Source organism: Perognathus longimembris, chromosome 15 (genome assembly GCF_023159225.1).
Source record: "Perognathus longimembris pacificus isolate PPM17 chromosome 15, ASM2315922v1, whole genome shotgun sequence".
NCBI lineage: Eukaryota > Metazoa > Chordata > Mammalia > Rodentia > Heteromyidae > Perognathus > Perognathus longimembris.
Genome location: NC_063175.1, coordinates 49,550,961 through 49,695,139, shown reverse-complemented (window position 1 = coordinate 49,695,139; position 144,179 = coordinate 49,550,961). Strand labels below are relative to the sequence as shown.

Below are 144,179 nucleotides of genomic sequence, written 5' to 3'. Positions count from 1 at the left end.
CCAGCCAATTTTATCCAAAAGCAAGCAAAATACACCCAGGAACTTACATAATAACTTTCCCTATAATCAGTCACATGCTTTGAAAAATTCCTAGAGAAGTAAATTTATGCATCTGTGTTTAAAACCTTCTAATTGGAAGTGTTGCTGTAGCTCAAGTAGTAGAGCACCAGCCTTGAGCAAAAGAGATTAGGGACAGTACCTAGGCCACGAGTTCAAACCCCATGAATGACTAAACAATAAAAACAAATAAATAAGCAAATAAATCCTGGTAACTGACAGCAAGAAAATATATATTTCAGGAACTTTCTATTAGGTCAAAATCTTAAAGTTCTGAAAATCGCATTGGAACCAACATGGAGAAACAATGTTTGTCAATCATTTAAGTTGGGTTTTAAGCTTCCTCACATTTGCCTTTCTTCTTTTTGTCTATAGCCAGAGGCATTAATTTTTCTCTGAGCTAAATTTATGTTCCTTTGATGTATAGATCCAGCAAGCTCTTCACATTTTTTTCTTAAAGAGCCATTGTATTGAAAGCTTCAAGTTTGAGTTTCTACCTCATTCTGTAATTACTTTGAAATGTATTTTAAGCTTCTAGAAATATTATTTTAAGTTGATATATAGGTATATTTTATTTTGCATGTCAATCAAGAGAAGTACTCTGCTTAGTATAAGAAATTCTATAATGTAAGTCGCTCATTTTTCTCTTTGATGTTAGTTCAGACTAAAATAGTTACCCACAGGGCACATGCAAATATAGAAAATCTTTATTACCAATGGGTAATAATCTCTGGAATTTTTTTTGAGAGGTAAAGAAAGAGAGGAATAAGAAAGCAGAATGGAAGAAAGCAAAAGAGGGGTGGGGTAGCCAAAAATGGTACTATAATGAACCATGTTAGGAAAGGTTAATTACCTTCACTTTTTGAGAAGATAAAGAGGTCTTTTTTTTGGTGCTGATAAGAGGTCTCAAACTCAGAGTATCCTGCTCTTGGTGATTTTCTTTCCTGAACCTTAGCACTCTGTCCCTGGAGCCACACTCCTACTTCTGGCTTTTTGCTGGTTAATTGAAAGATAGGAGTTTTTCAGATTCGTTCGTCAGCCTGGCTTGGTATTGCAATTCTCAGATCTCAGCTTCCTGAGTAGCTGGGATTAAAGGTGTGAGCTTCCAGCATCCTAGCAAGGTATTCTGTTTGTGTTGGCTTTGGGTTTGGTTTTCCACACACATAGAAAATGACAGCTTCAATTTCATAACTCCAGCTAGAGCTCAAAACATAAACACATAACATAAAACGTATGGGTACAGCCACTGAATACTTGAAAAGGCTGTTTGTCTTCCTTATAGTCCTGGGAATTTTCTAGAGTGGCCTGAACTCATCAGAGGTCTGATCTTCACTGTAGACAGTGAGAAGCCCAGTGCCCCCAGAAATCAGAGAGAATTAGGGAAAGTGATTATAAGGTCTGCCCAGGGTGTGGGTGTGGGTGGGTGGGGCTCCATGCAGATATCCCCACCTGGTTAAGTCTCCACCTAGTTACCTGGGTAACCAGCAGACCTGGAGGCAGTTACCTCCCCTTCCCTGAGCTCACATCCTAATCCACCTGGCCACACCCCTTGCCCCTGGTCTCCCCTCTCTTGGGCCTTGCTGCATTTCTGCCACAGGCCAGCAGTTTGGGAATAAACTTTCCCTCCTGCCTGAATACTTCATGGCGTTCTCCTTTATTGGCTACCTACTTAAAAAAAACCTAACAGTGATGAGGCTGAGCTTTGTTCCACTCAACCCTCAAGACAAGAAAATGAACTCATTGCAAGTTAATTACAGCCTTGTACCAGGCCCAGTGGGGTCTTTTGGTATGTTTTCTTGTATATCAATTATTATTAGAGTGGCAGCTGGTGGTTATAGCTTGTAGCTGGACCTTATGAGGTTGTACTTCCCAATTCCTCAGCAAAATTTAAAGCACAAGAATGTGGCCTCAGGCCTCACCTCTGGAGAATCTGCTGTGATTCACCTGGGTGAGACAGACACCTGGTTCTTCCTCAGCTCCCCAGATGATTTGCTCTGCAGGGCATGGACCACAACACCTGCTACCTAGAGTTTGCAGAGGCCGTACAACCCCTACAGCCAGTCAACCCATGACAGGATGCAGGTGGTTCGTGAAGTTTCCCTCTAAAAGCAGGGACTATTCGCTTCGAGTCATTGACTTCAATCATAGAATAAGAATTTCTGGACAAGTCATGATGGTAAGAAAACTTGGCAGAGCTTTATTGAACAGGTAAGCAAGCAAGCAGATAAGCAGACAAAAAGCAGACAGACAAATGGAAAGGAAGGGGCACACTCTAACAGAGTGTGGGTGCTCTTGAGGAGAGAGAGAGAGAGGACTAAACACATCAAGGAGCAGTAGAGTTATTAAGTAAATCGTGTTGAAGAGCATTTATACATTAAATAAGTGTTATTTTTTCAAAGAATTGCCTGCGCTTTTGGTTTTGAAATGGGGTCATAATGAGGAGCTCAGGAATGTTGATGTTCAATCAGGAAGGAATTAAAATCATTGAAGATCATAATTTTTGTGCCATTACCTGAGAAGGCTGGATAAAAGGCACAGGGCTCCTCACCAGCGTGTGTACCTCAATCCTGCATTTTTCCGTCTGCAACTCACATGGGAGGCAAATATTTTTCTTCAGGCCCATGATTTAATGCAGCAGAACTGGAAAGCAGTTTAAAGTCTATAAGGAGGAAATTGAATTGGAGCACTCCCTAACCCTTTCCAGGCTTTGAGAACCTTCTAAATTTAGTCTGAAGAAAGTGAAGTTCTTGAAGGAGAGAGCCGGGCTTAGTCTGCCCTGTGGCTGCTGAAATGTCTGTAGCCTAATGGATCCAGAGGAAGGTTGATGTTGGGGTGAAGTAAAATAGTGACAGTGGACACAGAGGGGTGAGCCTGGCAGGGGAGGGGTGAGGAAAGAAGAATTAGGAGAAAAGAAGAAAAGAAAACCCTCCTAGTTACAGCCTTCTGTCCTCACAACTGTGTTCTGTGTGGACATCCAAAGGGTAATTCCAGGAAGAGCTCATGAGCTCGGATAGCCTGGTTCTCCCTAGTAGGGTTGCATCTCGTGGGATGTTAATTTCTATCCAGTCCTCAGCATTTATGCAGCAAGTAAGTGTTGTTTTTCAAAGAAAAATTACTCATGTTGGACTCAGAACAAGGAAAAAAATGATTGAACAGGTAGAATTTGAGAATTAGTTTTTAATGAAATAAGCCAAACTCAAAAAGCCAATTATTGTATGGTTTAATTTATATGTGGGAGCTAGACCTAAAAGATTAGATAGGTAGATATTCATAGATGTGTATATATGCCCATATACATCTACCTAATCATCTCTCTCTCTCTACCTATCTATCATCTACAAGTAGAACATGATTCTAACTATGAGGTTGTCTAGGAGGATTAGGGAAAAGAGAGAGGGAAAACGACGGGCTAGATGCTGGTGGCCCATGCCTTTAAACCTAGCTAATCAAGAAGATGGCACCTAGAGAATCATGGTTCAAAACCAGCCTAGGCCAGTCAGAAAAATCTGTGATACTCCATCTCCAATTAAGCAGCAAAATGTCGAAATAGAGGCATTGCTTAAGTGGTAGAACATGAGCTGTGAGCAAGAAAACTGACTGAGAGCATGAGACCCTGCTCTACACACACACACACACACACACACACACACACACACACACACACACAGAGAGAGAGAGAGAGAGAGAGAGAGAGAGAGAGAGCCATAAAAGAAAGAAAAGGAAATAAATGAAAGAGAAAGGGGGAGAGAAAGATGGAGGGTGAACAATTTAAAAATACATTGAAACTAAGACAGCATCAGGCATTTCAATGAAACCTGTTGATCAAGCAGGGATTGGGGGGACGAAGGAAGATAAAGCAGTAGAGAGAGTTATTCCGAGCAACACACAATATATCAACATTTGAAATACGATAGTGCAATTAATACACACTATAAAAACAAAAAGAAGCCAAGCTCATGCCTGTAATTCTAGCTACTCAGGAGGCTGAGATCTAAGGATCATGGTTCAAAGCCAGCCTGGGAAGAAAGTCCCCAGGAGTCTCTTATCTCCAATAAACTACTCAGAGGAAGCCAAAAGTGGTGCTGTGGTTCAAATGGTGGAGCACTAGCCTTAAGCACACAGAGGCCCAGGGACAGTGCCTAGACTCCGAGTTCAAGCACCAGGACCTGAAAAAAAAAAAAAAAAGAATGACAAAAAAGTAAAGTAGGCTCAGATAGGGGACTGGAGAAAGGAAGGCTGATGGAGAGGGTGAATGAGGATGAATATGATCAACATCGTGGATATATGCAAAGAGAATAAAAGGTACTGAAATTGTTCAACAAGTGATATAGGGAGTAGTGATTGGGGGGTAGGGTTGGGATGTGGAGACAATAACAGAAGGGTTGAGGTTGGTCGGGATCCAGGGCTTACATGTGTAGAAATGTCGCAATGAAACCCTCTTGTATAATTAATGCATTCTGATAAAAAGAAAGAAAAGAATTATTTCCCTCTGCTCCATGAACATTGAGGGGGAGTGGAGAGAACAGATTTCTAAGAGTTCAGTCTCTCTTTCTCTGAGGACAATCCCACAAGTCACAGACAACAGGACAGAGTAATATTTAAAGAATCAATTTATAAGTCATCCCCAGACTCTTCTGTATGTCTAGGCCACTAAATCCTTCTTCAAGACTGAAGTTGAGAATACTTTAATCCCTTAATCCAGAGATCTTTCTTGGAACAGCCTCCTTGCAAGCCAGCCTTCCTCCCTTGAAGGGTTAGTCTGAGGATTAAAGAGGATAATATTTCTAACGTACTTTGTGCCATTCTGAGCCCTAAGTAGGTGGAAGACATTGTGGGTAGGTTTTCTTTCTTTTTCTTTTCCCTCTTTTTCTTTTACCTATCCTTCCTTCCTTCCTTCTTTCCTTCCTTCCCTCCCTCTTTCTTTCTTTCTTTCTTTCTTTCTTTCTTTTCCAGTAACAATTATTAGCATTACACTTGGATTTTTACCAGCAGCAAAAGGTATTTAGAGGGAAGTCCAATGACTAGGATGGGAGTCAAGCCAAGACTCGGCCCTCATAGTCCACTGGCTAGCAGAGGTTATTTCACGTGGGTCCTGAGCTGGAAGTTAAAATGTTGTGTTGTACTCAATGCTCCTGCTAAAGAGAACGTTGTGAGTGTATCTCGAGAGGACAGCTAAGCACGCTCAAGATGGCAAGCTTCACGTGCCTGTGTCCACTCCAGTGTGCTTTCTGCAGGGCTCCGTGGGTGTTCACAGGGGACTCAGGAGCTGAAGGTAGAACGCAGCTGTACACTCTCGCCTAACATGCAGGAGACCCCTGGGTTTGATCCTGAGCATCGCAAAATAATTTTAGAAAAAAATTTAAAAGGGGAATCCAGCTATAACCTTTGTTAACTGGGAGGCTGGGGACCTGAAGATCAAGGTTCAAAGTCATCCCAGTCAGACAAATCAGAGACTCTTAAAAGCTGAAGTGGAGGTGTAAGGCAAAGGGTAGAAGGCCAGCCTTGAACAAAAAAGCCAAGCAAGTATGCAAAGCCCCAAATTAATTCCCCAGTATAAACACACACACACACACACACACACACACACACACACACACACACACACACACACACACAGAGGGGGGGCGGCGGGAATAAGAAAAGGAGGCATGGGAAATCCAGAAAGGTCATTAAAGTCTTGGTTGGAAGTGGGGGTTAAACTTAAGGAAGCCAAGAAAAATGGCAGGAGGAGCTGCCGCGGAGACCCTGTGCCAGTACAGAGGTCACTTGTTTCCGGTCGGTGTCTTTGAGGACACAGAAGAATGACCTGTGTTATCTGTGTGGATCAGGCCGGAGAAAGTGTCCTGAGACCCCTCTTTGACTTTGTGGGGACTAAAGGTTGTAGAGTCAGACATACCTGGATTTGAATTCTGGCTCCACTCTGTCCTAACAATTGGGCAAATGATTCCATTATTTTGTGTGAAATTGTCTTTTAAAAGCTTGGGCAAATGAACACGCCCTTCCAAGCATTTTCTAACTTTGTGTTCAATGCTTATTATGAAAAATTTCAAACATGTCAGCACGAAACAATAGTATATAGGTAAAGAACCTGCACATATTTCATAACCTCTTTTAACAACTACTACCTCAAACTGGTATTTCTTTCTCTCCTTTGCTCATTTACCTCCGCTGCAGATTATTGTAAAATAAATCTCAAGCATATCATTTACTTCATGAATATCTCATTGTGAATTCTAAAAGATGGGTCTTTTCTTAAAGCTATTACAATTCCACTATCATACTCAAAAAGTGATCATCAGTTTCATACTGTTACATATCAGCTCCCTAGCCAGGGTTTCATTTTCCCCGGTGTCGTTATAATATTTTTACACACTTGGTTCAGCTAAAGTCCAGACATTGAAATTGGCTGATGTATTTCTTATGGCTTTTTCAGTCACAGATTCTCCCTCCCTTTACTCCTATTGATGCTAAAATTGTCTCATTCGGCTCAAGCCATTTTGACCTAACAACAGTGGTCTTTTGGATGGAGAAAAGTTCTAGACTATAGCCTATATCCCTACCCCAGATCTAGAAGTAGCCATGCTTCCTAATCTGTAATCTCATTGCTTTGGTACCCTTTGCTTACAGACTCTCTTCTAGATTTAAGTTCCCCTATCCGTTTTTCCTTTCTTTCTTCAGGTTTCTTCTCCTTCCAGTTTGGTATTTGAGTCTTCACTAATATTTCTAACTCAGATTCCCGGGTGTTTTTCTCAGCTTTTTTTTCTCTCCTATCTCTGCATTGCTATTTTTGATGCTGATAAATCCTGGTTTTCCAACTGAACTAATTCATTTACTCATTTACTTTATTTCAAAATATACAGACAACAGTCTTAGAATAGTAATTGCAGCATTACTGCCAACAAGGCGATAAACAAAAACAATTTAAATTTTTAATAGTTCTTTTTGTCCTTTGGTGATATTTCACTAAAAGCTGTTTAAACATTGGAGTGGAGCCACTGAAATAATCCCTTACCCTAGCGCCAGCCTGGGTCTCCAGTGACTCGCTCATTCATTTACTTCTTTTTGCTTTAGATTTTGGGGATTATATAGATTTTGTTTTTAATTTATGGTTGGGTATATTCTAAGAAGTCTAGCTTTATTCTCAGCCCTTTCTTCCTGTTCTCACTACTCCCATTGTCTTAACCAACCTACCTTCCTTCTTTTCTTCCTTTCCCTGTCCCTTCTTTTAATACAAGTAATTTTTAAAATATAACTAAATATGGGGGAAATAATGAAAGGGATGATATCAATCAAGATACATTGTATTTATAAACTGACATATTGACTGGTAACCTCTTTGAACAACTACTTAAATATAGTAAATATATAATTTAAAAACCCCAAATGTAAGCATTTATTGCCCCCTTTCTAAGATAAAGGTATCATTATACATCCTTTTCTTCTATCTTACTATTTTGTACTTAATGTATGCTGATGAATACGTCATGGGCTAGTTAAACATGAAATAAGACATAGTCCGTTGTCCCTTATAATTGCCAAATCCTCAGAGCTTTGAAAACCCAGAAGTTTATTATAAATTTGCAACAGACAATTTTAAAAATCAGAACCTAATGCTTACAATTATTTATTGTCTTAAAAAAAACTTTTAAGTACATATGGCTATGTTTATTTTTTGTGGCCTACTAAGATTTCTTTATTAGTGTACATTAATTTTACAAGGAGGGCTTCATCGTGACATTTCCATGCATGTATTCACATGTTTCTGATGCTGACATATGTAGTGTATTTGATTATTAATACAGCCTTATACCTTGATGGAAATGTTAAATAATTTACAGCAGGTGCACTGTATCACCTTTCCAGAACCTGGATACAATGAATTCAGAAACATATCTAGTTCCAAGAATTTCAGATAAGGCATTTTGACCTATGGTATATAAATCATTTATTGGTAACCTTCCTTCTCGCAACACTTGTTCTCAATGTTTTTGAAAGGATTGTGAACATACTGCTCAGCCTCTGTTTAAGGATGGCTCCGTGAATAAAATGAGGTTTGAAATATAGTTTGGACAATGGTTTTTCCCTTGCTTAAACAATGTTGGGTGAGGTCCTTAGATTTCCCTCCAAGTAAAGTAATACCAGGGGCAAAGATTTCCAAGTTCATCAAACATATTAGTTTTTTGAAACTTTGCTATAATTATGAGGCAGATAATATTTTAAAGAAAAAAAACAACCCTTTATTTCCAGACTTAGTCAACCCCTTTTGGGTTTCAATATCATAGAATCTCAAGGTGAAGAGAGAGCCAGTCACTGCTGGTAAGCGTCTTCCAGAAAATCTGAACTGATTGACCGTGACTTGAACAAGAATCCTTTCCTAACTGCGTCTAGGGCTTTTATGAGGAGCCATTGCATTTATGGGGCTTATAGTGGCCAGGTATGACCTGTAATTATAACACTGCTCTTCTTTATTGCCAAGTGGTTTTTAGAACCATTACATCACAAGGTTTATTGGAGAAGTGACTTAGGCCAAACTTCTCACCAGGAAGAAAACTGGGTCTTCTTTGTAGTATAGATTGGACACTGTCCCGGTGCTTACTACTTCCTACGCCTGTGTCTCCTCGACAGAGGCATTGGACTCATTCTGGTCATAGTCTGTGAGCGAACACAGGCCTCTCATGGGAAGAAGCTTGGAAAAAAAACAGCCTGTTATTTTCTGTGTGTTTGTTTTCTTTTCTGGCCAGCGAGAGTCAGGATGATGAAGCTCAGAATCACACGCACCTGGAGTGAGAAATAAGCCAATGAATTGGGGGGCTGTTTATTACCACAGCATAACCTAACTTACAGACTGATATGCTTGCTAGGGTCATGCAGTCAGTCAATAGTAGATGCCATAAAGAACCCCAATGTCCACATGAATCCCCCAGGTTTTACTAGTAGAGAACAGTTATGCTTATTGATTTCCTAAAATGTGCTTTCCTTATTTACTCTAATTTCCAAAATAGCATTCAGGATTGAATGAAGTTCTTGAGAATCAAGGACTGAGTACTAAAGCACTAAAAGTTAGATATAGCAAAGCTGGAGTATTATAAATATTCTCACCATCAGACAAGTTAAAACAAGGTGACTGAGTGATAAGTAATTTAGGAAGCAGAGGCAAGATGAAAAGAAGACAAGAGGTATATGATGATGGATGGATTTGTTGCGTATTTTAATTTTCTTTGCTCTGATCTGACCGAGAAGACTTTTGAAAGAAAGGTGTTTTCATCAATTTTCTCATTTCCTCTTAGAATAAGGAAATGGAAAAGATTCATCTTATGAAAAATAGTGGACCACTCCCAGACTGGAATTCTAAAATCTTCAGTTTTTGTATGGCACCAATTTGTTCTGATATGCTTATATAAATATATTGAGTTTTGTGGTTAAAAGATTCTCTCTCTTTCTTCTCTCTTCATTCTTGTTTTCCTCTTATTTAGAGAAAACTTCTAGGAGTAAACTATTATGACAGTGCTCAAGTCCATATAAGAGAGTTTGTTGTAAAGGTTTTCATGGATCGGGGACTAACGAATCTTGAGCAGACTCCTGAATTCTGTTATCCTTGTGGACTAAATAACTGTAAGGCACAGCTCATTTCCCTGGATCTCTGAGGAAATCAGTTAAGCATTGGAGATGGCATCATAGCCAGGAATTCTATTTCGTGTCCTCTGTCATCAAAGAGATCTCAAATCAGTGTGTCACGTGCCAGAAAATCTCGCTTCTACTTGGTATTGAGAAATTGCCTCAGTCAAAATGTATTGTGTATAGGTACTGGGATCCCATAAACATTTACTGGGAACCTACTGTGTGCCAGACTTTCCAAACCTCACTGCCAAAATAAGCAATTTGGAATAACTTCAGGTTTGGCATATGATTCCAAATCATCTTGGACCCAGTTCATAATTAGAGAACAATGGGAAAGTCTTAAACTCTTGAAAAGCATCAATTTGGCTCAACTTTGAAAATAGGAATTGAATGAAAAGTGTGAGTTAGGGAGCAAGAAAGACCAACAGGTAAGCATCCAAATGGAAGCGAATCAAACTGGGCATGGAGTGGGGTGGGCAATGTTCTAGACTTTTGGAAGGCTTTGCGTGGTTGATCTCATCCGCTTTTGGGCAGCTGAAAGGCCGCAATCACAGGTACAAATCCACAGTGGAGATCTCCTGAATTCACTGACTTACTCTGAGAAATTCTATTACCAGTAAAGCATACATTTCTTTTGAAGGATGATTACCGTATAGAGACGGATGAGTCATACTCTAATTGGTGCAGAAGCTAAAAAAAAAAAAAAACTGTGAAGAATTTCCTTATGAATATGGATTTTGTACACACACGCACACACACACACACGGAATGCTGTTTTTCTTCTCTAGTTCTGACAGAACTGCAGGAAAAAAGGTTTTCTTGCCTTTATCCTGGTGTCAGTATGAATTCAATTCTTGAGTCACCTATAATTTGAGGACAGTGAAGTATCCTTTCCCTTCCATCAGCTTTTTCTTAGCTCATAGATGTTTGAGCAAGTATGAGAGAAATAAGTTCTGGCACGCCATAACTTGCAACTGCAGCTGTTTCCGTTGTTTGAGGATAAAAGACAATAGCAAGAGTTCAGTCCACCACAAGAACACCATTGGCTGTTGTCAAGAAAGTAGGATCAAGGAGCAAAGACAAGCTCTCCACCCAACCCCATCTACTGTTTTATTACTTCCCTGCAGCAGTGCAGGGCTGTTTCTGATGGTACTCCCAAGACTCTGAAGAAAAGAAAGCATATTCATAGATAGCTACAGCCAAATCAGGCAGGTTGCACCTATTGTCATTACAAGATCATTTGGGGAAGGAGCTGGGAAAAGAAAGTCAAAATAAAGTCTTATCCCATTGAATTGAAAAGAAGAGGTTTATTCTGTGTCTCCTAGGGCAAGGAGGCAAAGTGCAACCTGTTGATGGGGTTCAGGTCCTCGCTGAGCGTAGCTACAGGCCGACTTTGATGGCATTTACCTTGGGGCATAGGAAGGAAGGTCAAAACACTTGTGTAATTCAAAATCTGTCATGGAAAATCCTTGATGAATAATGTAGTTTCATTAAGAGCCATGGGAAAACAGGAAGAGAGGATTCTTCCACTTTCAAATGGAAAACAGCTAGTTCTTGATAGTCTCATAATTGTATGCATTCCTGATGTATTAGTTACCTATCCATTGGAGACCCATTACTGTATAACACAGCAAGTTCAGAAATAACAAAACCCTCAAACACCTGCTGTCTGACACCGTTTAGGAAACTAGATGTGGTTTTGTTGGTAGTTTTGAGGGTTCAGAATCCAGATGTGGTTTCTTGTATCCCCAAGCCTGGTCTCTCATGAGGGTCACCGTCAAGATACCGGCAGGGCCACATTCATCTGAGGCCTAGGGGTGGAGGACTTCGCTTAAGATCATTCATTCACACTGCTCCAGGCCAGGGGCCTCAGCTCATGCCAGGGGGGCTTCTCAAAGGCTGTTGGATTGTCTCACAAGCTGGCGCCAGCTCAGAGGGAGGAGACTGACCTGACGAAGGAAGGGAGTGATGCCCTAGACCTTTTATGACCTACTTTCAGAGTGTCACGTGCCTACTCTCCAAATCCAATCCACACTCGAGGCCGAGAAATTAGGCTTCACCTTCTGAAGGGAGGAGTGGTTAAAAAAAAAGAAAAGCGTGAGCAAATTTTAAAATACCTACATATATATATATAATCACAGGATATAATATATCACAGGAAAACAATTCTGTCACGTTACGGCAGAAAAGATAGTTTTGATTATGTAATAAAAATAAGTTGTTTATTGTCCATAATTCAGCCTTTTGGCCAATCTCCCTTTGTTTATACAATAGGGTGTGGAAGGAAGACTTCTCCTGAGACAAAAGGTGACTTAGAAAGAGTGAACGTGGGTGACAATTTAAAAGAAATTGGAAAGTGAAGCAGGGAGCCCTGTTGTGTGGGAATTCAATATGAGAAACCGAGAAGCCACATTCGGAGAGGCTGAATTGGGAGTCTTTATTGGAGACCCGGTGACTGCAAGTGGACTCTTGTCACAAAGACCTGCAGTCGTCTGGAATATACTTAACACTGCTGAGTCATGACAGTAGGAGAGGAAAGAAAGAGCAGAAAAACAATTCCAACAAACCTGAAGTGGAACTCCATAGTGACCAGAGGAGAGCCAGGAGCCACGAGGCACGGTGTAATGACACCTGAGCCGGTCCAGGCCTGGTCAGAGGGCAGGGTCAGAGGGAGCTTAAGAGTTCATGACCCAAGACTGGCGAATCCAGTAACCTATTGTCCAAGTCCCCGCCCCTGCTTATAGAATTTCAGACATGTCCATTACCTGGGAGGTGGGACTTGGCCTTCCCCACCACAAAGACAAGATGGCACTGGTTAGACCCAGTATCCTTACTTCAGCCCATACTTCTAATCAGTACCCAGACCTAGAGTTTAAGCCCCAGTGTCAGTTTACCCAGTATAGGAAGGAAGGAAGGAAGGAAGGAAGGAAGGAAGGAAGGAAGGAAGGAAGGAAGGAAGGAAGGAAGGAAGGAAGGAAGAAGGAAATGATGTTTTTCCAGTGGACATACCTAAGTTTGGTTCTAGCAAAGCCACCAGGGGTCCCTCTGTAGCATCCACCCCTAATGCTGCCTTAGAGTTGGACAGAAAGAAAGATCATTATGTGAAGTGAAATAAGCCAGTACCACCAAGACCAGTCTCATGCTTTTCTCTCATATAGTGAATCTAAGGGGAAAATAAGCAATGAAAGCAAAAAGTAATAGTAATGAGGATGTGGAAGGGACAAAGGAAAATGGAAATGTAAGATTAAAAGGAGTAATTGTGGGAGTGGGGGCGGGAGCAAATATGATCAAAGTTGCCCTAATAAGCTGAAGACATGGCGTGGCTCAAGTGGTAGAGGGCCTGCCTACCAAACACGAGACCCTGAAGTTCAAATCCCAGTACTCTAAAAAAAGAAAAAGAAATGTCATAAGGAAAAGTTTGTACAATTAATACACACTAGTAAAAGCTGTCACGTCCTCGGTGGAGATAACTCAAAGGCACATGTTTTCCTCTGGCTTCTCTGAGTTTCCCAGTAGGATTTCACTCTGGTTGCCCATGGCAGTAATTGGGCTGACAACATACACTTTATTGGCTGCTTTCCCTTTTCTTTCAATTCCCCATTCCCTTACTGGTGTTTCTAGAATCATCTGTCAAACTACTGTGAATAAATCCTTCAGACAGGGTCTGCTCTTTCGCAAACCCAAAGTAAGACAGTGGGCACCATGGCCACCATCTTCCATGCTTGAATGACCTGTGGAAGCATTAGGTTTATCATTGAAAGGAGAATTAGATAATAGTTATTGGAAGGTGGATTTTTGTTTAACAGAAAGAATTCTGTAATAACTCATGATGCCTAAAAATGGGAAGAGTTGCCTTGGGAAGAAATAAACTCAATGTCACGGGGAGTGTTTACACTGAGGCTGATTAACCACGAGGGATATGTGATTGATACAAGGCCGAAACTCAATGACACCCAAGGTCAGGGGTGGGTTTACTGCTGAGCTGACAACGCTGAAACTTTCAGGTCTCTCCTACAGATCCTTCTTATTAAAAGCCTAGCGTTCCTTTGCCTGTTATTTGCAGATCTATGTATCGCAATTGATTAGGACCATTGTCAGTTTCCACTCCGGCTTAATTTTATTCTGTACCTCTTTTGAAACACAACCTATCAGCGCGCTGAAGTTAGTAGGCAGCACCTGGGTAGAGGGGCTGGAAATAAACAAAACGTGGTGTGAAGCTACCTGTATTTATGCGTCCCGACATTTGGAATTGAATTTTAGCATATCTGACACATCATGTCTTGATAAAGCATAGTGGTTCTAGATGACACAGCATGCAAAAGTGCCACCAACCCAGCACAATAGCCTGACAGCAGCAGTCCAATGACAAACTTGATTCACACAGAGGATTCTGGTCATGCAGTTATGTCAGTCTGTGTGGTCAACAGCAATTGTACAAAATATTCTCATTTTCCTGTGTTTAAAGTTTTTAGATTAAATTCAAATAGCTTTGATCATTATTTCAATTGACAAAAGCATTTAAATAGGATAGCAAGGAAGTATCTTGGTGAAAACCCAAGATCTAAGCTGAAATAAAATGGTTGTGGTATTTCTCAGCTTTTAAAATGTTGTCCCTTGTTAAGATATCTCATTAGAAATAAATATTCATTTTTGTACCTAATTTGACATCCATAATTTATACTCATCAGGTCCCCTGTTTATGGTTTTGTAGTTTTTTTTTCCAGCCAGAAGGATTTTTGTATATTTTTATTGTTATTATAAAGGTGATATACAGAGGGGTTACCATGTTATAGGTCAGGGAATGACTATATTCTTTTGGACAATGTCACTCTTTCCTTCTCACTCCCCCAGTTTTTCCCTCCTCTTACTGCCCACAAGTTGTATAGTCCATTTTCAAGACAGTGGCTAGTGAGTACCATTGCATTTGTTCACTCTTGGTCCCTGCATTTCTGTGCCCCTTCCTACCTCCCACCCCTGCAAAGGCAGATAGATGAACATACAAAAAAATCAACAAACAAAAAAAAAACACCAACAAGTAAAAAGAAACACCACCATCTTCATCACCAGCAGCAAAATCTCTGCTTATCGTATTTAAAGAATTCATATATAATTGAGGCCCATCTCAGTCTATGGTTCTTGATGATTCCTGAAGTCTTTGAAGATGTAAATGGCAACCGAACTCTTTCTGATTTAGAATATTTTGTAGAGTATGGTAATGAAATGCATGACCCTATAGCTCAACAATGAAGGGAAGTTTCCTAGTTACGCCTTTCATACAGTCTTAAATTATGAAGTCAAGACTAGGGGGGCTGGAGATATGGCCTAGTGGCAAAGAGTGCCTACTTCATATACATGAGGCCCTGGGTTCGATTCCCCAGCACCACATATACAGAAAATGGCCAGAAGTGGCGCTGTGGCTCAAGTGGCAGAGTGCTAGCCTTGAGCAAAAAGAAGCCAGGGACAGTGCTCAGGCCCTGAGTCCAAGGCCCAGGACTGGCCAAAAAAAAAAAAAAAAAGACTAGGGAGACCTTGACTATCTTCATTGTGCCTCTGTTCCCTTGTCTCCCTAGAGGGGTAGTCATTTTAGCTACTGACACACATTTACCACAATAAACTGTAAGCTGGGCACAGTGGCTTGTACCTGTAATCCTGACTGCTTGGGAGGCAGCAGTTAGGAGATTGAGGCTTGAGGCCAACCTAGGCATAAAAACGTTCGTGAGACTCCATCTCAGTCAATGGCTGAGGGGGATGGCGTGCTCCTCTTAGCTCAGCTGCAGGGGAGCACAAGGAGGAAGGTTGTAACTGGCTGCTGGACATAAAGGGAGAACTTCCCTCTAAATAAACTAGGAAAAAAAAAGGGGACGGAGGTATAGCTCAAGCGGTAGAGTGACCTGCCTTGCTAATAGGAGGCCATAAATGCCATTGCAGTCCTGCCAAGGAAGGACGCTAAGTGTGTTACAAGCAGCTATGAAAAGTAAATGGTGAGGCCATTCCCGAGTGCCTTCTAATCTATCTAATACTTGCCCAAGCATGCAAGACAGCTGATAATAAGACAGTTGACATGTGAGATCATTCTCATCTGCATGATCAACTCGAGGAGAAAACCAAACAGAAAGACAAAATTAAAACTGATCTGTAACAAAAATGGATGAAACATTCCTTAATGACAAAGGGCTAAAGTTAGGTCAGTTTTAGTGGTGGAGTTCAGCACACGATGGTCCATGGGCCAGTTTTGCTTCTGCTTCATTTTATAAATAAAGTTTTATTAAAACACAGCCATGTTCAGTTACTTGCACATTGACTATAGCTGCCTTCACATTACAGCTGTAGAGATAACATGACACAGACTGTATGGTCTACAAAGCCTCAACTATTTACTGTCTGATCCTTTATAAAGCGCCTTTATGCAGGGTTTGCCAGCCATTAATCCAGAAGGACTAATTGGGCTGGGTAGGTCTTTGTGGAAGTTTGTAACAAGGACATGTTGAGGGAGAAAATCCTTTCTATTTAAGGGGAACATCACAGGGACATTAATTCTGTATGGAACTCAATGGGATTCCCATTGCCCTAGTTAGAGGAATTTAAAAATAAGATAAATCTTTTTTTTTTTTTTTTTTTGGGCTGTGGAAATTGTAAAGCTCCAGTGTGTTCCGGAGAATCTATTAGAGGTGACTACAGCAGGAGAGGGGAAAGAACAAAATATGGCTTTAATGTTCACTGAAAGTCTCTAACATGGCAGTTCTAATAGGAAAAAGAAAAAAAAAAAACCAACCCTACTCTCTCCAGGCAGGCGGGGGCTATTGAAGTCAACGCAGGCCTCATGACGGCGGAGGCCTCTCTCTGCCCCTTTCTCCAAGCACGTGTGCATGGACGGCATGGACCTCAGAGCTCTCCGCATCCCCCCTGTGAATGTCCAGGGTTCCCTTGTCTGTGCCCTTGCTGTCTCTCTGTCTCTCCTACGGCCTCTGGAAATGCCATTCTTCTGCCCCTAGGAAATCTGGTTGTAGAGAATATTAAACCAAATTCATTTTCTCTCCTTTGGAGCATGCTAGGGAACTGTGCTCTTCTATTTCAATCTCCTATTTCTGGGCTCTCGTTCTCCTTGCTGTTGGGTGAGTAAGAGAAAATCCAAGAGGTCTAATGAGTGGGTCACTGGCCACTGGGCCTTCTTTCCGAACTATATGTCTTCTTAATACTCAGAAGGAAAATCCTAAATGTGTTTAAGAGCTAGAGTCTGCAGTTGCATTTTCTGTGCCTTTTACAATCAAGAACTAAAGTTGCTGTTTTTTTTTTTCTTTGTTCACTGCAAGCAAGACAAAGTCAGTGCTTTATTCTTCGAATGGCCCAGAATTACAAGGGGACTAGCTGGCATGCTATCTGTGTACATTGTAAGAAACAATGAAACAATACAGAAGCCTGGATAAAGGAGAATGTTCCATTCATAGTTACCTGACATCTTAGTGCAATATTAAAATAACTCTGAGCCAGGCACTGGTGGCTTATGCTTGTAATCCTAGCTACTCAAAAAGCTGAGCTCTGAGGAATGTAGTTCAAAGCCAGTCTGGGCAGGAAAGTTCAGGAGACTCTTATCTCCAATTAACTACCAGAAAAGATAGGTAGTAGAGGTGTAGGTCATGTGGTAGAGCGCTAGCCTTTAGTGCAAAAGGCTGAGGGTCAGTACCTGTGCCCTGAGTCCCAATACAAAAACAACAACAGCAAACAAATGAATTAAGATAATACAATAACTCTGCCGAGTTCTCTCAGACCATTTGCTTGTAGTCATTTCATTGCCATGACAGAGTATGAGACGAGCACACTGCATTACTGGCGTCCCTCTAGTCCAGGCTGAAATGCCATAGGCAGGCACTATGGGCCAGTGCTTGAGAGCATAGGGTTTGAGGCTATAGTATCAGATTTGAGTTCCAGCTTCAACATCTGGCTCCACAGAAGTTCCTCATCTTTATCATGGGAAGAATTATCTGTCACTATGATCATGAGCATTAAATGAGTAAAGGCATAACGCTTAAGAAAACGACAAATGCTTAACAAGTGTGCTTTTTGGTGGTGTGTGCCTGTGTTGGCTGCACATCTTCCCTGCGGATTTCTGTCACTGTAAAGTTATCTTCGACTGGAATAAGGTTTTGATGCTACTGTGCATGACAACAATGTACTAGTTTCTTCTGGCTGCTATAACAAATGAGCACACATTGAATGGCTTAAACATCAAAAATTATATGCTGATGGTTCTGGAGGCTGACAAGTCTGAAATCAAGGTGTTGGCCGAGCTATGCTCCCTTTGAAGTTGCGGGGGGTTGAGGGGGGGATCCTTGTCTCTTCCTAGCTTCTGGTGGTTGTTCACAGTCCTTAGCCTGTAGCTCCCTAACTCCAATCTCTGCCTTTGTCATCACGTGGTCTGTCTTCCTGTGTGTGTCTGACCCAATTCCTCTTTTCTTCTAAGAATGTTACTATAAGGTCCACCTCTGGGAAGGCTCCAGTCAGATGTCCCCCACCTGTTTAGGTCTGTGCCCAATCCCTGTGTTACCTAGGTAACTGGCACACCTGGAGGCAGTTACCTCCCCCTTCTCGGAGGTCACATTCAATCCACGTGGCCATACCTCCTGCCTTTCCCTATATAATCCAGCTCAACATGAGTCCCTGCTCATTTTCCTTTTCTTACTCTCTCTTGCTCTCTTTGTCTTTCTTTCCTTTTCTCTCTTGCTCATTTGCTGTCTTTTTCTCTTCTTCCTTCCCCTCTGTTCTTGGGCATGGGGGCCAGCAGTTTGCTCTCCCCCAGGAAACTCCTTTCTGCCTGAACCACGTGGCAGGTTTCCTTTCCAGTGAACCTTCCAGTTAGTTATTGGGTTATACACCATGACCTCATCATGATGTGCTTCACATCTGCAGAGACTTTATTTCCAAATAAAGGCACATGCTCAGGTATCTTAACCATATCTATTTTGGAGACATGTTTCGATCCAAAACAGAGACTATGAACATAGGAGAGGTGGCAGAGAGGAGAAGGCCTAACCCATAATCTCAGAAAAGTGATTGAAAGTCTTTTGCCTCAGTTTTCTCATCTGTATCACCTGTGAAATGAATCCCCCCCCCCCCCTTCACCTTTGATGGTTTTATAAAGAATCTCAAATTTCTGGGCTGGGGATATGGCCTAGTGGCAAGAGAGCTTGCCTCGTATACATGAAGCCCTGGGTTCAATTCCCCAGCACCACATATACAGAAAACGGCCAGAAGTGGCGCTGTGGCTCAAGTGGCAGAGTGCTAGCCTTGAGCAAAAGGAAGCCAGGGACAGTGCTCAGGCCCTGAGTTCAAGGCCCAGGACTGGCCAAAAAAAAAAAAAAAAAAAGAATCTCAAATTTCTGACTGCTGACTGTGGACTCGTGGGTCCTTTCTGTACACAGAGGTTGGTATAACCTTCAAGGCGGGTTAGGCCAGGTGGGTTTGCTGGCCGAGTTCACCCGGACTGCCTCTCTCAGCAGTACCTTCGTGTGCTGGGGCCTCTTTTCACACTTGTTCTCCCATTCTCTTTTTCATCTTCAAATTAAAATTTATTTCTGCTTCTATTTAAAAACCCACTTCTCTTTCAGTAGGTTGTTTCAATGCAATCACGACTGTTGACAACTTTGGGACACTGTTAGAAGTTCAGATAAAACACACAGCTTTTCTGCCCTTAAACAGGAAATCTTCCAACAGGGCATGGGAAGGTTTCCATTGATTCCAGAGACCCAAATCTTTCAGTGGGGCATGGATGTCCATAGGAGTCATTAGCTAAGATTGGACTCCAGAGTTATAACTCATGTGAACCTTAAACCAGGGGGGGGAGGGGAACTTCCTGTCTAGCAAATATTGAATAAATAAAAATATTTGTTTGATACCTAGGAAGCAACTGAGTACATTTTACCACCTAGCAAGAACCTCTAGGGTCTCCCCAGAGCTTTCTTGTTAAATAACTTTTAAGTCCCAATCCTACTAGCGTAGAAATTGCAGTTTTTATTATGAATGATCCCATTACCTAGGAAATAACCGCCAGAGTCACATTGTTGGTGAGGACTCTAGTGAATGTATGACCAAAGTCTGGATTTTTCTGTACTCGCCCAAATGGTTAGGCAGCTTTCAAAAAACACTCAAGTCAAAGGAATTTCTGAATAATATTTCTAAAATCTGTACTCTATATTCCATGTCCTAAGGACTACATTTTGCCTTTCTATTGAGTTTTACAAGCATGGCTTAATATAACAGTAACAGTCAAAATGGAAATTCAGAATTTTAATTGAGTATAATAAAGTGCTCTGGAACTCAATAATGAATAAAACTGACAACTGTGTAATTAATTTCTTGAGTTCTTAGGAGAGGGTTTGCAAAGGTAAAATTGAACATAGTTTCTATTAATTTAATACTGACTATGAGTTAATGGCACCTGAATTAATGAGGTTTTATTTTGGCTATAACTTTATTTTTAAGTAACCTAAGTATATTGATATTTTTTGTGGTTACATTAAGGATGCCTGTATTAATTGAAAATGTTCATAATAACTAAAAATACTACCCAAGAGGATTATAATATTGGGGCATAACATTTTTAAGATAATTCTGATTTTTTTTGACTTGTGATTATGGCAGGGTTTGGGTTTGTGCTGATAGTGGGCTTGAACTCAGCTTTGTGCTTGCTCTTGCTTAGTGTTGTTGTTGTTTTTTCCCCCATTCAAGGCTCTACTGTTTAAGCTACACCTCCACTTCCAGCGTTCTGCTGCTAAGTCAGAGATATGAGTCTCTCAGATTTGTTCAATGCTGGCCTTGAACTTTGACCCCCAGATCTCAGCCTCCTTAGTAGCTAGAATTTCAGGCAAGGGCCACTGGCACCCAGCTGAGTCAGTAGTTTTATCCTGAGTCAGTAGTTTGTTCCCTCCTAATGCAATCCTGATCAAGGGCCAGAAGGTAGAGCAGGCAAGATAAAGAATTCACACCCTACAGATAGACTTGAGCTTCATATGCTATTTCCACAGTTTACTAGCATATAACCTTGGCCTTCCTTAACTTTTCTAGGTCAAATTTCTTATCTGTAAACTGGGCCCCAGAGGGGTAATGGGATTGAACAAGATAAAGTTGGGGCAATGTTCATGGTACTGTCAAAATATTTGTCAGTGAGATTAGCTAGCTCAAAGACTCTCCTACCTTTCCCTACCACAATGCCCAGCACTCATAGTTGACTTACAGGAAATGTGTGTGGAAGAAAATTGAAATCACCATTATATGTGTTGAGGCTTCAGGAGGAAGAAAGGAAATGGCTGTCATTTCATATTAGTATAGGATAACTGGTCTGGATTAAATGATGTCAGAGAGGTGATTTTTTGTTTGTTTGTTTGTTTCATACTAGATGAACCTCTGGGGTATATTCCTAAGGAATGAATCCTCCTGTGCTTTTAGTAATTAGGTGACACTTGGTCAGGTCCTAGCAAACTTCAGGATGAGAGCCAGAGGTCTGAAAGATGAAGCCTAAGAAAGGGAGAGAGGCTGCAGATTGAGTTCCATGGCCAATGATGTCTTCAATAAGGTTTATGTAACGAAACCTCAAACAACAGAGTTTCCAAGCTGGCAAACATAGAGACATGTTTGGAATGGGTGACACATCCCAGAGTCACTGGGACAGAGGTGAATGTGCTGGGAACGCCATCAGAATTCAGCCCATATGTCTCTATCTGGCTGTTCATTTGTGTCCACCATGATAAACTGTAATGGCAGTCCTCTGAGTTAGGCTGGAAAATTAGTGAGCCTGAAAGGGGACTGAAAGAGAGGCGCTCCTTGTATTTGTAGTTAAGCTGGACCTAAATGTATAGCCCAGGCATATCCCAGGTACCCCATTTGCCATTGGCTTCTGAAACAAAGGCAGTCCTTCCAGACAAAACTCTTCAGCTTGTAGAGGCTGATGCCAGAGGCGAACTGAATTGTTAGGCTAGAGTGTCATTCACTTCCAGTAAGTTTGGTAGACCATCGCATTGAGGTTGGTGCCAGGAAGGGGCAGTATGTCTCTTCAGGGTCTCCATAGTATTTATGCAAGGGCACTGATGTTGGGGGAGTTGATTGCTGTTATTGGGTGGCCTATATGAACAACTTTAGGGTCAAGAGTCAAGGAAATAGAGGTTGGTTACCATTACCAAGAGTATCCCTGAACTGCCCTAGGTTAGCTGTGTGAAGACCCCCTCCGTTCCTCCATAGGTGCCGTACCTGCGGTGAGAGATTCTAGATGTGTGTAAGCACTGCCCAATCTGGGCTGAAAATCTCCCCACCTCAGGATTTCCCATTCGCTTTGAGTCTTATAAAGTGGTCAAGGTACTATAAATACATAAATAAATACATACATGCATCTCCCCTTCATTATCTTATTATGTCCTTGTATATTTTATTATTACTATACCACTCCAAGGACCTCCCATGCCTAAAGAACCACTATCTACTCCTGTGGTTCATAGTTTCAATTTTCAATAGTACTGGGATTTGAACCCAGGCCCTCATGTTTGCTAGGCAGACACTCTTATCACTTGAGCCATACCTCCAGCCATATTTTCAGTTCTGAAATGCCTATCTATACACCATTTTCTTTCTGATACTGGGCCTAGGAAGTGAAATTAATTTTCTTGCACCCTTCTGTACAGTCTGCTCAGCCCTGTGAAGTTGCATGCTAGAGGACATGTGTTCCAATGCTGCAAGAGAACTAAAAATGCTTCCCAGCTTGTAAATTGCTTTTTGTTTATTTAATTGTGTTTTTCTCGGACTATATATTCAGCACACGCCTCTGGGGTCTTTTATACATTAACAATTCAAAAACTACTGACCTATAATCATATTAAAATTCTGTTTTATCTCCAGTTTACCCATAATAGAATCTTGGGCACAAGTCTTGTGAAAAGATAACCTTATCTCTACAATATAGAGCCTTATGGAGTAACTAGGGATTATAAAATGAAATTGTGAGCAATTGAGTTATGGTTCATAGTATTATTATCATAGGATTGCAAAACACTCCAAGCTTAGCCATCTCCTTTGGCTTTTTGGTTAGGATTATTACATGTCCATAGATTTTCATCTTATCAGGAAAGAAATGACTTCCACGCTCAGGGCCAGGGGTGAGTAGACACTGAGGCTCTCCAGGATGCAAAGGCAGAATCCTTCTGTAATAATTCGAAGGTAGGAAATACAGCACCTCCATAGCTTGTCTTTGCAAAAACATAGTTCGAGCAGGGCATTCCTATAATCCTAGCTACTCGGAGACTGATGTCTGAGGATAGAAGTTCAAAGCCAGTCTAGGCAGGAAAGTCCAGGAGACTCATCTCCAATTAACCACCAAAAGCCAGAAGGGGAACTGTGGCTCAAGTGGTAGAGTGCCAGCCTTGAGCAAAAAAACAAAAGAAAGAAAAGAAGGAGAAGAGGAAGAAGAAGAAGGAGGAGGAGGAGGAGAGGAGGAGGAGAAGAAGGAGGAGGAGGAGGAGGAGGAGGAGAAGGAAGAGGAGGAGGAGGAGGAGGAAGAGGAGGAGGAGGAGGAGGAGGAGGAGGAGGAGGAAGAGGAGGAGGAGGAGGAGGAGGAGGAGGAGGAGGAGGAGGAGGAGGAGGAGGAGGAGGAAGAGGAGGAGGAGGAGGAGGAGGAAGAGGAGGAGGAGGAGGAGGGGGAGGAGAAGGAGAAGGAGAAGGAGAAGGAGAAGGAGAAGGAGGAGAAGGAGAAGGAGAAGAAGAGAAGGAGAAGAAGAAGGAAGAAGAAGAAGAAGAAGAAGAAGAAGAAGAAGAAGAAGAAGAAGAAGAAGAAGAAGAAGAAGAAGAAGAAGAAGAAGAAGAGAAGAAGACGACGACGACTGCTTAGGGATAGTGCCTTGCCGCTGAGTTCAAGCCCCAAGACTGGTATACACATGGAATAAAAATGTAGTTTGAGCTTAGGACATTTGAAGTGTTGGCTGAAAGTTGTTTCTCCAGGTAAACGATGTCCTTATTAATCTTCCAGTTTAGTCCCTTGGCTTGTTTCCCAGTGAAAAACTGAAAGTGTTTGTTTAAAACAGTGATGCTGAATGTCTGCCAGGTTTTGATTGTCCAAACAAGTGATAATGTCATGTTAATGGCAGCATGATGTAAATTTCATTATTTACTTTTATTGGGAGTTAGTCTGTGGGAAAACAAGGAGGCGCTTTTAAAACTGCAGCTACGCAACCTCTCGGCCTATTGCTGTCTGCTTAGACTTTCCCACAATAATTAGTTGATTTTTTCAAACCATTATCTGAAAGATTACCATGTGGCGAAGTCAATTGAATCATTATAACCACTAACAGAATGGACTGTGTAGCAGTATATTTATTTTGGCCATGTTAGGACAAATGAGGCTGTTTTTTCCCAAGGATTTGTAAGTACTTTATTAGCTGAACAACCTCATGGATTTGAACAGGACAGGGAGTTATTTGTCTCATCGCCTTCCAATAGCTGTCAGTTATCAGAACAATGTCACTCAAGTGTAGGTGACTCCCTTTCAGGAGTTAAAAGATCTCCAAGTCCAAATCAAAACCAGTCTCCCATGCCATCTAAAACAATTTTCCTTTCCACCTCTGCTCTCACTCAAGGCTTCAACAACACCTGGCAAAAAGAACAAGTTCCTTCACTCTTCCTCCTTTCTGTGCTTCCCGCCATCGTCTTAAAGACACCCCAGCCCCTGAGGGGGGGGGTCTCACAGTGACCACAGTGGTTCCTATCTCAAATGCACTGAAGCTGTCATGTTGCTACTGAGTCGCTTTCTCCAATTACTCTTTCCCCTTGCTAGTGGTTCTTAAATAAGCTGGAGGTGGACTCCGGGGAATTTCTCAATTGTTCTTGGCATTGAAGTTGTACTGAAATCCTTTGCCAACAAGGAGAGTCTCATTAAACATCTTTCTACAGATACATAGATCACAGCCATGGTATATACCATTGTAGATAAGCAGAGGTCTTTGCAGACAAGAAGTTGTTCCTAGTTCTTTCATTTACTAAGCAAGAAGAGACCCCAGAAAGCTAGTAGGACCAGACACTGGTGGCTCATACCTACAATCCTAGGTACTCAAGAGGCTGAGATCTGAGGATCCTGGTTCAAAGCCAGTCCAGGCAGACAAATCTGAGACAGTCTTATCTCCAATTAATCAGCAAAGAAAAAGCTAGAAGAGGAGTGGTTCAAGTAGGAGAGTGCCAGCTTTGAGGGGAAATGAAGCTAAATAAAACTGTAAGACCCTGAGTTCAAGCCCCATGACTGGCATAAAGAAGAGAAAGAAAGAGAAAAGGAAAGAGGGTAGAGGAAGGGAGGAAGGGAGGTAAAGAAAGAAAGAGAAAGAGAGAAAGAAAGAAGAAAAAGAGAAAAACAAAGCTAAAGAAAGAAAGAAGAGAAAGTAAGAAGAAAGAGAGAGAAAGAAACAAAGTAGAAGAAAGGAAAGAAAGAAGGAACGAAAGGAAAGGAAAGAAGGACAGAAGGATGGAAGGAAAGGAGGAAGGAAGAAAGGGAGAGGAAGGAAGGAAAGGAAAAGAAAGGGAAGGAAGAAAGGAGGTAAGGGAAGAAGGAAGGAAGGAGGCAGGGAGGGAAGTGGGCCATAGTTTTGAACAGTGCTATTTCTCATGTCAGGGCCAGAGGATCAGCAGGTCTTCTGAGGTTGTGTCTCTTGTATTTTGATACTGGTGTCCACATCGACACGGTGGCTTCCTTTCTGCAGAGACTCATCAGGGCTGTCTCCTCTCCATGTCAGGCTTGGAGAGAGTGTGGTCTGGGCATTATGGACAGGAGTCCTGAGCTTTGTGTTGTTTCTGCTTTTATTTGTGTACATTTTCATTTACCTACTCTGGTGGGAATCTATTAAATCAATGTGGCTGATTTTTGAGGAAAGCAATCTAGAAAATTCAATTATTTAGTGCCTGGAAGGGTTGCAAAGATTAAAATGCTACATTAAAATGTGTAAGTGTTTGTTATTACAATCAAATATATGTTTTCTTCATGCAATCAAATTGTATTGTCAAAAGACTTTGTATAGTTCCTCAAAACTCATTTTCTGTTATTTTTGTTGCATCTTCTCCTAATTCCCCCCAGGCATAATTAGAGACTGTTTTCCTCTGTTGCTCCGATAACTTTTTCCTCATACCTTCCTTTTGGCTAGATTCAACTTGACTTGATTGAGTTTCCAATCACATGTATAAAATGAACTGTGTGGCAGGTAATAGGCTAAGATCAGAGGAATAAAAAGGTTGAAACTTCATGTAGCTAGAGTGGTAAGGTGGAAGTACATGTATCTGTGCAACCAGAAGTCTGTGTGTGTGTGTGTGTGTGTGTGTGTGTGTGTGTGTGTTATTTTTCATGCAATTAGTTCTGTGGTCAGTATAGAATTCAAAGGTTGCAAGGGGACGGCAGCACCTATTATTGTTTCAGGTATTGGAAGAGTCCAAACAATGATGACCTCCATTGTATGTTCAGCAGAATCCTGTCTTTCCTTTTTCTTTTTTCTTTTGGTTGGTCATGGGGTTTGAACTCTGGGCTGGGGCATTGTCCCTGAGCTCTTCAGCTCAAGGCTTGTGCTCTACCACTTCAGTCACAGAGCCACTTCCTCTTTTCTTGTTGTTTTTTTTTGTAAGGATTCAAATATTGGAGAAATGAATCTCCTCCCTCTCCCAAGGACCAGGCTAAATGGAACACTTTGGCAGGAAAACTCGCCTTTCACCAAGTCTTTCCTTGAACTTGGTTAGCACATTTCTGCCAAGTGGAAATATTGCGACAATTTTCCAGCAAGGGCGCGCAGTGCCTCCTGGCTAGGCAGCCTTCTCCACTTGCTCAGAACTCTGACCTGTTCACTGGGTGGTTGATCCTGCTGGGGTTCGAGGGGAAAACAATTAGCAAGGAACAAAATTATATAGCTATTGCTAATGTAAGAACCAGAGAATCAAGATTTTGACTTGTATGACCTTGGGTTATTAGAGATGTTATAGGGGAAAAACATAAAATAAACCAACATAAAACAAATCAAACTTATGTCCCTCCAAAATGTACATTAACATTGAGATACCAAAAAAAAAAGAAGCAAATCTGAGATTATAGAAAACATTTTTCTTTGTTAAAAATGTAGGCTACTAGCTGGGCTCCAGTGGCTCACACCTATAATCCTAGCTACTCAGGAGGCTGAGATCTGAGGATTGTGTTAGATGGTTCAAAACCAGCCCAGGCAGGAAAATCCATGAGATTCTTATCTCCAATTAGCCACCATAAAACTGGAAGTGGTGCTGTGGCTCAAGTGGTAAACTAGCCTTGAGCTAAAGAGCTCAGAATCAGTGCACAGACCCAGAGTTCAAGCCCCATAACTAAAACAGAAAAGAACAATAAAAAAAAATGCAGGGTACTACAGCTGGTACTGGTGGCTCACGCCTGTAATCACAGCTACTCAGGAGGCTGAGATCTGAGGATTTCAGTTTGAAGCCAGATGGGGCAGAAAAGTACATGAGACTCTTATCTTCAATTAATCACCAAAAAGCCAAAAGCAGAGCAGTGGCTCAAGGGATAGAACACCAGCCTTGAGCGGAAAAGCTCCAGGATAGTCCTGAGTTCACGTCCTAGTACCAGCACAAAGCAAAACAAACAACAGACAAAACAAAAAGAATTCCAGGCGCAGATCTATGCTATCTATTAAAGGTCCCTCCTTAAGCGTTGTCCCATATGTTACCATATATACATTTGCGTTGTTTCTATTCGTTTTCTTCATTTAAATATTCAGATCTGAAATCTATATGTACATATAGACAGACATATATATGCATCCATTGGAGCGAAATGTGCATATCTCTATATATCATCCACCCGTATACATATAGTTTTAAGCATCTAGTATTCTTAGCTCCTCTCTCAACCTGACAGTTAACTTCATCTCCTCAATATACAGCACATTAGGTCTCCACTGGCCTTGAAGCTCCTCTCACTGCCGGTACCTGGTACTCTCCTTACCTACACTAAGTACTTAGCTGTTACAATTCCAGGCATGGCGGTGCCACCTGTAGTCTCTGCCATCAGAAGGCTGAGGCAGGCAAATGGAGGGTTCACAGAGGCTCCAGAGGGGGCTGGTGGTTGTTCAGCTAAGGCATGGGTCCTTTGTCCTCTCCATGTTGACTCCAGACTCCCATGATTTATTTTTTTACCGAATGTTCCCAGCATTGTAATGCAAAGGGGTTTCGACTGTAACATCAGCACACACCGTGTCTACGTGTTCACATGTCCTAACCGTCTCCTCCTGAAGCAGAGATGGGTTCTCAAACACTGTGGCTCAGCTGGGTGCCTGTGGCTCACACCTGTACTCCTAGCTACTCAGGCGGCTGAGATTTGAGCATGGCAGTTCAAAGCCAGCCCGTGCAGGAAAGTCTGTGAGATGCTTACACAGATCCCCAAGGAACTTCTAGCAAAGGAACGTAACTACACCCAGAAAGGCTGTGGTTTGGGAGAACACGAGCTCAGGGGCAGTCACCGTGACGGCTTCCTTCCCCGTGGGTGCCAGTCTCCCCATGGCACGGCTGAGATGCCCACAGCCACTCCCTGCAGGCTGGCAGGTGTGTGAAGTCAGGAGAAAGCAGATCCTTTATTTCCATGGAAAATGTCCTAGAAATGGCTCGTCAGGGCCTACCCTGTCCACCCTTGAGCCAGTGACCGCAGCCGAATGACAGGGGCCCGGGCATGAGAGGAGGCAGTTCCAAATAGCCATAAAATGAGCATGCGTGGTGGCCGAAGGGCCAGGGGCAGGTGCTGAGAGGCAGACACTCCACCTGAACTGAGAGAGAGCAGGAAGGGGTGACACTGTCCCAAGAGAAAGGTGCTCGTGACCTGGTGATTGTAACTGTAACCCCTCTGTCCATCACCATTATTATAACAATAAAAAATCTTTAAAAACATTCCACCTGACACCTTCCAATTCCTTACATTTATTTCCATCTTTGTTTTGTCTTTTTGTGGTTGTTGATTCTCCAGCTTGATCTCGGGGCCTGGGCTCTGTCTCTGGGCTTTATTTTTACTCTAGGTTAGTGCTTTACCAATTTGAGCCACAGTTCTACTTCTGGTTTGTTTGTTTTTCAGTGGTTGATTGGAGAGAAGAATCTCACAGACTTTCCTGCCTGGGCTAGCTTTGAACCATGATCCTCAGATCTCAACCTCCTGAGTAGCTAGGATGATAGGCCTGGGCCACGAGTGGCTGGCTTCTCCCATCACATTTGGGTCCTTTCTCTACAGCTCTGATGGTTCTGGCTTTGTGCCTTTGCCATCTGCAGGATGAAGTTCAGGTTTTCGGACTGATTTTATCATCATAGTATGGTGCGTATGGTCAGTCTTCCACAGAGGCTGGCCAACTAGCAAGATGAATGAGAAGACAAGACTGAATGAAGGGAAGGTTATGGAAAGTGCATATGGTAGCTTTAAACATATCTACAAATTCTTTAATACCCTTCCCTTCAGAAATGCAGAGCCTAATCTCCTAGTCTTAATGTGGATTGTGCTTATTGACATACTTTTAATGAACTGAACAAAGAAGAAATAGTGGCCTAGAACTTTGGAGACTAGGTCATCAAAGACATGTGACTTGTGCTGCCTTCTTCTTTTTCCTCCTCCTCCTCTTCTTTTTCTCCCTTTATCTCTCTCTGTCTCTATCTTCAGACCCCTATCAAACCCCCAGCCAATGTTTAAGCTACTCCTTAGGGGCTCTAATAACCCACTGCCGGATCCCTAAACCTAGGAACTATAAGTGATAATATGTTTGGTTATTTTTTCTTGCAATGGATAAATTCAGGGGTAATTTGCTACACAGCCAAACACAGATCCATTCCTGTGAACAGGGCTTTAAGAAGTGAAATGAGGGTTTAAGAAGGGTATGATGTCCACCTGGGAAGTAAGTAAGGCTGTCTGCAAAGGAGATGGCGCCATTGTAGATGAGGGTTTCAAAGGACTGGGCAAACCCATGAAGCTGGACAAGACAAGAAACATTTTAGAGGAAAGCACAAAGAGGTGGAAGAGTGAAGACCATGTTCAGGGATTCGTGGGAGGCTCTGTTTTCTGCAAAAAGTAGAACACCTTGAGAGCTTGCTCTTTCTCACCATTTGGACCTTGAACTGCTGCCTATTCTTTATTGAGATGCTTTCTTGTGCTCCTTTGCCTCTAGGATTTAAACCAACTTGTGATGGATTAAGAAACAACCCAGACAGAACTGCAGTGATTCTGTTCCACGATTCTGATTTTTCCAATCCGAACATGCCATACCGGCATGGCAAGTACTGTAGCTCCTAAATTCATCTGCCCTCCTGCTCTTCCCTGAGTGTCTGACTTCTAAAGATGGACCCGATGGGTTTCTCCTCACCCAGGTGGTTTTCCCTTGAGCTACAAAATCTTAGTATTCTTGTGGGAATACCAGGAGGAAAACAATCTCATGGAAGGTTTCCAAGGACAGAAGTTTGCCCCATGAAATAGAATTTTCTAGGACAATCCAGAGGAAGCATTGCACATATATTGCCAACTTTATAGTTATGCCATCCCCAGGCCCCCATCCGTGGAATGATTTGTCACAGTCCTATACAAGATTCCTTCTGTAGGATGAGTGGTTTTCATGACACGGAAAGCAGCAATTTTCCTTTTATTTTGATCCTGAATACAACTGTTCCCAAGCGTCTATGTAGCCGTTCTGGACGGGTGAGGTGTTACGGAGGAGGCGAGTGCCTCAGGCTAAAGACCTCGGCGTCTTCATTTCGGCATTTCTCAGCAGTGTGTTGTCAAATCCCATCAATTCTGCCTCCCCATTGTCTCCTGTCTTCAGGCTCTGCCTCATGGCCAGACTGTACTGCAGCCCGAGGGGCTCCACCAGGCTGCAGATTAGAAGCCTCTGAGTGTGGAAAGCTCCCTTGCCCTAGCCTCACCCAAGGCCAATGAAATCAGACTATTTGGGCAGATCCTATGCACCTTGTGGTAGAAAAGTTCACCTGTCAGCTCGGATGGGAAAGCAGCCGGGCAGAGGAGCAGCAGGCTCCTCCCCGCTGGCCTGCTTACTCAACCCGGGCAATCACACTTCCTGAGAAGCCATTTGCAATGCTATCACAGGTGATAACCAAAGGAGGGGAGAGGGGGCGCGGTCATTGGGAGAACCCCCCCCCCCCCCCCCGGCATATTCTGTGACAAATGCTGTTTGGATGTGATGGTTGTGATTCTTGAATTGTCAATGAATAGGTTTAGTTTTTCCTGTCTATTTGATATAGGTCATTTACTTTTAAGTTTTTACTTTTTCAGTATAGGCCATGTACTCCCTATTTGTGTGTGTGTGTGTGTGCGTGCATGTGTGTGCATGTGAGTGTGCCAGGGCTGGTGCTTGAACGCAGGGCCTAGAGCTCTTGCTTAGCTTTCCCGCTCAAAGCTGGCGCTCTTCCAAGCCTAGCACTCTACTAGAGCCACACCTCTCTCCCAGCTTTATGCTGGTGAATTGTCAATATATGTCAACGTATCATTTTTTCCCTGTATATTTGATATAGGCCATTTACTTTTCATATCATTTTATATTTAAGTGGAACCACAGCTCCATGTCCAGCTTTTTTGGTAGTTAATTAAAGATAAAGAATCTCACAGGGGCTGGGAATATGGCCTAGTGGTAGAGTGCTTACCTTGTATACATGAAGCCCTGGGTTCGATTCCTCAGCACCACACATATATAGAAAAAGCCAAAAGTGACGCTGTGGCTCAAGTGGTAGAGTGCTGGCCTTGAGCAAAAAGAAGCCAGGGACAGTGCTCAGGCCCTGAGTTCAAGCCCCAGGAGTGGCAAAAACAAAATCAAGAATCTCACAGACTTTCCTTCCCAGACTGGCTTCCAACCACAATCCTCAGATCTCAGCCTCCTCAGTAGCTAGAATTACAGGAGTGAGCCACCAGCATCTGGCTAGGTTTTCACTTTTATTTTTTTTATTTAAATCTTATTGTAAAGGTGATGTACAGAGGGGTTACAGTTACATAAGTCAGGTAATGAGTGCGTTTGTTTTTGAACAGTGCCACCCACTCCCTCATTTTCTCCCAGGTTTTATCCCTCCTGACCCCCGCCCCCCCCCCCCAAGTTTTTACTTTTTATAGTTTTGTCTGCCTGGGCTGGCTTTGAGCTGTGATCCTCGAATCTCAACTTCCTGAATAGTTCCTATTTACTTTTTATTTCTGTTCCTTATCTTCTTTCTCCACCCCCCCAAAGACATCATATCTAAATCATAACCCTTACCTTTCAGTATTTATTTTTAAATCATATTTTGTCCCTTTAGCTCTTCCCTGTTTATCCCTTCCTTCCACTTACCAGCGTCGAGCAAGAATGTCAAGTGAAAGCATGAGGTCCTGAGTGCAAGCCCCAGTACTAGTGCACACAGGCGCCAACACACACCCCAGACCCCTCTCCCACACAAAGCAATAAAATAGATGATTATGCTAAACTGCTGTGAATAGTGTTAAGGAATTACGACGAAACACAAAAAAGAAAGGTTGAGAACTGGGTGAGGGGGTCTTACCTCCATCCCCTCTCGGGAAAGGGGGAGACTAATAGCCGAGGACAGACATGAAAGCAAGAAATGGGAGAAACTATGTGGAGACTGTCTCCTTGAAGACATCATCCTTCAAGTACCTCCAGCAAGTCTGACCTCTGGGCCTTACCCGGCACTTGCTACTTCTCCTCCTGACCACAAGAGGGCGCTCTGATTAGATCCTCTAGCAAGACTGGGACTGTCCACAGAACAAGGCAGGCCAAACCAGACACAGGAAGGGACAGAGACCTAGGCTTCTAGCTTCTCAATGGCTGCCCCAGGTGTCTGACTAAATTGGTAATTGTGTATGGCCCATATATCGATGTTATAAATATCCAGACGGTGGTTGGAAGACAGGTTCCCCACCCTTGCTGAAAACAGATGTTTAGACAATGAGGGTGGTAACTACATGCAGAGACGGTGAGGATAAGGAACTGGCTGAAGTCAGGTTTGGATTTGCAGCAGCACAGGGTGCCAGCTCTGCCTAGGTAAGGTGCAGGCTAAAGAGGGAGTACAGGAGCCTGGGGCCTACTGGGACTTGAGCCAGCTTCTGGGAGGAGCCTGGCAAGCTCCTAGATTCAGAGTTGAGTCTTGAAAAATGGTGGTGGAACCTCCTGGTTCTCTTATTCCTTTTCTCCTGTCTTAAAGCACCAACCACCATTGCACGCTCTGGCAGCAGGAGCAGCGGGCCGGGGAGGGTGAGAAGCAAGCATCAGGATTCTACGCACGACCGAAGTGGGGTGTACTGGAAAGGAAGAAGATTAGGACAGATGGTGGGACTGGGGGGGGGGGGGCGGTGGGAAATGGAGCAAGAGAAAAGGCGTATAACCAACCCTTTCTTGGCTGAGCACACTGACCCACTAGAAAGTAAGAAGAGTCTCTTACACGTTGATGGTTGAAGGAAAGAAGTTCAGTGTATGCATGTGCTTTCCCTCTCCCACCCTTAAGACAGCAGCCCTTTATGGGTGGAAGTAAAGCTCTTACGCTACAGCAGAGGGTATCCAGAGGTCTTGCACATCAGTCAAAGCTGGCATTCAGCCAGGACACCATCATGGCCATACTGATTGCCTATGGGCAACATCCAAATGGATGGGTAGACCTTTGATTTTGGTCACTTAATTCTGGCCAGCTGCTTTGGAATGGCATTGTGCATATGAAAGATAAGGTTAAGAGTATAAAAATGCTTCATTTAACCCAATACACTTGTTTAGAAAACAATCCCGCATATAATTCCCATTTAAAAAAAAATCCTTGGGTGTTTTCAGAATACTTTGGTATTTTGTTCCACATAACAAGGTTTCATTACTTTTAGGTAGCACTGGGCTCTAAATAGGCAATATAATATGTCAAATAGAGTACCTCCCTCACTCAGAACACGGTACCACAATAAAGGTGTTGGGACTGGCTTATGCACTCTGAAAATGAAATCCAGTTTGAACTGTGTACTACTTTTAGCAGTCACCATTGGTTTCATTGTATCAGAGGATGTATGATTTCAGACTACTTGTATTTTAAGGTGGCAAATATCACATAAGGGCAAAGTAGAATTTTAGACCAATTCTGCTTAAATGGCTATGCAAAGGATGATGATATGCTTGGTTAAGGATATTTCATTGATAGCACACAAAAATATTGAAATGTAGAGCCCCACTTTAATTTTTTTCCTTGGTGTTGGTAGTGGGGCTTGAATTTAGGTGTTATCCCCCCTCCCCCTCCCTCGCTCAAGTGGAGCCACAGATCTACTTCTGGAATTTGGGCAGGTTAATTGGAAATAAAGATCTCATGGTCTTTCCTGCCCCTGCTAGCTTCAAACCACGATCCTCAGATCTCAGCCTTTTCTATTGCTAAGATTACAGTTGGAGCCCGGCTTCCACTGTGATATCCTTGAGCAACTTTATTGTGATATAATTTATATACACCATAAACCCACTTAAGTGTCGCTATATTGGTTCTTAGTAGGTATGTTGAATTGCGCAAATATCACCACCATTCAGTTATGAAATGAAGTTTTAAGATGGAAAAATCCAACATTTGGCACGGTACCCAGTCCAGCTCTTTGTCACTGAAGGCCAAATGCTCTAGAGACAAGGTTTGGTGGCAAGAGGTGACCTGGGGGAAATGGGGACTTGTTGCCATAGAGCCCTATCTTAAGAAATTCAAGCTTCACAGGCGTTTCATTGGGGAGGAAAGGAGCAAGGAGAAACAGGAAAGCTTCATGCTGACGGGTAACGTCACGAAAATGTGTATATTCTCTTGTCTTTTATTTTCTCTGGCCCAAACATTGCAGTCACCCTTGATCTCTCGGGGCTAGTTGCAAACATATTTTGTCTCCCCAAGTTACACATCACCGCAGTTTATATGCATTGTCTTAGTTGATGCCCAGAATTAAGGAATAAGGAGAAACAAGTAAGGAGAGACATTATACATGCAGATGTTTTCTGAAAGCAGCCAGATGTTCTAGGTTCTGTAAATATAAAAGAAGAGTATTTAGCAGCTAGCAACTTGTTTTCTTGTTTCCCTTTGTGAAGAAGGAGTTTCCGAGTGGAGTTCAGGCTGGCCTCAATCTTTACTTCCAGCTGATTTTTCAGAGTGCTAGGATTTACCAATTGGTTAGCAGTTAACATCACAATCTTGTAGGTGTGGCTTCTCTTTAGAATTTAGAACACCCGGCAAAGGAAGAGGAAGTAACCTTGCAAACAACAACAACAAGGAGCTGGGAGTAGAGTCTGCCTTCCATATTGGGCTGGATTTGTTAGAGGTCCCATCACAGACCAAGGTTGTTTTCTCCCAATCCGATCGCTGCCCCTGTCCCTCCGAGGGGCATTAGGTGCTGAGCACAGAGGTGAAAAGACCAAGAAGACAGTTGCAAAAGCTATCAAACAGATCATCACATTCTTTCGTGAAAGTGTCATCCCTGATACAACGACTTCACGGGCATTACGGGATTATATTTATCTCCTGGATCAGCCTAGTAAACAGCAAGGGGCCTCAGTGCTCTGGGCAGCAGGCACACAAATGAGTAAGAACTCAGTCCTGCTTCAATCTCATGTGACTCAATGTCCATTAATGTGGTGGGGCTGATTTGCCTTCGGATGCAGTTCCTGTGTCCTGACCTTTGCCCAAGGCCAAGGGTAGACCTCTTCTGAACCCTTGCTGAAAATGGGGCTTTCAGGCCTTCCTGGCCACCTGTCTAAACTTCTCTCCTTCCCCTATTTATTCCCCTTGTCTCTTTCCTTCTCCAACATCTGTTTCTTAGGTTGCATCATCTCCATTGGAAGGCAAGTTCTAAGAGTGCAGGAATTTCTATGTCTTTTCTTCTCTGTCTTAACCCTATGGGTATCTAGCCTATACTCAATAAATATTTATTGTATGAATCCATGAATATTTGGAATATTTTTTTGTTGGTCCTGCTTGAACTCGGCCTGGGCACTGTTCCTGAGTGTTTTTGCTCAAGGCTAGCACTCTACCACTTGAGCCACAGCCTCACTTCTGGCTTTTTGGTGGATAATTGGAAATAAGAGGGTCAAGGACCTTCCTGCCCAGGTTGGCTTTGAACTGAGATCCTCAAACTGCAACCTCCTGAGTAGCTAGGTTTACAAGCATGAGCCACTGACCCCTGGCTTGAATACTGAAACTTCTCTCCAGTGCCAGGGCCCATCCTCATGCCGCTGGGTCTTCCAGACCCTGGATACTGTCTTGCACAGGGCCGTGTGGCAGATCCTCTAACCAAACCACTTACAGCTCCACATGGACTGGTCCTAGCTGCTTTGTTCTTGGGACTTTCTCATGCAGGAATCTGTTACAACATGTTCTTGCCCGCTGTTCCCCTGACTCTAACTGCTCCTGCCTGCCTGGGTGCTGGCCTCCAACTTGTCTTAAGAACTGGCTCATCTCAGACTGTCCCAGTTAATTAACCTTCTCTGTGTGACAGCTTTACAAGGCTGGACAGAAGGCAGAACCCCCATGGCGCTCTGTGAATGAACCCAGCAGCCAGTGGGAATGAATGAGGTGGGAGGCATTCGTGCCATACATGCTAAATGCTTGCATGTTGAGAGTAAATGAAATAGGAGCTGAAACATTTCAGTCACTGCTGTGTCCTGACATTAGGTTCATGAACGTAATTTAGAAAGTCACTCTTGCATCATAGTAATATTTCTAGACTGAACTTTTTAAACTTTCCCGGTAAGATCTTGAGACGTTCTAATAACTGGCCTGTCTTTTATTCCAAGCTCTGGCCAACTTCTGAGTTGTCAATATCCTCATCAGCTCCACATAATATAATATAATGTAAGTATGTATGTACATATATTGGCTAGGTGCTGGTGGTTCAGGCCTAGCTTCTCAGGAGGCTGAGCTCTAAGGCTTGAGCTTTGAAACCAACCTGTCAGACACATCCTCATTCATCAGCAGAAAGCTGGAAGTAGAGTTGTGGCTCAAATGGTAAAGTGCCAGCCTTGAGTGAAAAAGCCAAGCAACAGTGTGTCAGGCCCCGAGTTCAAGTCCCAGTAGCAGGACATTTTTGTTTTTCCTTCTGCAAAGTTACCTTAGGCTTCTAATGTACGTGGACATCTTGGCATTCTGGCTTCTTCGCTGGTGTACAACAGAGATGATAACTTGGGGGAAATGGAACCAGGCTCAGCCCAGTGGCTGTAGGATGCAATGCTTTAAGTGGGATCCCAAATATCAGGTCACCAGGAAACCCCATCAACAGGTTGTCTTTGTGGAACAAGACAAGGCGAGCCCAGTGTAATGGGGTCCCCCCCAAGGGAGGGGACCACAATGTAGTGGGGTCTGAGGGCGGGGGGAATCCCCCATCCCTCCAAGAGTCCAGAGACAGTCTCAAGTAAAAAGATGGATTTACTGGGGAAGTAGAAGGTATACTGACCAGCCATGGCCGCAGCCCAGACTCGGGAGCTGGGACCGCGTGCCCCGGGCCACGCTCGGGGTCGAGTTAAAGACAAATACCACATGGTCAAGCCTTCGAGCCAATGAGGTTACAACACTTACACAGCATGCCCTCCAGGGCCTGTGCCACCATGCGGACTCCCCACTAGGGCCCGTGCTACCCAGGGCACTGGCTAAGCTGCATCTTTGCCAGTTCACCCCTCTCTCCTGAGGACAGGCACACAGGCCCGTCCTTAGGTGTCCTGTCCTTTTCTCTTGATCTTTGACTGAGAAACCCAAGCAATTCTTTAACGGTGATAAACCTTTACATCCAAATTTCTGACATTTAGCCCCAAATTTTAACAGTGGAGGAAAATAAATTTCAAGTTCCCAATGCTTTTTTTTTGCTAAAGCAGATAACTTGATGACAGTGTAGACAGCATTACGATACCAAATCAACTTCAAATCAACTATAGTTCTTGATGACCTTTGCGTTTAAACCTAAACTCACCCTTTTTTACATCATCCAGTGGCAAGAGGTATTTATGCCAATCTTACTCTTGCAATAACCATCCAAGATTTAAGACAAAACTTTTAACAAATGACTTTCACATCCAGCCTCATTTACCAGGGCTTGCTAGTTTTAGCAAGACATTTTAGCACACTAAATACTTTTCTGCTGAAGATATCTGGAAGAGGGGTTCCTAGGCTAAGACTCAGCCCACCGCGTACTTGACTCTAGTCTCAGCCCAATTCTGACTAGAGCATTTTACGGATCAATTGACCTTTAAGTACCTTCAGTTGGAAGAAAATGGTTACTTGAAGCTGATCTTTCTCCCCCTCGGTCCTCCTGATCCTAGGTGACCCGGGAGCCTGTTTGGAACTCGATACCGGCAGCTGCCGTGGGTTCCATGTCTTCCTGTAAAGAAAGTTAGATCACAACAAACACATCCCTTCACTATGAGGGCCTTCAGAAGGGGGTCAAGGTGTTCCTAGACCACCCCAGCCTTAGAGAGCCCTGCTTCGTCCAGCTTCTCTCTGTCTCAGGGCTACAGACGTGCACCGTTCAGATTCACACGGGCCCACTCAGTGCTTTCCATTGCACTCTTACAGAAGGGCCTACCCAGTCGGGGCCCCAGACAGTGCACTTCCCAGCACGCTTTTACAGACCGGCCCACCGGGCCCCAGACGGCCTTTACAGATGCTGCACTTTCCAATGCACCTTTACAGACGGGCCCACTCAGATGGTCCCACAGACGGCCTACAGACACAGACACAGACACAGAGTGGTCGACCAAGCTCAGACATACACACCTACACCTCCGGAGGTTTCTTTTCTTCACTGGGGCGTCTTCCCCCCAAAAAGAAGGTGGTTAAGGATACTTCCAGCCAATGCACCAAATGTAATGGTGCACTGGGGATTTATTGGGGAAGTAAAACGTATACTGATTGGCCATGGTCACGGCCCAGACTCGGAAGCTGGAACTGCAACAGTAAAAAGCAGGCTGTCTGGCCAGGGCTGCAGCCCAGACTCGTGCTCTGGGCCACGCTCGGGGTTGGGTTAAAGGCAAACACCACATGGTCAAGCCTGCCACACACAGGTGACCAATGAGGTTACAACACTTACAGAGCATGCCTGGTCACTAGCAGGTGGCCAATGGAGTACAGTCTGCCTCTTAGCAACTGTTTGAACCAACCTATCATGTTAGTTAGACTTAGACTACGGATTTGGCGGGGCTCGCATGATGCAGGTGGATAAGCCTACTCCTGGGAGGGCACAGGATTAACCTTGAATGTTCCACTACTCAGGTGGTCAAGCAGGTTATACAGTCTTATCACAGCGAAGGGGAACTTCCCTGGATAGGGCAGGGGAGATCTTAGTGAAGATGGAGTCAGCTTCTGCTCGCTTAAACTAATCTGAGATGGAGTCAATCTGACACCCCTCAACAGCTGATGATGGCGCTGGCCAGATCTGACCTCCATGTTACACCCAGCTGAGCGCATTAAGAGCTTTAGGTCTTCCTTTTCCTATCACCACAGAAGCAACATGGAGGAGGGAAGGTATGATGCCGGCTCAACCCTAGCAACTGGATGAGGCTCCCTGCTTTGCCAGTTCCCAACAGCTTACATCTTGTTACTTCAAACCCAGGAAAGTTGGAAGGCTCAATTTTGCAAGTTCAAGTGTGTGTGTGTGTGTGTGTGTGTGCTGTCCCTTAGCTTTTTCCACTCAAGGTTGGCATTCTGCCAATTGAGCCACACCTCCACTTCTGACTTTTTGCTGGTTAAATTGGAGATAAGAGTCTCTGGGACTGCAGACTCTGCCTGCCTGGGCTGGCTTTGCATCTCTATCTTCTCAGCCTTCTGTGTAGCTAAGATTACAAGTGAGAGCCACCAGTATCTTGCCTACAAGTTCCATTTTGTAGGTGTTTTTGGGGTGTGTGTGTGTGTGTGTGTGTGTGTTCTGCAGGGTGACTATCCCGAGCCAGACACTTTGCTTCATCCCTTCCCCTACGGTCCAGCCAGGGAAGCAGCAGAGGCCTTGTGTATAGATCCCACGGGGTGGGGGCGGAGGGGGGGGAAGGAGACATTCAAAGCATTGCCCCTAAGGTGGGTGTTAGGCTTCGTTTTGCTCGCGCAGTGCCGGCGATGAACTCAGGCGTGCTAGGCAAGCACTTTCCCGCCGCACGTTAGCCTCAGCCCCGAGGCTGGGTTTCAAGGCGAGGCACATGGTGGACTCTGGGGTCCCGTCTAACCCCCCAGGGCCGGCTTCTCCAGAAGCCATCCATCCATCCTGGGCGCCAGGGCCCCTTCGGAGGCATCCTACCCTTATGGAGAAGTAGGATGTGCCTTGATGGACTACAGGAACTTTTAAGGGCGGCCAGAAAGTATCAGCCCCAGCAGTGTCGGCCAACTCCTCCCTCGCGGGGTGGGGGTGGGGGGTCGGGTGCAGCCCCCCCCCCCTTAGCCCGCCCTCGGCCGCAACGCCTTCTCCCTCACACCCGATTCAGCTTTGCGCTCGCAAACACAACCTCCCGGTGCGGGACCAGGGTAGGCGACTGGGCTGGGGTGGGGCGTCCCCAGGGTGCGCGCCGCATCCCGGGGGAGGTCGGCCGGTCGGGCCGGCGGCCGGGTGGGGTGCGGGGGGGTGGAGCCGCCGGGGCGGGGCGGGGCGGGGCGGGGCCGCGGGAGGCGGGCCGGCCTCCCGCCCCCACCCCCTCCGGTGCCTCGGTCTGGGCGGGCGGCGACACACCAGGCTCCCGCACGGAGCTCCGCGCCGGCGGCGGCCGCGTTCGATCTGGAGCGCGCTGGGTAGCCCGGCAGGTGGGGGCGCCCCGGGGGGCGGAAACGGGGGTGCGGGCGCTCGCCAGCGCCGCCCCGCAGCCCGAAGCTAGAGGAGCGGGGGAGCCCCCTGAGCGGGGCGAGCGCCCCGGGACCCCTCCCCGGCGATGCTGCCGCCCGCGTAGCGCGGCCCGAGCCCGGGCCGAGGCAGGTCAGTGAGTTCGGGGTTGTCTCCCCAGCTCCGCACCCTCTGGGATCCGGGGCGCCCAAGGGACGCGGGAAGGGGCGTCCGCACCCGCGCAGCGACCGCAGCCTGGAAGCGGGAAAGGGCAGTTGGCGCCCAGGCTTGGGGGTGGGGGGGGGGGCTGGGGGTGCCTTTGCCCAGTGCGCGGGGGTGGCGGGGCCTCTGGGTCTCCGGGGAAGGGAGTGCGCGGCCTCTGCGGGGCGCGGGGCGCGGAGCGGGGGGTTGGGGGGTCCCCAGAGTTGCGTCCGTCCCCGGCGCTGGCGGAGTTGGGCGCGCGGCCGGGGCCCGGAGCGGCGCTGCGGGGAGGCTCCGCCGAGTCCTCGGATGCCCCCGGAGCTCCGGTCCCGGGGAGCCCGGCTCGGGCCCGCGCCGCGCGCGCCCCGGTGGGGTGGGGGGGGTGCACTGTGCGCGCGCCTGCGCCCCCAGCCCGCACACGCCCTTGCCGGACGCCGCGCCATCCCGTTCCCCACCCCCCCTTCCCGCTCGCGGGGCGCTCTCTCCACCCCTAGAAGTTACCCTGGGGTCCCCCTTTCCTGTGAAAAGAGGGCGCAGTGGCGGGCCAGACTTTGGGGGGTCTTTTGTGCGGAGACGCGCGCCGGGGCGCTCGCCGGGGAAGGGCCGAGGCAGGACAAAGCAGGCGGGATCGGTGGGGTGCTGCTCGGACGGCGGCGGCCCCCCACCCCCGGGCCCCCCCCCGATCCCTTCTGTAGTAGGGGTGTGGTGGAGGGGGCGGGGAGCGCGGCACGGCGGCTCTGGGGGGAAAGTGGAGAAATCCACGACCACACGGGGACGGCGAGTGGACGAGGTGGCCGGGCGCTGGCGGCTGCGACGCTTGGGGCGTGGGTCTGGGCGGGCGCGCCCGGGGGCACCCCGCATTCCCTGAAGACGGGGTTCACCCCGTGTGCCGCCGCTGCCCGGATTCCTGGCTTTCCGAGGGATTCCGGTCGGTCGCGAGTAGGTTTGCTGCCGGGGGAACTTGGGGGAGGGGGAGGAGACTGCGGAGTGGAGGCGTCTGGGGGGGGGTGGAGAGGGGGGGGGAGGTGGTTATTGATCCCAGACAGGCGGTTGGCAGCGTTACGCCCCCTCCTGGTCCCGCCGTCCCCGCACCCCCTGGCCGCTCCCCGTTTCCCCCCCCCCCACCTCACCCCCCCATCGGGGAGGTCGCTTGGATTTCGTCTCCGGGAGCTGCGCGTGTCTAACCCTTCCTGCGTGCATTTCACTGCAGGCCGAACAAAGCTCAGACTCGATTGTGCCTCTCTCCTGCTCGGCGGCCTCCGCGAACCGCTTCCACCTGATGTCATCACGCAGAAGGGGGTGAAAGGGACTCGTGACAGATTCAGGTAAAGCTCGACCATCTGGGGAGCCGCTGGCGTGCATCCTCTGGGTCATTTTGGGGACCCCCCCTTCCCCCCACCAGTGCTGGCGCGGGGCTGCTGGGGAGGCGGCTGCATCTCAAGAGCAGTTCCCAAGTATCGGAAAGGAGCCCGGACTGCTGAAACTCTAGATTCAGAGGAAGAAATGACGGATGACTTCATTTCTTCCTTTTGAAGAGGTCGTTGGGGGACGGGGTGCCCTGGATGGAGGTTGTATGGCTGCCACCTGGTTGATGGGTATTTTCATCTGATCAGTCCACAGGCAGGTGTTTTGGAATGGGAGGGGGGGTGGTTGGATGGAAGGCAGCAGCTTTCTTACCTATAGGAATATCTGTGGGCTTCACTCTCTAGTTGGGGCATTTCTTATTGGTTGACAGGTCTCCTTGTAAGGCTCCATCATAAATCTGACAGTGCTCAGTGAGGGCTTTGGCCAAATGCTGTGACCTTCTTATGAGATGGTCATGTCTTTTCCCTAGCCTTTCACTGCGAGCAGTGTTTCAATATCAAGACAGTGGGGCTGGTAGTTCAGCCCCTCGGTGGGTGGCTAGGAGGGTTGTTGGGGGACTAGAAAGAAAATAGAGAAACCGGGGCCTTCAGTTCTCTTTGATGTGGTCACGAACCATTAGACTCATTTTGCGTTTTATTTTATTTTAGGTTGTTGGTTCTTTTCCCAAAAACTCTGGCCTGTTCTTTCTCTTTCCAAGGATAGTTCTGTTTGTATGTCCACCTAACCAGGCCAGGGGTTAAGGTGACTGGGAGTCTGGAAGACTTAACCTTCAGACTTCGCAGTTCACCTTGGCCGTGGCCTTCTGTCCTAGAGGGCAGAGCCCTGATCATCCCACCCAAGTAGGCTGAAATATGAATTGGTATGAAAATGGGCTCTGGGGTTCTTGTCCTGGGAGACAGATTGCTGAGGGCCAAAGGCTACTAAAGCTTTACTCTGCAGCTGCCAGGACACAGGGCATGGCAGATGTTCTTGAAGCCTCTCTCTGCCTCCCCCCCCCCCCCCCAATCCCTTGAAAAATAAAGTTTAATGTGTCTCATTTACCTCTAGGGTAGCTTCGTTTTGGAAGACTTTAAAAACAGCAAATGGTGCCTGCATTTATTTTTTTTACTAAAGACATTTTTGTATCACTGGGAGAAGCAGTTATGTAGTCCCAGATGAAACAAAGGCCATTAACTTTAGTAATTTGGTGCCAGGAGAGAGGTATTTCGACAAATGATATCAATGTCAGCAGTAATCCAGGGTGTGTACTGTTGTGTTGCTGTATGAGGAAGACCCACATGATAGGATAATAGAGAATGTAATAATGCAACAGAAACCAGGGTGTGGCTTTAAAAAAACACACTGGAGAAATCATTCCTCACTCACAAAATTCCACGTGGGACAACTACTGCTTGCACATGCAAATGCACGTCCAAGAACCGACATAGCTACAGTACAGGGCTAGCTTTCATTGTGGCATTAAGTTGTGTACAGTAGTAAATCTTAATAAAGCACTGTATTGATGTCTTTTTTTTTTTTTTTTTAAGAAGGAGGCTCCCTACCTCCAGGTGCCTGCAGCAATGTGTTTAGCTGTAGCTTGGAAAAGCCTGTCTTTGGTTCTAGCACCTTTCTCAATAGTTCATTCATTCATTCCTTCAGCAGGTGTTTATGGGCAGCGGATAGAGAAGAGCCTGTGAGAAGTGTCAAGGGGTGTGGGTGAAGGCTAGACACAAAAGGGAATCACCTCCAGGAAGCTTCCAGGGAGGTGGAGAATTGGGGGCTTGGTTGCCACTGGTTCCTTAGAGCTTCTGGGGAAGGAGGTGTGTTGATCCAGCCTGGGCTTGAACGCCTCTTTCCCTGGGGAGTTCTTGCTCTCAGAATGGCTGGGGCTGGGGTCATTCGGCTTCCCCTTTCTTCTTCCATTCTGTCCTGCTTGTACTTTACCTTTCTCAACTCAAGGTGCTGTGTAGTCCCAGATGCCCTTCCGTTTTGAGACAAATCCTGCTTTTTGGTACTACTTCCTTTAGAAAACAGGTTAGGGGTGGAGAGACTTTTTGTAGGTCTCTCTCTGTCTCTGTCTCTCTCTCCGTCTGTCTCTGTCTCTCTCTGTCTCTCTCTCTTACAGCAATGACATATCCGCAACAGAGGTTAGATTATGTATGATGTGGTAACAACGATCTCCACATCTCAGCGCTAAATTCAGTTTGGTTTTGTTTGAGGCTGTCTGTCCAGCATCTCTGACAAGCTTGGTTGTGGATGACTGCAGAACTGGAAAGGAAATACTGCTGGCTGTTACTCCAGCAGCTGTGTGACCCAACCCCCCACCTGGAAGGGCCGTATACCACTCCAGCCCCTCACACTTAGGTGACCTTGCGGAACCACAGCTTCATGTTTCTGAGTAGAAACAGGAGAACTGGGTTTGGGTGAGCATCTCTGGTGCTTTTCACACCGATCTGGCCCAGAAGAGAGAGGGTCTTCATTGTCTCCTACAGGGTCTGCCTGGGTGCTTCCAGGTATTTTGTGTCCCAGAGCACTGATTGAACAAGATCATATACTAGTTAGCAAAAATGTAGTCATCTTCCTTTTTTTTTTTTGGTCCTGTTTGGAATACTGGTGTATTCAGGAGTGATGGGCTGATAGCTGTTTCCCAGCCCTACACTAGGAGATTGTGTTATGTAACACAGAGGTGTCACACACATACTCTCTCTTGCCATCTGCTGCTTTTCTGAGACTTCCTGAGTTTGCTTGGAACAGCCCAGGTCTAAAAAGAATATCAGGTGCGCCTAGACTCACCAGGAGGTGACTTCCCGAAGCAAATGCAACAGGTAGCATCAGTGGAGGCAGGAGTAATAGTCTTTAAGGTTGGCTTATGTGATTTGGCTTATTACCTTACTTGGATTTTGTTGTTGTTGTTGTTCCAATACTGGGACTTGAACTCCGTGCCCGGACACGGATCCTTAGCTGGTGCCTCTACCATTTGAGCTGCAGCTGTACTTCCAGCTTTTTTGGTGGTTAATTGGAGATGAGTCTCACCGACTTGTTTTGAACTGTGATCCTCAGATCTCAGCCTCCTGAGTAGCTAGGATTACAGGTGTGAGCTTCATGGCGAAGAGGCTTTTTTTGTGCCATAGGGCCCGTGGGACATGCAGAATTCTTGAACATTGATGTTGGCTCTGAGGGCGGTGAGTTTGGAAGCCTTCTCTGTCACGTGAGAAATTGGCAGTGCGCAGAGAGACGTTGCTTTGGGAAGAGCCGGCCAGTTAAGTATCGCCATCCACACTGAGATAAACTGCATATTTACATTAGAACTTTAGAGAGTTGGAGTGGAACAACATGGTATTGCTTCTGGCTCAGTCACCTTGGAGAAGTTGCTTTTCAGCATCGTTCTCTGTATAGGTGACTTGGTAAAGTAGCCAAGTTAGCCTCCAAGTCATAGTGACCGAGGGGACACTGGTGTTAGCCTAAGGATGGAGAGGCCCTCTTCTTGTCCAGCTTCCTCTCAGTGACAAAGGTCAGCCAAGGGGGTTCTGAGCTGGAAGATGGACAGCTGAGAGGACCAGACGTAGCCACAGACCATCTGAGAGCCAAGTCAGGGTACTGAGGCTGAACTGGAGTCGACCACAGACTGGCCCGTAAGGAAAAGGAAGCCCCAAAGGACTCATCTTGAATGGAGCTCCAAAATACATACATATATACATACATACATATGCATATATATGCGCACACACATATACACACATAAATACATATAGTGTTTTACTAGGTCTTGAATTCGGGGTCTAGGCCCTGTACCTTAACTTTTTGGCTCAAGGCTAACACTCTACCTCTTGAACCACAGCTCTACGTCCAGCTTTTTTGCTGGCTAATTGGAAGCAAGTGTCTTGTGAATTTTTCTGGCCCAGCTGGCTTCAAACCATGATCCTCAGATCTTAAGCTTCCCCAGTAGCTAGAGTTATAGTCGTGAGCCACTGGCGCCCATCTCAAAATACATTTCTCTATTTTGTGTGGCCGTTGAGTCCCTCCTGCCTCTTGAGCGGCAGGTGGTGGGAATGTGTAATGCCAGGTACCACCTGTAGATGTCTCCACCACAGGAAAGGAGGAAGGCACTGGGCTTCCTGCACAGGGTGGGTTCTGCCTCTGCCTCTAGGATGGAAATCCCAGCCGGGATACGCGTTTCTGAGACTTTGTGTTTCTAGTTGACTTCCACTGCCAATGTAGGATTGAAAGAGAAGTCGGTAGCAGAATCTCCGAAACCCACATTTCCTTTTGGTTCTTGAGGCCGGTAGACCACACGGGGCTACGGAGGCCTAGCCGACTTGTAGGCTTCCTTGCCAGCGCCCGGAGAGCGGAGGGGCTGAATCAGTGAAGGTACTTTCACCACTTGACGCATTGATTCCTGCATCAGTAAGTCGGAGCAAGCATCCTGGAGCCCCTGGGGTAGCCAGCACACCTCCGTGCACAGCCAAGGGATTGAGCCCACGGACAGGTGCCACCGTCAGGGCAGAGCAAGAATGAAGCAGCACCTGCAGCTGCCCTGGGTGCCGCCTGCTTCTTCCCACTTACAAGGAACGGGAACGGGGCTGCTCCGCTCCATTTCTAAATGCAGGTAGGCACGCTGGCTTCCAGCCTCATTCAGGTCCGCTTCAGCAAGGCTCGACGAGATTGTTGTTCAAGCTTTGACAGATACACGGGCATAGAGAGGTTTCTTATTAATACTGCATCTGCTTATTCATAGATTAACTGCAATAGTCTCTACATCTCCCTTCATTTTATCCATGCCACATCTAGTTGTGGTCCTTCTTTCTCCCTGGGCTATGACAGTGGGCACCCTGGCTTTCTGACTTTCTCCTCACAGGCACTCAGACTAGGAGCCCGTTTTTATTTTTTTGTCTTAAAGCATGAACTCAGGGCCTGAGCACTGTTCCTTAGCTTTTCCATTCAAGACTTGCACTCTACCACAGCTCCACTTCTGACATTTTTGCTGGTTGATTGGACATGTCTTTCTTGCCCAGGCTAGCTTTGAACCTCAGATCACAGCCTCCTGATTAGCCAGGATTAATAAGCACAAGACACCAGGACCTGGCCAGAAGGCTGTTTTAATGGTCATTCCCTCCCTTGATAACTTTCGGGGGCTGTTTTTTGTTTTTCTTCCTTCTTCTTCCTCCTCCTCCTCCTCTTTCCCTCTTTCCTCCCCAACTTACTTTGTTTCTCTTCTTCTCTTTCTCCTCCTTCATTTTTTATTATCATGAGTTAGGCAAGGGGGTTTCCTTGACTCTTCCACACTTGTAAACAGTGTATCCTGATCAACTTCACTTTTCTTTTTAAGGGTGTGTGTGTGTGTGTGTGTGTGTGTGTGTGTGTGTGTACATATTGTTGGCTTTCCTTTAGAGTTCTCTGAAACTTGATTCTAAACTTCCTAACAACTGTTAAGCAACTTTAACTTTTATTCTGACTTGAAAACTCCAAATTCACCATTGTGGCTAATCCATAGTTCATTCAAAGCGCTTGCCGAGTTCACGCATGGCGTGACCAAAAATGCTTTTCTTTTCCTCCCATTAAAAAAAAGTTCGATTCAGTGCTTCACCTCGTCGCATTTCATTCAACATTTGTTGACTGATTCATTCAGCCATTCATCCATTTTAATGTTCATTCATATCCATTCATTCTAAAAGGAGCACTTGCTATGGAAGGGCTTGTATTATCCCCTATGATTAAAGAGGCTGCTTTATTGCAAGGAACTGAAACCCACTCAAGCCAGTTTACGTAAGAGAAGGGACATTGAGGAGATGTCCCGGGCTGCTTCTGTCACCAGGCCACATCCCCAGAGTCTTCATGCATGGCTTCTTCCAGCCATTGCCCATCCTGGAGCACCCCACTTAAGTTGAACCCTGCTCAAGATATTACCATGTCTATGTATACGAAGTGCTCAGTAAATGATTTAGACTTACTGTGATGAAGGAATTATAAAATGCTTTCAGCCTGTGCTCTTCAAGGAAGTTAGAGAGAAACTTGTATGAGTTTCCGCTGTTTGCATTAATAATGATTAAATGGTGACTCAAATTTGAATGACCAGGCTGCTGTGTGCATACCAATATGCTTGGGAGGCAAGAAGGTACTCCCTATGGGCCGGGGGGGTGGGGGTTGTATTGTAACATAATTAGTTGTTAGTGATGTGTTTTTTTTTCACCTTCTGTTTGCCTGGGAAGGAAGGGAGGGAGGGAGGAAAGACAAAGAAGGAAAGGAAGGAATGAAGGAATGCAGGAAGGGGAGGGAAGGAAGGAATGAAAGAAAGGGAGGGAAGAGGGAGACAGGATCACCCTCTCCTTGGTGATATCTAGCAGGCAGTGTTAGGATCGTTCCTGCGCTAGGTCACCTCACGAGCTAATAAAATGTCTTGTGATGACTTTGCTTGACATGACTGAGTGACAGGAAGCTAACTGACCACCAGACCTCCCTGGGCCTGCGTGATTCTGTGGTGCACATCTGTGTCACCTCACCTCTTGATTTTGGAATGCTCTTTCATATGATACTCATCTTTGCCACTCAGTGCTTGATCCTTCTGGACAGTGTTATTAGAAAGCGGGAAATTGTGTTCTCTGCTTGGATACATTCATTGGCCACAAACCTGCTCAGAGAGGGTTGTGAATGGATCTGAAGAAGCTGTCTTGAAACCAGTCTTTGGTGTGATCATGCTCTACAGTTGGCCAATTACTTCCTTACAGGTAAATAGCGGAGATGGAAAGGGACTGGTGAGCTCAGGGAGAGTCACCGGCCTTTGGAGGATTTGCCTGTTCATTGCATAAAGATGGCCGTTATGGTAGGTGAGTAGTACATTATTGAACCATGCTACGTGGGGTGGTAGGTAAAATAGCATATGGAACACTTGGGTGTCAGTGAGTAAACCGCACAAAAGGCAAACTAGTCAGAGACGAGGGCTTACTCTTTGCATGCAAGGCACAATTCTGACAGAAATCTCCATGGCTTAATGTATGTGATTATAATTAATTTTTTTCCTTCCTTCCTTCCCTCCCTCCCTCCCTCCCTTCTTCCCTTGGTCCTCCCTTCCTCGATTTCTCCTTTTCTCCTTCCCTCCCTCCTTCCCCTCCCTCCCTCCTTCCTTCTCTCTCTCCCTTCCTTCTTCTCTTCCTCCCTTCCTTTCTTCCTTGTTCCCTCCCTCCCTCCCTCCCTCCCTCCTTTCCTTCCTTGATAAAATTAGAAGAGGAGAGAAGGACAAATGTATCTGATACTTTTCTCTTAATTCCTTGCCATACATTTTACTTGCTCTTAATTCAGTTGAAAAGTTTAAAGCATGAGTTTTTTGTCTGTTTTTAGCAGTGCAAGGATTGATGAGGGCCTTGCACTCACTAAGCAGGTATGGTACCACTTGAGCCACATCCCCAGCTCTTGCTTTCACTATTTCCGTTGTTGTTATTATCATTATAATATTTATTATTATTTTGGAGAGTCTTAATGCTTTACAAGGGGCCAACGTTAGAATGAAATCTTCCTATCTATGGTCTCCTGTGTAGCTTGGGTATCAGGTGTATACCACCACGAACAGCTTATTTGTCTTGCTAACATTTTCTCAGCTCTCAGCCTTCTGACTAGCTAAGACTACAGGCGTGAGCCACCGGTGCAGTAAGATGGCTTTGTGCTTAAATCTCAACTCTGATGCCAGGCAGTCAGAATGGCAGCCGGCCTGTTTGAATCTGCCGGCCTCCGGTCATTGGGCTGGGTCCTGAATAAATGGGCCTGGCCTAAACCTGGGGAGACACTAAGCTAACCGCAGCCTTCAATGTTTGTATGGGGATTTCTTTTGTGTGTTGTAGTCACGGTCGCCTTATCGCTGGTAAACCTCTGCATGGCTTGCTTACCTGGTTTGGAGTGTGAGGAGACACAGTCTCTGTGGAGGAGCCAGTCTGAGAAGCGTGTCTGAGGACGCTGGGAGCACCCCGCGGCTTCCTGGGTACCCGGCTCCTTTCTCCTTTGGCCTCTCTTCCCCTGTTGAGGGAAGGGCGTCTGGACTGAGTTCTCCTCCTGTATTATCAGGTTTCTTGGTTATAGAGTGATCCCCAGTTTGCCTGTGACCAAAGTGAATGCCTAGGTAATGGGACTTGCGTGTGTGTGTGCGCGTGTGCACGCACGCGCGTGTGCGTGTGTGGGTACTGGGGCTTGAACTCAGAGCCTGGGCTGTATGCCTTGGCCTTTTTTCCTCAAGGCTGGCACTCTACCGTTTGAGCCACACCTCACTGGTTAGTTGGAGATGCGTCTCATGAGCTTCCAGCTGGGCTCTTCAGACCTCAGCCGGCTGAGTAGCTGGGATTACAGCCGTGAGCTCCACCGTGCCCGGCAAAACTTTCCATGCTAAACCCAGACCAGTGTCAGGAAAATTGCGCCACGATGCCCTTCTCTAGAGGAAGGCTGGTTTTTGTGTGTGGCTGGTGTGTGTCCTTGTGAAGCTGGCTTTGCGGATGGAAGGCATCCAGGCTCCCGTGGAGAGTCGAAGATGGAGTTAGGATACGAAAAGGAGCGGCGGTGTGGCTTTGTCTAGCTCTTTATTTATGAATCTACATTTTGGAATGAGATCTTTTTCATTTTTAACCATTACTACTTTTTTTTTTTAATAAGGAGAGAACTCTTTTAATAAAGACCAGGAAACCTAACTATAGTGTAAATATAAACAAACGTACAGTAGAAATAGAAAGTTAACGAGCTGTGTCAGAAGTTCCCCTCCAGGCCTGGCAGTTGCGGCGCCTGCCTGTCAGGGCTGTTGCTCAGGGCTTGGGCTGCAGCGGGCCCTCCATGAAGACTTGCTGGGATCCGTTTATTCTTCAGAAGAACAACATCCAGGCTGCACTGCAAAGTGGGAGGGGCCTTGGAGACGCGAGGCCCGGGGCAGGCTGGGTTGAGATGCCTGAGCCTTTAAACTCTGTGCCCTCCCATGCTAATTGGACCATGTTTGCAGGTTGGCAGGTCTGAGTGTCACCTTGCAGAGCTATCTGGGGTGCATTTATTTTTGTGGGGATTTGTGCTCATCTTTTGGAGTGCCAGACAATGCTAACAGACAGTGGCATTGCCTTGTCTTTTTATTTGCAGCTACGATGCTTCTGGATCCTGTCCATGTGGGAAATCAACACGTAGCGTGGGCTGGACCAGAGGGGCACTGTATACACAGTACCTAGTGTTTTCTTCCAGAAGATTCCAGAGTAATTTCATGATGTGGGGGGGCAGGGAAGGAAACTACCACTCTGTAGGGACTGATGGGAACAGATAAGGCCCTGGGATAAGCCAGAGATTCTTCTAGTATTTAGCAGAGGACAACCCTCTGTGTTTTTTCTCCTTGGGAGGTTATCTAGGGCTGTTAGCATGTTGCAAGCAGAACCTACAGCAAATCGCCAGCCAGGGTAATTAGTTCAGTTGCCAGATCTGTTACACATAGCATGCGAAGGTAGTCTGGCAGACACTACGTCATTGCTTCCCATACATGCCTGTGCCCATCCCAGATCCCCCGTTCACGCGCCGCAATGCCACTGTGACCTCGCCAAGAAGAAGGTCACGAGCTCGTCTACTGAGGGGAAACCTGGGCCAACGGCAGGCACCGAAGACCTTGCTGTTATTCCTCCACACACAGGACTCAAGATTCGTTCAGTGCGAGGAGTTTTGGGGTCGTCTGTAGTTTCCTTTTCTTTCAGCCAGAGTCAGAGTTATTAAAGTTAATTGCTCACACATCCTTGAGCGTGTAACAAAGAAATAAGGAATTAGGGACATGGGTCTTGGGGCAGTCACTCCAAACCACAAGGCATTTGCTAATTTATGGAGAAAAATGTCTTTCCTACAAAGGACTAAAAGGAGGTTAGGCTTCAGAACTTAACTTTGCTTTATTGGTGGAATCTCTGTCCATGGTGATATCAAACCCTCTCTTTTATCGTTCTCCTTACAATAACATCCTATCTGGTGAAATCCAGCCTACAACAGAAATTGACGGAGGCTGTTAGAATTCCTTGTGAAATAGGAAGTGGGTAATAATTCTTTTTTAGCTGCTGGTATTTGAGCACAGGGCCTTGTGCTTGTGAGGCAGGCACTCTACCACTTTTCTAATCTTTTTGCTCTAGCTATTTTGGGGGATGGAGTCTCAGTTCCCTCCGCCCCCCCGCGCCCCCCCCCCCCAGGAATGGCCTCAAACCACAATCCTCCTGGGTAGCTGGGATTATTGGCATGAACCAATGTGTTTACCCAGTACAGTGATAAATCTGTGTGTGTGTGTGTGTGTGTGTGTGTGTGTGTGTGTGTGTGTGTGTGTGTGTGCTGGTTCTAGGGCTTTAGCTCTGGGCCTGAGCTCTGTCCTCTGGCACCCTACCACTTGAGCCACAGCTCCACTTCCAGCTTTTTGTGGTTAATTGGAGAAAAGAATCTCAGGACTTTCCTGCCTTTGAACCGAGATCCTAAGATCTCAGCCTCCTGAGCAGCTAGGATTGCAGGCATGAACACCAAAGCCGGGCTGATAAATCAGTTTTGAAGTATAAATGTGATTCGTTATAGTTGTGGTTGTTTAAGCTTTCGTTTGGTTCCATGTGTGACTGATACAAAGGGCAGTGCCTCTAGGTCCTGTTACCACTTTCATAAAAGTGGACGTTGTTTCATTTGGACCCGATCTTGGGGACGAGTTGCCTGCCTGGGGTCTGGAGTTGTCCCTTCATCAGCTTAGGGGAACAGGCATGTGACCAGACTCCAACTTGGGAGTCCACATTTCTCATTGTGTTTCCCCCTTGAGGTTCTGGCTTATAATGTAACAAATATCTTTCTTTTATGAGGTGTGTTAGTGCTAGCTAACTGGTGTTTGGTGAAATCTATAGTTCTTAATAGCTAAATACATTTTATCTCCCCGAAGTTTTTCACAGGGACAAATAAGAAAAGTAGAATGGTATGCCAGGCAGGATAGCCTTTCCTGTAATCCCAGACTTGGTAGGCTGAGTTTAAAGCTGGCCTGCACTCCTTAAGAAAACCCTGTCTCAAAAACCCAAATAGACCAACTGTAATCACAACAACAAACCAGAGAAAATGGGTTGAGAGAGGAAGACAGGCGAAGAGAAGAGAATAGAGACTTGCACAGGATTATGGCGTGTGTGTGTGTGTGTGTGTGTGTGTGTGTGTGTGAATCTGTGTTACTGAGGTTTTTGCTTAGGCCCTTGCACTTTGTGAACCACACCTACCTGACCATCTTTCTCTTTAGGCTGTTTTCAGATGGAGGTCTCAGTTACAGCAAATGACACCCCCCTCACTGCCCCCCTCCCCAACAGTCCTGGGCTTGAATTCAGGACTTAGACCCTGTCCTTGAGCAGCTTCTGCTCAAGGCTAGTGCTCTACCACTTGAGCCACAGCGCCACTTCTGGCTTTTTTCTGAGTAATTTACTGTAGATAAGAGTCTCAAGAACTTTTCTGTCAGGGCTGGCTTTGAACCATGAACTTCAGATCTCAGTCTCTCGAGTTGCTTGGATTATAGGCATGAGCCACCAGTGCCCAGCTTTCCTTTTTTTTAAAAAGACTTTCCATTTCTCTTTCAATCCGTCACTCTAGGTGTGACTATGGCCCACAGGTGAAGGGTAAGAACATAGGCTAGACCGCATTGCTGTGTCACCGTTCCAGCTAAGCCTGCCATGAAACCCGGGCCACGGCCCCTGGCCTTTCCAATATTGTTGTCGTCCCAGCTTTGCCACGTGCTTCTAGGTTTCTGTGAAGGCTGGTGGGGGAGGGGGGGCGGTGAACACTTCTGGCCGAGTCACATCTCTGAAAGCTTATGTTTGTCCTGATTTGGTCAGATGTTGGAAGCTATGACTTTTTAAAATATACTACTAAAAACCTGTATTCGAACAAAACGTTGATTTTTCCTTCCTCCCTTACGATCCTCCCACCCACACTCATACCAGTAAGTAGAATAAGTCCAGCTTTTCTCATCCTTTGTGCATGTGGTTTCATTCCCTGGGACTTCTTCCTGCCCTTCTCTCCCTACCCCAAAGCACAACACTGCAAGGGCAGAACTGAGGGTTATGCCTCTTCTAGGCCTTCATTCCTTCTCCTCCTCCTCCTCCTCTTCCTGCTTCTGGCTCTTTACCAGTTTCCACAGGCAGAATTCCCTTCCTTCTGTTTGGTCTCTTGAATCCCACTTGCCCTGTGAGCGATACTTCTATATATGGTTCCTCCTCTACTCCACTGTGAATTCTTTTGACTGTTTACTTGTTAAGGATGAATGAGTAGAGGAGAGAACAAGAACACGCAGATTAATGAATAACTCCCCATGTGTGGGTTTGCTCGGATTGATCTGTGTGTACCTTAGTGAAAAGGGATGGTAGACCTGAGTGGATGTCTTGTGTGATTTTGGCAGAGATTGGCTACATGCTTGCCAGCATTTCAAGGTTTTAATGTTTGGATCTGAGCAGTTCTTGGCTGCTGGAGGCTGTCCTATAGGCTGCAGTGAGATGAGTCCATCCCTGGCCCACCACTAGATGACAGTTGCTACAGTAGGGACAATCAAAGGGGTTTCATGACAAACACTGGGGACCACACGACTGGTCTTACTTACCAGGGATGTGTGTGAAGTAAGAGACAGCTCACCGTGGAGTGCCTTTTTTTCCCATGCTTGTTCTTCTGCAAAGTGGTCCATGGAGAAGATTTTGGGACCCCTAGGGTAAGATGGCGCCACAACAGAGAAGGAGTCTGGGCCTCCCAGGGACCATGTGGGGTAGAAGACCATGTGGTGAAGAAGAGGTAAGCCATTCTTGCATTAGGTCCAGAAGTCAAGCTTGCGGGGCTGAGGCCAGCCTGGGCTTGAGACCCTGTCTCAAAAAAAACCAGAAAGAAAGAGTGACAAAAACAGAACTAACAGGACACATGTATATTTTGGTTGCTTATTTGTTCTTGTAGAAAAATCATTTTTTTAGAGCAGAGGACACAGCTTTATCGCCGTAATTCTTAAGATGATACACGATGAATTTGTTATTCCTACCACTCATAATTCTGACGTGTGAATAATGAGCAGCTTTGAGCTGTAATAAAACATCAAGGGTGTCACTGTGCATGCGTCTCTATGTGTAGCACAAGATCAAATGGAGATATTTGTAGCGATGTATGTTTAATGCATTTTAACATTCTCCCTTTTTGTGGGGGGTGGGGGGAGTTGATGACAGATGTTGATACCCTACTGTCACAGCTGTTCCCCACACCATTAATAAATAAATCGCTGTATGATACAACTGCGCTTGACATGGAGGCTCATAGGTGTCTCAGGCCAGCAGAATGCGGGGGATTCATGTTCTTTAAAAAGCGGAACCACAAAGCTTGCCTCTCTGTAAATTCGGTATGAGAGTGCTCGATTTCTTTTTCAGCAGTTCATTGAGTCCACGCTGACCCACTGTCCAAAATGCCTAAGTCGAATGGTTTCTTTTCGTGCCCATGTGGCTGAGAGCAGCAGGGTTGTTTGGGGGACACAATGGCTATTTGTGGATGAAGCCCCGTGGAGGCTGAACACGCTTTGTGTGTTTGGCTCAGCTGCCTCATGCGCCTGCTCTGTGCACATGGGACTCAGTCCTCCTGTGAATGTCACCCTGTCGTCTGTCTGTCTGTCTGTCTGCCTATCTAAATCCCTACCAGGAAATAGAGTGCATTGGGTGTAACGGTGATAAGATGGTGATATTGTTTCCTAGTAAAAAGGTCTTGCTAGACATCTTTCCTACTTTATTTCTGGTGGTGTCCCCCTTCCCCATGTAAAACATTTTCACAATAGGAACACGAACGATTGCTAACACCGGTGACACCAATTATGTGTGTGGTCCTCGGGGTGTTTAGCATGCAGTATGTACCTGATCCTCACCTCGTGCTACAAGGAAAGGCAGAAGCTACTATTAGGCCTCAGACTCGCATTCTGCCCAGGACTCTGCATTCTCCCAGGCCGTCTCTTCAGCTAACATCTGTACATGGTGATTGCCAAGTCTTGGCATCACTGCTTTAGTTTTCTGTGTGGGTTCAGCATCATTTCCCAGGCTAGCTCTCCGCAGGTGCTCTTGTGACATCTTTGCTGTAGTATTTCATGTCAGGAGACATGAAGTTACCTTGCGGGAGTGAGAACGGGTACCTGGTCGTACTGGAATTCACAGGAGGGAAGGTGGTGTCCTGCTAGAGGGTTTTAGGATGGCTAGAAGCATAGGTAATGACTGTTGGACTTGGGGGCAGGTGCGAGGGGCCCTTCTAGGTCAGGAACTAGATATGCATTGACAGGGTGGTAGGGGAGGGTGATGCTTTATGACCGGAGCATGGGACTGTGAAAGAATAGTGTGAACGGGGTTGGGGAAAGGGGCCTTGGATTTATTTGGCAGCCTAGCCCTAACTGACTTTCGAAGAATCAGAAATTGCTGTACTAGCAGAAAAGAAGCAAAGGGCAGTCAGTGGTGTAGTCTTAACCAAGTCTTAACTATGGAGAGTACCTAATATCGTTGGAATTTGTTCTCATAAGTTAAAAAAAAATTCATAACAGGCAATAGCTAATTCCAAATATTTTCCCAACTTAATTCCCACCATTGTTTAAGAGTAGGTTCTATTTTTATCCTTGTGTGTATGAGCAGACAGAAGTCCAATACAGTTTGGTAGATTGTTCTGGATTGTTCTAGTAAGAAGTAACACCAAGATAAACTGCAGACTGGGTCGGTAGTAGTGTTGATGTGTGTGGTTCATTATAATACAAGGGGTTTTCACAATTTTGTAGTAGTAGTTATTCAAAAGCACCAATGCGAAGAAGAAGCTCCCAGCAACAAGACAAGCCAATGATAATCTTTAGTCATTATTTGCTCTCTACAAAGATGAGCATGGTATTACAAATGAAATGCTGAAAAATTTGGTGTTGTAATTCAAGCCACTGTCTAGTAATAATAGAGTTGTAATTAATTATCTTATTGGGGCTACTTTGTGCCTACACCAGAAGTTCATTTGGAAATTATAGGGGAACAAATAGCTGCTAAGATCATGATGATGGTGATTATATCAGTGACATAATTGGGGAAGTAAAGAATAATGAGGTTATTTTGAGAGAAACCTGCTTTGTAGAATAGTGAACTACTATTCTATTGCTGTCTGGGAAAGCCAGACAGGAAAAGAGGTTTTATTATGGATTGTGACAGGTCATGGAAATGTATGAGGTTTCAGGAGATTATAAAAATTGGACTGCCAAGAGTTAATTCAAAGTTTTAAACTAGATGTTATCATAGTCGTTAGCAATATATTTTTTTTTGGCTCCGAGATACTAACCGAAGTCCTAAGTTCCTAGTCTCTTTGAGGATATTCATGAGGAAGGGACTTCAGGTGTCTCCTCTGTTGCTGAGATGGCTTCCTAAGGAAGGTTGCTTCTCAGAAGAGGCTAGCTTTTGCTATGAATAGGGCAAGATGTCCTGAGCCTACCACCTCCCAAACATGGTTGAGGAAGCCTCACACTGAGCGAAGTCATTTGGTAAACCAGGGCGTGCTCTGCAGCTCCAGGGGAGATCTTCATTTTGGGGTTGACTTTCTGACCTCAGAAACTCCTGTAATACAGACTTACCAGCGTGCAGAGTGCCTGTGATTTTACCATGGGAGACGGAGTCCTTGCGGCATGGTGAGGAGGATTCTGGTCTCTTAGTGGGCCGATGGCGATATGTCATGTTCTGCTTCTTTTCCACCTTGGGCTCCTGAGCAGTTCCTCAGCCTCGATGAGGCCAGCGGAAGCTGCTACCTGGGGAGGTCGCAGGACGAGAAGCTGATGGAGGTGCCTGAGTGCTTTTGTGTTACTTGGTCTGCTCTAAGCGCCGCATAGGCATCACCTGAGGATGAATGAATTTCAGAGTTGTTGCCCGTGGCAGGACCCAGAAGCAGACCCGGAGAAATGAGGTCAGAAGGCAGGGGGTAGATCCTTCCGTGGGAACCCTTGGGTCCCTTCTTTCCTTGTGGGTTTTGTGCCCCTGAGTCCTGTGCTGAAGTAGCTGTAACCCTTGGAGGACTCAGGTGAGGAACCGAATCCTCATGGGCTGGGATGAGAACCCTGGCATTTTCGGGAGGGGGCTGGGTAGTGAGGGAAGGCACTCTGCAACGGTGATCACCGCTGGTAGGCTGGTCTATCACTTGGGGGTGGAGACTGTAGAAGAGAGGGGCTCAGCCCTTATCTCCCCAGTCCCCCATCCTGGGGCTATTTTGGCTGAGGCTGCAACCAGCCCCTTTTCCTAGGCTTCACTTTTTTTGGTTGGACCTGAAGAGGGGAGGTCTACACGCAGAGCAGGAAAATAGGACTTCTAGCCTTCTTTCCCGGGTAACCTTGAAAGGACTCATCTCTCCATGTCCTAAAGAGAAAAAAAAAAATGGCTTGAAGGTGTTGTGGGCCGAAACATAAACATGGTAGCAGGCTTTGGAATCACTGAGAAGGACAGGTTTCGGAGCTTTGGTTGTTGTTCAGTACTGGGGTTTGAACTCAGGGCCTTGTGCTTGCTGGATAGGCCCTCTACTGCTTGAGCCATGCTCCCTGCCTTTTATGCTTTCCTTTCCAGATAGCGTCCCATGAGGATGAAGAGACTATATCTCTGTGGGGTGTGTGTGTGTGTGTGTGTGTGTGTGTGTGTGTGTGTATGTGTGTGTGTTCAGAAGATGGTTATGGGTTTTCTTTTTCTATCTACAAATATAGATCTTCCTTGGAGACCAATGTTAACACCTGATTTCCTTGGAAGTATGGCTAGAAGGTGGCTTCTGACAACTTTCAGCCTCAGATGGAGTGTGGGTGTCAGTCTGGCCCTGAGGGCCTACCGTGGGCCCGTCCCTGAGTTGTGCTGCTCTTGTCCCCGTCCTGGGGCCTTCCCTGGCGTTGTCCTGAGGGTGAAGCTTCATAGTAAAGCACCTGGCATCTTTGGGGAGCTAGGGAGAAGAGGATTCCAGCTGGGAGGAGTTTGGTGACGGGAACCTCATTTGCAGAGCTGGTTTTTGTGTTGTTGTTTTTTAATGGCGTGTGTGTGTCATTCTTGGAGCTCCTAGTCAGAGCGTGGGCCCCAATCCCTTCGCCTTCTCACTCAAGGCAGGCACTCTCGCACTGGAGCCTTTGCTTCTGGCTGTTTTGGTGAATCATCAGAGATAAGACTCTCAAGGACTTCCCTATGCAGGCTGGCTTCCTACTGTGATTGATCCTCACCGCTCAGCCTCCTGAAGAGCTAAGACTACAAGCCTGAGCCCCCCACGCCTGACGGCTGAGCTCTGGAAAGAGAGGTTCTACAGTCATGAACGTCGTCTCCCCTCATCCTCTGTAGACAGTGTGACCCCACATGGGGACGGGAACAGACCTGAGAAATGCAAGAGGCAGAATAACTAACCCAGGCTTGGTGAGATTTCGGAAGTGCTGTACCAGTTTCTGGAAGCATGGTTACCCCAATGCCCGTTGATCAAACAAGAGATGGGGGATTGTGTCCCAGCTGGCGAGTCTTCTTTGCAATGAGGAGAAAATGGCCTTTTCCCCCTTGAGTTTTAGAAAGGTTTTATGTAGAGTTCTTTGGGGATTCGAACCGACACTGCAGACGTTTTTGCTTCTCCCTTCAGACCCTGTTGCACTAAGTTCAGTGTTGAGAGAACTTTTTTTTCTGTTTTGGTCAATCGTGGGTCTTCATCTCAGGGCCTGGGCACTGTCCCTCAGCTTTTGTGCTCAAGGCTAATGCTCTAGCTCTACTACTGTGAGCCAAGGGCTACTTCTGGTTTTCTGGTGGTTAATTGATGATAAGAGTCTCTCGGACTTTCTTGCCCTGGCTGGCTTTGAACCCTGATCCTCAGATCTCCTGAGCAGCTAAGATTACAGGCATGAGCTACCAGTGCCCCACAGATAACTTTTTTTGAGCAACCGAAGTATCAGTCTGTTTCTATGAATGTCTTTGTGGTATTAGAAACGAGGGAACTCTAAAACAGAATGGAGGTTTCTGGGGGTGGGAGGAGAGTATGGAAACTTGGGCTTAGACAATATGCAAAACATTGCAGCAGAATATATAAAGGCAGCGGGGCTAAGCCAGGCTCAGAGAGACAAGTGACACATGTTTTCTCTCATGCAGAAGTTAGCTCGAAATGATGAGCACATGTGAGAATGTTGTGGATCAAATGCATATATAAAAACAAATGGACTGAAGTTTGCTCTTATGGACAATGAATGGCTTAACAAAATGAATAACAGGAGGCTGAAACATGTTTGGTTGGGTTTGGGATTAAGGAGGGGCAGACAAATGGGGAGAGGTAGACTAGGCAAATTCAGTCATTGTATTTAGTGTATATATGTACAGCTGGATCCCTATAACTTGAGGGCATAGGTGGGCTTGGGAAAAGTCGGGAAGAACAATACAAGGAGCATCATTATCAAACTTATAAATTAATTTATTGAACAGAAACCCTTTGTACAACTATTTAAAGATAATAGAGTTATTTAAAATTAAAAAAAAGGAAAGCAACGGGGAAACTTGCAGTTCTTTTTCTTTTATTCTTTTTTCTTCTATCTGTCGCCAACCAGGTTTGTCAGATGGATTAGTAATTTAGGTAGGAGCGGGCATGAATCACTGCTTCGAATTTTGCATATAATTTCATCCTGGAAGCAATTTCCTTTCAAAATTTTTGAGCTGTAGTTATCATTAATGAATTAAACATTATGAAACCCAGAGAACTCCTAATTCATTTTGAAATAAGTAGACATTTAAATCTGAAAAAGAAACCTTAAATTTCATTTCAGTGGTGTTTAAGATTTTCAAGCTGACAGAGGGTGGGATGATGTTTAGTCGATGTAGCTTTCCAGAGTGGCTCCTGGTAGCTGTGGAGTATGTGTGCTGGCAGTTTGGCGGAAGGTTTTAGGTATGACATGGCAACATAGTAAGACACCTCTATTTCGTCTATTCTCTCAGTATCTGGCCCAGAGCTCCTAAGACCTTTGTGATTCCAGCCCTTTGTGAAACCAGAGGTGGAGCTGTGGTTTAAATGGTAGAGTGAGTGCTAGCCTTGAGCACAAAAGCTCAGGGACAGCACCCATATCCTGAGTTCAAGCCCCAGGACCAGCACAAAAGAAGGGACCCCCCCTACTTCAATATGACCTTGATTAGTTCCGTCTATGATATACACAACAGTGCTCACCCCCTGGTGGTTTGTTGCAATTCCCTCCCAGGTCTCTGTAGCCTGGCCTGGTGGGGGGTGGCTGGAGGGGGGGGGTTCTATGACTCTGATCTACGCTGCCACCCCTTACGCCACCATGGGTCTGTAGAGTGGGAAGATTACACAGCAGTTCTCGAGCAGCTCAGAGTCTGAATTTGCCCAACAGTCCCCTCATGCTTGGGTGCCTATTTCACTTAAGTCAACTAAGTCAGCAACCAAGACGCCCAGATGGCACCAGTGGGAGGTACAGAAGCTCTTCCTGTTTTATTTGAAACAATTGGCTTTTTTGTTTTTTTTTATCAAAAGTGCTGTGGCGGGAATTGGAGCAGAGGTGTCCTCTCTCCCAGCGACTGCATGGTGGCAGCGACTGGCATGTCCTGGGGTGGGAGACACTTGTCTGTAATATGGGGGTCCTCCTTATGGGAGGTCACTTAGGCCCCTAAGCATTAGAAAGTACTTCTTCTAGCCTCTCCTACTCAGCCACCAACATGATCAAGAGCACAAGAAACATGGAGACGTGATTTATGCAGTGGAACTGAGGCCGAGCTTTGTTCTATTGGTTTCTATATTGTTTATTCAGGCCTAGCATTCTCTCTTGGCCTTTTTTTTTTTCTTCTCAAGAATGATGTTCTACCACGTGTGCCCTACCTCCATTTTGGATTTTTGCTGGTTAATTGGAGAGAAGTATCTCATGTACTTTTTTGCCCAGTCTGGCTTCCAACTGAGACCACAGATCTCAGACTCTTGAGTAGCAAGAATGACAAGCACGGGCCACCAGTGCCTGACTCCATTCTGTTGTTCTCTCCCCTCCCCCGCCCCCCCCCATCTTGTCTATTGAACTTATTTAGCACACATTCCTTATGAAGATGGGATTTCAGTTTTTCTCATCTCTGGAAAATGGGGAAAATTTGCTGCATCATGATGTCTGCCAGACAATTATTAGGTTGCTCTATGCATCCACTGGCAGACCTCAAGAGAATACCGGGGTGATGGTGAGGACAGCTACAGGATTGAGAGGCTGTAGGCTGACACCAAGGGACAAACAAACAAGGTCTGTGGTCTATTGAGGAGGTGTTGGTCTTGCTCTCCAGGTCTGGCTAGATCTAGGAAGGAGGGCTGTAGTGTACTTGGTAGAAGAGAGTTGGGGGCATAGGTATCCTTAAGGGAGGGATCACCATGGCAAGCGTAAGGAGATGGCCCCAGGGTACCTCCTGAGATAGGATTGCAGGGGAGACAGGCCCATCAGATCTAGAGAGCTAAGGAGCCAATAGGGAGCATGTAAGTGCTGAAGAGTCCAGGTCATAAAATCAGTCGAGTCACCAGTAGGACCAGGCGCTGTACCAGAAGTACCCTGATGGTTCAAATAAGTTAGAGCTAGCTCTGGAAGCCACAGTGGGTGATGTGCGTTTGGCTTGAGAGAGAGACCTTCCGATGATGTCTGAGGTTGCAGCAGGTGTTTGCCTTTCTCAGTCTCTGACAGACATGGCCCAGTTCATTCCATAGATTTAGTAGTGGCCAAAAAGGTTAAAAAAAAAAAAAAAGCTAGACTAAAGACATGCCCATCACCTTGGTGTGTTGTTTAATTGTTTGATTATTTATATAATCACGGGGCAAACGCATTATTTTGGAAAATGCTCTTGAGTGTAGATGTTTTTCTACTTCTGTGACAAATTTACTTTAAATGACTATTGATTAACAAGGCTCAGGCTGAAAGGCGCTTGTGACAGGCTGTCATGTGAAAAGAGAATGAACAAAGCCCAGAGGTGTACTTTTGATTCTGGCCAGAGTCTGGAAGACATAGAACTCCAGGGTGGGAATATTTGCTACTTTTGTGCCCTGTATGATCATAACATAGCCGTGAAACGGAAGGGCTAGTCATTGAAAAGCAGAACCAAGGGTTCAGGAGAAACATCACAGCTGTAACAACAGACGGTGGGGAACATTCTCTTACCCTTTGTTGCTTATAGAGAAAATGCTATTTTTTTCCTCACCTATTGAAATTTTTGCTTCATTTTCCAGGATTCAAGCCAGAATGTGTTCAGAGATCATAAAGGTTCAAAAGCAAATCCCAGGCCAAAAAATAAAAAAAGATGGCTTTTCATATAAAAATTATTTTAGTTTCACCATGAAAATAAAGTCATATGGATCTAGTGGGTTGAGTCCTAGAGCAGGAGCCGAAATAAGAAATTAGGTAACTTGACTTTAGTTATTTAAGAAGTCTCCATTTTCTCAGTGGCAAAATAGAAAATGTTCTCTACTTCTTTCCGCTTAGTGTTGGGGTGATCATGACAATGTTTGAAATACCGGGGTGTCATACAACTCTGTGTAGTAAGAATTGTGAGCAACCAGGGTAAGAAGCCAAGCATCCTCTTTTATGCCTGTTCTTATTTTAATTATATTTGTTCTCAAGTTTTGGTTGGAAAATGTGGGTTTCTCCTTGCTTTACTACTTAATTAAATTAAAATGTTGTCCTGAGGAATGGCACTGTATCTAGATGAGGACTATTAGTTGAGAAAGGATTGTACATGAGGGTGTTTGTAAATAATGCTTAGGTGACACTATTGTGATAATTATGGCTATTTGAAGATGGGTTTTATAGCAAGTCTTCAATTTTGCTGTCACTTCTTCCCTGAGCTCTTCCACTTAAGCAAGCACATTTGTCACATGGAGCTAGCCGTTCAGGGAATTAAATCCCAAGAGAAGTCAGCAGCTCTGTGAATTCACTGTTTTTCTGCAGCTAACTCAAGGGTACCAAGATTGCTGTACATGGAACCAGTAAAGACAGGCAGCAAGAGAGAGAGATGGTGCAACCTTGAACATTCAAGTTTCCAACTCCAAGAAATGGCTGCTTTGTGTTAGTTAACTTTCCAGTCACTGTAACCAAAGACCTGTGACAGAAATAATTTAAGGGAGGAAGGGTTTATTTTCCTCATGGATTCAGAAGGTTCCATGTATGGTTGCTCCGCTCTCAAGAGCTTGATCAGAAGAGCATCATGACAGGAAGTAAGTGGTGGAGGATGTTCTTCATCTCAACAAGGACAGGAAGTTGAGAAACAGAATACAAGAAATGACCAACTAGGGCAAGACAGAGCCTCAGGGCCCATCTCTAGCTAAGTATCACCTCCTAAAGTTTCCAGAACATCCTCAAAATAACATCACCAGTTGGAGACTAACCATGATCCATGCTATCATCTCTGGATCAGAGTGACATGGAAAGCTCTGTTAGACTTAGTGTCTCTGTCATGACTTAGTGTGGGATTCATATCCCAAGACTGTGCTTCACTCCACCCATGCTTCTGAGCCTGCCATTTGGGAGGATGTGGGCATGGAGGTGACATGAATGAAAAGACTTAGTCTCCTGCAGACAAATGTCCCCCAGACTTTTGGGGAGTAAGTGGCCTTGATCCATGAAGGGGGCCTGTTGTACATTTCATCATGGTGCCACCTAGCTTTGGGGTGTTGTCTGGCATTTAGCTTCTAGGAGTCTTGATCACTTTTAAGAGTCTGGTTGTCATGTCTTCGCTCACAGAGTCAGAATCTAATTTCAGATAGAAATCCGCCAGTGTGGATTTTGTGAATGGACCTAGGGAAGCATTTAGAGTTAGAATTGAGAACCACCACCTGGTGCTCTGGCGGCTCACACCTGTCACCCTAGCTACTCAGCAGGCCTCATAGCTGAGGCTTCTGGTATGAAGCAAGCCTGGGCAGGAAAGTCCATGAGTCCACTCTTATGTCTAGCCACCAAAAACTAGAAATGGAAGTGTGGCTCAAATGGTAAAGCATCATCCTTGAGTAAAAAGCTCAGGGATAGCATCCAGGCCTGGAGTTCAAGCCCCAGTAGCAACACACACACACACACACACACACACACACACACACACACACACACACAATTGAGAGAGACCCAGGACTAGAATATCCTAATTTTATTACAGTTTTATGATTATCTCCTGTTATAGCAGAATTTCTGAAGCTGGTACTCTTATGGCCATTAATTTACTTTACTGAGTTTGTGACTAACCACAACGGTCTCTTCTTTAGACCTCAGAGAATCTGAACATCCTCTAGATTCATTCACACACTGCTTATAATTATATGAGATGGTGTGTTTGTTGCATAGATTTGGTGTGAACACAGCCGCACACTATATGCTAGTGATTCCCTTTCTCCCTACTACCATCACTTATTTAACATCTTCTGGTGGTTACAATTCTTCTGTGTGACCTTTAGAAGCCCTTTTTGTTGTTATTTGGCAGTTTTTGAGACAGTGGATGAGTTATCTCTAGTCTGGAAAGTCGTGTTACTTGCTACTGTATTGCCGGCTGCATTCTGATGAGGTATTGATCTACACCCCCCTCCCCCACACTGCTGTTTTCACGTCACATTGAACCCAGTCATAGACAAAGTGTAAGCTTGGTGATGAGATCTGCTTGGTTTGTTTTACATTCTCCCATGTTCAATGGGCTATGATTCAGCACTGGCGCCTTCCCTTCCTCTAGGCATTAGTGAAAGGAGACAGATAAAATCCCAGCTTATCAGTATGGTAAAACCATCATAATAGAAAACCTCATTACCTGTTAGTTACCCTGGCTAAAATCATACCCCATTCCAGAAAAGGACTAGTTGAGACCCAGAATGTCACCCCTTTGTTGAGAGGAAGAGAGAGACAAGCTGTAGAAAATCACCAAGGGAATGGGTTCAATGAAAATGGTGCAATTGAAAATCGATTGTATTAAACACAGAGTGCTGTGGATGTATGTGTCTTAACAAGTTCAAATTCTTTTACATTCTTGAGGTTGAGAACTTGCTACTTTCCCCCTGGGCTTTCTTGAATGACTGATGTCAGGTTATGATGTCAGAGTCTATGTAAGGACTTGCTCCTCAGTGGGCCTGTAGGTTCTGTTGGGCCACAGGGAAAGGCGTGGATAGAGGGAGAACCTACTGGTGGTCAGCCAGGGAATTGGCCATTTCCATTTGGCATGCCTTGTCTATGAGAGAGAATAATAATTGAGTCAGAGTGAAAACATACCTTGGTGTGTGTGTGTGTGTGTGTGTGTGTGTGTGTGTGTGTGTGTGTGTGTGTGCGCGCCATCTATTAGAGCTTGAATTCAGGGCCTCATGTTCTCACTTGGCTTTATCACTCAAGGCCGGTGCTCTGTACTTGAGCTTCACCTCCACTTCCACCTTCTTGCTGCTTAATTGGAGATAAAAATTCTTGGAACTGTGGGTTAGCTTTAAACTGTGGTTCTCAGATCTCAGCTTCCTGAGTAGCTAGGATTACAGGTGTGAGCCACCAGTGCCTATCAAAACCACTTCTTAATAATCTGGTGAAAGTTTGGAAAGGAAAATACCACACATAACATCTTACCCTTGCATGGCACTGGTGCCCAGCAAAATATTTTATTTCTGGCAAAATATTTTAAAGAGAAAAATGTGTCTTTTGGGCAAATGAGTTGTGCACAGCAACAATGGTGGTGATGTTTGTCATTCTCTCTAGTAGGTTGAATAATGCCCCTCAAAGATGCCTTGTCCTAATCCTTGGTGAAAGGAACTTTGTAGAAGTGATTAGTATCTTGATAGGACGAGTTTGTCTTGGGTTATTCCAGTTGGCCTAAGACAGTCACAAGGGTCTTCGTGAGAGGGGCCCTTATGAAAAGTCCAAGGTAATGATAGGTGATGAGATAGAAACAAGAGGTTGAAGTAATGAGGATGAGCTCGTGAGCCAAGGAATGCAGGAGGCCAGTCGAGGCTAAGGGCAAGAGAACAGATCCTCCCTTTGGAGCCTTCAAGGAACCAGTGCTGCCAACACCTTCATTTTAGCTTGAGGAAATGAATTTTAGACATCTGGCTGCCACAACCTGTAAGGGCATACATTCTTGTTGTTTGAAGGTACTAAGTTTCTTGTAATTTGTTCCTGTAACAGTAGGGCCTTCACACATTTGCCAATTTCATACTTCTCACAGTGGCCAAATGTGACATTGTATCTTCTGTGTTTATAAATTTACCAAGTGCAGGTGGAGATGTTAGGACTTTTAAAATGGATACTTTCCACTCATCGAAATTGGTAGGTTGAAGTGGTTAAGTAGTCAAGAAGACCAGGAGAACAATACTGAGCTGCTTCACTTAGTGGTGAACAGGGTGGTTGAAGATGTTAAGCTCAGGTTACGGAGTGGTTCTTAGCTAGGAATTCATGCGTGGCCATTAGCACCTGTGAAGCTCTTGTTAGGGGAGCAGGCAGGTATGGATCTTATTTTCTCCCTTTACACCTGGCTGGTCTCAACTTCGCATGCTCAGTCGTGTCACTAGGTGAGCTTTGAAAAGTCGCGATGGCCAGGTTGCAGCTGGGATAATTAGAATTCAATTAGAGCCTGTGGCTGGGGAAGCAAAGCCTGGGGCTTTCCACAAATCTCTCCAGGTGATTTTCAGCGCACAGCTAAGATGGAGACCTGCAGCAGTGGCTGCCGAGTGAGGAATCGGTTCTCTTTGGAAGTGGACCTCCTAGATTGCCTTTTCTTTTGAGTTGGGGGGAGGGGGATGCTCAATTTTAGACTTTGTGTCAGTGATCTGCACTGACCAGGTCTGGTGTAATTAATTCCAGCTACAAGAGTATTCATATTAGACTACAGAAGTGTTAATTACTAGTAATCCTGAACACGTAACAAATCGGTATCACATGATAGCTTAATCAGCAAACACTTGTCTCCTTTTATTGCCCATAAGTTTGCTTCCTCCTCAAATAAGCATCTCTTATTTCTTAACTTTATTTTTAAAAATTAAGTAGTTAGACAAAGGGGTTTCAATTTCAATTCAATTGCTGAGTTCATTGCCGCTTGATCAATGTGACCCCTTCCATTGTTCTTCCCAATCTCTTCCCACCCATTTTCACATATGGACATTGACTATGTATGACTGTTGAGAATTGGTGGATATTGCTTTTCTTTATATCTCCAGGTTGGAGGACAAAAAATAGATTTGAAATTTCTTTTTTTGTGGGGGAAACACCTCGCAGAAAGAAGCCAGGGTCTTTGCTAGCAGCCCTCGCTGCTTTCCCTGTCGGTGTCGTGTGTCTGGGTGCTTAGTGCTAGGATGCAAGGTGCTGTCCAGGCCAGCTCTGGGCTGCTGGTCACAAGCACAGTGCAGTAGGTTTACAGTTGTTTTCCTAAAGCACAAGGTGCTGGGTAGATCTCGTAGGTGCGGGCAAGAAGGTATGTAGAGAGAGCCTGTAGTTTTCCTGTAGAAGAACAGATCTACAGGGTCGCTGGGTGGCTCAAGTGGAAGAGCCCTTGTCAGATTCCTGAGAAGCTAGGAGTACAGGCAGGAGCCACTGGTCTCGGGCTCCCTGTTTTACGATGGCATGGACAAACAGATGACTGTGCTGTCATGAATTTGTATGTGGATCTGTGTGTCTGTGTGGATGTGCATACATTTGTGTATGTGTGTATATAGAGGGGAGACTTCACTGTTACATTTCCACACATGTACTTCCATGTGATTACAATGTAATCAGTCTGTCACTCTTCCCCTATTCCTCCCTTCCCAAACCTTAGTGAAAATTTTCTGTGCTCTAAGGAGATGTAGCTTGAGTTTGCCTTTTAGTAACTTGAGTTTTATTAGTGGTTATAGCTATTCACAAAAGTCTGGTGGTGATTATAATAGCCATTTGAGTTATTTTTAACTCTGCTTTCTGAGAGTAGAAGGGAATTATTTTAAGGATGTAGAATAATTGTAGCAAATGCTCAAAGAAATTTTGTTCTTTCACCAGTGTCACTTAAAACCATTTTTGAAAAATGATGAGGAGTATAATGATAATAATTGCACTTGGCTTTTAAGGCTTATTGTGTCCCGGACAATGTGCCGTGGGCTTTGAGCGTGTTTTCTCATTTGAGCAGCAGGACCTGCCTATTTTCTCAGCTTTCACGTTTTACAAATGAGGGGCATGGAACCCACAACAGGGTCAGAGAATTTGCCTAGGTTCCAACGGCATGGCCTGTGGGTGGAAGGCCATTTGATTCCAGAAGGTTCTGACTCACGCCTTCTTTCAACGCTGCTACTGCATTTTGCCTTGAGCAAAATCCACAGTGAGGAGGTGGGGAGGAAAGGGTTTCTAAAAGAGATGGGGAAAATAGGTATTAGCTGATGCAACCCAGTCTATCCCTGACAGTTTGGATAACAAAGCATCCTATTTAGTAACTTAGCCGTAGACTGAGGAAGTAAGGTGGTCTTGGTCCAGAAGCCAGTGTCGCACCCTGACACACAGACACTCCCTCTGCCACAGTTCATACCCTCCTTAGGGATGGCCTTCCAGTTCAGGTGTTGTCCTCTCTAGGTTGCTTGTGAGTCTCTTACTGACTTCTGGTTGTTACCTGGAAAAAAGTGATTTGGTAACCAAAGGTAATTGATTTTCCTCCCTCCCTTTCCTTCCTTCCTTCCTTCCTTCCTTCCTTCCTTCCTTCCTTCCTTCCTTCCTTCCTTCCTTCCTCTCACCCATTCCCTCTCCTTTCCTTTCTTTATCTTTCCTTTCCTTTTTCTGTTGATGCTGGAGACCAAAACTAGACCCTCCAGCATATTAAGCAGTGTCCTTCCACTGAGCTCTACCCTCAGCCTAGTTTTGTTTTTTTTTTCCTTCGAATATCTATATTTGGCATATTAGCTCAGAGATTCTCTCTTAGGATACAGAGTCATTCAGACATGTAATATCTTAATGATTAGAAAAATTGTACAAGCACTAATACCCCTTGCAAAAATATTGTACACTCGAGGAACCTTTGTTGGAGTGGGTAGGAGCCCAATCTTCCTGCCTCCTTACCGCGTTTCCTTGAGATGCACTTTTTAATTTGAGCTTCTCCTGCGTGCCTGGCTGGGGCCACAGCACTGAACAAAACGCACATGAGGCCGAGGTTCCAGGGAGACCTGATGGGTGACTCTAAGCACAATGCCACACGGCGATGACATAGGTGTTAGACGGTGGCACAGATCTAGAGAAAAATATGCAAAGACAGGGGAGAGGGCATGCTGGGAGATGTTGCTATTTCAAAAAGCAAAAAAGGCCACAAGGAAGACCTTTGTAATACAGAAACTAATTTTAAGTGTAGACCTGCAAGTGTGTGTTTCTGTGTGTGTGTGTGAGTGTGTGTGTGTGAGAGAGAGAGAGAGAGAGAGAACACCTATAGAGGTAAGTTAGTAGAGGCTAGGCCTAGGGAGCCAGCAGGGAAGAGGGAAGGCTGTGGTGGGTTGGGCTAAGTGGCAGGAAGTGTGGTGGTGTACTTCCTGTGGAGGGAGGGAGGGCTTCCTGCTCTCTGACTGAGAGACTGACTGAACTGTCAGGATATTGTACGGGTCACACAAGGGCAACTGACCACCAGTGTTCTTAATGAGAGCGTATGGCCTGGACCAGGACATGGACAGTGATGTCGGGGGAAATGGTCTGATTGCACTCGTGTTTCGTGGGGGGCTTGTTGAGGAAGAGTCTAGAATTGATTCTGGTGATGGGGGCCTGAGCCAGGGGCTGGGTGAGGCTGCTAGCCATTGGAGGCTAGGTCCAGGGGAGCAAGTTTGGAGGGAGGATTGGGGACAAGGGAAGAACTCTGTTTTGGACAGGTTAAGACCTTGATGATCTCGAATGCTTGGCTATGTCCATGTTTGAATGAAAATTAGACCTTGATGATCTCGAATGCTTGGCTATGTCAATGTTTGGATGAACATTTTAAGTAAAAAATGATATCTTGGGGGCTGGGAATATGGCCTAGTGGCAAGAGTGCTTGCCTCGTATACATGAGGCCCTGGGTTCGATTCCTCAGCACCACATATACAGAAAATGGCCAGAAGTGGCGCTGTGGCTCAAGTGGCAGAGTGCTAGCCTTGAGCAAAAAGAAGCCAGGGACAGTGCTCAGGCCCTGAGTTCATGGCCCAGGACTGGCCAAAAAAAAAAAAGATATCTTGCCAGGTGCCAGCAGCTCAAAACTGTAATCCTGGCTACTCAGGAGGCTGAAATCATGGTTCAAAGCCAACCCAGGCAGGAAAGTTTGTGACTCTCTTATCTCCAATTAACCATGAAAAGAAGTGGAGCTATGGCTCAAATGGTAGAGTGCCAGCTTTGAGCAAAAGAACTAAGGGACAGTGCCCAGTCTGTGAGTTCAAGTCCCGTCCCCCAAATACCACTACACACACACAATGGGAGTCTCCTAGTGGCCTGCTCTCTCCGAGGTATGTTGTTTACATTGTTATTATAAAGGTGATGTATAGAGGGGTTACAGTTACATAAGTCAGGTAATGAGTCCATTTCTTTTTTGCACAGTGTCACTCCTTCCTTTGCTCTCTCCCAGTTTTTCCCTCCCAACCTCACCCACAACTTGTATAGTTCATTTTCAACACTGTGTCTACTGAGTACCACTGTGATGTATGGTTTTTCTTTTTTTTCCTAATGTTTGTACCATGGTGGTAGTGGCGATTTTAATAGTTAGCTTCAGGGTAAAATACACACCATCTTGTATTTCTCATTGATTCAAAGCCACCTCTGCACAAGAAACACATCCCAGGACCCTTTGGGGATGGAGACTGAGCCCAGGGCAGGAGGCAGACGCGGGGGGCAGGCAGAAGGTGCTTTCCCACTTCCCTGGCTTTGACTAGAACTACAGCAGACCTTTGTTTTTCAAGCAGAGTTGAGTGCTCAGCATTATGCAATGAAAGTTTCAAGTCGACTGCAAAAGCACACCCAGGCAAACTGAAATAGCACCGTCAGCAGAGCCCTAATTTGTTCCTGTGTTAAAGCTTCACCGCCCCTTTATAGGTGTGTTTGTTCATTTACTTATTTATGTATTTACTTATTGTGGTGCTGGGGGTTGAAATGAGGACCTAGCACATTCTAGGACCTTTAGCCTTTGTCTCTAGTCCTACCTTTGCTTGCGAATGTTATTTTGATGCTTTGTACGTGTGCTCTTCTCTTCATTTTTCTTTTTGTTTATTTTGAGAGTTCTGTTTTCCTTTTAGCCATACCTCTTGTGCTCTCAATGGTGAAGTGAAGCCATAAATAGTGGAAAAGAGCCAGGGCTTATTGAGTGTCTAGTGTATACACCACTGGATGGGTCACTGTGCTAATCACACACACACACACACACACACACACACACACACACACACACACACACACACACATCATTCCAACTTAAGCATTGATCAGAGGAGACATTGAGGTCTACTAGCCCGGAAGTTCCCAGGTGGCCAAGTTGGAACAAGCACATGAATGGCTTATACTGATGTCCAGCTGGCCTGGCACCGGTTTGTTGGCTTGCAGGAGTTTTAGTGCTCTGAGCTGACCTCATTGCTTAGTGAGTGTGTGTGTGTGTGTGTGTGTGCTGGTCCTGCGGCTTAAAATTCAGGGCGTGGGCACTGGTCCTGAGCTTCTTTGGCTCAAGGCTAGCTCTCTACTACTTGAGCCACAGCACCATTTCCCTTAGTGAGAGTTTATCTGAGATACTTAGCGTGGCTCTTCTTAGATAGTAGCACCAGATGTCAGAACTGTCACCTACACAAATGAACAAGAAAATCCTCTTAACCCGGCCCCCCCTACTACTGTAAACATCCTATAGTGTCATCTTGTGGGTCCTTTTCTCCACGGACAGTTCTGGGGAGGGACAGAGGGGTCAAGCAAATGAAACAGGCTTTGCTCTTTGCCCTACAAAAATGATCATCACTAGGGAGAGTGGGGAGTAAATCTCTCTCTCTCTCTCTCTCTTTTGCCAGGACAGTGTGAATATCAAAAGGTCATCAGAGGCTTTAGAAACGGGATTGAAGTGCACTTTGCGTTTTTCTCAGGAGGAATCGTTCCTTGCCTCTCGGGAGATCGTGATTTTAAGCACATGTGACGTACAGACCGTGCGGCTGCCTTCCTTCTCTCGCCCGCCCTCAGAGTTAATTGGGTAGGGCGATGGTGAATCATTTTTTTGGGGGGGTCTGTTGGCGGAATCTTATCTTTCAGAGAAAAGATGCCCTGTATCCTCCAGTCTCATAGAATGCCGGAACAAGTGAAGCTATTCCACGAGAACAAAGTCATGCACGGTTTCCTTTAGCCATGGGGAAGGGGGGAGGGGGGAGGGGAGCCGCTGAACACTGTATGTTTTTATGATTGGCTGATAGCCCATAACTCCTCAAGTGATGCACGGCATTGTAGATGTTTGCTCACGAATCTTGAGGGTTTACACAGAGAGGGTAAACATCATTCTGTGCTTTGTAACATTTTAAACGTGGTGTCTTATATAGACAGGGAGACTCCTCCTGTCTTTATTATATTTTTGTTTGGTTGATTTGGGTGATGCTGGGTTTTGAACTCGGGTTTGCTAGGCAGGTGCTCATGAGCGACTTTCAGCCATTTTTGCTCTGGCTATTTTTAAGATAGGATGTTGAGCCTGGCCTGGACGGCAAACCTCCTATTTAAACCTCCCACTGGAGCAGGGGTGATGAGCATACAACACCAGATTCTGCTTCCTTCTGTTGAGATGGACTCTGGTGGATTTGTTAACCTGGATGGTCCTGGAACCAATATCCTCCCAAACTCAGCTTCCCTTGTACAGCTAGATACCACCTTCCTTTTTTAAAGCTGAATAGTACTGCCTTGTACGGACATACTACAGCTTGCTTATTCTTTTATCTGTTTGAGATAGTTGGATTTCTTCATGTTCAATCTATTTCAAATAACAACTCTATGAACATAAGTGTTGATGCCTCTAAGATACCCACTCCTGCCCTTTTGGTTTTTCTGCATGTGTACCCAGAGGTAGAATTGCCAGATCATATTGTAGTTCTCTTTTTTTAATTTTTAAGACTACTAATGTCTGATTTGATGAGTTCAGAGCTGAGGAACTAGAGAAGAGGACAAGAGACCTAAGTGCTTTCTAGTGAGACGGAGCTTTTCTGTAGGATGTATATGAGTTGAAATTTTCTCAGTCACTCAATGACCTGTCATGGGATATTCTAAAGTCCTCGTAAGGTCAGGGCTCTGCTAGAAAATGCAGGACCCTGGGAGGAAAACCACCCAAACCACTTGCACCGGGCCATCAGATTGTTGTGCTGGAAGGAGTGGTAAATCAGAGCTGAGAAGCAGGAAGAGACTCAGGTTAATACACACAGGAATGAATGTGATACACATGTGTCTGACCTTCTCCATGGAGGAAGGGAGAGGCCAGACAGAGCCTCGTGTGGGTCCTAAGTTTTACGAAAACAAATCTCCAGGGAAACAAAGCCCTTGTCCTCACTGGCTTGATTTGAGTGTGACAGCTGCCAGGCTTGTCCAAGCCATGACAGTGGCCTCCAGAAGAGACACAGGCCCCTGAGAACACAAAAGAATGTGTTCTGCTTTTTCGTCTGGTTTGTGGTCAGCTGTCAGTTAATAGAACTGAGCTGAAACTTAGAAAATGAGGCCACAAAGGGGCTTTCAGGAAACGTTGATCATGTGGGATTATTCTGATCCCCATTGTGTGGGCTAGAAAATGGAACAATGGCTTGTTCGTGACAAAGGGTACACTAGGAAAAAAAAAAGGAGTGGAATTGCTGGTTAAGAAAATAACAAAGTAAATAGGATAAATTTGTGATGAAAAGGAAGGGGAACCTTGGGGGGGGGGGACGACGCGAAGCTGAGTTAAGTATTAGGATTTGTTGTTTTGTGTTGTTGTGCTAAGTTGATTTTATTTTACGGTTCTGGGAATTGAGTCCAGGGTCTCACACATGGTAGGCAAATGTGCAGTGCTCAGGCCCGGCACTAGATTTCAAGTGATACCAGAGGTTTGTCTAGGCAGCCCCTTCTGGTTTTTGGGCTAAGGTTTTATTGGCCCACACACATGTTCATTTGCATACTTATTGTCTATAGTTGCTTTCTCTTATGGTGGCGGAATTGAGTAGTTGTTACAGTCATGGAGTAGCCCATAAAGTCTAAAATGCTATCATCTGTTCCTGTTAGAAAAAAATGTAGCAACTCTTGCTTTGGAATCATAGCTATGCAAAGCAGCATTGGAAGACCATGGGCCCTTTAAAATGGGGAAGGCACTGGCTGGGGTCGCTCTTTACCTGAGGCTTTAGAGATTGGACTCCAAGGACTTAACACGCGTGGTTCCGCTTGTGTGCAAATGGCTGTATTTAAATTTGTTGTAATTGTTGCTGTAAAGGTGAGATACGGAGGGGTTATAGGTACATAAGTCAGATAAAGAGTACATCTCTTTTTGGACAATGTCAAATGGCTATTTTTTTTTTTCACTCCTCTCTCAGAGGAAAGGGGAATCTGTACCTTTCATTGCTTTGGTGTCCCCAAAGTTACAAATCATTAAGCCAGCTAAGTGCTGGTGGCTCATGCCTGTAATCTTAGCTATTCAGGAGGCTGAGAACTGAGGATGGAAGTTCAAAGCCAGCCCAGGCAGAAAAGTCCTAGAGAATTAACCACCAAGAAGCCAGAAGTAGAGGTATGGCTCAAGTGGTAGAACCAAAACAGCTAAAGGACAGTGCCCAGGCCCTGAGTTTAAGCCCCAGGACTAGCACATCTGTGCAACACGTGTGTACACACACAATCACTAGACCAGAGGGAAGCCTTGACTCAGAACTGATTTCTGCCTGGTAGGATGGTCACTATGATCTTGCTACTTTATATCAGAACTAGTATGACTGGCTGGTGCTCATTTATTTATTATCCTTAAATAAAGCCTCTAGATTTGCAGCACGGCGCGGCAATGGAATGTGTCATCTTGTAACTATTATTAATGGACCAGGGACTGTCTCTTGGATATTGGTTCCTTGGGCCTTAATAGCTAGTGTCATATCACATTGCAGATCCAGAGATATTTATTACATGCCTCTCCCACCTTGGAAAAAAAATGAAGGCTCTGATGTCCCAAATCTTCGGGCTTTGTCGTAATTTTTTTATGGGAATCCACTGGAAATCACTGCTAGTTAGCCTGACAGTGTTATTGGATATCCATCATGATTAGAACCCTGCAGGAATTGCTAAAAAGCAGAAGAATCTACAGCGGGCTGAGCCTGACTTGTAACTGCTACTCCTGCGCGTGGCTCTTCCGTGCCCCTCGCCTCCCATCATTCTCTCCACACCAGTGGGAATCTGACTCCTCTGCTACCGGCATAGACAGATGTTTTTGGAGAAGGTTGAAGCTGGGCAGAAACAGAAAAGGGAGGAAAAGCAATGGTGCTTGTAGCAAGCGGTGCAAGTCTCTCCTTTACGAGAGACTCAGAAACGCTGGGCAAACAGAGGAGGCTGCATCTTGGCATCCAAACGTTACCCTGAGCAAACCTTGGTTTGACTTCACTCTGTAGCCACCTGTTAGAGGGGAGTATAGGGCCATGGCTGTCTCTCCTTTTGGTGTTCCTATTCAGTGGGAGAGTTCTGCTCTGGAACAAATAGGTCCCTGCAGTGGTAGGCTGGCACCAGGCTGGGTACATGGAGCCTTGCAAAGAGTAGGACTGACTCTCAGGCCTCTAGGGACCAGAGGTTCTGAAGGCCTACTTATGAAGCCATTTCCAACCCAACCCACTGATGATGACACTGTAGAGCACAGGTGACGGTAAGATGGAATTAGAAGCCTTCTGACCACAGCACGAGTCTTTAGTAGAGGAAGAAGACCTTTAAGAGCCAGAAGGAACAACACAGTCACTCCCCACCTCTGCCCTGTAGCTATACCATAGCTAGCTTGGGGGTGGGGTGGGGGGGGTTATACACCAAGGACAAAACAGATCCCTAGGATTTTTTTTTACTGATGTTGGAGTTTGCCTGCTTTTATGGAATTACGTGCTTGGACATTATCCTAAAGTATTTGTGGCGCTGTAACCAGATAGCATAGTCACGATGGCTTATAAACAACAACAACAACAATATTCATAGTTCTGGAAGCTGGGAAATCTATGCATCAAGAGGTGGGTAAATAGTGTCTGATGGGGGCTTTATTAACTGTGTACCTAGAGAACAATTTCCCTTGGGCCTTCCTTCGGTTATAAAGGAATTAATCCTGTGAGTCCTCATGACCTTATTACCTCTAGAGCCTCAGTGCTCATGCTCCTTGGAAGAATGGCTGGTTCTGGGCTGCAGGCAGGGGAACAATGTGAGGAAGTACTCAGAGAATGATGAGGACGTGGCCAAGAACACAGGGACCACCAGCCTGTAGGGCTTTACACTGGCCAAACCTCGCGCATATTAGCATCAAAATAAATGAGACAATAGTAGGTTAGAACTTGTTGAAGAATGTGAAACCATGGCTGTAGACCATGATAAATAAATAAGAAATAAATGCAACTGTTCTCTGAAATAGAATGCCAGCTATTCAATTTATGAATGCCAAAATTAGTAGGCACAAGTTTTGATGAGGAATAGGATATATATATATAGCCCAGGGTGCTACACCACAAAACATGCATTAAATAGAGTAGGTAGCTGGGTGCTCAAATACAGGGGTAGCCCAGTGCCCGTGCTTTATGTCTGTAGTCCTAGCTACTTAGGAAGCTGAAATGAAGTTCAAAGCCAGCTCAAGCAGACAACTCCATGAGCCTCTTATCTCCAATTAACCAGCAAAAGATGGAAGTGGAGGTATAGCTCAAGTGATAGCATGCCAACCTTGAGTGAAAAAGCCAAGCAAGAGTGTAAGGCCCTGAGTTCAAGTCCCAGTACTGAAAACACACACACACACACACATACACACACACAAATACACATACACACACAACACACACACACAGTCCAATGTGTGAGTTAGAGACCGGAGAGACACGGGAGATTTAAGCTAATATAATATGCCCACCTGCTAGGATGGATGGAAGAACTCCATAATATCTCCCTCGGCTCCCCTACAAAGTATAATCTGAATCTATTCATGGACAAATCCAAATTAAGCAATATTCCATGAAATAATTGGTCGTTTTCGAAACAGTCAAGGTCATAAAAGTCAAAGGAAGAGCAAGTAACTCTTCCAGAATGAAGACCAAAGATGCCACAAGTGATTGCTTGGACAGTCATCCCTGCCACGACTAGAAGAACATTAAGTGAAATTTGAGTGGGGCTGGTGATAGTATATGCCTGGGCCAGCTTCGCGATGGCAGGGCTTGTGCTACAGGCGTGCAGGAGTGGTTGGCACATGCAGGAGTTATGGGACCTTATGTCTGCAGCGTCTTCTCACATGGTTCTGGCAAGGCGCACTGGGGGAGTTCGTTTCTTGTCACAAAGTGGAATGGCTGCATTTATGAAGTAGATGATGGCAGCGTTGAGCTGGCATGGCAGGAGGGGGAGGAAGATGAGAGCAGCACATTCCAGCAGGGACCAGGGAGATAAAGAAAGGGACAGATCGCGGTGGGGGGGCGGGGAGGCTTGAGTGGGCTTTGAATGACAACAGGCAGCCGCAGCCCTTTGCGGGACCCTCCAGTGCCTGGTAACTGGCAGCCCCTCTGTCTTCCCAGCCTGTGTTTATGCCACCTGGGGATGAGCTGTGGATGGTTGGGGTCATGTTGGGATGATATGGAGGGGATTCTGAGGCTTTCAGGAAGGATCAAGACAGGCTATTCTAGAAAGAGATACTTGGTTTGAACCCCACTGGGGTCCACTTCTGAGATTCATTTCTGTTCATGCTCAGGAAGACCTGGCTGACTGAGGACAGGTCCTCCTTATGAAAATGGAAGTAGTGTTCCTCCATCTTTGGTGATATATGACACCGATCCTTTCAGCATCTTTTATGGTTGTTGCTCTGAGCCTTTGAGCATGGCAAAGCCGATGACAAACCCCAAGAGGAGCCTGGAGCTGAATGCAAGGATCACTTGTGTTTCTCCTGTTCACCGAATTCACCTGTCATGTCTAGCGTGAGCTCTTGCCCTATGATGGACATAGATGGTGTGTGTGTGTGTGTGTGTGTGTGTGTGTGTGTGTGTGTGTGTCCTGATACAGAGCAGCCTGGGGTGCAGATAACGAGAATGACAATAGGGGCTGGGTAAGTGGGAAAAGGGGTCTCGGCTGTGTGATGCGGGAGGACCTTTCAATCAGAGGATGGTGTGAGTTGGTTTCTTCCAAGAATGGCAGAGGGGGCGTAGTTAACTGGTGCTCTGGTGCCAGGCCAGGTATAAAGGTAGAAAATGGAGACTGGAACTTTTGGAACTAGAGCTCCAGAACACCTTGTGTTTATTCCCTGAAGTCTGAAGGACAGAGTGTGTTTTGGGCCTTGGGAGCCAGGAACCTGTGCAAAGACATTTTGCCTGTATGAAACATTCAGTCATGAAAAGCACTACACTGAGGACCTTTGGGTTTGTGAATCCTTTCCCACATTGGAAAGGGATGCTGAGATTTCTGACAAGCGGAGAGGGTTGCTATCCTGTACGGAGGTTCCAACCCCAAATCGAGGCTGCCTTCTGCTTAGAATCTTGGAAGCATGGAAGAACTGAGCAGATGGAATGAAGTTGCTGCAGGAAGGATTTTTTTCCATGTGGGTGCAGATGAATCTGTAGTAAGCTTTTGTGAAGATCTACATCTATACATAAAAAGGATGAGAAAAGCGTCCGAGTCACTACTCTTCTTTTTTGTTCCCCCAGACTCATAGGTATCACAACACTTAATCCCAGAATGAGAACACTCCCCTGCACAAACACAGGGCATTATGATGACCAGAAACTCAGTAGTAACTGCTAATGCACAGCTCCTGTTCGCAAATGTCTTCTCACTGTAGGTTTTCCCCATCCTGAGTTCAGATCTCTTTGTCGTCCATGCGTGTCTTCCAATGTAGGGCAGTGTCCTTGTTTTTCGCTTTTCCTTCTATGACATTGACAATTCATTGGAACTACTACCAGCCCTCCAGTCGCGTTCCCTCCTGCTTAGGTTTAAGATGAGTATTTTAGCATGGCTCTGCAATAAGATGGAGATAAACATTTGGGCATGATTCTTCATAAGGGACATCGGGTTCTTCCCATGGGGGTCACATCAGGAAATGGGGTCATTTCCATTATTGGAGGGTTAACTGGTCTTTGCTGAAGGTGGTACCTCTCAGATTGTCTCATTAGAAAGATCATGGAGAGCAGATTCCCCATCACAAAGACTGTCTAGAGCCCAGGCTGGTGGCTCACGCCGGTAATCCTAACTACTCAAGGGGCTGAGACGCAAGGACTGCCTTTTGCAGCCAGCCGGAGCAGCAGACTCCATGACTGGCTCATCTCCATTTCACTAGCAAAAAGTCAGGAGGGAGAGGTATGGCTCAAATGGTAAAGTACCACCTTTGAGTGAAAAAGCTAAAGGAAAGTGGCCAGGCCCCGAGTTCAAGCCCCAGGAGTAGTTACACACAAATAAGAATCAAGCAGATGAGTTTTTGAGAGACATAGACATTCATTCCCTAACATCATTATTCTTTTATGTCTACATTCATGCTGGGTGACTTGGCCAGCATAGCTCTGGCTGCCTCTTGTGACCTTGGAAGTAGGAGGGTCACTTTATATTCTTCTAGCCCCAGGCCCGGAAGAATCCCATTTTTCCAAAGATTTTAAGTTCCTTTTTTTTTTGTCCAAGGCCAGGACTGCAACCTGGTATCTGAGGCTAGGTTTTACACATTGGCTGGCACTTAACCACCAAAGCCACACCTCCAATCCTGGATTTTAGGTTCTTTGTAGTGAAAAGTGCTATATAGAAATAATGTCCTGAAACTCAGTGTATTCAACATTAGTGGACTGTTACTAGACCTTTCATTTAACTGAAAAGTATTAACTTCCATATAAACTAAAAATTATTATTATTATTTTGTGCTGTTTAGAGCCTGGGCGCTGTCCCTGAGCTTCTTTGGCTCAAGGTTAGGACTCTATCATTTGATACTTGAGCCACAGCTCCACTTCCAGCCCTTTCTGAGTAGCTGATCAGAGATAAGCGTCTCACAGAAATTCCTTCCCCACGCTGGCTTCAAACTGTGATCCTCAGCCTCCCGAGTAGTTATGATCACAGGCATGAGCCACTAGACTGTGGCTTGAAAAGTATTATTACAAGTCATGCGTTTAATCTGATGGTTGCATTTAAATCAACCTGAGTATTGCTAACCTCTCATTTCAACAGTTTTATATTGGAATATAAGAAATATATTCCGCAGTTTCCTGACATCAGTACAAAACCATCTGTGCAATTACTTTGGTGTATTGCACATGCAAGTGTCTGAGAATCAATAGGCTAGCATGAGCCCCAGCGCCAACAACCAGCCAAGGGAAGTTCAACTTGCTTTGCAGTTCTCAGTGCTGTCATAATTGAATGTGTCCTGTCAGATCTGCAGAATGATGTTCAAAAGTTATTTACCTGAGTGTGTTCTCTTGTCAGGTTGAGTTCAGTTTGCTTGTCTGCAAAAGGTATACTAGAGAAATCTCACTCTCTTGCCCCCCCCCCCCCGCCAATATAACCTTGCTGTCATTTTGAAACCATTCACAGACATAGTCTACGTGTCTACCCCCCCCCGCCCCCCCCCCCCCCCCCCCCCCCCCGTCAGGTGGGTAGATATCATCTAATCAATTTTCTCTAGGTAAGAATTCAGATTCAACGCCCCCCTCCCTACAGCATATTGTCATTGTGAGCAATGAGGAAGTGAATGACCTTGCAAATCAGTGACTGACTTCATACCTGGAGGTCTGTTTTCACCTGAGTACTGACAAGTGAAGGGACCCGGCCTAAGTACATCTTATAGCTTTGCCACCTCCCTGTCGTGCCATTTACTTCCCCACCAGCCATGTTCGAGTCGGTCTGTTGGGGAGAAGGTTGTTGTAGCTCTTTGTAGTTATGTGAAAGAATATTGGTGATTTTCAACCCTACACTGATATTGTGTTTGCTCGGACTCTTTGGTTTTTGCAGATTTTAGCCTGCAGTGGACCTCACCCCAGACACTCCTGGGTTAGGATTTTATTGTTGTTTATTGGTTTGTTATTTTTGTTTTCCATACCAGTACTGAGGCTCAAGCTCCTGGCCTCTTGCTCTTGCCTGGCTTTTTTGCTCAAGACCAGCACTCTACCACCACTGCTTCCAGATTTTTGCTTCCAGATTTTTTTAATTGGCGATACGAATCAAGGATTTGTCTGCCAAGGTTGGCCTAGTTAGCTAGGATTACCAGCATGAGCCACCAGCAACCAGCCTAAGTTCTTGCTCTTGAGGAGATGAAAGAAACTGAATGAAGCCATTGTGCACGGAGGCTTCCTGGGTGAGGCTCAGACATTTTCCAGGACAAAAAGGAGGAATAGCATTGTAAGCTAAAAAGAGCAAAGTCTTAGAGATGAGAGGGGGACATGGTGTTTAGGGAAATACAAATAATTCAGAGGAGCTAGAGTATGGAATTCCAGCTGCAGCATAACAAAAATGAGACTGGACAGTTAAACAAGGGCACATCTTTTGCTTTGGTGTCTGGCATGATAGCAGGTGCGCAATCACTGGATGGTTGATTGAATGCATGACGACTTGCTGATTTGTGGCATAGAAAGGATTACATGAGGTTTTGCTCAGTATACCCAGAAATAGGCGAGTTGCTATCCCTGATATCTTTGATATTTATCTCACAGACAAAACATCATATTTCCATACAAATGGCAATTAGATCATGAAAGTAGCCATAAATAAAACAGTTACCTCTTGCATACCAGATCTGTGCCCAGAAAGAAGAAAGTTCACATTGTTGTCGTAATATTTTTGTCTCTTGATCTGCTTATTGTAATCCAACTTCCGGCACCAGTGACATTTTTTTTTTTTTTTTTTTAGTGCATAGTTTATTGGGAGCTGAAAAGCTCTGGAGATGTTTCTCATCAGCTAAAGAAAGCAGCACACCCAAGCTAACTGTTCTTGGTTATGTTATCTTAAAATCCCCACAGGAAATTGTATATGTATGTGTCTGTGTGTGTCTGTGTGTGTGTGGTCTCACTGGCATTTTCTTCAATTCTCTTCACTGGAATAAGAGGAGATGTGACAATTTCAGTGGTCCTTGGAGAGCCAGAGTTCCTAGTGGAAGCTGGGAATTGGATTTGAAGTCCTTGCGACGCGCACCACGAATCACCTGAAATACGCACATCTCAGAGGCTTTGCTGTCTCCTCCATCCTCACTCACCTCCAGGGGTTAAATTTGACCTTGCTTTGTTTTAAGTTACTCAATAACTTGAGAGCATTAGAGAATTATTTTCTGAAAAGCACTAGCTGTCTCCATAAACCAATTTAATCTGATTCTTGTGACTTACATCAGCTAATGGTTTATGAGAAATCTGTTCATTTGCATTTGTCATCTAAGTCTGATTATTGCTTCATCTCGCGAAATCTCTTGGATTATGCATAGCGTAAGAGAAGAGTTCTGTGTTGGGAAAGATGAATCTTAATAGAAACAGTAGAGTCACCAGTAAAAGAACGCATGCAGCTATTGCCCTAACATGGCCCCCTCATTTCTTCTGCTTTGATAATTGCCTTCACTGAAGCACATACGGATTTGCCGTGTTGTTTTAGGGACTCACAATGTGACAACAGACTGACAGCTGTAGCAGTGTCTCTTAAGTGGAGTAAAAGTTGTGGTGTGCTGACTGGCAAAACATATTGTCACCAAATTATTATTTGATGATTGAAAACATGTTCTTTGTATTTGGCCAAGCCAAACACAGGCGGTGCTGTCACTGTAGAGTAGCTTCTAAGATCCTTGCAATCTCATTTGCTAGCCTAAAAAGATAGTTTGAATCCTTTTTTCTGCTAAACAAAATGCACGCTTGTTTAGGTCAGGCTGGTTTACAAAATATAGGTAGAATGTAAAAAATATGAACTTAATGTTTTGAGATATACTTTGCAACTATTCTGAAAGGGAAACTTATTAAGGGATGGGTGGGGCATGGGGAGGAACGGAAGGAAATGAAAGCTAAAACACTACAGTTAGTAAGTTATTATTGGGCTAAATAAGATTAAGTCAATAAGGTATGTGTGGCTGCTTGAGAAATGTTTTCACCTCACTGAGTTGGGATAGCAATTTTCACCAAATAAGACTTATCAATCACTTAGACTTAGCTCAATCTACTAGCTTAGTGCAAGTAAGTATTCTATAATATTTTCGGGAGTTTTAGTTAAGTAGTCTATATATTATACATATATTATATTATATATATATATATACACACACACTTGTGTGCTTAAAGCAAAACTGAAACTTCTATATATTACAAATGACAATAGGCTCTACTACTTGTATAAAATCAAAATGCTTAAACTGAATTGACCTCAATTTAAAAAGGCCCTTTTGCAAGCTGGGAACAGGTGGCTCACACTTATAATCCTAGAGACTCAAGAGGCCGAGATCTGAGGATTTCAGTTCAAAGCCAGCCTGGCAGGAAAGTTCATGAGACTTTCATCTCCAATCAACTACCAAAAAGCTGGAAGTAAAGCTGTGGCTCAGTGGCAGAACACTAGCTTTGAGCAAAAGAAGCTCAGGGGCAGTGCCCAAGCCCTGATTTCAATGCTGTGCCTAGAGAACAGGCACAAAAATAAATTAGTAAAAATGTCCTTTTGCTGTGGTTAAATTGTGTTAATTGACCATGGCCAATCAATTCAGATGCTTAATCTATATATTTAAAATAAAAGTTAAATGCAATTATTTCCCCCCAAATTGAGTACATTTGGTATTATGAAGGATAGTTGAAATGAATGCAGTTTAAGGCTTAGGAAGTGTGTGTGTGTGTGTGTGTGTGTGTGTGTGTGTGTGTGTGTGTGTGTATCTGCTAGAGCTTAAATTCTTTCTGATCTTTTTTTTTTTTTTTTTTTTTTTGCCAGTCCTGGGCCTTGGACTCAGGGCCTGAGCACTGTCCCTGGCTTCTTCCCGCTCAAGGCTAGCACTCTGCCACCTGAGCCACAGCGCCCCTTCTGGCCGTTTTTCTGTATATGTGGTGCTGGGGAATCGAACCTAGGGCCTCGTGTATCCGAGGCAGGCACTCTTGCCACTAGGCCATATCCCCAGCCCTTCTTTCTGATCTTGATGTATAAATTTGAATTATTCTGGGGACGTGTCTTGGTGTGACCCCTAGTTTCAATCCCCAGTGCTGCCCATTAAAAACAACAACATGGAACCTATAATTTCATAGTTCAGTTTCTAGCTTCCAGAACATGGATTAGTGTTCTTTGGGAGATATGCTAATGAGCCAGCGAGCGTCAGACTAACACGTTCATCTGGCTGTTACTTGACAAACAGCCCCCAGGACAGGCTGTCTCCTGTGTGAACAAGGCTCAGGGCTTCATTTGCCCATAAAGCTGTGTGTTTAAGGAAGATGACGAACTCAAGCTAAATGAGCATTCAAGGGAAAGATGATGACACCCGGCCTTTCCCTCCCTTTCCCGCCTTCCTGCTGTAATCACAGCCTGGTGTGCAGAGACACAGGAATGCTTCTGAGGAGAGTCAGTCATTATTTGGCAACGGGAGGATCTAATGGCCAGCCCCAGCTGACACCACAGAGCCTCTTACAGGTATTTTCCTGTAGATTTTCAGACACGAGCCAAAGACAGCGTGGATGTCGGGATTTGGATAATCGGAAGATTTCAGGATTCAGGGTCTTCGCGGTAGCTCTCTGCCATCCGCTCCAGACTTCCCACCCCTCCCTGAATTTCATCATTTAAGCTGTGTCCCTCAAAAATAATCTCCCTATTAGTTGTCTCAACAAGAAACTCGGTGATCCCCCATTAAAAGAAAACTCATGCCGGGATTCTTGTCCGTGCCTGTTGAGGAAGACTCCACTCGGGACTGGCACTCTGGAGTCCTGCAGTGGGAAGGGAGATCTGGCTCCACTCCAAGTGCTGCACTGACAAAGGGGGTTGACAGCCAAGGAGCAGGGCCCAGGCACTGGGTGGAAGGCTGCTCAGAGGAAACGCAGGGGGGCAAGGTGACGAGGATTCTGACAGTTCCTGGAGAGAGAACAGAGGATCCAGCATGGCCCAGGTGATGGATGGGTATGGACGATGAGAAGCCCCGTCTGCCATCGAACGGGATCAGATATCAAGGCTGGGGAGTTCTTGCGAAAGCTGCATTTTACAAGGAAATGCACTGGCGGGTCTAGGTGAAGATTCTGAAACCTGACTAAAGTTTGGCCCAGCAGAGAACCTACCATGCTATCATTCTACCTGCCTCCTTCACCCTCCCATGAACCCCCTCTTGCCTTGCTTCCCCCCCGCCCCCCATCCTCCATCCTCACCTCTTCCCTTCATCCTGGCCCCCATCTCTCCCCTTCACTCATCCTCCTGCCAATTCAGGCCCCACTCTGCCACCAGGGCCACTTTAGGACAGTAATACACACACGGAGTATTATTCAGATACACACACGGAAAGGAGGCCCTAAAGATAGATAATATCCATAGAACAAAGTGGAAAGAGGTCAGTTGGCATGCTCTGGGCAGAGTTCAGTTACGAAGTTAATGTTGAATCAGTAGAGAGTTCTGCTGGGGATAGCAAATAAACAAACAACTGAAAATAGTGGTGAGGCTTATATACATTTACTGAATTACATGCTTGAAGATGGGTCTAATGAAGTTAGGAGAGTGCTGGTGGCTCACACCTATGATCCTATCTACTTGAGAGGCTGAGAATGGGAGGACTGTGGTTTGAGGCCAGCCTGGGAAGAAAAGCTCCTGAAACCCCCCCTTTGCAGCCTATTGCTGGGCACAGTGGTCTGTACTCCTCATCTTAAATGATGCAGGCGCCTGAGATCCAGGATTATAATTCCGGTCCAGCCCCAGCAGGAAAGGTCTCAGTGCAGGAAAACTGGGCGCCCTGCTTGCACTGGGATTGCAGCGATGAAGATGAGCCTCGGGTAGGCTGGTCACAGGCTCAGACGCATACCAGGGCAGCAAGCAAGACGCGGCCCTGAAAATAACCAGCCAAAACCAGCCGTGAAGACGCGGCTCAGTGGAATCACACTAGCCTAGCAAGCTCTCAGCTCAAAAGGCCAGTACTACCAAACGTTTGAGAATACACACGCGATTACAGTGGTGACGGGAGCAATGGAGCTCTGGCTGTTACTGCTGTGAGGAGAAATCACACGAATAGGAAGTTGGGGACTGTCGGCTTTATCCCTTGGGGTTCCACCTCTTTCACTAGCCAAGAATTTGGGCCTCTGGCCTTCTCTCCTGGAGGCCTCTGCCTCTCTCCACTGCTGTAGTGTAGGGTGAGGGTAAGGAGAAGGGAGGGCTGCTGCTTTGGGTCCCATTCTTTCCTCTCAGGCCAGCCCTGCTCTTTCTAGTCCTGTTCCTCACTGCTCAGAGCTGTCCACTTGGGCCTTGTTTGGGTCTCTATGCCTGTTGCTACCTCGTGGCCTCCCCTACTCCCCTCCTGCATGGAAAGCTATCCAGCATCAGACTTGCACCCCAATCTTGCCTTAAAGCAGTATAGCCGAAGTCGTGCCTGAACCACCTGTTTGCCGCTGTTCGTCCATTTGGCTGGGCTGCTGCATTCATTGGTGACGGCCACCCACACCTTTGCAGGCCCTGCCTCATTGCCCCCGTGTGCCCGGTACTGTCCTACAGCTTCCCATGTGTGGACGCCCTTCAGCATGAACTACCTCACAAGGTAGTCACGCTTTACTACCCTTCCTCAAGGGTACTTGCACCTCTGCCTTTCCATGTGCTGAGCATCATCCTTGAGGCTAAAAAGTTGTGTGTGTGCGTGTGTGTGTGTGTGTGTGTGTGTGTGTGTATGTGTGTAAAGGGGCTTCTGCTTGACTGCCCCAGACTTCCTTACATTTTACCTGTTTGATGTCCATCTTTGTTTTGTTAGGTTCTCCAATCTAGAAGGCTGCCTTGTACTCGGTGTATAATTAACTAATACTATTGTAGTATAAAGCGGGATGCGGTACTTGTTTCTCTAGGGTTTTCTCTGAAGCCCTGATGGTCATCTGAAAGTACATCCCAGTACGGCCACTTGCCCCAAGCCAAGGCCTGTACTTGGGTTTTAAATGTACGCAAGCAACAGGATGTTGATGGCTTGCCTCCTGCAATCCTAGCTACTCATGAAGGAGGCGGAGATCTGAGGATCCAAACCAGCCTGGGCAAATACTTCTCTCTCTAATCCACCAACAAAAAGCTGGAAGTGGAGGTGTGCTTCTGATGGTGGATTGCCAGCCCTGAGCAAAAATGCTAAGAGCAAGAGTGTGAGACCCTGAGTTCAAGCCTTCGTATGGTAATAGACCCAATAAATAAACACACAGAGGCGTAGAAGAAGAAGCAGAGCAGCCAGGGGTGAGGGCCAGAAGGATGGGTGGAATGGGCGAGATTGGGGCATGTTGATGGGGTGAGAATCTTTTGATTGGCACAGTAGTTACGGGGTGAATACAGTTGTCAGAACTCATCAAATGGTACACTTAAAATATAGGCATTTCATTGTGGATGTGCTTTGTCTCAAAGTTGACTAAAAGATACATTTAAGAAAGCAAGAGGAGAAATCTTTTGGGCTTATTGTTAGGTTAGGAAAGACAGATGAATGATGGATGGTGGTGTGTTTTCACCACTGTTCAATATGTGGTTTCGGGGTTTGTACTTTTTTCTTTCTTCTTTTGCCTAAATGGAAAATCAACCCTCATTGAGATACTGCAGCTGGAAGTAAGAAAAAGCAGAAGAAATGAACAGACTGACAGCTGCCTCCCCGGGGGCTTACTTTTAGTACCCACGCCTTTAGGAATTCTTTGCAAGTGCGGCCTGAGTCCTAACTCGTGCAATGAATCATTAATGCTGAGGGTAGGTAAAAAGACTGAGGCAATAAATGCTCTGCTCAAAGAAAAATAATCATATAAATGGGTTTTGGTTCTTTAATATATGTACTGATGCTTGAACACACGGCCAGAGTGCTCTCCCTTCGCTTTTTTTGCTCAAGGTTAGCACTCTATCACTTGAGTCACAACTTCACTTCCAGCTTTTGCCTGGTTATTTGGAGATAAGAGTATCAGAGCCTTTTCTACCCAGACTGGCTTTAAATGGAGATCTTCAGATCTCAGCCTCCTGAGTAGCTAGGATTACAGGCATAGGCCACCAGCTCCCTTGCCAGTGAATGACTTTTAAGTAAACTTAAAGATGTCTGTAAAACTTGCTAGGTTTTCTATTTGCCATTCTTTTCAACTTTAACTTTGGTTAGGTGAAATGAGTTTTAAGAAGTACACACGTGTGTGTGTGTGTGTGTGTGTGTGTGTGTGTGTGTGTGTGTGTCTGTGTTTAATGTCTGGAATTCAAAGAATTAGCAGGTGAAATTGGGTTTGTGCTTTTTGTTGGCCAATTGAACCATGTTTTCCCCTCCCTCTGTCTCCCCTAGCTGTAGGCCATCTCCAGTTAGTGAAGCTCTATTTGTGATGAATTAAGACATGTTGTCTAGACCTTTAAAGGAAGGTGTGAAGTTCACACAATTTCCCACTGAATTAGTCAGAGTTCACAGGAGGGACAGGTCTCAGATGTGTAGACAGATGAAGAAGAGGAGAGTGTTTGTGGAGTTGGCTCACAGAATTATGGCAGCTGCGAATGTCAAGGTGAACTTCCCTATGAATGTTATGTAGTAGCCTGGCCAGGTCAGTAGCTCATACATGAAATACCAGCTTCTCTGGAGACTGAGATCTGAGAATCGAGGTTTGAAATCAGACCAGGCAGAAAAGTCCATGAGACTCTTACCTCTAGACAGCAGAAAACAAAGTGGAGCTATGGCTGAAGTGGTAGAGTACCAGCCTTGAGTAGAAAAGCTAAGGGACAGTTAGGAGTCTTTACTTCAAGCCTTAGTACCAGCACAAAACAAGCAAACAAAAAAACAAACAAACAAGAAGTATGGGTGTGTAGAACCAAGATTAACATGGCCAAATCTAGACTATTCAGCCACCTCACTCCAAACAAACCCAGGACTTGTCCGTGTTAGGATTTATTTACCATGTTTTCATGAAGTTCCATTCAGTGAGGAGTTGCCTTTCACTGGAATGCTATGATTTCTTTCATAGTCTGTTGTGTAATAGTTTGGAGTTGTATTTCTGTGTTCACACTCCTGGTATCAGTGTTTGGTTGCTGTTGGGGTGTGATGGTTCATGTATATGTCAACTTGACTGGATTAAAAATTCCTACGAATTTGGTAGAGCAGTACTTTGGGTGTGTCTGGGCATTTTCAGAGGAGGGCAGCTTGTGTGTCAGAATGAATCAGACCTTAATGTGAGCAGAAATTAACTGATCACCCAGTGGCTCTGGGAGAACAATTACAGAAGGTACATTGGTCTCGTCCCCTTTCCACCCAACCGAAAGATGCTGGCTTCCTGCCTGGTTCACTCAAGTCCAGGCTGGAGCCTTTGAACTCTAGACCTTGAACCAGCAGCCCACTGGCTGTCCAGGCCTCGGAGCTGACTTCTACCCTTTGCTTCCCTGGATCTTAGGCCTTGGGGCTTGGACTGCGCTGCACTTGGTCATCCCAGGCTGTCCAGCCTGCAGGCAGCCTGTTGTGAGACTTCTCAGCTGTCATAATTACATAAGCCAATTCCTACCAACCTCTCTCACCTATCTGTGTGCAAATATCTTGTTATGTAAGATCATACATATCGCAATGGGTCAGGTGAATGCTGATCTTTTTTTGTTTTGTTGGTCCTGGTGCTTGAACTTTGGGCCTGGGTGCTGTCCCTGAGCTCTTCAACTCAAGGCTAGTGCTCTACCACTTCCAGTTTTCTGGTGATTAATTGGATCTAAGAGTCTCACAGGGGGCTGGGGATATGGCCTAGTGGCGAGAGAGCTTGCCTTGTATACATGAGGCCCTGGGTTCGATTCCCCAGCACCACATATACAGAAAACGGCCAGAAGTGGCGCTGTGGCTCAAGTGGCAGAGTGCTAGCCTTGAGCAAAAAGAAGCCAGGGACAGTGCTCAGGCCCTGAGTCCAAGCCCCAGGACTGGCCAAAAAAAAAAAAAAAAAAAAGAGTCTCACAGACTTTCCTGCCTGGGCTGGCTTTGAACCACTATCCTTAGATCTCAGCCTCCTGAGTAGCTAGGATGACAGGTGTGAGCCACCAGCACACAGACACAGTTGCAACTATAAAGCTGTAACATCTCATCTGTAGACCTCGTCTCCAAAATAGAATGAAAGTAATTATAGAAATGCTTTGAATTTTGTAGATAGCCACAAAACTCAGGTAAGGTAGCTACTGTTAGAAGAATTTTCTGGTTTAATGATAAGTAATATGCCATCAGAGTAGTATATTGAATGGAAGAAAAGAAGGAAGGAAGGAAGGAAGGAAGGAAGGAAGGAAGGAAGGAAGGAAGGAAGGAAGGAAGGAAGGATTGGTAGGAAATTACATAGAGATCTGGAGTCAGAGATGTGGAGTGGACAGTTTCATAAATGCAGTGTTTTTTTCATTTTGTTTTGCTTTGTTATTAGTGTATATTAAGTTTACAAAGGGGTTTGTTTCTCTGTGGTATGCCTATACATGTAAATACAATGTTATTGGAACTGTGAGGAAAACACAAAGCTTTTCCTATGCTGTCTCAGTGGCTGGGGGCTGTCAGTTAAGTTGAAAAATAAAAGTTGATTCTAGGAGGAAGTGTTCATAGACTTGTAACTCATGCCTAATGATGGAGCTAAAGGATTGGCCAGAGTAGGGTGTTCTATACTAAGTTTACTGGCAAAGAAGGGGGGAGAGCAAAAGTTTTAGGAAGAACAGCTAGCTGTTACAATTAGGAAAGTCAGATTGGTTCTAGGAGCAAACATGGGAAATGCATGTGTTTTTATGCTGACTTCCTCTTGGCCATTGGAGGTCCACAGAGGGATTTATGGAGTAGTGACCCCTGACCTCTTCTCCTGGGACCAGACCTACCCTGAAGTGCGGATTTATGACAGTGTTTACTCAGACAAGGAAACTACAACAACTAGTCATTCTACATCTATTGAACGTCACCTCTTCAGCTTAAAGTATCTTTGTACCAATGCTGAGGTTCACGGTGAGATCTCCCCCACCCCAAAACATAACACTTTGACTCCTTGATATTATCTGTGACTGCATGCATACTTTGCAAAGCTGAGCACAATTGCTCTTTGACTTATGGCAGAGCTACATTCCAATACGCCCATCATAGAGTGAAGGTGCGTTTCACACACCCATCCTATGAATAGCATGGCCTAGTAACATAGGACTGTGTTGTTCCTTCAGAGCAATGGGAAACGTTAAAAGAATCCATGTGAGGCAAAGAAAGGGGAACGGTTAGGCAGACAGGGGTAAAAAGCAGCAGACCGAACATGTGGCAGATAACACACAGCCCGTCTTGGTGCTTTGTGTCCCTGTGTCGTGTTGGGTGCCTGCTCCTTATGGTACTTCTTTCCATAATTCCCAGGTTCCCTCCAAATATCCTGTCTGTGTAGTGCGTTGCACCAGTGGGCATGACCACCGGTTGGATTTACTCTTGTACACAGGGATGGGGAAACCAACAGAATTACCAGAGCCTCTTGAATGCAAGCCATCAGGCAATCAGCTCAAAGCCTGTGAAAGGAAGGACCCATCGAAGGACCCCCCCATACTAGATAACTACATAACAGCTGCCCTCCAAGACCACAAGGAGCTCCTGGCTCCAGGGACACCCCTCCCCCCACCACCACCATATGAGGAATCCATACTCTACTTTTGCTTTCAATAAAATTGCTACATTATTAACTACTCTTAATTCTTTACCTGGTAGAGAATTGGGCCCATACCCCAAGGTGACATCACATTGACAATAAAGTTTCATCTGTCTTGGAATTTGTTGTTGGGGTGCAAAATGAAGGGTGGTCATGTTTACTGGTACCCATTTCTATAGTACTCTCAGGACTGGAGAAGCTGAGGCATTACTGACATACAGCCTTAATGTTGTTTTTTTTTTTAATATTTTCATCCCAATATACTTTATTTTCCATCTGAAATAGGAAACCATGGGTAGGTCACATGTATTTACATTTACTAGCTTGACTTAAATGAAATGTGCCCAAAACCTAGTGAATTGCATCACTGGCAACCATGGCTGCTTGGTTAGTTGGGTTTCTCAGCAACTGAATTGGCACATACCACACCAACAGCTTTTGGTGCCTGGATCCCTGGCTCCTACAAACAGGTAACAGCACTTAGGCTGTGGCCAGGCCCTTGGATATGTGTTGAGTCCTTGGAATGACCTTGACATGGGAACTGGTCTGTTGTTTTCCTTCTTCCTGTTGAACTTCGAATCATCCCTGCCCCACCTTGGTTTACCTCTTTGCTACTTGGCCTGCCCCTTTCCTCTGTTGCCAGAGATATTGCAAGGACAGTTTCACTTGCCAGTTTCTTGGTTTTAGCAAATCCCTTAAACCAGAATGAATGCTTGTAAGAGGTGATGGTGCAGCGATTGGAGCCGGTGGAGCGCCACTGGCTGATGGAATTCTCAGTTGAGATTTGTCTGTAGCCAGTACCCACTACCCTGCTCCATTAAAGCCATGACAGTAGTTGGACCAAGTGAACTATATTGGGCATGTGGCAGTTATGTGCCTAGAAAGATGATTCTTCACTGTCAGGGAGTGAGATGTCAGTGACACACCTGTCACCCAACCATTTCTGTTCATACCACTAACTCAACTGTTTACTGAGAGCCTGTGTAGTGGTCTTGCCAGCTAATCCACCAGATGAAATGAGATCATAATTATTTGTTTAGTCTCATTTCAAATACATTCTCTATATCAGAAAGACACGCTGTTTCAAGAGAGAAAGAAAAGCAGCACAGTGCTGAGTTGGATGTTTTTCTCAGTATAATCATTACGTTTATGGTTTTCATGTAGACTTTCGAATGGAACAATTCAAGGTCAGACTTATAATCAGATAAGATCAGGCCTCTGATCCCCAGTGTGGCTTCAGAATTAATCCTGTAGTCAAAGAATGCATGAGGATTCTTTAGCGTCTAAGCAGAGTAAACCTGTCTAGATTGTTTATTTTATTACTTTTTTAAAAAAATCCTCAGGCACATATGCCTGGACTTCTAAAAGCAGCTGGGATTATACCAATTCAGTGTTGCAGACTTTGCCATTTTACCACCCACTAAATTCCTGGAAGCACTTCACCACGCCCACACCCGATACAGATGCACAATGTTATAGTATTCAAAAATATCTTATTTTGTAAAAACATGTTGATATTATAAAGTACTTCCAAATCCAATCAGCCATAGTCCCTGAAGAATAGTGATGCGCACAGACCAACCACACACACATTGTGATACCAATGGTATACTTTGGGTATGTAAGTGAAGTAGTATTTTATGAAGATTTTCTTGGAAGTAACTTCCATCTTATAAGCAGTAATTCCTTTTTTTAAAAAAAAATGTTCTCCCATAACCACTATTTCTGATTTTGTGATCTCGTTTTGTTCTTTAGATTCTTTTTAAAAAATGAATTACAGTGACATTTAAATATTAGTCCAATATATTTCAGTATATAGTTGTTCTTATGCATTCTACCAAAGTACTCTTTCCTTTTAAAATTTAATGAGTGCTTTATTTGAGTATCACATCTTGCTCTCAGGAAGAAGCAATACCCAACACAAGTTCCTAAAGCAGATGCTAGTATGTGCTTGTATATAACATACTTGACAAGTAGCTCTGTGTTTCTTTTCTAGCCTACATAGGCTTATTCTCCCCTCCCCCGCCCCCTTTAAATGGTTGACTTGCATCTTTTGACTTTATGATGAAAGAGGGAAAGAATGATTCATCATTAGCTTAGAGCCATACCTCATAAATTTTCTTCTCTTTGCCTAACTAATCATCATCATTACTAATTATGATGGGAATAAACTGGAATGTAATACAAGCTGGCTTACCATAGAACAAATCAGAGTATAAATCAAAGAGGTTGCTGTCAAATTGGCTTTAGGGCTGAGCACTGAAAAGTAGAAACTGTTTTCCCTTTCCACTTCTGTGTTCAGCCCGTACTGTAAGGCCTAGAATTCACTTGGATAGAGTTGGAAATTGAGTAGCGTAATCTTATTTTAAGGGAGCTTAATGCAAAATTAAGTGAACATTACTTTGGACACAAATGGCTGAATAAAAATTGCATGCTGGTTTTGTTGGGGGGAAAACAATGGTGTGGCAGGGCTTGGAGCAGAGCCAGGAAGAATACTTGCACCCTCTGGTCAAAATGGCAGCTCTGTGGTCATCCGGAAACGCGGCTGGGCACTTTGCCTGGGCAAATGATCCTTTGCATGTTGTGGAGAGTGAGTGAACGCACTTGAACTTCAGCCACCCTGCTGGGACGGGGAGGATGCAGGTTAAGCGACTTGATCTGAGGTCATAGCTAGTTAGTGACAGAGCACAGGCCACAGTGCTTCTTTTCTCACTTGTGCTACATTGTTTCCCCACACAGTTATTTAGAAGAGAAGGTCTATAGTATGGAAGGTAGGTTAATCAATAAGTTGGCGGTCATTGTTTTGATACTGGTATCACAAAACATTTTCTTTTCAAGTCCTGGGCCTTGGACTCCGGGCCTGAGCACTGTCCCTGGCTTCTTTTTGCTCAAGGCTAGCACTCTGCCACTTGAGCCACAGCGCCACTTCCGGCCTTTTCTGTGTATGTGGTGCTGAGGAATCGAACCCAGGGCTTCAGGCATGCGAGGCAAGCACTCTACCACTAGGCCGTATTCCCAGCCCCCACAAAACATATTTGTCCCCAGTGTTGAGAGCTGTTGACTCGGGGGCCCTTGTTAAGGAAAGTTCTCTTGTACAGGATCCTGTCATTGTTTTAATACTGCCCTCAAACTGATTCTGCCACCACAACTCAATGTGATCTATCTTTCCACATGTAGAGTCACGCCTCACTATGATACTAGGCCTGATTTTCTGTGAGTTTATCACTAAGGATAGATAAGTGCAAGATATGTCAACAAACTTCATGGCTTTTCTTTCTTGCGCGCGCTCTCTCTCTCTTTCTCTCTCTCTCTCCTTCCCTCCCTCCCTCCCTCCCCTCCTCCCTCCCTCTTTAAGAAAAAAAATTATTATCATAGATATAGTTTGAAGATTTATTACCAGCACTGATCTGGCTGCTTGCCATAAGAAAAGCCAATAATTGGTGGGACGGAATTCAGTTGTATCCAAGGGCAGCTATCCTGCGAAGATTAGAGGAGCTGTTGTCTTCTGAGCTGCATCTTGGTAGCTGGGTGGAAGTACTTTCACAGAGGGCTGAAGGAGTACCCCGCCCAGCCGAGCTTCATTATCCAAGGCGTGTGTCTCCTTTTCTTCTTCTCTGGCAGATGCCTCCATCTTCTGGGGCCAGTTCCTATAGTTCTTTAGACACACATATTATTTTCCTCCACATAACAAACAACAGCAATGTATATGCTTTGTGTTGGCAGACACCCACAAGAACTAAAGAATAGGTGTCATATTCTGATGCAATCTGAATGTCACCAGATGTTGTGGTTTCTAAAAATGAAAAGATACCCCAGTAGTTTTCATCTGAATCATTTAGATGTGGCCACGCTCTAGAATTTTGGATATAGAGCCTTGGAAGGAGGGGGCGTGGCCACTGTTTTAGGATTCTACACCACCCATGAGGATTTCTACTCCCATTCCTTATTCTCTCCTTCAGCAACCCATGTGCTTTCAGTTTGTGCACAGGGATTTATTCCCACACCTGTGGCACCCACTGGTGCGTCAGGCTCTGAGCACATGAACTTGCCCCCTCTGCCTCTCTTTGCCCCAGTTCTGCTACTCTAAACACAAGGAGCATTCTTCCAAGTTGCCTCATTTCTTTACTTGATCTTACATCACATGGAGGAGGCTCTAATATTTTCTTCCATCCTCTCATACCTCCATTGTTCAACTGAGGTCTCTGAAATACTGGCCCTCTACTCCCTCAGCCCTAAAGGTCTTGCCTCTCATTTACTCCCCATTCTGTGCTACTCAGAACTGTTGGGTACTAGGATAAGTTGATGGGTCTCCCTCCTTCATCCTTGGTCCCTGAGGGCCACTCTCCTCTCTTTTCTGTCTGGCTCTGGCTGCTAGTTCTCCCCCATGGACGCCACCTTAATCATATCCAGTGTTGACTTTCCATTGTCAGCCCACATTTTCCAGCTTCTCTTGTCTCTTTCTGTATAATTTAACTATCCCCCAACACCTGTGTGGAATATGGCCTGGGCTTAACTTGTGGCCTTTGATCTCAATTTCTCTCAGCCATACTCTGGCCTTGTCAACACTTAGATGCCTTCTACCTCGTAACCTCATTCAATGCGTTGCCTGATCTGAGCTGCGCTTATAAGAGACCGTAGCACTTTGTATCACTCCTTTGTACCCCCAGACACTCTTCACCCCTGGTCTGATGTTGTAAAAGTCTGCAAAGAGGTCTCGGTCACCTGCCCCAGGTGAATCATTCTGCACTTAATGTTTGGGGTTTCCCTGTTGCCAACTAGAAAACCCCAAGTTAGCCAGGCACTTGTTGAGACACACAGTCCCAATCTGTGGCTTAGCCTGAGGAAGCTCATTTATCTCTCCCTATGGGATCTGCTGTCTTGGCTGGGCCTACAAAGGAGTGCATATCGATTCTGTAAAAGCCATCTATGACAAAGATAGAAATTGAAGAGCTAAGTATATAAATTTCTTGAAAATCTGTAAGGAAGCCAGGTACCGGTGGCTCACACAGGTGATCCTTAGCTACTCAGGAGGCTGAGACCTTAGGATCTCAGTTCAAAGCCAGCCTGGGCAGAAATGTCCACAAGATTCTCATCTCCAATTAATTACCAAAAGGAAAAAGCTAGAAGTGGAGTAGTGGCTCAAATGGTTGAGCACTAGCCTTGAGCAAAAGAGTTCAAGGACAGTGCCCAGGCCTAGAGTTCAAGCCCCAGGACTTGGCACACACACATAAAAATCTATAAGCAGATGTCTGTAAATTACTCTAGAGTTAAGGGAAAAATTCGAGTTGATGTCCCAGGTATAAGAGAGAAGTAATTTGATGGTGGATGACTTCCTTTTCTCTTCTCATGCTGATTTCTTCACTGGAAAACAGGTTGACCTCTGATTTTTCTTTTTCATGTATAATTCCTGTCTGTGGTCTAGAATACTCCCCTAGCGTGTGTGAGGAACTGAAATGTTTCTTGACACAAGCCTAAATAGTCATAAATATAAGAACTGACTGAGAAGTATTTGTGCTACCTTTGTGGTTAGTGTGCCTTTGTGTGGCCTTTCTGGCCTTAAGGTGCATTGCTGTGCCATTTTTAGGATGGTTCCTGTCTCTTTAAACCAAGTGATGAAAACTATCAAATGGTTCAAATGCTTGATAAGCATTATCTTGGTTCAAATGATTTGGTGGCAAAGATTCAAACGATGGGCTTCTGCCAGCAGTCATGTTAACCTTTGGGGAAGGAGTCCTCCTAGCCCATAGCGGGCTGGTTACATGTTGTACCTTGCGATTGCCTGAATCCGGCAGCTGTTATTTACAGGAGGGGGAGCAGGGACAGAAAGAGAGGGCCAGAGGAAATTTCCTCCCACGAAATGCCACAGACTGATGGGAAAAGAGAAGTTCTCTCGTGTGTTTTAGGACAACCCAGGGTCTACTGCAATGCATAAAACGGAAACAATAGCCTCTCGATGAAATAATACCTGTGGGTGGTGTTCATTTCTTTAGAAAGGAAGACCATACTTGTCCTGATGTCCTGCCCCCCACAGCCTCATTTCTAGGCTTGGGACTCAACACCAATGCTCTAAATCCTTGAACTACACAGGCATCACACCTTCTCTGAATGAATTAAACAGTTGTGTTTGTGTCCCTTGTCTCCCTCAGACATGAACACCCTGGTGAACGCCCAAGGCCTGCCAGCTCTGTGATTCCCTGGGTGGCACCAAGAAGACAAGGTGGTAACTGCTAAGGAGCAGCTCTTCTTCCTCCTCCGCCCTCGGGGCCTCCCCCTTCCTGCCCGCGGACCGCGATGGAGACCCTCTCCCAGGATTCTTTGCTGGAATGTCAGATCTGTTTCAATTACTACAGCCCCCGGCGCAGGCCCAAGTTGCTGGATTGCAAGCACACCTGCTGCTCCGTGTGCCTCCAGCAGATGAGGACCAGCCAGAAGGACGTGCGGTGTCCCTGGTGCCGGGGTGTCACCAAGCTCCCCCCGGGCTTCTCGGTGTCCCAGCTCCCCGATGACCCCGAGGTCCTGGCGGTCATCGCCATACCCCACGCTTCAGAGCACACCCCGGTCTTCATCAAACTCCCGAGCAATGGGTGCTACATGCTGCCCCTGCCCATCTCCAAGGAGCGCACTCTGCTGCCCGGCGACCTGGGCTGCCGCCTGCTGCCCGGGGGCCAGCAGAAGTCCCTCACGGTGGTGACCATGCCCGCCGAGCAGCAGCCCCTGCAAGGGGGGGCCCCCCAGGAGGCGGCCGACGAGGAGCCAGACCGGCGGGGAGCCGTGAAAAGCTCCACCTGGTCGGGCGTGTGCACTGTCATCCTGGTCGCCTGCGTCTTGGTCTTCCTCCTGGGCATCGTGCTGCACAACATGTCCTGTATCTCCAAGCGCTTCACGGTGATCTCCTGCGGCTGAACGAACCCCAGGGGCAGGGCAGGCTCTTGGTGGGTGCCAACGTTAGAGGTGGGGGGCAGCTTTGGTGATGGGGATCCCGAGGAGATGGGGGAGGGGGTGACACTGACCGCTTTGGTGCCAAGCGCCGGCCACCCGGCTTTGCTACTTGATCCACCCGCAGGACAGGCACGGAGGGTGGAAGGCGAGGTCCGAGCAAGTATGGCAGGCGACTTGCTGTGTGTGGATGGAGCCGGCTTTGAAGACGACTGCATGCTTCCTCATAATCATGTATGAAATGGGGCCTGTAAATTTATGATTTCCTCAAGATCACACCACGAGATAGACATATTCTACTTAGACATTCAACTGTACGCGTGCATACAACGATCTCTAAATACAGTAGGCTCAAACGAAGATGCTGTGTAGATGAGTAGAATTAAACCTCGGGTCCACGTAGAAATTCAGTAAAGACACCTAGTGCTGGCTGCTTTGGCCTTTCTCTTTTTCTTCTGTTTTATTTTAATGACACCCAGTGTTCTTTCTGTTGCTAAGGCATCTTATACATTTCGAAGGACACCCCAATCCAAATAAGTAAAAACGGATTGTCGTGATTGGAAGGACACATGTAAACAAGAGTCTGCAGTGTGCTGTGTCTTGTCCTGTACCTTCCTTTCTCTTGTGATTAGAATTGGCTAGCCATTTATTCATCTGAACGCAGACAAGGGAGCATTCAACCAAGACATAGTGAGAAATGTCTAATTCCACAGGAAGCCACGATGCCGATTTTCCTCAAGCCATCTCACAATTTAAAATGTAAATAGTTGTGTATTGGTGTGTGTGTGTAGCGTGTGTGTAATTTGATTTACCTCAGGTTTTTGAGTCTTTTTCAGAAGAATCCTGTGAGTCAGACTTCACAGGAATGAATAAGTTGTTGACCACTTTGTGAACACTGGATCCTTTCCCTCAGCCCCCCGTGAGGTGTGGCCTACTTCCCCTCCAACACTCACCTGCTCCTTTGTTGTGTGTTTTTAAATGCTGTATTTTAAAGGTAGAAATGGAGACCGTCGGAAGAGCTTGTCTTTCCTTCCAGTTTTGGGCTTTGTGACAACTATGAATGGCCGAGCAGCTGAGTTAGACGGATTACTTTTTGAAAGATGTTGGCCTGTGAAAGTCAGACCTTTTAGAACTGCAATGTTCTCTTGAGATAGAAGCAAGAAAAAAAAAGTCTTTTCTATTTTAAAATATGTTTGTTTGTGTGTTGAGAAAAGTGGCATGGTAAACAGCTCACATTCCCATCAATGTGGGCCAGTTCCTTATGAATTTGTAACTACTTAAAAATGTGTAGCAGTGTGTGGATACACATGAAGAAAGACCTACTAAAGTAAAAGGATAAATTCCTTTGGGGGGGAGGGAAGAGGGAGGAAATTCAGCTGTGAGCTTTAGACTTCTTTTCTAATTCCTTTCATTGACTTCAGGAAAGCAAGTCCTCCACTTAAATAGGATTTTTAAGTTCTGTTGAACCCCAGCAAATGGCAGGAAGGTGGGGAGAAAGAAGAGTAAAATGAGCAGTGACTGGTTTCAGAAAGTGAGGCTAGACAATAGCCCTTTATGGAGACACTTTACCTATATGCTAGCTATTACCTTCAAGCAACATAAAATTATATGCATACTAGACTGATGGAATTAATGTGGAATAAATTAAAAACCTAATAACTAGAATACAAAGCTAACACTTAATTGGCATGAGAATTCAATGTAAAATTATGAACTCTGATTTTTCAAATCTTACAAATTTGTCATAAAAACGGTTAGAAAATGTATTTGAAAGCTCAAACTAGAAATTAGGTTACAATGCCATTTTATTGTGTAAGCTATTGAGCATTATACAACAAATAATCTAGGATTTATTTGGTATTAATAATTTAGGTATCATATTAGCTGAATACTATCCTGTATTATGTAACACAATATACCGTTGGGTTAGTGTCAATTTCTCAAACTCGCAGGCTGCTGTAATGCATGTCTGACCTAATTTCTATTTTTTTTTTCTTGGAGGGAAAAAAATTACATAGAAATGTTGCATTAAAAATGCTGCATTTCAAACAGATTTTACCCTTGCAATCCTAAGCCATGGAATATTTAAATTAATTTGATGAATGGTATCTGCATACATACATGTACAGTGTGAAATGACACAGCCTCTAGCATAGTCTTTGATAGAGTTGTGCTTGTGCAGTAGGTTAGGTAGCCGCCGTGGGCACTAATGTGTGTGGTGATGCAGTGTCCCATGTTTCCTAGTCCAAAGCTGTAGAGTAAAAACCAAATGTCCACAGAATTGTTCCCTTAAAACCAGCCCTGTGCTGGAGCTGCCGTGGGCAGTGCAAAATTAATTGGCTCTCTGCTAGATTCTTAACCTTAAAATGAATAGTACAAACACAAAGCAGAATATGTGTATGTAAGTGTTTAAGAAACATTATTTGCATTGTTAAATGAATTGTACCAGCAGTGTGTGTGTGTGTGTGTGTGTGTGTGTGAGAGAGAGAGAGAGAGAGAGAGAGAGAGAGAGAGAGAGACCGAGACCTAGTAGGTTTAATGATGTTTTAATACTGTCTGGCTTCCCTTTGCTCTGGCCTCTTCTGGATTTACGTGCAATGCTACCAACTTATGTACTCCATGCAATACAGTGGCCGGAATTCCTCCTTGCCTATCTGTGAAAGGTTGCAAGTGGAAAGCACAGAACATTAGAGCTAAAAGCAACCTCTGGTGGCAGGCGTCAGTTTGGAAGGGAGGGGCCTGGAAATGAAAATGGCAACTTGTAATTCTGCAGCAAAAGCGTGTTGACTATGCATTGTGATGCCCTTTGCTTCTTCCTGGATCTGTCCCTACCCCTGCCTAATGAGTGATTTCATTTCAGGGTGGATGAGTATCCTTTCTCATTCCACTATTGCTTTCAGGTTTGTTTTGTAGGTTCCTTTTCATTTTAGTTAGGAACTTCTCTGGGACACAAAAGGAGGGATGAGCATACATGATTGAAGGAACTTTTCAAACCATGTGATTTGAAGTTCTAAAATGGCGAAACATTGGTTGGACCCTCCTTCCTGTGTGTAAAGGACAATGGATGTTGTATAAATAGTAAACCATAAGAAGCATGAATTTTCTTTCATCTTTACTAGTGATCTTGACAAACAAGTGAATGCTTAATATGTTAAGTGGAGCCAAGTATGCCACCGAAAAAGCATTGTCTTTGGAAAATAGCTGCATCGTTATCTGTGGTAAAAATTTTGTTGAAAAGAGGCAAATTGGTTCTGAGTTCTAATCACATTTTATTATCAGAAAGCTCAAGATACTTTCTTTACAAATACAGTTAATCTCGTGCATGACCTACACTGTGGGCCCACTAGAGGGTCAACTGTGTGCTAGTTACAGCCCTGGGGATTTTCTAGATCAATATGATTTCCTAGAACAGTGCCATTTGATAGAAGTTTGGGGGATGGTGAAAAATGTTAAAAATTAAATTATCCCATGTGGCTAGTGGCTACCATATTGGCTAGTGGCATCAAAATGTTCCTGAAGTAACAGTGTGATAAAGAGAGAGTTTGTGGGCTAGTAACATAGAGTTGGCAAAAAGAAAGCTCTTCCATTCTGGGCTTAAAAAGTACGTCATCTCCAATATGACAGTAAACATGCATCTGCCGCCCTTGGAGTTATTATTTAGATATTTTGGACCAAGGAAGAGCAATAAAGCTTAAAGTGGACTTTATTAAGCCCCGTTTTTTGGGACCATTAGCTGCATGTGAATTTATTGTCCAAAAATAGTAGTTAGATTGTAGCTGTAAAATGTTTAACTTGCAAGCTGTGCATGACCTGTGTTGTGAAATCGTGTTTAGGGTCTTATGGCCAAAAAAGTAAATGTTACAGGAAAAAAAACAAGCCTGTGAACTCCCCCTTCACTTCCAGTGTCTTTCCTGAACTCCATTGCTGCATTCGGAAGGTATAAAATCTAAGAGCAAACATGTTTGCAGAGTTCAGAGTGTTTTTGTTTTCTTGGGACGTCTGACAGCTTGTCATTCGATTTGGTATAGGAATCTGGATGCCAGTTTTTAGATGCCAGACTAAAATGTGGGTACTATTTTTAGAATGGGATTTGACATTTTTTCTTTTAGTTTACACTAGAGCTTTGCACAAAGGCACTTTTAAAAATTACCATTAAGCAGTTGTACAAAGGGGTTACAATTCCACAAACAAAGGCACTTTTTACATTTTGTTTTGTTTTACAACAGGAAGCATTGACCAATGGAATTGAAAGACTGGAAGGGTATTGAAGTTGCTAGGATAGTTGTTGTTTTATTTTTTTTTAATTGAGTAAAAGAAAGCAGGAAATTCAGTTTGAGATAAATTTCCATGTAAAACTCACACTCTTTCTGGTAGTCTGATATTTATTCCAGTCTAGGTAATCTGAAGAGTTCCCATTCTTGTATTTGAAATTTTGTGTCTCAAAATTGGTTAGTCTGCTTTGGGTTGTATTCCATGTGTAATGTAAACCAAAGGTATTTGCTTTAATCTAGCAGATTTGATTAAAGAAATTGTAGAGTTTGTGAGTGGAGGAGACTGTTCTGCTAAATTTTTTGTCAACGTGGTTGTTTTTTCATTAGACTTCAGAAAAATTAGAAAGCTCAAGGTAATTAGTAGACAGGTGTGAAATCAAATACAGTATGGTGTATCTTCCCTTAGAAAAATGATGCTACCAGCCGAGGTAGCATTTTGTTTGAAGTATCAGTCAGGCCATTTGTCATCCTTGACCTAGATGGAGAATCTATTCCTTGACATCATTCCCAGCAAAATGTCACCCACAAGGTAATCCTTACCCACACAGCTTCGACAGCATGCCGGAGCCAAGGTCATTTCATGACAATTTTGAAGCTAAAAGTGAAATTTCAAAGCAATAGTGATCAGTTGCTGAATGTTGTGAAACTTGAAACATTACGTAGAGAGCAAGGGGCATGGCTCAAGTGGTAGAGCATTTGCACAATAAGCACAAAGAAGGCCCTGAAATTCAAACTCCAGTACCAAGAAAGTAGAGAGTCAAGCATTATTTTTTTTTCCCAGACAACTGACTTACTGTGCATGCACACATACATACACACCCCCACACACAAGTTTGCAGGGATTACACAATGTTTGAACTGAGAGGTTAAATTCTTAACAGTTGCTATGAGCTCCATACATAATGTTAGACTTGAATAGTAAACTTTGTAGGTAAGCTTTTTTTTGGAGGCACATAAGTGGATGAGGCATTTATTTTCTGACTGTTCAAGGGATCAGGGTAGTATGCCATTATTCCCCAACTCCTCCAATGTTGACTCCCATGTTTCTGCACACATTTCTTTGCTCACTGTAGCAAGTAGTTTTGATTTTTCTGGATTCACTGCCTGGGGGTAACCCATTGTGTATATCTCACTTATGATGTAGTGGTGCTTGAAAACACTCATCTTATTAGCTGGATTTTACTCTAGCTTAAGGTTTTTGATACTAATCTTATGATACTTTTAGGGACAATCAGTCATTAGTACAAAATACTGAGGGGCCTCCTCAGATTCCTGACAGCATGTATTTTGTTGTTGTCGTTGGTTGTTGTTGTTTTGCAGGGATGCTCATTTATATCTTATTCTTAATCATACAGAATGCTGCTCTAGATCCCTCACTGGTGTGTAAGGCTTGTAAATATGTGGCAAAGTCTCCTGTCATCTCCCCAAGGTGTAAGTTATTTTTGGCTTATCTTAAAAAGAGTTTTCCAAAGGAATGGTCAATTTAAAACATGTATCTTTAAGTAGTTATACATTGGGGTTTCAGTTTCACAAATCAGTGTATAAGTACAGTGCATCTCTTTCCTTTTTTTTTTCTCTTTACAACATTTTATTTTAGTAGTTGTACAAAGAGGTTACAGTACCATTAGTCAGGTCATGAGTACAGTGCTTCTTGATCTGCGTCACCCTTTCCATTGTTCTCCATCTTCCCGACTCCACCCATCCCCTCCGGTTACGAGGTTTCATTTTCATGTATGTTCATTTAATGTAGTAGTGTATTCAACCACCCTTTTCCTCTCTCTGTTACTCTGCTCCCCATCCCCTTGACACCACTGTGCCCCAATAAAACATGTTCCAGCTTTCAAGTATTCATTTTGGTAAACTGTCCATTGGTTGTTTAGAAAAGTTACACCATTGGAGGAATGGTCAGTTGTTAATTTGACATTTGCCTTTTGGGAATCCAGAAGTAGGTGATTGGATATGATGGTGGAGAGGAAGTGTGGGCTGGAACAAGAAGAAATAGAGTGACAAATGTCATCTATCAGGGGAACCGTTGATATTACCAAATGGTACACAAGACAGTACTAGATTACCTTATACTGCGCTGGCTGGACTGGCTAAGATACCACCCAACTGTTAAGTGGACTCTGTGGGAGAAGCAGAGACAAAGCTATGGGTCTCTGAACAGACAGGCATACAAACCCAGAGAAAGATAAAATACTAAGAGGAAGGAAGTCTGTGGTAGGATTGTAGCTGGACAACAAAATAGGCATGAAAGGACCTAGAGGACAGAAGCCAGCGGAAGAAAGCAGCCCAGAAAGAGTGAGCTAACTCATGAAGCACAATCTGCTCCTCTCATATGGATAACCACGTTCGGTCAGGTTGCCTCCGATGAAGACTTTCCACAGAGTGTGTGCAGCTGATGGGGAGAATCCCAAAGAGGCCCAGATTTTCCTGTCATCTTCTAAACTCTTGGGTGGATCTGTATGCTAGACATTCCAGAACCTTCTGTAGAGATGGTGACTGAGTCAGTTCAAAATTCCTCAGTCCTCTTCACCTGGAATGCCCTGCCCAGCTCTATGGGTCTTGGCTTGAATTCCTTACCATTGTTGGGGAAATTCGTTGGAGAGTATGATGGTTTCTGGTTGCTTACCCCACCACGGGTTCATGTTTGCCTCCCTGGACTGTCCGTGTGGAAGCTGATCACCTGGGGCTGTTACAGACTGTCGGTGGGGGCCACGTACGTGCCACCAGGGTTCCCCACATCTTAGGGTTCCACCGTGTGTTCCTGCACCCTGGGTAACAAACTCTGGTCAAATAGCGAGATGAATGCTGCTCTGAGACCATTGACTCCAGTCCTGGACATGTTTCATTTACAATTATGTGGATTATTTATTTTTAGGAGCTTTTAAAGGGCCAAATAGCCCTACAGATAAATGAGCTGCTGGGCCATGTAGAAAAAAAATATTGTCCAAATGTTGCCAAATATTGACTTTGTAAAGGGGATATCAAGCTGCTGTTTATTAATCTGAATGTCTTAAAAGCATTCTTGCTTGCTCTCTCTGTTATAGATGGTGTCTTAGCTAGTCCTGAGTTTTTCCAATGAACTCAATTTTAATATATGGTATTTTTGTATGCCAACTGGTGTCTTGTCCTTTGTATATGTGGTAATGTTAATTTTATGACTACTGTTAAAACACATTTGCTATGATTAAAATTCAAAATGATTTCAAATAGACTCAGATGTTTTTCTTCCCTCCCCCCCACCCCCACCCCAACTCACAAAGAAAAGAAAGCCTGAGATTTTCATCATCAGTTACTGAATTGTGATAGACTAGAGTATTAAAGCCATAAGGACTTGCTGAGCCAAAGATTTGAGTAGAAGTGACTTTCAAGTGACCCTGGGAAAGCCTGAGCCAGAATTTGTAATGGGTAAGCCCAAAGTTGTGTTTGTAACTTGGCTTTGTAATGTGGCTTCACCTTTGTCTTCCACTATTCAGAAATGACAAGTATACCTCTGGCCCCAGTACTGCAGCCCCTGCCCTGGGCCACGAGTCTCAAAAATTGCCCCTTTGATAAATGCTTTCATGGGTAGCACAGAAGGTATTTGGGGAACCCTTGCTGATAACATGAAGGAACCACTGGACCATGTGAATTTCAGCTTAGCATCTTAATTAAGGGGTAATCAATGATCTGACCTGTATAAGTGTTAGTGTAAGCATGCTCCAGTTCTGTATGGAAATACACACACACAAACACGTTTTAGATAATCCCCCTATCTCTGAAATGATTGTGTCACTGATTTAATACATCTTGGGGGGGAAATCAAGCTTTGTATGAATGAGTCTAGATTACTGAGAGCATAATTGTTCCACCTAAATTACAAATTCCAGTGTGCCTTTTCCCTGAAAGTGGGAGTGGATAGCAATTTCTTCTCTGGATTCATCTGCTCAAGCTCCAACATGTCCATCAGCTAGAGAAGCTGGCTGGCAGGAGGCAGGGGTTGTTGAGGACAGGTAAGTGCCTTCCTTGGCTCCTTCAAGAATTGGCTCCCCATAGCAGGGAGGGTTGGTATCTTTGTCTTAACCAGACCTTAATTGTACAGTCAATGAAGACAGGAGGCGGGGCCATGAGGAGCCCTCATTCTGCCTGGGGACATCAGTGGTGTCAATCCCTTCCCATGACACATTGGGTGGCATAAGTTTTCTGCCTCTGATGTAGGGCTGGGAGATTGGGAGGCTCTGTCAACACTGGATATCTGGAGGTGCTAAAAGAGAATGTCACCAGGTCTAACATTCACTGCATCCCACTGCCAATACACACACACACACACACACACACCACACTCCATCCAAATCCCAGCAGCATTTTCTGAGACAAGAGCCTGTCTATGAACTATCTGTCCGTGCATTCTTTTTTTTTTTTTTAATAGTGCTTTTGCTTCCAATGTTAATTTTTGGAGAACAAATCTCCTTTTCAGTGTTAACAGTATATCCCGAAGAGGCTGAGTAAGTGGCAGATAGGGAGAATGGAAGCCAGTTCCAGAATTAAGGCTGAGCCTCTGCTTTTCTTTTTATAGGTTTGAAAACTTTTACACAATTCTACTTGACCCAGAAAAGGGTACAGCTGTAATTGGTTTCAGCCTCTCTCTCTCTCTGTATCACTCTCGTTCTCTCTCTCACTCCCCCAAGTCCACCACTCTCTCTCTGCACTGAGGATGTGATTATTTGTTTTTATTACTACGTATTTGAAAGAATGAGTGTATGGGTGTGTGCATGCATACATGTGGATGTGCATGCATGTGGGACTTATTTGGGAAGCATGGCCTACCCAAGTGTCCCCATTGGGGACAGGGGATGTAGCTCAGTGGCCCAAAGCTAACCTAGCATTCACTTCTTCCACATTTATTTGAGTGAAGAATGACATTTTTGCACAACATCTGTTAACATCTGGTAGAACATAATTGGGGAAAGGAGGATATTGGAATCTTGAAGTTAAATATTGAATCACGGAAATTGACTTACCCTATTCATTTTTGCATTGAAGTCATCCTTCAAGCATTGTACTCAACAAAACAAAAACATGAAATTCTTAATCTGCGTGGAACAAGATTAAAAGAGGTGGTGTGATGCATGTCTGTAACTTCAGTGCTGGAGCGGGAGATGCAGGAGGGTGAGTTCAAGGCCAGCCTGGGAGACACAGAGAGATCTTGTATCAAACAAAATGAACAAAAACAAATTAAAAAAAACAAAACATGAGCTTGTGTTTGCCTTCTCATTTAAAAACAATGTCATGTAAACATTTAATAACTCAATTATTGTATGAGATTTGCATGTAAAATCATTTACTACACACATTGCCAATGAAATATATTCACAAGAGCAGATTACAGGGTTAATATGTGCACACATCTGTTTAGCAATAAGGGCCTAGATGATTCATTCTGGAATGCATTGCATACATATCAGAGTCTAGTTTTGGAAAATTATAGTCTAAAATTCATAAATATTCATTACTACATCTTGTGGGGTTAAAACACAACCCATAACAAACCAAATTGGTAATGATGAGGAAAATTAACAATAATTTGCTATTAAGAACCAAGAAGAGCAGCAATTAAGCAACATGATCAAAGCAGTTCTGATAATAATTATCTTTTTCCTGAAATTGTAGAGATTTCAACCATTTCCATGTACACTTGTGTAATTCAAACTTGCAAAGTTAGCCAAACAATGAGTTAGACAAATACTGAATTGAGCTAGGTGCTGTGGTTCAGGTCTATAGTCTTAACTACTCAGGAAGCTGAGCTGTCTGATTCTTATTTCCAACTAACCAGAAAAAATGCAGAAGTAGAGCTGTGGCACAAGTGGCAGAGCACCAGCCTTGATCATAAAAGCCATCTCGAATCTCTGTGAACTATAAAACTGATTTTTAACTTCAAAATGTCAAATTTAGCAAAACTTGGAGGCAAGTTTTGTTCTGTTTCTGTTGCCAGTCTTGGGGTGTGGACTCAGGGCCTGAGCACTGTCCCTGGCTTCTTCCCGCTCAAGGCTAGCACTCTGCCACTTGAGCCACAGCGCCGCTTCTGGCCGTTTTCTGTATATGTGGTGCTGGGGAATCGAATGGAGGCAAGTTTTAATAGGTTGATTTCATCTGGTAATCTAAGACGAAATTTGAGGGAGAAGTAGCCCTTTTCCCCCTCCCCACCCCTACTCCTAGCAAAGGGCCACATTTAATAGATTAGATGAACAAAGGAATTTATGGACATGGACCAGAGGCAAACTAAAAATAAAATTTGCATTTCTTCTTAATAGAAATACAACATCATTTTAATGGAAATATAAATGGCACAGGATGAAATCAATAGTTAAGATATTTACTTTCAAATACACTCAACCTGTGCTTCTATAAATCTCTATCTGAATTTACTTTAAGTACATAATCTCCTGCATCTATTGCTTACATTCCTTCTTAAATGACAGCCCTCAGCTATAGTATTTAGCAGGACTATCATTTCCTAGCTTTCTGTCAAGAAATGGTTCCAGTTTTATTCCATGCTATTCCGACTCAACCCTCACCCTCATGAAGGTAAAATTTACTTCCAAGTAAAACATTTGCAGCTCCTGAGGTTTCAGCCAGCTCTTCCAGTCTGTTAGCATCAAAGATATTTGTGGTTTTTATTTGTATGGAGATGTCTTTCAATGTGTGTGTTTGTGTGTGTGTGTGTATCTGTCTGTCTGTGTTTGTATGCCTATACTGGGGCTTGGACTCAGGGTGCTTTCCCTGAGCTTTATTGCTCAAGGATAGTACTATACTACTTGAACCAAATCTCTACTTCCTGCTTTTTGCTGCTTAAGTGGAGATAGGAGTCTCACAAACTTCACCCAGGCTGGCTTTGAACCATGATCCTCAGATCTCAGCCTCCTGAGTAGATAAGGTGATAGGTGTGAGTCACCTGTACTTGGCATTGGCTGCCAGCTTTGGAATAACTTCTGTCTATATAAAATAGAAAATGGTATTTGGCTTAAAAAATAGGACAATGTAAAATTTGAAGATGGGCAGCAGAGGTAAGGTGACACGGGGAAACTTCCTGACTGAACTGGGTATGGGGTGCCATGGTCAGAAAGACACTGCAGCTATGTCTGGGGTCTGTCTCCAGTGCCCTGACCACTGCGTTGCGTTCCCCAGCTCCATGCTCCGTGAGCACTCGCTGAATATTCGAATGCTGGCAAATCGTCTCATTTCCTAAGAAAATTCAGAAACTTAAAGCTGCAGATGCTCCATCAAGCCTGGAATATTCCAGGTGGTTGGGACTCTGTGCTGAGCTTATCATTTTCTGTACTCAGATCCTGGTTTTGGCTCACTTTTTCTTTCCTGCCCATCAAACCCAGTTTAATGAGCTGTTCTTGTTCAGCTATCTTCCTGCAATAAAGTCATATTCTCTTCCTCACAATGATGCTCAAGGCTGATGAAGGATGAGCTTGTTAAAAAGAATTAACTAAGGTCAAGATCCATGACTCAGCCTGGCATCGGTGGCTTACACCTATAATCCTAGTTAAGCAGGAGGATGTGATCTGAGGATTGTGGTTCAAAGCCAGTGTAGGCAGAAAACCCGACGAGACTCCCTATCTCCAATTAACCAGCACAAAGAGAGAAATGGAAATATCGTGGCATAGTTCCAGCATGGAATGAAAAAGCTAAGGGAATATGGGATGCCATGAGTTCAAGCACCAGTATATACACACCCACGCACGCGCGCACACACACACACACACACATTTAGGACTCCTCACTTTCATTACCCACAAATGTCAAATGCTCTATAGTTCTCTGATTTGAAGGCCTCACACCCTATTCTGTCATGCTGTTGGAGTCAGTGATGGTTTGTGGGTGGGGAACAGAATAGAGGGGGCAGAGCCCAGGGCTAGGGTGAGGGCACTGGGATGGAACTTTCACAAGGTGTGCGCGCGCCGTTTCCTCACCCTGGTTCTCGCCCAAGCAGAGGGGCAGGAGCACATGCTGGTCCCTTCAACAACTGTCAGCAGTCTTCCATACATTATAGGCGCTCAGTGCCTAGGTGCCAAAGGATAAAATACTCCGAGTAGCAAGGTGATAGCTTAAAGTCACAGAGATCCAAAAGAGAAAAACATTACTTTGGCCAATTTGAGATATATAAACTTTCATAGACACATATGCCAAATATTCACTTTAAAGAGAACTCATTTGAATTGTAAACAACAGTTTGTATCATGCTATGTTTTTCTATTTATGTCTTTTTTGTGCTTGTGCAGAGCCTCTAGCTCTTATTCCACTTCTGGTTTCTTGCTAGTTAATTAGAGGTAAGAGCCTCATGGACTTTCCTGCCTGGTCTGCAATGGAACTATGATCCTCAAATCTCAGCCTCCTGATGAGGTAGAATTATAGGTGTGATCCACTGGTGCCTGGCTTCCTATTTACTTTCTAAAAATCAATGTTATCATTTAGCCTGTATAAGAATCTCAAATTAGCAATTGCTTCATATTATATGGAACCCAAGTTGTAGAGCAATTAATGCAAAAAAAGATTTAGAGCTGGCCAAGTCTAGCTATCAGGAAAAGGTATGGCTGCTCCTACCTTCTTTCAGGATGCATTTGCATAAGGTCTTTTCCCATCCCTTCACTCTCAGAATTTGTATTTAACTGTGAAATGTGTTTCTTGGGGACAACAAATAGTTGGATCTTTTTTTTTTTATTTTAATTCAACCTGCTGCTCTGTGTTTTATGATTGCGGAATGGAGCCCATTCATGTTTGTTACTATGAAGAAATATGCCATCTTTCCTGCCATTTTCTTGTTTTCTTATAGCTAGTTTGCTTATTTCCTCTTTTATTCAGTGTTGTGGTTCCTAGACTTGGTCTTCAGATAGTTTACTTCCCTTGACTATCCTTTGTTGTACTGTGTTGTTGTTCATGCATCCTTTAGTTTTTGTTTGTTGTGAAAGGTTTTAGTTTCCTAAACAATTGTGAGTGATAGCTTCACTGGATACACTAGTTTGGATTGGCAATTATCACTCAGAGCTTGAATTATACCACTCCAGTTTCTCCTTGTATTCAGAGTTTGTATGGAGAAATCTGCTGTTATTCTAATCTTCTATCAGTTGGAATAAAGTTTTCTCTTTGGTTTTAATGTCTTTAAAGTTAACTCCTTGTTTCTTAAGTCCAGAGTTTTTCTTTGATGTGTTTATAAGTATTTCATCTCTGATTCTGTCTGCTAGGAGTTCTATATGCCTCTGTCAGGTGAGTGAAGTTTTTTTTTTTTTTTCTTGAGGTTGGGGATGTTTTCTGTTATGATTTTGTTAAATAAATTTTCAATAGCTTTAGTTTTGAAATCCACTCCCTCATCTGTCCCAGTTATGTGTAGATTTGATCTTTGGGCTGAATCTGCCAATTCTTGAATGCCCTTTTGGTATGTTCTGAGTGTGTTTTCCATGCCTTGGACTTTTTGTTCTAATATCTCTGCTTTATCTTCAATTCCTGATACCTTGTTTACATCTTCATTTGTTCTCTTGCCTATGCTTCCAACTGTACTTTGTAAAAGAGAGATTGAGACTTTCATGCTTCCTAGCTTTCTGTTGAGGTGGATTCTCATGTCCTTTGTTGAAGTTCTTATGGTGTCTATATCCTTGTTAATTTTTTTCTTTCATTTCCTTAATTGAGGCATATAAAGTTTCTGTTTCCTTGTTGATATTGTCTTAGATGTCCTGCATATTTTTCATCATTTCATCACCCCATATTCTTCTAGTTGTTTGGGGGTGGGGTCTCCATTTTTATTTTGACTTTGATTTTTGATTCTTTTTTTCTTTTTCTCACTGGAGTCGTTCCCCTGAGTTGTTGGTTTTTGAGAGTGGCATATTGTCTTGATTGTTTGTGAATTTTGTGATCTTGTGCTGTGATTTACATAGTTAGAGTCAGGTTTACCAACCTTTAAAACTGGGTAGATTCAGTGGTGATGGGCTGCACTGGACTAGGTCTATTGTGGGGGCTGTGCTATTGGTGTCTCACACAATGAGTCATGGGTGGGCTTCTGAGTCCAGTTGGTCACAGACTTCAGCCCTGCGAGTGGCTGGTGGTGTCTTGTGGGCCTGTGCAGGGGTGCATGGATGGGCTTTTGGGCCAGTTACGTGCAGCCCTTGGTGACATGGGTGGCTAAATGTGTCCCACCAGGGGATGCGCTGGGTGGGAGGGTGGGAGAGCAGCTGGGCAATGGTCCTGGGGGACCAGTGTGCAGAGCAGTGTCAGTAGTTTATTGGGGTTTGGTTGGCCACACCTCCTGGTGGGGTTGTGCAGGTGGGAGCATACACTCAAGCTGTTGGGGTTCACTTGAAAGTTGTCTTTGGCAGCTGTTAGCAGAGGGAGTGCGGGGGTTTGGGGGCCAGATCCTCACTGCTACCAGTGTTAGAATTCCCACCAAGTCAGATAGCAACCTCATAGAGCTGCTTTGTTTCAAGAGAATGATGGCCACCCCAGAGCAACTGCATCAGGAGTTGAGGTTTAGGTTGAACACTCACTACTCCAGTGTTGCGGGGGGGTCCCTCTGAGTCTGTCTGTGGAGTTAGGGGTCCCTCCAGTTCTGCTGCCAGAGTTAGGAGTCCTGCTGAGCTCTGTAGCAACCTCATCGAGTCACTGTGTCTCTGAAAATGACATTCCCAGTATGCACTGCTGTGGCTGCTTTTCCCAATTCCAAAACCCGACTTCTGGCTCACAGGTATGTGGTTGCTGTCTTCAGGTGAGGCTGAGTCACTGTTGAGTAGTGAGGGGAAATGGAGGAGGGAGGGATAAGCAAAAAAATGTCAGGGAAGTTCTCCAAACAGAGCCTGTGCCTGCAAGGGAGCTATGCTGTGGGAGTCACCTGCTTCAGTTCCTCAGTGTTTCTTTCCCCTCGTGTACATGCTTAAATTTTCATCTTCTTGGTTGGTGCCAACTCTGATTATTTCTAGTTTGTTTGGTGTGCTTTCTTGAAGTGGAGTTCTGTGCTAGAGGCCCTACCACCGTGTTTGATCAGAGAGGTTGCCAGGTTGATCCTGGTCACTGCCACACCCTCTTGCTTCTACTCCCCAGCGTCTCCTCCCTTCTACACCGGCTTGGTTAAGCAGCTGAATGATCTGGAAGGTTTTGCGGGTCATGACATTCTAGGCACACACCTTTCTTTGTGTGTGCATGTGATGGTACCAGAGCTTGATCTCAAGACCTTTCGCTCTTGCTCATCTTTTTGAGCTCATGGCTGGTAGTCTCATCACTGAGCCACATCTGCCTCCACTTCCAGCTTTTTGTAGGTTCATTGGATGTAAGACTTTTTTTAAAAATTAAATTTTATTGACAAGGTGTTGTGCAAAGGGGATACAGTTACATAATAAGGTAGTGAGTACATTGCTTGTGATATCTTACACCCTCATTTTTCTTTCCCTTCCCTAGATCAGGTAGGCATATATACAATATCCAGTGTAGCAAAATCATATACAGTAACGATGTAGGGTACGCCAAAGGGAATTCACCTAGAACTTTAAATGTAACGTCAACAGTAGAGTCCTCCTGTAAGAGGATGTAAGACTCTTATGGGTTTGTCTGCCCTCACTGGCTCTGAGTGATTCTCAGAACTCAGCCTCTTGAATAGCTGGGATTACAGGCTTGAGCCACCTGTGGCCCTGCTCTAGGCCCCTAGCTTTTGCTTTCCCATTGACACCTATAACTAGAGAAGAGTTGCTAAACCCCAGGGAGAAGTTAGAGTAGTCTGGGGGACTGTGCAGGATAGCGTGAGGGTGACAGAAATTGAGGGGCACCTGTTTCAAAGCTCTGCAAAGGCCTAGGCTCTTTCTCTGGCAGGCCATTCATATTGCAATTCACAAAAGGATGATTCGAGGACTCACCAGCTATCCCTAAGAAGTCTCTAGGAGGTCAATCTAGATTCACAATAACACGAGAGATGCTGGTTTGCACTGGTGGGAGATCTGGAAGGAACAATCATAGAAGAGCCAGATCAGAGGATTTTCTGCTGATTTGACCTCCTGAGAAAGGCACTGATCTCCATAGATCAAAGGACCAGGTGCTGGTGGCTCATGCTTGTAATCATAGCTACTAATGAGACTGAGATCTGAGAATCCTGGTTCAAAGCCAGCCCAGGCAGACAAATCTGAAAGACTCATATTAACCATTAGAAAGCCAGAAGTGGAGGTGTGGCTCAGTACAGAGGGCCAGCCTTGAGCAAAAAAAAAAAAAAAAAAAAAAAAAAAAAAAAGCTAAACTTAGCAGTAGAGTGCTTGCTTAGCATGCATGACACCTTGATTTCGATTCCTTAGCACCACATAAACAGAAAAGGCCAGAAATGGCCCTGTGGCTCAAGTGGTAGAGTGCTATTCTTGAGCAAAATGAAGCCAGGGACAGTGATCAGTCCCTGAGTTCAAGCCCCAGGACTGGCAAAAAGAAAAAAGAAAAAAAAGAGGCCCTGAGTTTAAGCCCCAGTACCAACATATACATACACACATCACCACCACCACCACCACCACCACCACCACCACCACCAAAGAACAAACAAACCAAAAAACAAAACAACAACAAAACCCCCAGAGTGTTCTTTCTTGTGGTTTTTTTTGGCCAGTCCTAGGCCGTGAACTTAGGGCCTGAGCACTGTCCCTGCCTTCTTTTTTGCTCAAGGCGAGCACTCTGCCACTTGAGCCACAGCGCCGCTTCTGGCCATTTTCTGTATATGTGGTGCTGAGGAATCGAACCCAGGGCCTCATGTATACGAGGCAAGCACTCTTGCCACTAGGCCATATTCCCAGCCCCAGAGTGTTCTTTCCTTTAGGGGCCTCCCCAGCTGAACCTGAGGTTTTGGTAACCTCTCTCCTGGCAGTTAGGAAAATCAATTACCAGCACAGTCTTCTTTCAGGCTGTTCCTCCTACCAGGTGCATCCAGAAGCCGTTCTTTTTCTTTCCTGGCTGGGATAAAGTGGCTGATTTTTAAAACATTGAATCAAACCAACATAGCTTTTGAAAAAGCCTCTGCGCCCTAAGTGCTCTCCAAATGGAAAATATTATTACAGCAAGACTAATCTCTTTTTGCGGTGGTAAAATGCAGACCCAGTCATGTAAGTACATTGGTAGAATCAGCCAGATTTAACTCTAAATGGAAAATGGTTTTTAGACCAATAGGTCTGGGAGCACCCGATAGATGATGTACTTAGCAAGAAGTAGAAGATGTGACCTTGGCTGCTTACAAGGCCCTCGTGTTTAGAATGCAGGAGAACAAAGACACCAAATTACATTAGTGTACATCAGCAAGCTTCAGGGCAGGGTATCCCTTCGCTCCCACAGACGGCTGAAAAGCCTAAAAGCAAATTAAGCCTAAATAGGTCACCAAATGCTTCTTTTGAGTCCTTTCAGTGATGGAGACAGGTCGTCACAGCCTTTCCATCTGATGCAGAAACTGTACCCAGGGAGAAGGAGAGAGGCAGAGGCATCTTGTCAGGCAGCCCGTGATTCTTGTTCCTTGTACCACAGCCTTGTGTTGCTGCAAGTGGATTCTCTGTCTTTTACAGATCAAACCAGAAACAGTCTGTTTCCTTCCCGTGTGCCAGACCATTGCCTCCCAGTGAATAACTCTGAAAATTCTGTAGCTGCTGGGCTTCTGCTGGCTTTGCAATTTTTCATTTCTCTACTGAGTGCCCTTGTGTTCAGCCAGCTTGCCGTTGGTGGGGATGCGTAGATGGGAAGCTGCTGGAGTTAATGGGGGAATGGAGGTACGGTACGCTGGACTGCGTAAGATGGCTGGGTCCTAATGCAGGCTTTCAGCTTGCTGTCGGTATAACTACGGGAAGTCCCTCTCTCAGCCTTACTATCTTCTTCTGTAGAATGGGGACAGTAGAACCTTCCTTCTCTCTCATGCGGTTACTCTCAGGAGCAAGCAAAGTAATAAAGCTTGGAAAAACACTTCAGCAAATTGAAAAGTATAACATGTATTAGTGAGCTGCTTTGTTTTAAACAGGAAATACTCATTTACCCTGTGTTAGATAAATGACATGAAAACTACTAAAAGAATGGCCGTATTTATTTATTTTTCTATATCTTGTGGTCATCAGAAGGTTCTGGTCATCTCCCAACCAGGAAGCAACCAGGGCCTCTTGCTAGAAAAGTGTTCTACCACTGATCTATCTATACCCCCAGCACTTCCCATCTATATTCAATCTCAGACAGTATCAAAACATTTCAAATATTCCTGGGCGTATTTGACTAAGAGGGGTAGTCTCTTCTTGTCAGTCTGTCTTGACTGAGAAGCTCCTACTCCATCTTCAAAATCCAGTTCAGCTGTCCCATCTACCAGGAAGCCTTGTTGACCCAAAAGAGGGACCAACCGATCCTCTTCTGTGACACTGTGCTATCTGAAGGGTTTCTGCTCTTGTGCTTATCATCTTCTCTGCCTCTGTCTCCTACTAGATTGTGGTCTGAGAGGGATAGCTGCTTACATACATTTTGTTCTCTGACCTGTACCACCTTGTACATTGCTTGACTGTGGAAAAAGTGAATGCTCTCGAGGTTTCTAGAAGTTATGTCAGGATCTCTGTGTCTATATTCAAGGGCTCCACAGTGTCCTGTCTGAGATGCTCCTTTGTTCTCCCTCATCCCTTTGCTTTTTCCTTCCAGATCTTTCAACTTTCCTGCTGTGGCTGTCACTGTGGGTTGTCACTGTGATCTGTTGTGTGGTGTGTACTCTCCTTTCTGTCTTCAATGTTCAGTGTGGACAGAGGCAGTTACCAGGCTTGAACTTAGGGCCTGGGCACTGTCCCTGAGCTTTTGCTCAAGGCTAGCACTCTACCACTTTGAGCCACAGCTCCACTTCCAGTTTTTAGGTGGTTATGTGGAGTCTTATGGCCTTTCTGGCCTGGGCTAGCTTGAACCTGTGATTCTTCGATCTCAGCCTCCTGAGTAGCTAGGATTATAGGCATGAGCTACCAGCATCAGACTCATTGTACATCTTTTTTTAGTTATGTTTCGTTTTTGTTTTCTGAGACAGAAATTTATTATGTATCCCAGGTTAGCCTGGAATACTTTACTTGGATTACAGGTGTGTGCCATCGTGTACAACACAGATATCCTATATTTTACAGAGAAATGTACCCAAGAGTTATCACAGCTCTTTTTCCAGCCCATATCCCCTTTTTTCCCTGGTTAGTAAATCGTTTATATTTAATAACAAAAATATATTTAGAGAGACTATTTAGAACAAAAGTTATTTATTATATACCTAGTACCTGAAATGAAATGAGTAAAATATTTTAAAATAACTTAGGGTTACTATGTTCACATCTATGCTTGTTGTGTACGACATTGCTGTCAGCATTCCCCAAAATTATTAGTATCCCTTCTGTTTTCAGAAGCAGGTGTGAAAGGCAAAATTACTTTTCTGGGGCCAAATAGGGAGTCGAGGTTCAAATGCAGTTTGAAAAACACTGGTGTGGTTAACTGAAGATCCCTTCATTTTAAGACAATGGAGCTGGGCTGGGGATATAGCCTAGTGGCAAGAGTGCCTGCCTCGGATACACGAGGCCCTAGGTTCGATTCCCCAGCACCACATATACAGAAAACGGCCAGAAGCGGTGCTGTGGCTCAAGTGGCAGAGTGCTAGCCTTGAGCGGGAAGAAGCCAGGGACAGTGCTCAGGCCCTGAGTCCAAGGCCCAGGACTGGCCAAAAAAAAAAAAAAAAAAAAAGACAATGGAGCGCTGGAAATATGGCCTCGTGGTAAAGTGCGCGTCTCCTATACATGAAACCCTGAGTTCGATTCCTCAGCACCAAATATATAGAAAAAGTCAGAAGTGGCGCTGTGGCTCAAGTGGCAGAGTGCTAACCTTGAGTAAAAAGAAGCCAGGGACAGTGCTCAGGCCCTGAGTCCCAGTCCCAGGACTGGCAAAAAACAACAACAACAAAAAACAAAATTAAGACAATGGAGCCTTTGAGTGGTGTATAATTAGGTGGTTTGGGTGCTAAAAATATTATCCTTTTTTATGTATTTACAGCTAGACTAGAGGACAGGGGACAGGAACCATGGGGGAGAGGAAGAGCAGCAACAGAAGGAAGTGGGCTATTGACTGCAATGGGGATGAGATGACCTGAAGACTTTACACTGGGTATGAAGTCCGGTGCAGAAGGGCAAATGCTGCCATTTGACTGTGTGAGCTGTCTAGAAGAAGCAAGTTCATAGAAATAGAGGTTGAATCCGAGTCGAGTGCTGATGGCTCATGCCTATAGTCGTAAATAGTCAGAAGGCTGGGATCTAAGGATCATGGTTTGAAGCTAGCCCAGGCATATCAATCCAAGAGAGTTTTATCTCTAATTAACCAGGAAAATGGTGGAAGTGGAGGTGTAGCTCAAGTGGTAGAGCACCAACCATGAGTGAAAAAGCTAAGCAAGAGAATCAAGCTCTGGTCCTGACAAAGAAAGAAAGAGAGAGAGAAAAAGAGGGGGAACAAGAGGGTATACTTGAGGAAGGAAAGAAACAGGGAAAGAAGGAAGAAAGAAAGAAAAGGAGGGAGGGAGGGAAAGAGGCAGGGAAAGGAGAAAAGAATTGAACTTACTGGAGTTTAGAGGGAGGGGATGTATAGAGTTATTATATAATGGCTACCAAGTTTTTGTTTGGAATGGTGAGAAAGTTCTGGAAATTGTGATAGTTGTAGAATTCTGGGAAGCTACTTAATGCCACTAAACTGTACTCTAAAAAGTTGACATGAAAAATATGATGTATATTGCTTCACAGTAAGAATATAAAAACTAAAAGGTAAGTTTGGAGGAACAAATTTCCATAGTAACAGAATTACAGTCCAAGAACAGTTGCATCTCTGGAGAGGCACGGAGAGTGATTGAGGGCCCTGCCATTTGCTCCCAGCAAACAGAGTTTAATTAATCAGGGCCAACTCCTGTTCAACAGTTCTTACAAGCAAGCTAGAGGCTCAGAACAATTACTATTGACAGAGCAAAATCATGTGGAGGGCGACAAATATCTGTAATTTCCTCTTCAAAATTAGGGAATTATGCAAAGTAAATGCACTGTATCTAATATCAGTTTAACTAGGGTTAAGTGTATTCTTCATAGAGTAAAACAAGTCATTTGAAATGCAGAAGGTTAGGTTAGGTGAGAGGAAAGAACTTTCCTTAAGCTGCTCACATTGAAGAAAAAGGTCAGAGTTGCAAACAGATGATCCAGTCCGGCCACTGATGGCTTTACGTGACCTACAGCAGGGCCTATTTATTGGCTCGTATTTTGAAATCTGTGTGTTTCTTGTGGCTATCGGGATGTCCAACTTTTCTTGAAAAGTGAGGTCATTATTAGAGCAATATAAGCTCTTCCCTTCTGCCCAGCAGATAGGCTGAGGCTGTGCTATCTCCATTGAGCATGTGGAATTAATTTTACAATCCTTTCATCAGTCTCATTCACTGGTATTTTCTATAGGGGCCTTGTGGACATTAGAATTTTCTGTCAGTTACAAGTGTTACCTTTTCTTGATCTCATCTCCTCAGTGTACGTTTTCCGGTGCCCTCCAGGGAAAATAGAAGAGGAGTCAGGGAAATTAAAATTAATAAATATTAAAAAGGAAAGACGCAGGCATTAGAACAAGAAAGTAAAACCTGAAAATCAAAAGCAGCTCACTCCCTCCCCTTCATCACACCTCCTTTTAGATGCCAAGTTACAAGAATACAACCCATAAGACTGGAGGCATGGGTCAAATGGTAGAGCACTTGTCTAGCAGATATGAAGTCTTGAGTTCAGTTGCTTCTGAAGCTACAAACCAACAAAACCCCAATATCTTAACCTAGATACAAATGGTTCACATCTGTAATCCTGCTACTGAGGACACTGAATGTAGAAGAATTTTGGCTCAAGGCCAGCCTGGACAGAAGAGTTTGTGAGATCCTATCTTTAAAATAACCAGCAAAAAGCAGGGCTGGGGGTAGGCTCAAGTGGTTGAATACTAGCTTAGCAAGCACAAGGCCACTACTTCAAACCCCAGTACCATGGGGTGGGGGGAGGAGGGGAGGTAAGCCAAAAAGACTATCTACTTTCTGTAGAAGATGCTAAAAATCTATAAACTCTTTAGCTTTGGTTACGAACAAAAGGAAATGCTATTGTCCCAGTATTTCATATATACCTAGATAATGTCTCCACACATGTTACCCACCCAAAGCCATTGTCTAAGGATTAGGGTGTGTTTTTCCAGCCCAGAAAGTATCAGAGTGACCATTTTAAGTCTTTGACTCCCATTCCCTGTGAGTGGAGAAGATGTTCTTCTTTTTCTCCCCACATTATCCTCTTACATTAGAATAAACCCTTGCCAAAGCTTCCAACTTGTGAGACTTTACTTGCAGTGTGACCTGTTGAAATGTGTCAGTCTCATCTGTGATCTTTTTGGTGGAAATAAGAAAGTGAAGGAACCTCTCATCCATCATTCAGTGACATCTTGACCCCATGCCCCAGCAGCTCTTCATTCCTATAGCATTAATTGTGTTTGTACTTGGTCCTTACCATTCATTCACACTATAAAAGGTTATAGTGTGATGTTAGGTGTGACATAAACTTTCTGCATTTTCTGAAACAGAAAATTTAATTATTTTGTCCCATTTTCTTTTTTTACTTCTGCTTCCCAAGACATAAACCACTAAAGAGATTCAGCTTATAAGCCACTTAGAATATAAGACCTTTAAATGTGCAGACTGCCTTTTAAAAGATTTAGTTTTCTTAAACCAAGCATGGGTTACATTGGTGTCAATAATGATCAGTTGGCTTGGGAAGGTCTTTAAGGACAAAGATGACTCATGTTAATGCAGCCAAGGGATTTGATCCCGTAGAAAGTCAATCTTTTACCACACCTCATGGTTTCAGATTGTGTCTGATCCTCTGGCCAATATGTCCAAAAGACAGAATATCTGATTAACTCACACAAACCCATCCCTCAGTTTTGGGGGAGGAATTCATGGCTCCTGAGTTGGCTTGATCACTTCTCTATGGGGCACTGTCTCTGAAATACTAAAGACATTTTTACCAAAAGAAGATAGCAGCTACTTGTTTCTATGTCCATAAAATGATATTTTATGCTGCAGCATTTTGAGATCAGTTTTGAAGTAAGCGTTACCTCAATAATTGAAAAGGCTTATGTGATAAGAATGGTGCTTTAGAGATGAAACAAAAAGACTATGACCATCCAAATGTGGAGAGAGGGCAAATGAAGTTCATTGTTCAAGTCCACTGAACTTGAAGTTCAACTCATAGTTATTTGTAGGAAAAGATTCTTGATTTTTCAAAAGAAAAGAAACAAAATGAAATTTTTTCATCATCTAGCTCCTGCATACTTTAAAACTAGAAAAAAGAACAACAAAAAACCTCCAGTATTTTTTTTTAGTAAAGTTAGCTATAGGTGGTCTTTGTTCTCCATGGCTCTGTGCAAATGGAAACACACACATATACTGAAGATGTTATTTTGTGTAGTTCCTGTATACTCTGGCTGTGGTACATTATACCAGGTAAAAGTAGAACAACTTGTAAGTTTGGTGAAGGCTGGTAAATCACTCTTATCTAGAAAGAATAAAGGACAATCAAGGAAGAGGAGAAGAGATTTCATGATAATTTGAAATGAACTAATGAGTATGAATAGCCATATATTTGTCATTTTGGGTAGACAGGCTGCTTGAATTTGATGATTTACTTGAAAATATTAGGACTCCCTTTGTCTTCTTTCTGGTTTTTCATACAATCTACCCAAAAAGAGTTTGTGTTCGTCAGGAAGGCTAGGTTAGGTTGTAGGAATAGCCACTCATTTAAATATCATAGCCAGCACCACTATGCTTATTTCTCAGACTTGTTTGGGATCTAAGTATACAAAGTCTAAGTCAACTGGCCCCTATCTTAGGACCCAGCTCAAGCAGAAAGCCCACATCCTGTATCACTTAGAACACGCAGCCTCTTCAGTTGATAGGATGGAAGAAGTCTTGTCTCTTGTGGACCTTTAAATGGTTTTGTCTGGAAAGCTCTGGGTCATGGCCCTGGCTGAGTGCATGGAAACAGAAAACTGTTATCCCCTCTCATGCCCCAAGGCAAGGCAGACAAGCTGAGAGTGAGCAGTAAAAGTAGCCACTGCACACTTCCAGAGTCTGAGTTTCTTCAATTGATAATTACATAGAATTGTCTGGTAAAATTTCTAACTGTTCTCTGTAAACCTGGCTCCGAGGAGCAGACAGCGATATAGTTTTATTTAGGGATCTCAGTGGTCTAAATGCATCCCTCCAAAATTAATGCATTGAAACTTAACTGCCAGTGTAATAGTCCTACAAGATGGAGCCTTTAGGGGTGACTGGGTGGAATTGATGTCTTATAAGAGAGTCTTCACAAAGCATAGTCCCTTTGGCACTTCTATGTGAGGCTACAGCAATGAGGTATCATTCCTGGGAGAACAGAATCAGCCTTCATCGGATACTCAATAGCCAGTGCCTTAGTCTTGGGCTCTACAGATTTCAGAACTGTGAAAAATAAATCTTTATTATTTACAAATTTCACAGTATGTGATATCTTGTGACAGTAGTCTTAAGGGACTAAAGCAGAAATGCAACTCTGGAAAAACAAGAGATTTCCATCCATCTATCTCCCCGCCCACCCATCCATCCATCTCCCATCTATCCAGTAATTCTCAAGTTCCTGCTGTACACAAAGCATCAATCTAGGTGCCAAGATTCGGCAGTAATCAAAATACACAGAAAGGTCATTGTCCTCTACACTGTGTATAGAGAAGATAAACAATAGAACAAATCACAAAATAATAGATATATATTGTAATTAAGTGCTATGTAAAATTAGGCCCAGGTAAGAAATTCAGGGACAGCAGTGAGCTGGAACCTTTTTAGATGGATTGTTCAGGGAAGGGAATGAGGAATGCTTTTATTTTTCATTCAAAAATATATTTGAATGCTAGGGGGAAAAGTCATGGTAAGGATGCTACTAGGAGAAAGGATGAAATCGATTTTATTCCTTAAAGGATTTTATAATACAGAAAGGAACTCAGAAATATATAAAGGGAATATAATAGCAGTTAAATTGTGATTTAAAAAAATAAGAGTTAATACCTACTGAATGTCAGCAACATGCCTGGCTCTGAGTTAAGTACCTTTGGTAGTTTAGCTTATTTAACTTTCACCAATGAGTGAGTCCAACAGATACTTAGAAACTGCTTTTACTAAAAAGTACTTGGCCTGCAAATGTCCAAAGGGTGATTAAAAGCAGAAAAGAGCTGGGTGCTAATGGCTTATGGCTATAATTCTAGCTACTGAGGAGATTGAGATCTGAGGAGCAAAGTAAAAAGCCAGCTGGGTTAAGAAAGTCCAGGAGACTCTTACCTCCAATTAACCACCCAAAAGCCAGAAGTAGAGCTGTGACTCACATGTTAGAGCACTTGCCTGGAGCACAAAAACTAAGGGACAGTGTCCAGGTCCTGAGTTCAAGTCCCAGGGCCTGCACACACACACACACACACACACACACACACACACACACACACACACACACACAAGTTAGGCATTCCTGACTCCATCCTGCATCTGTAAAATACTATTCCATCTCCAGTTACCTTGCAGACCCCCTGAAATCCAGGAAGGACAGGATTGATCAATGACATCTGTGGCAAGAGTCAAAGCTACCCCTGTAGGCAATAATGATTTTCCTGTAGTGAGTAGTGACCATGGCCTGGCCAGGTCAGAGCTGATGCTCAGCTGGACCACAGCCCTGACCTATGCCTATGGGAGCAGACTTGTGACAAGGATTGTTTCATAATCATGCATAACTTTCATTTCCTGCCCCAGTCCTATTTCTATTTAAACCTAAAGCTCATGCCTATCAGTACCCTGAAGTTGGGCTGGTGTGCCTCCTCTACCTCTTCCTGCATTGTACCTATGTCACATAGGGAATCACCCTCTTCCACCTGTCAACTATTACTCATCCTTCCTCTCTTTATTTAGTGTGTTGGGGGAGAATAATTAGATCTGATATACGGAACACCTGGGGTTGGGCCTCTGGCTGAGAACTCCAGTAGTCAGGACACCTCATTTTTCTTTGTGTGTGTGTGTGTGTGTGTGTGTGTGTGTGTGTGTGTGTGTGTGCGCGCACTAGTCCTGGGGCTTGAACTCAGGGCCTGTGTGCTGTCCCCCAGCTCCATTTTTTGCTCAAAGCTGGTACTCTATTGCTTGAGCCACAACTCCACTTCTGGCCTTTTTTTCCCAATAGTTTATTGCAAATAAGAGTTTCGTGAACTTCCCTGCTTGGGCTAGCTTCACACAACAATCCTCAGATCTTAGCCTCCGAGTAGCTAGGATTATAGGACCACTTGGCTGGTGGCTCACTAGCCTTGAGCAAAAAGAGCTCAGGAACCTGGCCCTGAGTTCAAGCCCACACACAACTGACAAAAAAACAGAAAGCTTAGAATTGGAGGTGGGGGTGCACTCTCGTAATCCCAGTACTTGGGAGGTTGGCACAGGGGAATCATGGGTTTGAAAGCCCGCCTGTGATACCTAGCAGAGCTTGTAGAAAATCATTATCATCATTATCACCACCACCACCACCACCACCATCATCAGCCTCAGCAGCCTCAGCATCTTGGCATGTGTTTGGAGAGAACAAGGAATTTTTATTTGGCTGGAAGTGGTGAAGGGAAGAGATGAGACTAAGCTTGGAAAGAAGATTTGAAGTCGGCATCACAAGGTCTTAAATGCCAGACAAAAGAGTTTGAAGCTTGTTGAAAGAAGTGGCTGTAATTATTGCAACTTTTGAGCAGAATGAGGAAAAGCTTTGTGTTCCTATAAATAAACCAGCCCACAGTGTGAAGGGCAGATTGGATGGGGCTGGCCTGGTCAGAGAGAGCAATTAGGAGCACGGAAAAGGGCAGGGGCAGCGGGGTGGAAATAGAAAATGAGCAGACATTTCAGGTGTAGGACTAGTAGCATTTGTAATGGGCCTGGGAGGGTCGGGTCGGGAAGCAAGGTGGGGGGGGTAAGGCATGATAAGTCAAGCTGGTGGAATGTCTAGATCATTCTTTATTTTCTTACAATTCACACTTTGTTTCTGCTTTAACATTTATCTTTGATCCCCAGACAGGAGCCCAATGGGAATTTTACTGCAGACTCTTTGTGAGATTCCGTGAATGCCAATGGAACAAAGCTCCTTATATTATGAGCTGTAAAGCTTCGAATCTCTTCCCCCAATGAAAATCTCATTAGCCTAGCATTTGAAAAGCAGCACATTTAAAGCTGACTTTGTTTGGCTTGTACAGTTTGATCTCTTTAAAGTGATAGTTTTTCAGGAGTGTGGCAGGAAGCCTGAAATTTCAATTAAATAAGCCAGAGGTTTACCTGTTGGTGGGGAGAAGGTATTATCTTCCTGTTGCTAGGTGATGGGTCTCTAAAGCTATAGGTCAGTCTTAAAGGATCAGAGCTCTTTCTAAATTCCTTTGCTTTTAAAAACAAACATCGGTTTTAAAGTAACCCTAAATGCCCTGTTCTGGTTCAATAAGGACTAAGCCCGCCTGCATGAATCTACCAAGCCTTCTGCTCATTCCAAATTGAGATGGATAAGCAACCTCCACCGCACCCACAGGGGAAGGGTGATAATGAAAGCCAAGGGCCCCGACATTGTTGTGGGTGCAGTGTCACACCATGATTCTCCCTCTGGGGTGCTTGGAGTTGGAAGTGGGGGTTCCTGCCTGTACTCCCAGCATTCCCAGTACTTAGGAGGCTGAGGCAGGAGGATCAAGAGTTTGAAACCAAACTTTTTTGGGTGGCTCATGCCTGTGATCCTAGCTACTCACGAGGCTGGGATCTGAGTTGCAGTTCAAAGCCATTCTATGAGGCTCTTACCTCCAGTTACCCAACCCAAATCTGGAAGTGGAGTTGTGGCTCAAGTGGTAGAGCATTAGCTCTGAACAAAATAAAAAGCTCAAGAACAGTGCCCGGGATCTGATTTTAAACCCCAGGAACGGTACCATAAAAAGACAGAGGGGGAAGAGGAGGAGGAGGGAGGGAAAAAGAAGAGATGAAAATAAAACTTCATTGCTCATCGCAGTCCCCATGAATTCTTTAATGCTCTACAGAGGTTCTGCTAGTAACTCATTTAGACCTTTGACTCCAGAAAGGTGATGCTTTGATTTGTGTTCTGAGAGAGAGAAAGAGAGAGAGAGAGAGAGAGAGAGAGGAGAAGAGAAGAGAAGAGAAGAGAAGAGAAGAGAAGAGAAGAGAAGAGAAGAGAAGAGAAGAGAAGAGAAGAGAAAGGAGGGATAACTGAATCAGAAATGTCTTTCTCTTCCCTTGAAGACAAAGACATAGGGACATAGGGACATGGTCCTTTTGGACCTATACATATATGTGTGTATATATGTATATGTATACACACTACATATATATATATATGTACATATATATGAAGCCACTTTAAGAAAGGAAAGCCCAGCAAGTTGGGGCAGAGTTCAGTGCCTTCTAGGGGGACCAGAGTATAAAGCAATACTTGTGCGGGAGGGCAGGGGTCAGGGGTGAGTGGGGAAGGAGGGAGGATTGAGCTGTACTTTTCCCTGTTTTGTTCTTCCTGGGACCATTGGAGCCTAGTGCACACAGGCCTGGGAATAAATTGGGGATTCCTTTTATGACATAGTAACTTGTGAGATATTCTGTTCCCATACACCCGTGGCTAGGGATGGGGTCCTGGGGTACATTGTCTGCACAGATGGTAATGATGCTTTCTCTCTCTGCCCTTCTGCAGTTTCCTTCCACACGGATGCTGGGCTCTGCCAGGTGAATTGCTTTGATCAACGTGATAAATAAGTAATAGAAGTGACACAGTTTGAGATGTGAAATATACTTGAACCCTCTGATTTTGAAACTCCCAGCTGGCTTGGAATATTGGGAACTAAATCATAGGAAGTGTTTCGCTTCTTGGTTTAAGGGAGGTTTTGTTATGCTGCAAAAGCTAATGGAGAGATACCAGAGTCTGTCCTCCCTCAAGATACCATTTCTTCTCAGCAAGTTTCTAGAACCCAGACCCAATATATCCACAAGCTGTTAACCGCACAGAAGAAACTTTTGTTTGTTTTCCTATGTTCTATATGATTTTTGATTTGTACTTTAATAACAGTTGACCTGTTATAGTTCACCAATATCAAAGGACACTCGCCTTTCCCCCAAATCAAAATGCAACAGTGGAGGATGATTCATAGTGAATTTTGGAGTTTCTTCTGTATCCTAACATTGATGTGATGCCAGGTAAATTTATACAGCATTTTACATTTGCTAATATGCCCAGTGGTGCTCAGACCATATCACTGGAAATGTAACTGAAAGAGTAGCTATTCTAATTTGCTGCTAAAAAAAATGATCTTTGTAGAGATGTCAGCACTATTGCTTGTTTGGTTTCTTATTTGTTCACAGCACCCAGAATCTAGAATCCAGGTGGTCAACACATATTTACTTAAAGAAAACATGGAAGATCAAGGGCAGAAAAGACTCAAAGAAGCATACTTCCTTTTTAAAAGGCACTATAACTTTTTTTTTCCAGATTTTTTCTTCTTTAGCAAATGGATTGCTATCTTTGCTCTACTTCATTATCCTCCCAGCATGAGTCCTAATGTTAAAAAAAAAATATTCGAGTAACTCCTTTTTAGAAGTACTGTGGTAATTTCCCTTAAGTTCTGAGAGCCATCAGCCATTCTAAAAGAGCACTAGACTGCCACTGCTTATATTATCTCTATTTATATTCCCTTTAATCTAACAAGGAAGTGAGTCCTTCAAGACCTGTAATAACTGATAAGACCATTCATTATGTAGTCTGCAGGCCGGGTCTGCCTGGAACGCTCAGTGCTCTGAGAGTGAGCGCTATCAGGTCTTTGCATGGGCTGCAGCACTGAGAAAGGGACTGAGGAAATCTAAGGTTTGGGCTGTGGTTTCCTTAGTAATTATTCTTCAATAGGCTCTTGGATTCTGGCTCTGCAGGAATTGTTTAGCAGTTGCGCTGAAGATTGCTTGGCCTTTCTTCCACATTCGAATCACTTGAGGTCTTAAAAAAATCTTCTATATGGTATTTGTGTCTGGGTATATAGGGATACTATACTCACGTGCTTAATTTTTCTCTAAGTCTCAAATTTCTCTAAACAACAAAGAGACAGAAAGAGAAGAAGGAAGGGAGGGAGGGAAGGAGGCAAGGAGGAAAGGAAGGAAGGAAGAAGAAAGAAAGAAAGGAAGTAAAGAAGGAAGGACTCCCATGCTTGCTTTCCATTCTGCACCAAATGAATTTGTATTTCTGATACCAAGGCCTGGGTATCAGCATTTTTCGATAGTCCCTGAAGGCTCTTAATGTACAATAGTTCTGAGAAGAATTGCTTTGAAGGTACTGCAGGTTCTCTGGATAATGGAAGTAGCTCCTTGGTGGCAAATTAATAAAGGAGCTTGATGTTGTTTCTTAAAAGAACATCGATTAGACTCACATATGGTGATCATGCCTGTAATCCTAGGTGCTAGGGAGCCAGGGACCACCAATCAGGAGACTCTCTGCTTGAGGTGAGGCCTGGCCCAAACCATGTGACCCTATCTGAAAAAATAAGCTAAAAGCAAAGAGGCTGGGAGCGTGTCTCCAGTAGTAGAAGGCTTGCCCAGCTAATGCAAGGCTCTGATTTCAAAACCCCGGTAGGACTAGAACAAAACAAAGCTATGAGATGTTAATTGGTATGACTTACAGAAGGGTTCCAGAGGCATGCAAATGTCTGGACTGAGGGAGGCACTACTAATGTAATGCACCAATCACTAAGCATTCTTGCTCTGACATTGGATCATCTAAGGAAAAGCATCATGGAAATCAACAGTTCTCTTTATTTTTTGAGAGCTACAGCTCCCAGTCTGTGCAAGAATAATAGGCCTGAATGTATCAACTATGAACACAATGCGTTTAAAGAGATTCCCTCCCCCCATACCTTTACAGGGAGAAAGTCCAGGCGTTGGCTTAGGGTCCTAATTACAGAAATAATGGAGCACTCTTCACAATAAACTGCAGGCAGCATCCTAATTAATGAGCTCAATTCATCTGAAGTAGGAATCCACCTACAGCGTAGACAAGAGACACATATCCATCAAGCCCAAGCAGACATGGGGCCTGCGGAATGAGTGCTATTAATGTCATTTAACATCTTTTATCTTGGAGCACTTTATAAACATTAGCTCTCACTGCACTCTTGGGAAGGTTTCTGTTAACACGCCGGCTAGCAGGCAAATAAGCCTTAGCCTTGCATCACCACGGAGAGCCAAGCTTCCAATGGACCTAGGAGCCTTAGGGCGGTGTGCAACAGCTTGGGCGGGAGGCAGCCAAAGAAGGAATAAGCGAAAGTTAGTTGAGAATCAGACTCACATTGGGACTTGAAGCAAATCTCAGACTTCAGTGGCTTCCTTGAGATATAGGGATGGTGTCCACCAACCCCCTCCCCCCTAAGTTGAATGGATTGCTTGTAGACAAATGCTCTGACCCTTTGGGGCATGGGGATGATCCTTGGTCCTTTGAGCCCTGAACTGTGGTCCCCCCAGCCCCCAGCAAAACAGTATTACTGTAAAGTTGAGTTGCCTAGACCTGGGTGGAGTTCAGCTTCCCTGGGCTGGGTCTCTTAGCATACTACCCATCCTATAGGGCAGTGGTGTAGAATAAAATTAAAGGAGGGTTGGGCTTCTTATTAGGATTCTGCCTGCATTCAACAGGCGCTGCTAACTGCATACGACCGACCGCGTCAAGAGTGTAGTTCTCAATAAATGTGACTATTATGAAGTTGCAGTTTCTCCTGGCCCTTGACAGAAGACTAGAGCAGGGAGACCAGTATGCAGATCACAGTGGAACCCAGGCAAGATGGCAAGCAGGCCTCAGCTGGAGAAGCCAGTGGCTTTGCAATCTCCCTGAGCTGCAGAGTACTGGGTATTCTGTGGTGATTTTACAGGCCTGACTTCAGCCTCCTATTTCTGCCTCATCTAGGGATACCCTACTGTATTTATTTCCTAGAGTTACTGTAACAAAGCACCGTGGACTAGGCGACTTAGAACAACAGCAATTCATTGCCTCACCATTTTAGAGGCTAAAAACGGGTCTAAAATCAAGGATTCCTGTGAGCTTCCATGGAAAACTCCACCCCATATTTCTCTCTTCTTCTGGTAGCTTCTAGCAGCCATTATTGTTCCTCATCTGTCTATGTCCGTGGGATTGATCTAGCCTCCTCCTCTGTCTTCACCTGGCTTTCTTCCCGATGTGTTGCTGGGTCTCCGTTTCTTATAAGGAACCAGTCATTGGTTTAGGACTAACTGCACCAGCCTGAGCTCATCATAACTTGATGACATCTGCAAAGACCTTCTGTCCACATGAGGTTCCATCCACAGCACCCAGAGGTTAGAATTTGGAGTGTGTGTGTGTGTGTGTGTGTGTGTGTGTGTGTGTGTGTGTGTGTGTGTTGAGGGAGACATGATTCAACCTACAACACCAAGAAAGGAGTTTCTGTCATAGCAAAAACAACCCAGAGACCCCCATTCTTTTGCATTTCTGATTTTTACTGCTGTCACTAAGTCACTAGGTGCCTTCTTTACCCTACGAGGCTGGACAGGGAGCAGGTAGGATCCTATAACCTCTTTGGAAAAGCTTTGAGGGAGCCAAGTATTTGATCAAGAGCATTCAAAATCTGGATCAATGTTCAGTAGGGGTCCTAGCACTGCCTTAATCAACTTCCCCCTGACTGGCCCTTGCTGTTTTGTCAGAGGTTTGGGCTGTAAAACTGGTGGTATACCACCTATAACAGATGTTATTCCTGGGGCTTTTTATAAGTAACTAATCACAGTCACCAGTACTAAATATATGCCTTGCAACAAACACAAATACCTGGAGCCAGTGGCTCACGCCTGTAATTCTACCTATTCAAGAGGGTGAGATCTGAGGATCAAGGTTGAAAGCCAGCCTGGCCAGGAAAGTTCATGAGATTCTAATCTTCAATTACCAACTACCAAGAAGTTGGAAGTAGAGCTGTGGCTCAAGTGGTAGAGTGCTAGCCTTTAGCAACTAAGGGACATGCTAAGGGACAGCACTTAGGTCCTGAGTTCAAGTTCCAGTGCTTCTCCCCTCCCCCAGATACAACTCAAGTTCTTAAAAGTAGACTTTCAAGAATATACTCAATGCTAGAGTGGTCACATCACCCTGAAACATTTCTTGATTGCCAATGAACAGTTCATTTGAATAGTCAAATCCTTTTTCCTGGTACATAGCTTATACCTCCTCTACGGCATTACCTTTGCGTACACCATTGAGTCTATCCCTGGCTTTTCAGGTATGCAGAACACCCCAGTTTCATGTCAGGGACCCTGGCCCTCCTGAGGATTTTGATGCCCTTGATGGGGTTTAATTGACAAAATTGTAACTGATGAAAGTAGGTAGGAGAGAAAGGAGATGTAAGAGATAATTTGAACTTCCTGGCATGGTTGCTTAATGTTTGAGAGACTTGAGGCAGGAGGATTTTGAATTTGAGGTCAACCTGAGCTATCTAACAAGACCCTGTATCAAAAACAAACAAAAGTTGGCAGATAAGACTATTCTCTGGGTGTGGCTCACTTAGTAGAATGCCTGCCTAGTAAGCATGCAGCCCTGAGTTCAAGCCCTAGTATTTTCTTTTCCCCTCAAAAAGAAACTCTTGGCTTTGGGACTAATGTTTTTCTCCTTAGAGCACATGGGTGAATGTTTTGCTGGTTAGATCAGCAATTTCAAACTGAACTTGCTTCCACTTGAAATGGCCAGGTCCAACTCATTGTTCTTTGTGTCTCACATTCGTCAGCCATTTGAGTACCACCCTCTCTATGGTAATGTACACAGGGAAAGCGAAACGGTGATTTGAAAATGACCTAGAATTTCTTAGCACCTTCTCTTCTTTTCATTGGGTAGTCAGAGTGAGTTTTAAACATTTTGAGATGAATACTACCTTCCAAGGTTAGCAGACTATGTTTATCAACGTTTGCCAGGTTGTTTCTCTGGGACCATAGCTAAACTACAGCTAGCTAGTCCTGGAGATACTGAAGCTGACTAAGCCAAGCCCAGCAACGTGTTACACACCTGTAATCCCAGCCATTGGAGGCCAAGTGCGCTCCAATCCAGGCCAGTTTGGGCTATCACAGCAAGACCCAATGTCGGGGGGGGGAAATGTCACCCTTGTGAATACCACAAAACATAAAATCAAATACAGTCTCTGGAAATATTTAAGATTAATTCAACATTTAACTCAATTCGTTTGAACAAATGATGACTCTTATTTTCATTTTAACCATTTTATATTTTTCCTACATAAATTCCCTGTACCTGGCCTGCTTTAAAAGAGGTCTATACCTGAATAATTATAACTTCTTAACTAAAAATAGCCTTGCAAATAATATAAAGAAGTTGAAAGGACAGGTCCCGGCCATCCCAGAGGACCATGCAGAGATAATCGCAGACAGGAGAAGAAGGTTCATAAGGAGGTTTATGAATGGGGCCATAGTTCCCACGGGAGAGGGAGCTACATGGCGTCTGCACCTTATCCAGGTGGCAGCTTCTCTCTCCGGGGGTAAAGGGGAAGTAGGTAGGTAGTGAGTAGGAGTGGCTCATTAGGTATGGGTGGATCTGGGGGCTAGTGGGAGGAGCTGAGGACCTGAGGTTAGGGAAATGCTAACATTCCCCTGGCCCGGACCTGTCCTTTCAGAAGTAACATTTCAGTCTTCTCAAAAAAGCACATTACTAATCTATTACTTGAAAGACAAGCCAATTGCTATAAAATAGAAATTCAGCATTCTTTACTAATGGAATGAGATTAGTGTATAGCACATTAATAATGTGTAATATTATTTATTTCCAATTCCTTGTCACCCACCAAGTTATCATAAGATCTTACCTTTCCTGGAAAATTGTCAGAATTTCACTTTGATAGACACTGCCCCTCTATAACATAGAGTCCAGTCATTCTTATCTGATAACCCATAAGCCTGATGCTGCAAATTATATGTAGGCCATAATTCATGTCTAGAAATTGTGGTCGTACAGTGATGCTGACTTTATTTTCCCATGAGAACTCTGCCATAATTGCATTTCTGATCGAGAATTCAATAACAAATAAATAATAGATATGTGAAATATGTGCCATAAAACCAAATGTACACAACTATTAACCTCTTCAGTTAATTAACATAGGAAGGTCTATACACTGGGCATAAATCTACTGTACACATTCCACAGTAGGCTCCCCATGGACGATAAAGTGCACAAAAAGGACATAAAATGAGTGGGTGAATCAAAGATGTGACCTAAAATACAAGTTGAGGTCCACCTTAAATTACAAATTAACATATTTTTAAAACATGTGTTTCATTAGGCTACGGGAAAAGTTATTTGGGGTGGGTGCTTGCACTACAGAGTCTGAAAGATAATTTCAGAGAAAAAGGCATGCTACTAGCAGTGGGGCTCAAGGACTAGCCTGAGATTCTGACCCCTTCCTTGCATTAATCCCAGTGTGAAGAAGCTCTTTGAATCCCACTGGACAGAGGTCTTTGCATTGATTCTCTCTGCTAGCAAATGAAATGCTAATGACATCCAGCTCCAAGCCTCCATGATTCTAGAACCTAAAAGGAAGTTATGAAGATGATTTGAACAGCTCCATTTCTTGAGAAGCAGTCTAAAGATGTTTCTGCCAATACGGATATTTTCCTAGATAAGTTGAGTTTTTGCAAAGCGGAGGGATTCAAAGTCATTCCATCCCTCTGAGGGAGATTCAAAACTAATGAATCTCCCATCTGTGCGGGGATAGCCGTGAGAACAGGACTGGTAGCACATTGAAAAATGTACCCACTTCCCATTTAGCTTCCTGTTTCTTTGACTTAAGGCTACACATAGCTGCTTAGATCAAACTATATATAGGGCACTGAAAAACAATAAGCCCTTTAAATGATTTTCCTGGACACAATGGTTGAACCTTCTTAAATTAATTCACACTTGGTTAAAACTTGCAAGTAATAAAAAAAAAAAGCCTTTAAGTTTCAGACAGCGTGCTGACTTTCATACCATATTGCCTCTGTAAGTATTTAAAATTATTTTTCACATCCATTAACAAGCTAGGAAGAAGGGAAACATACTGAGAAACCAAAAGCCAAGTAAGAGCTTTGATTTATAGAAGGAGGTGAAACTTTGAACCATTTCCCCCCCTAAAGTGTATTTACTGAAGGCTAGTAAACTCAGGACTGGTGTTCAGGTACTGTGAAGCTGGAGACTTTGGCGAAGCCAATCCTGAGCAGAAGTCTCACACGGAAAGTGAGAGTTCAAGGGCTGTGTCCTGAGGGTTATGAAACCAACCTACTTCTGGAGTGAAGGGAAAAGGGAATCTACAAAGAAACTGCTTCTCTGGAATCTTGGAGATGACTACGGGAAGAACCAATTTTTCTTGAGAACTCAGAACTGTAATCCTACCTTCGCACATTCTTTCTGTCAAAGCTGCTGACACCTGGTGACTCCTAAAACCTAAAGTAGTTCAGAGTCCGTTGGCACCCCAGGTATCTGGAAAAAAGAAATCAAAATGCTCTTTGAAGAAAACTACCTTCAACACGGGCTCATCTGAAACAATTCTCAAAGATAACATTCGAAGAAATGTGAGCCTACTGTCAAAAATTACAAAATAACAGTGAAATAAAACATCATGAAAGTTAAATAGCAGAAATAACAGACCACAGATGTTAGATGATCGGATGCAGAAAGTCAGTTGACTGACTGTTGAAGGAAATAAAGGAATGCACTGAAATAAACACAAAGAATAAAAAATTATCCAGGTGCTGGTAATTCGCGCCTATAATTACTAGCTACTCAGAAGGCAAAAATCAGCAGGATTGACATTGGAGATCAGCCTGGGCAAAAAAAAGAATTTTTTTTTTTTACAAGACCCCATCTCAACCTCTCCTTGCCCCCCTAAACCAAAACTATAGCTGTTATCTCAGCTACACTGCAAAGCATAAACAGGAGGGTCAGGGTTCAGGCTGGTGTAGGCAAAAGGAAAGTCTCTCAAAAATAACCAGAACCGAAAAGGCTAAAGGTGTGATTCCGCAGCAGAGCACCTGCTTAACAAGTGGGAAGCCTTGAGTTCAAACCTCAGTGCTACAAATAAAAGAAGGAATTAACAGAACTAAATACATTTGAAGAGGGAGTTGTAAACTGGAAGAATAATTCACAGAAATCACCTCAAATACAGGAGAGAGCAGCAGTAGAGAGACTGAAAATGTGGGAAGCAAAGGTAGTAGACACTAACGTGAGAAATTCTAACATGCCTCTCACAGGTTTGTGAAAGGGAAGTAAAAACAAAAGGAACAGAGAAAATGTGTGAAACAAGAAGGTCTGCATTTCCTGTGGTAGTTGATTTCAAGAGAGAGGAAGAGACGGGCAAGCCAAGATGGAAGCACATGTCCTTGTAACCTTGTTACCAGAGAGGTGATCAGGTAAGGTGGCATCACATCCCTTGTGACACATCCGACATGAGTCATTAAGCACAGTTCATAACACAAGGCCCTGAATGACATGAGATTAGAGAAAAGGAAATTCAAATTACCACCAAAATGAAGGTTGGGCATATACCTCAGTGGTAGTGTTTGCCTAGCATGCACAAGACTCTGGATTTGATCCCCAGGTTCACAAAAAGAAAAACAAAATGATATTCTACTCGGTATCTATGACAATGATAGGAGACAAATAGAATTGGTGGTGGGAATGTAAAATGGTAAAACATTTGGAAAACAGTTGGCAGATTTTTCTTTTTTTTTTCATTAGCATGTAATCCTACAATGTGATTCCATTGTAACATTTCCACATGTGCACATCAATCACACGCCCTCTCCATTCTCACTTCTCCTCCCCAAAACATTTTCAACAGATTTCATTGTACTTTGTACATGTATATTTATCTTTTCCTCCCCTCTTGGTAGCTCTCTCCTCACCCAGTGGGACCCACTAACCTCAATGGGCATTTTTTAAATGGTACAATATGTACCTATTTTGTGTCATTTCATTGCCATGGGGAAAAAAAGAAAATACGTACGTGTTCCACAGAGATTTGTGCAAGAATGGCCTGAGCATATTTATAGAAACCAAGATACTAGAAAGAAGCCCAGTGTCCATCAACCACTAGAGAGATAAACAAATTATGGCCTATTTATACAACTGAATACCACTCCACAATAGAAAGGGACAAACTGTTGATGGACAGAATAGCATGAATCAGTCTCAACATAATTACACCAAGGGAGAGAAATCAGATTAAAAACACTGATGAATTATTCCATTTATATAAAATCTACAAAAGGAAGCTAACCTAAATTAATATTAGAGTAAAGTAACTAGGAAGCCAAGAAGCAATACCAGAGAAACAAACATGGGTAATGATGGAAACATTACAAAAATCTATAAAAAGTGTAAACTTATATGACTAGAGTACAAACTTCCAAATATACAAATCAAAGCTGATATAGTCATAAGAAAAGAATGATAAATTTACTATCACATTGGGCTATTATAACATATCCTTCCAGTAAACAGAAATTAGTAAAGAAATAGAAGAAAGGAGAATGTTTATGAGATTTTATATAATAACACACACATTTGTATCCAACCAGTTAAGGACCGCATTGTTTTTTTTTTTTTGCCAGTCCTGGGCCTTGGACTCAGGGCCTGAGCACTGTCCCTGGCTTCTTCCCGCTCAAGGCTAGCACTCCGCCACTTGAGCCACAGCGCCGCTTCTGGCCGTTTTCTGTATATGTGGTGCTGGGGAATCGAACCTAGGGCCTCGTGTATCCGAGGCAGGCACTCTTGCCACTAGGCTATATCCCCAGCCCAGGACCGCATTGTTTTTAAACCAAACAATATTTATAAAAACTCATCATAAGTGGCTTATTAAATTAAGTCTGACCACATTTCCAAGAGTTAATTTCTTGTATGCAGTTTTCTGTGACAACAATCAAGTTTTCTTATAATTAATAGCAACAATAAAAAGACTTGAAAAAGTCTTACGTGCTTGGAACATACTTTGGCATAATGTTACTATTTTGATGCTGGATTCTGAGTCCCTGACAGTTTATTATACAAGTCTAGTTTTGGTTGCATCTGAAAAATTTGAAAATTAACATAAACACAAATAATTATAAAACCATCCGGATTGGGTAAGAAACCACAGAAAATTATAGAAGTAAATGATAATGAGATCACACATCTAAACTTGGAGGGAAAGGTTTTAACTTCATATACTTATATTAGAAGAGAGACGCATAAACATTAACAAGTTGGGTTGTCTGAGAATTAGAAAAAGATTATCAGAATAACTCCAAAGAAACTAGAAAGAAAAATAAAAAGGTAAAAACAAAGAACAGAACCAATAGAAAAAAAAATAGGGCTTCACTTCAGTCCAAAACGTATGTGTAGCATCAAGAACAGGAGACCTCCTGGGAAACAAACAGACAAACAAAGGAAAGCAAATAGAATCTAGCAGGATCTGTGAGCCAGAAAGTGGCTGTTCCCCAAAGGCTGGTGTAAGACTTCCAAGGTGAGGGATGGGGCCGGGCTATTTCCTGTGGCTCCTGGTAAGGCCTAGAGAAGGCCCAGCTGATTGTGCAGAGGCAAAGACTACAAATTCCCCTGGCTGTGCTGAGAGGCTGCTGTCTGCAGATAAGGCTGTTCATCAAGGAATGCGTCCCTTTGGCTTTCAGAGGACGCCAATTAACATTACTCATGGAGGAGAAACCTCTGTTTGAATTTCATCTCCCAACAGCCAGCTGGGGTAGAAACAACTTAGCAGAGGTGATTTAGAGCTTCAGAATTCAGCAAGAAGCAGAGATTTCTAATCCACTCTGTTTACCAGAAATACTGAAAGTGGTGTATTTTTTTCCTGTAGGCAGGCTTTCTATCTGAAATCTTGTCAGAAGTCTGCAATTCCCACTTCCTTTTTCCTGGTGGCCCATTTTACTTCTAATACCCACCTTTTCTAAACTTCGTGCTAAGAAGCAAATGTGTGACATTTCACAAAATCTTGGCCTGAACAACACTGAGGGTTTGAAATGAGACTTGTAAAATATTCACTGTTAAGTCTTCCTGGCTGCTGTTTTTCTACTTGAGCTAGACAATAAAAAAAAACAAAAAAAAACCAAACCTCAGCTTCTGTGGTTAGTTGAATTCTTTGATTTCCTTTCTATTGCTTGCAGTGATTTCCTCCAAATAAAACAACTCTTTTATCCCCCCAAAATGGTGGTCAGTGACATTCTTAGGTTTTTAGTCGGTGGGTCTTCCCATCTCCTGTTTAGATCCAAAAAGCCATTGCAAATCAGACTCCCTCCTCCCATCTCTCCCTGATAGAAAACCCTGCTTCATTTCGCTTCACACTATATAATTGACTTTCTGGATGAGAAGTTGCGCCTCAGACATTTAGCTGTTTGTTGGTTGTTTTTTTTTCCACAGTCAATAAATTAATAAATTGAAAGCTTTTGAACAGCTGTGGTTTCTGAGGCTAAGAATCATTTTGCTTTGGTCATATGTCTTCATTTCTCACCCTACCCTCCTAAGGGTAGGGTAAACTTGGTGGGTAAATTCAGTTTCCTTTTATTTTCCTTTCTTTTCCTATTAGAATTGGAAAATCAGTCATTACCAAAATGAAGTTCATCATACTACAAAAAATTTAGAGTAGAACCATACGCATTTCTCATGCTCAGCCCCTCAGCATTTGTTCCCACAATAGGTAAAATAGACATAAGATAAAAGGGACTGTTTTAGATTATTTAAAGCACATGCTTCCATGGCATTAAATGTGCTTACAGTGTGTGTGTGTGTGTGTGTGTGTGTGTGTGTGTGTGTGTGTGTTGCATTCATGATCACAATCTACTTCTAGAACTTCTTCGTCATCCAGAAAAGAATCCTTGTACCCACCAAAGAGTACCTCCTCCCTCCTCCTTCCTCCCTCCTCCCAGCCTCTGGAAACCTCTACCACCGTAATCCCAGGGCTAGCCAAGAACTCCCCTCTTTGGCTCTCCAGTGAGCGCTCAGAAGAGTCTCATTGGACCACGCTGCTTCTTACTGCTTCCAATACAAATGTTATTTCTGCGATTCCCTCTGTTCCTGACTGGGCAACCCAGTGCATTGAAACAGGTCATTGACAAAGCTGGATGACTACATAAATGAGAGGATTTCTTGAATGCATTTCTTATGGCTTCTTCCTCATATTTACCTAGCCTTGATAAAACTGGTGAAACTTTGAATGATCACAGGAGAGATGGGCCTCTGTGAGTATTCTGCTCTGTTGAATCACCATTTTCTAACCTTAAAGGCCATAGTTGTGATTGGAGAAGAGATGAAGCGGATCCTCACTGAATGAAAAGTACAGTGCTGTGTGGAAATGTCGATGTGTGCTCTACTGGGCCTAGGCACTGTCCCTGAGCTTCTCTGGAGCAAGGCTAGCACTTTACCATGGTGCCACCGTGCCACTTCCAGCTTTTTGTGGGTAATTTTTTTTATTAGAGATAAGAGTTTCATAGAGTTTCTTGCCTGTGCTGGCAGATCTCAGATCTCAGCCTCCTGAGTAGCTAAGATTACAGGCGTGAGCCACTGGTACCTGGCTTGATCTCTACTTTTTTTTTTTTTTTTTTGCCAGTCCTGGGGCTTGAACTCAGGGCCTGAGCATTGTTCCTGGCTTCTTTTGGCTCAAGGCTAGCACTCTGCCCCTTGAGCCACAGCGCCACTTCTGGCCATTTTCTGTATATGTGGTGCTGGGGAATTGAACCCAGGGCCTCATGTATAGGAGGCAAGCACTCTTGCCACTAGGCCATATCCCCAGCCCCTTGATCTCTACTTGTTAACACTTCTGGGCCACCATCCTCCCCTTCATTCCAAATGTGTTATGGAATCTGACAGCTGTCAGCCTCATAGCAGTCAGAAGTTGCTAGAATATAGCATGTATGCAATCATCTTTTTGCTTGAATTGAGAACCATAGTGTCAAACACAATAACATTATTTCCTTAGACACAGAACCTGCACAGAATCCCTAGAGAGTTATCATTATCCTTATTTTCTGTTGAGGAAATGAAGTTCAAGGAGACAGTCATGGTTAGCAAATGGCAGATGAGAAAGTTAGCAAATGCTGCCTCAGTAAGACTATAGAAAGTATAGGTTCAGAATTGTTTAGCAATAAGACAAGTTTCTCCAAGGTAGTGAAGCAGGTATGACTTGATCATAGTACATATTTTTTTCTCCTTGGTTACCCCTCTTGAGTAGCCCTCTGAGCTCCTTCTCCAAAGGAGATGATCACCTTTGACAATGTTACTTAGATTTTCCTTTTCTTCCTTTCTTCATCTTGGGGGAGATAGTCGTGGAGGGGCTTCAGGTTGTGTAGTTAAACAGGGAGAATTTCACAGTCGCATTTACAGACATTTGCAATATAGTCCAAACAATTTCACCCCCTTCGTCCTATCATTCTTCCTGCATCTGCAGCTTTGTGAGGTCAAATGAGAAGTACAGGCATTTAGACACATCCCCGAAGGTCTCTTAGAACGATTCCTTTGGTTACAGATTTGGTAGACACTTTCCCTCAGTCTTCTTAGGGGGATTGGTCTCAGGGCCCATGAGGATAACCAGAATCCATGGTGTCCCAGGTCTATTCTAGAACATGATGTGTGTTTGCCTATCACCTTCTACTGGCTAGTGTAGGTCTTTTGTAGATAATTCCCAATACTTCATGAAATGTAAGTGCGACACAAGCAGCTCTTTTTCTACATTATTTAAAGAATAGTGACCAGGGGGGAAAAATCTGTATATGTCAGCACTGATGAACCATTGTAAGCCTAACTACCTTTTTGATCCACAGCTGGTTAACTGTGCAGATGTGAAATCCATGGATATGAAGAGCCAGCTGTACTGTTTGGAACCACCAAGTGTTGCTGGACTCCCTCATGCTTACATGACACAGCTTCCAAAATACTGTTTTCGACATCCCCGATTGCACTCTCGATGGCCAGAAAAACAAAATGGTTCTTTTGCTGCAATTTATCGCATTACTACTTTTTTATTTCCAATAACAAATCATCTTTCTAGGATGCTTTCTGCTCCTGATTGACTGCTGTGTGGGTGGTGTCTGGGTCACCCTTTCGGGGTGCTGTAAGGGGGTTGGTGGTACCAGCCCTCTTTGTGGTGTAGCAAGGAGATTCCAAAGCATTCTTATAGAGGTGTATAAACAAGCTTAGCATTTATCCATAGCTTTGTCTGACATTTACATGTAATGCCCAGGGTTTTAAGCAACACAAGTAGCGTCGTTGGATTCCTAGGAGCGAAGGCATTTTCTCTGGTAGTGCTTGGAAGTTGCCTCTGGCCTGTAACGGGTTTGGGAGTGCAGAGAGCAGAGCTGGGAGAGGGCCAGCCACTGGCACGTAATCTCCCTTTCTCCTGCAGGGATCTCAGCTGTGGGTCTTGTTTACACTGGACACATGGATGCTAAGAAGAAGAAGATTGAGTGCATATTAGTCCAATGATCTCCAGGCCCAATATTATACTGATGCTCTTGGAAGGAGACGTTAAAAGCCATGGAGAATATCTTTTGCCCTTTCTCCTTTCCAGAAGAGGGAAGAAGAAATGAAAATATGTTCTGCTAGCAGAAATGCAGTTGGGCTATTCAGAACCTAAAGTCAGGTTCTCATTATTCTTGAAAACCCTGATTTCTAGGACTAGTCAATCTTTGAGGTCCCCTTGTGCCCAGTCCTCAGGGCAGCTGACCAGGGAAAAAGCAGGCTGTTCCACATTTTCTTTAGCTGTCACACAGCTGCTAGGCTGGCATGCTATTTTTCTTGCTTTCTTTCATATCAGAAGAATTTGTGATTAATGATACAGTTTCTGGAAAATTCTCATGGCTCCTGGGAGAAAATCTTGTTTAAATGAATTACAACACAACTGAAGGCCTTTCAGGGCCATATCATTTCAGTGTGGGGGCTGTTTTGTGTGTGTGTGTGTGTGTGTGTGTGTGTGTGTGTGTGTGCTCATACACACCTGTGCGCTCTGGGGCTTGAACTCAGGGCCTGAGCACTGTCCCTGAGCTTCTTTTGCTCAAGGTTAACACTCAACCACGTGATCCACAGCTCCATTTCTGGCTTTTTTTAGTAGCTTTTTGGGGATAAGAGTGTCATGGA

The 144,179-nt window shown here is 44.3% G+C and overlaps 1 protein-coding gene and 2 long non-coding RNA genes across 4 annotated transcripts; 1 reads left to right on the top strand and 2 right to left on the bottom strand.

The window, feature by feature from the left end:
* The first annotated feature begins 41,887 nt into the window (after positions 1–41,887).
* Rnf152 (ring finger protein 152) lies at positions 41,888–104,604 on the top strand. 2 transcript variants are annotated; one of them, XR_007213432.1, is made up of 3 exons: positions 41,888–41,973; positions 98,887–100,435; positions 104,354–104,604. XR_007213432.1 is itself a non-coding variant. In XM_048363636.1 (2 exons), the coding sequence occupies exon 2, from the start codon at positions 99,032–99,034 to the stop codon at positions 99,641–99,643; it is 612 nt and encodes a 203-aa protein (XP_048219593.1). In that variant the 5' UTR covers positions 41,888–41,973; positions 98,887–99,031; the 3' UTR covers positions 99,644–104,604. The 2 variants fall into 2 exon arrangements, 1 of the variants encoding a protein (XP_048219593.1); XM_048363636.1 differs by having other exon boundaries at positions 98,887–104,604.
* Positions 50,622–53,121, bottom strand: LOC125364176. The gene is made up of 2 exons (XR_007213434.1): positions 52,640–53,121; positions 50,622–51,922 (listed from the first exon to the last, which is right to left on the bottom strand). It is a non-coding gene; the product is annotated as an uncharacterized LOC125364176 (long non-coding RNA).
* Positions 68,603–72,309, bottom strand: LOC125364175. The gene is made up of 3 exons (XR_007213433.1): positions 72,298–72,309; positions 70,519–70,525; positions 68,603–69,419 (listed from the first exon to the last, which is right to left on the bottom strand). It is a non-coding gene; the product is annotated as an uncharacterized LOC125364175 (long non-coding RNA).
* Positions 104,605–144,179: the final 39,575 nt, after the last annotated feature.

Coding starts and splice junctions, on each gene's coding strand:
- Rnf152 (XM_048363636.1), top strand. CDS start 99,032: ATGGAGACCCTCTCCCAGGATTCTTTGCTGGAATGTCAGATCTGTTTC.